The sequence below is a fragment of the Argiope bruennichi genome, chromosome 4 (assembly GCF_947563725.1).
Source record: "Argiope bruennichi chromosome 4, qqArgBrue1.1, whole genome shotgun sequence".
Lineage (NCBI taxonomy): Eukaryota > Metazoa > Arthropoda > Arachnida > Araneae > Araneidae > Argiope > Argiope bruennichi.
Window position 1 is genome coordinate 82,313,392 of NC_079154.1, and position 135,545 is coordinate 82,448,936.

Consider the following 135,545-nt stretch of genomic DNA (forward strand, 5'->3'; position numbering starts at 1 on the left):
TGCTGTTTTACTACAATAGCTTTTCAAATATCCTTCTGAATTTCTTAAGCTTTAATAGCAAATCTCAAAACAGAAATATAGTTATTATGAAAAAAATATTAATAATTGATAGATATTAATAATTCTATATTGTATTTTATATCATTAATGGAATACAAAATTATAAAACAGAAATGTAAGTTTTTATTATACAAATAACTTACATAAATCACAAATAGTGAATCAATCACTTACACTATAATTATAAAGTAATTTATTCCTTAAAAAAAAAGTAATTGCAAATAAAAAAAGTCAAAACAGTCAAGTGAAAATAACAGCAATTATAATTTTTCTTTAATTATAGAATTATTTATTAAATATTCTCTCATTTGCTTAGCATTTGAGACATCAGAAAGCCATTCATATGGTTAAGTGAGGAAGATAGTTCATAAATTGTATTAGTCTAATATATGAGCAATGCTCCACCAATGATTTCATTATTCTTTTAAAAAGAATGAACTATTTTACAGATTTGATTCTTTATCATCAGTCACTATTTAAGACCGCACAAAAGTCCGCCCACTAAAAATAAAAACAAAATGATATTTAATAAGGAGCATAATTACAAGCAAATAAGCAATTAAAATATGTCAATATATAAACAGCAAGTAACAATATACACAATTTCTATTTACAATTATATACAAAATAAAATCCATTTTCCATATTAATAATTAATTACTATACTAACTTCAAAAAAATAAATATCTGAGTTAAATAAACATAATTTTAATTTAATCAAGTAATATTACAACAAAATGCCTTTTACTTTACATAAGTAATTCATACATGATTATCTGATATAATAAAAATATTAGAAGTTTAGAATTTAGAAAGAGTTAACTTTTAAGAAATCCATCATCGCTACAAAAGAAATTTTAAAATTGCAATGCATTCAATGTATTCATAACGATTTTATTGTTACATATAGTTAAAAAAATTAGAATATACAAGATTAAATATAATTAAAAAGTAATAGCTTAAAATGAGATAATATTGAATGATAAATAATAATTTTCAATAAACTCAGAATAAGCAATTCGAAGGGTTTTATGATTATGTTCAAATAAGCATTATTAGTGCAGATGTCTATATAGAATCTGGCTATATAGATTGAGATACAAGAGATTGATTACCAAAGTGTCAAGACTGGCAATAATATATGTTAAGTTAACAAATGATGTTGTTTACTTATTAATCTATTAGGACACTTTTTGAGTTTTCCTATTACTCTGAAATTCATACCATATTCTCCCTGATTTGCATAGCTTAAGAATTACTTTTAAATATCTTTAGTGATAACATCTGTTATATTTTATTGTCTGAAAACCAAAATTTTGCTTGAATATATTTATTTCTAAACAAATGCAAATTAATCATACACTAGCAGAATACATATATATTTTATACCTTTCATTAGAAATAAATAAACATATTTTTAAAATGGCATTTATTTATCCCCCCCCCTTTAAAATAAAAGATTATCGAGAAAAAATTCTATGAGTAGGTCATATAGTAATCATTGCTAAAATGTGCACAAGTATATTATGAACAATATAAAATTACTTACGTAATAGTCTTCTTTTCAACAGTTTTAGGTTCTGGTCTGGCTCGATTCAAAACTTTTAAGAAATCTGATGTTTTGGCACGCATACGGGAATGAATGTATGCCTGCAATAAATTATTAATTTTACTAGAGAAGAAGAAAAAAAATCTTTAAAAAGTTAAAAACACGATGTAAATTTTTTTTCACATTTCATTCAGAAAGAACTGTATTCCTGCATTGCATCATATTTGAAAATGACAATAATAACAAATTAATATTAATTATGAATAGAAAATAGAAATAATTCAATAAAAAAATAGACACCATATTTTCTAATTGCGATAAAAATAGCAATTGAAAATTAAATTCATAAATCCAAAATTTAGTAATATAAAAAGAATATTAAAATAAAACATAATTAGCAAACTGAATTTTTTCTTTTAGTTTCACTTATATTCCATAATTAAGTTCACTTAAAACAAGATAAAAAAAATTAATAAAGTGTTTTCATTTTTTAAAAAATGTTTCAGATTGAAATAAGTGGAGATCAATTTGCAATGAACATAATTTTGAACACAATAATAAAAAGCAATGGATAATATCATAATTTAATAATTTTGGAATAATTTACATTCATTTTGAGACTTTTGTTTCAGTGCTGGATCAGTTTAAAAATCAAATTTTCATAGAATAACATCAGCTTTGAGTAGAGTTGCTACAGCATGGACTATTTGAGTCATTGCCAGAGTTAAACTTTTGACTGCCAATGAACTTTTTCTTGGGTCCAAACAGATGAAAACCTGAAGTTCCAAGTCCAGTGCGATTTCAAGTTTTGAGAACAGTTTTCCCCATTTATACAAAACTGTAAAGATTTGGTTAAAAATTTTTGGATCATCTAAAACGCAGCATCGGATTTTCATTTGTTTGGAATGAATTGGCATATTGAGCACAAAAGTGGATATGCCTGAGCATTTTGGTATCATGACAGAAAAATAAAAACAAATAATATTCTTAGTATTAACAAAATAAAAAAAAATCTAAAATAAACCACTAATGGGTTAAAAATGTGAAGCTAAGTTAATCCTAATAATAAAATAGGGGTCTATAAAATATAATATGTGTTGCCTTGGGCTGGAAAGTATCTAAAACCATTTAAAATTGTGATTTTGCCATTTTTTTTATGGTATTTAGAACCATATGGGAGCAACTATTAATTTGTTTTCTCTTTTTATTTCTCCTCAATTGGCAACTTTTCTGCAGTTTAATGATATGAAACAAGAAAAATTATTCTTTCAGTCCATTCTAATATATATATGGATCAATTTTCATAATGACTGGAGGTAAATATTTTTAATTATAATTTGCTTTCAATTATTGAAGCATTTCATATGCACATTATATCAAGATAATAAAATAAAAGAGTAGATTAGGTAATCATTTAAATTTTTTATACAGAATTTTGTCTGCCTGCGGTTTTAAATGTTTTTCATATTTCTATTTAAATTGGAATTTATTTTTAATGAATAATGCACAGAATATTTAATTAACTACACTGAGAAAAAAATATCAAAACCATCAAGATAATCTGTCTTAGACAATAGGGGGTACAAATAAGTTACATATTTTTAAAATGTATACAACACCTATGTTGACTCCTAAATACACTTTATTGTTATTCATTTTTACATAAAATGACTTACTTTAGAGCATTTGATGTGGTAATGTAAGTAATCTCTGAATGTATGTATAAGATTTATAGTATTGTCTCTAGCTTGTTTGTTGGTATGCCTTGGGAAGAGAACTGAAAGAAAAAATTTTTTACAACATTTATAAATTACTATAATAAATAGTTTCGATGACATTAATGCAATAATAGTTTATAGCAAGTAATAAAATATAAAGAATATATTTAGATCAATTAGATTTAAATTATGATTAAAAGATTTAGAATAATAACTAGCATTTTAACATTTGCCAGATTTTTAGAACTATTTTCTCTGTACATTATGCATTTTTTTTTTCCATCTATAAGAGCATAAAAAGAAAAGAAATCTAATTATACATGATTAAAAAAAAGACAAATAGAATAAAAAAATTTGAAAAAAAAAAAAATTCTGAAATGAATAATAAACATTTTGCCCTTCCTTATGTTGAATGTAGGGAATACCTAAATACAAAATAATAGAAAAAAGCCAAGCTTAAAATTATGAAAAATCATTTTAAAGCTAATATTAATATCATATAAAAAAAGCTTTCAAAAATTGAATTTTCTATCTTTAATAAAAATATTTTATTATGATAGCTGGAATAATATGCAATATTTATTTGAATGCAATTTTCCCTCTTTTTACAATTATTTTCCCCGTGAAATATATAAAAATAGAATAATTAATAAACAATAATATACGGTAAAAATAACATTTTTTAAATGATTTTTAGCTCTGATTTTGAGTTAATCACAATCAATACGAATTAGACAGTGATTTAATTCTCTGCATTTTAGATGTCTCTTCCTAAATATATCATCATAATATATCTTAACTTCAATTCTTAATATATATATATATATATATTCCCAGAATTGTAAGAAGTATGCAAATTTTATGAATATACGCAAGTAAAATATATAAATTTTATCAATATCTAGATCATTTTAAAAATCTAACAACAAATTGTAATTCTTAAGTTTCAATATAAGCAATTTTCAATAAAGACTTTCTTTACTTTAGTATTCAAAACTTAATCTTTCAACAAGTAAAAATAATACGAAAAATCATTGATTCAAAATGAAGAATATTTCAACTACAGAAAGTATCTAATTCATTACCAAATGTTATGTATCCAATATTATCTCCTGTTCTTGCATCAGTGTTGGCTAGTTCCATGGGAGGTTCCTTGTGACTGAACAGAACTTGAGGAGCAGTATGACTAGCCTTTCTGCCTTCTTTGAATTCCTGAAATAAAAATAAATCATAAAGTTCATAAAATTAACAATATAAATAATAAGCACATAAACATTCAAACAATATTTCATAAACATTATTTGATTACTGCAGCTAAATGCAAAACAGCTAAAAGGACAAATATCTAGGATAGTGTTAAATTATCTTACATATAGATTTCCCATGCCTAAATTCAAATATAAATCTTTCATTCAAAGTTCCACATATACTTAATATATGATTTACTTAAAAAATGCAAGATTACAGTGATTTTTATCTTGGATTTTTTAGCATGTACTTATTTTTTTTTTTTCTTCTTCTAAAATATGCATTTAATAAAGAGTGGTGAGTAAAATTGATTCAAAAATATATTAATACATAGATAATAGACATAATTATAAACATACAATTCTGTTTTCTAAAAATTAACATTCAAATGCATATTTGATATTCCAACTTGACTATGTAAGTACAATAATTCATTTTAACAACACTTATTTTCAAACATAAACACACTTCTAGTTTGAATGAACAAGTTGCTCTTTAACCACTTTGAAAGCATGAAAAATTGATGCCTTTTTTAAAACATTTTAATCAGGGAATAAAGAACTTTTAATGCAATATTTTCCTAATATTGGTCTTGATAGAATTTTCTTTAACTGTTCTCTAAAATCTAAATTTTATTTTCTTTCCTGAGTACAATTCCTTGATACTGTGTCTAGACACCACATAAGCTTTATTACACATAATATATGTTATTAAATTCTTTTTATTCACAGCTCAGAAAATCAGATAGCTTCAATTTTAATTGTCTAAGATGGAACTTTTGATCTAGCAATTCTTTAACTTTATCCCCCCCCCCCAAAAAAGAAAAGAGAAGCTCTCTTATTAGCTAATAAAATTTTTTGATGCATTACCACTTCTCTTTCTGCTTTGAATACTTTGAGGGATACATGCTGAATTTCTCTCTATGGTCATTAATTGGAAATATCTCAAATATTCCTGAAGTTCTAACTATAATCTGCATTGATTAAACTAAGATTATCAAGATTCAATAAAAATTTAGAACTGTCATGAATTTCATCTCCTTTAAATGATTTCTACTACACAACAATTTTTCATTTTCATGATGTATATCCCAAAAAAGAGGAACAGACATTTATTTCCCTAAACACTAATTAACCACATACTTCTAATTACAAACATTTAATTAAATAAGGTGAAGTGTTGAATGAAAACACTTTGGTCTCTGAGAAGGTTGATTAAATTTTCATCTATAGGCACAGTTTCCTTTTTCTGTCGACAAAGTTTGCAGAGATATACTTTTTAAATTTAAAAGATCTAATAAAAAATTAAATGGAAATATTTATTTCAGCAATGCACAAAAACTGGTAAAAGCAAATATTTATAAAGTAGAACATCATCCCATCATCATGAAAGGAATTTGTTAATCATGCTCACTTTGGTCGACAGTTGCAACTTTGACTTTATGAAAAAGAGAAGAGAAACTGAATTTTTAAGCAATTCCAGAAGTATTAGAATACAGAATAAGAAAATAAAATTCTTTGCTTGCAGTTATGCATATTTTTTAAGAGAATTATGTATTTCAGTAACAAAGAGCATTTGGAAATGTTGATGATTTATGCTATATATAAACGTAATGCTAGTAAAATTGTAGAAGAATACAAACATTGTTTTACAAGTTCCTAGTTTTCTTCTAGGTACTACCTCGGGTTTACAGAATGGCTCAGCAATTCCAAATTATATCATTCTTATTTGTTCAGAAAGGATGAGAAAAACTAACATTTTGACCTACTTATTTTTCAAGTTATCTTGTTGCTAGGGGATGAAGAGTCAATTAAAAACTTTTCATTTCAAAAGCGAGAATGCAGAGAATTCTTCAATATAATTCTTAGCACACATATTGTCTTTGCAGAGTCAATGGGCAGCTACAATCATATTATGATCAGCAACAAAAGTTTTAGAATCAGGTTCCACTTCAAATGGAATCATTTTTTTCTTTTCTCAGAAATGTAACTGTATCAGTTATAATCACACACACACACACACGAAATTTTCAGTAGCTAAATTTGTAATACTCCACTTGAAAAGATAATAAATTTAAGGCTTTTAATACTTATTATAAAGATGATTGAAAAAATTAATTCATTAGTTCCTCTTAGCTTTAATATAAGAATGCTTTATAGAGGTTTATTTCCTGATGTTTTATTTATTCTTCATAAATATTTTATTTACTAATTTTTCAAATTTTATATTTTTTAGAAATATTTTTCTAAAATTATTTAATACAAAATAAACTAAACTAAATAAAAATGAATAATTTATCAAAGTAAAAATAAATATAAACTAAGTATGACGCAAAAGTCATCACCTGCATAAACACTTTCCCAATTACGACATCATCCTCGTCTTTAAAAATAGTGCTGAAAACGACCGTAACTCTGTCAGACTTTGCTTCTACATATCTAAAATAATGATAATAACAAGTATAATATAATGATTTATATGTAAGAAGACATGAAAGGTTCTTAATTGGCACCTTAATTTGAAATACTTACAAAGTTTCATCATCTCTGTAATGAATCACAGCTCTTTTATGACCTTCTTCACCTCTTTCTTGAAACTCAAAATACTTTTCAAATACAGAAGCGAAACAATTTCGTTTCAAAAGACCAGCTTTTAAAATTAAGTCATCATAAGCAGGAGGAATGTTTTCCAAGTCAAAAAGAAGAGTTACATTGTACCCTAAATATAACAAACATAAAATATTCAGTCACTGATAACTACTATATTTCAAACAAAAGCATTTAAGAAAAATTATCACCTTCTTCAGGACTTGTTAATAATGCTCCATATTCTCGTCGAAGTAACTAAAACAAAAAAATTTACATTTTACATCTAACAACTGAATGTGCATTTTATGTCTTATGACTGATATACAAGGTGTTTCTAAAATCATAGAACAAATAATAAAAATAAGTGTTTTTTACTACATAAGATGAGATCAAAAATACCAAAAACAATCACTGATAGTACTCTCCGTCAGTGAATTATGGAATAATGTGTGTGTCAATATATATGAGTCATGTTGATCATATATTCAAATAAATAGAAGCAAATTTTGGATGCAGATATTTAAGAATGCACTTAAAAAGGTGAAAAACAACAATTAACCGGTTACAGTTATAGTTACAGTGCCAGAATTTTGAAATTTCCTAATGGCAATGATTCTTTTTCTACTAGAATGTAATTAATCCGGATAAAATAAATAAAATGGAACTGCAACATGCTACAACATGGTCAATGTTGATGCTAGGAAAAGGTGAAAAATAACTAATAAGGACAAAGTATTTGATTATGTTTCGCAAATTTTTCCTGTAAGCCACACATTTACAACATGTATAAAAGTGGGCTGCATAAACTGAGATTTTTTTTTTCATTAAAAATATACTGTAGCAATTAAGCAAATTTCAGCTCCTGTTGTAGCAGCCTTTTGCATGTATGATTCAATGTTTTACTGTCAGTTTTATTTTTGTATGACTGTCTCCCCTTATACTAACAATACAATTTGACTCGAGATTTCAATTACACAGTATACAAAAAGCACAAAATATTTCCCAACAATGTATATTCATTTTTTAAAAACACAATAGAAATATTTCTTTGTCATTTGAAAACAAAAGGAAATTTGATTTGCATTATTTCATTCATTTTAACACGAATCTTTTTGTATAAGAGATTACATATTAATGTCTGTGGTACTGTTTCTGCATCTAGCCGATTTCTGTTTCAATGTCATTTTTTTATAATTGCAAACAGTAAATGCAATTATGAATGATGATAAATTTTTATTATGTAAGTTTGCAGTTTATCTTTAACAGGGCCTGGAAGAGTTAATGAGCATGCATGGATAGTCATAAGTTTACTTTTTCTTCTACTCAGAACTTTTTTTAAAATTCTATATTTGACAATATATTTTTTTTTTACTTTGATTAGCAATTTTAATTTGAGTGTTCATGAAAATTATGTAGTTATGGAATTCACAAACTTTACTTTTTTTTTTTTTTTTCCTTTTTTCTAATTTATAACAAAGGTTAATAAACTGAGGCCTGCTAATTCATAATATTTTCACTTCCATTATAAGTTATTGCTCATTGTATTATTATGTTGTATTTAGTACTGCTTGCAGATTTCAGCATTTTCAGCAAAATTTTTTATAATTCTTGAAATCAATCTCTTTTATGTAATAATTCAGCAATATTTTAAATACCTCAAACACTTTTTACATAAATTTATTTATATTTTATTTTCATTTAATTATACTGCCGGCATCCTGGAATAGGGATAGCGTGTCTTCCCCGTGATCTGGGCGTCCCGGGTTTGAATCCCGGTTCGGGCATGGTTGTTCATCTGTGTTCTATCTGTAAGGTGAGTGAATGTACCCCCCTGTAAAAAGGGGTTGTGCAAGCGAATGTGTGCGAGTTCCAAGAGCTAGAAGTCAGACTTCTGCCCTTGGGTGCTCAGGGGTCTTTACCCTCAGAAGCTACTGCAACCCCTTTCCATGGTAATGTGGACACAACATCATCATTTAATTATACTTGTTTAGTCTTAGTGTTTGGCAAAATTCACTATTTTATAAAATTCAGCTTTTTTTTTATATAAAAAAAGCTGAATATATAATTCAGCTTTTATATAAAAAAAGCTGAATTTTTTATATAAAAAAAAATCTGCACCATGTCGGATCTTTTTGAAAGTGAATCACTATTTGAATTTTACTAACTGATTTTGAAACAATCTATTTTACTAATTAATTTTTAATTGAGTCATGAACATTCGAGTAATTTCGAGAATTGAGTAATTTTCGATTGTGCTCAAGACTTTTGTACTAGAAAGTTCATAAGTTAATCTCTGAAACCCATATCTGAAATATTGTTAATAGAATAACAACCCATCTAGATTGGGCATCTTCCAGTTTCATAAATAATAAATTGGCTTTGGGCACAGATGGATTAGGCATGTTGAGGACCTCTGGCATCAAAGTTCTTGGGGGTACTCCGAAAGAAATTTTAAATTCTCAGATACAGTGGATGTTAATTAATGGGATGGCAGTCATTATCATTCATTTTATATTATCAAGGTCCTTTGTTTTGTACAAACATAGTCAGATGTACCCAAATCATTTTCATTTAACATTAATTATTAATGACTTTCATGAAATTTCTTTCTCTACTTGTAAAGGATGTCTGAGAATCCTTCCCCTGCCTTTCCTTTCTTTCTTTTTTATTTATTTATTTTTATTATGCCAGGTTTTATTAAAGAGGTTACTATGCTGCCAAATCTAGCTTGAAATCTGTAGAACAGAAATAAACCATTGTTATCTGTAACTGAATTATAAAAGCAAAATTTACAAAAAAATTTCTGATTTGAGTGTTGAAGATAAAGTTAAAAATCTCAACAGGTATGGAAGTTCCCTAAAATATAACAATGTAATAATGCTGAGCAGAAGTTAAAAACTTCACAACCTCTTCTCTATAAAATTTTCAAAAATTTCATGTAAAACCAAGCAATGAATGCTGATGGTTTAGATGAGGGCAAACGTATTAATCCAACAATGAAGGTCACCATGAATCAAGCAGTTCATATTTTGAAAAGTGACACACAGCATAGTTAAAAAATATTAGGGACAACACGTAAGTGAACATTTTTAAAGGATAATTGTCAAAAAATAATTAATGGATTTTTATAGTTGTTTATTTTGTAATAAAATATTGATAGCTTTCGAATATTTTTCACCTTTTCCTTTGATATAATAAAAGAATAGACGATTTCACCCGATTCAGTTATCATTCAATTAATGACATAAAAATTCTCAAGTCCTTAAAGGAGAACATTCAGCAGTAATTATTCTTTAAGGTTTTAAATTAATCTTGCATATTTCAATTTTATAAGGGTTTTTACTATGTTTTATTAAGAGGGGGGGGGGTTGCTCTATTGCTTTATATTCTTCTATTGTTTTAATTACCTAGTTAATAATTAATATAATTTGAAATCAGTGGATGAATTTATTAAATTTATATCTGTAATTCATGTTTATAAATATTTATGTAAAGAATTACCAAAATAATTTATTCAGTGCATAAGATAAATACTTTTTTCTAGCAAAATTACTATGATTATTATTGCCAAATTAATAAATATTACATTTAGTGAATTATTAAGATAAAAATGATAATTATATTCTAAATATTGAAATATGATAAAGTAGATACATAAATATAAAAATAAGAATTGCCAGATTTAAATCTCTAAACCAATATAAGAAATGGTCCCCCCCCCGTCATCTCACAGGGCTACATAATCTATTAGAAGTCCTTTTATTTCTTGTTTTTATAATTATTTCAAAATTTTAAGATTAATCACATGTTTAAAAACTTACAAAACTTAATTTTTTTCTTTCCTTTAAAGTAAATAAAATGAACGAATGAAAAGAGCCAAAATGAAATGTTAGAAATATAAGCACTAACAAATATACGGGGGGGGGGGGGCATTAAATAATTTCAAAAGAGAGAAATTCAAAAAGTTTATTTGATAAAAAAAATGATTAAAAATATTAAAAACAATATTATGAATTAAAAATATTGCTGTGGGAAATTTTTTTAAGTAAAATCATTTACATCAAGCATAAATTTCCTAAGCCTATAGCACTAGTTTTCTTTTTCACTAAAATTATTGAAGGGATTCTATTTTTCTTCAGAGATATTATCATTGTTCAATTTCAACTGTTTCAATAATATAGGATCACTTTAATAAAAAATAATATAAGTCCAACTGGAAATGCTGGAATTCAATTATGAAAAAAATAAATAAAGACAAGTTCTTCTATTTAAAAGCAAGAAAAGGGATATTTCAGTATTTTTATGTCTTTCATATCTATTTCTGTGTTAGTAAAATTTTACTTCCATTTTTTTCCCATTACTATTTCAAAAGAGCAATTTAAGACATATGTATCATTACTTATTTTTTTATTTATCTATTATTGTAGTCTGGTACACATATCCAATTTTAAAAGGACAAATAAATAATCCTATTAAAATCAGATGTATGCATTTAAGAAAGTCAAAAATATCACAGAAATTATAAGAATGATGTCATGGCAGCAGTTGGGTGCTACACATGGACTCCAGTAATGCTTTAAAAATAATCATTCTATTCAGCCTTCTCCATTCCAATTCCTTAAAGAAAACTGGATCTTCAAAGAATCAAATCCAAAATTATGGCTTTCAACACACATTAGGGTGTTAATCTTACAATAACCAATTGTTATCAATATAAGTCATGCCAGTAATTGTTTTGGCTTTCCATTTAAAACCAGATGTGTGAACAGAATCTTAAGGGCAAAAATGTATCAAAAGAAGTTTTTTTTATTTTATTTTGGATTTTATTTATTTTTTTCAATTTGGATCCCCTAGTGCATGCCGTGCACCAAGCCTTTAATCTACATCTACCTTTTGGCATTAAGTGCTTTGCTGGAATTAATGAAAACTAAAATTTTAAATAATTAAATATTTTATACAATGGCTCATAATAGCTTCTTGAGTAATGCATTTTTAAAAATTTTGATAAATGTGTAATTTTTTTCATGAAATTCTCTAATTTTCTGACATTTCATGTATAATTTAAATTTTATTTAAAAAGAAGAGATGAAACTTCAATTAATACAACAATTTTCTTACTGAAATTATACATGTTCATTAAAAATTAACCTTTAAGCTTCGGCAACCCAAACTCGAAAAAGTTACTTTGAATGTGGACATTCAGTGAGAGAAACTAGAAGATGCTTTCCCCTTCTTTTAAAGGCATGTGTTGAAAATAACTTCTTCGATTTCAACCACTCGTAGAGTTAATGGGTCATCTCTCCCCTCCGTAGTAAGCTGATAGCTTTTTTTTTTGTGTGTGTGGTTTCGCATCATCTGAACCCTAGAGAAGGCTTTTAATTTCAACTTTATTTTAATATTTTTTTCCCTGAAAATTATTCCAGCAATTCTGTAGGAGAAAATATTGCATTAAATATTATGATACTAAATAAATTGCAAATATGATGTGTGTTGAATAGTTTAGTACATTAAACAATAATTTTACAATTATAATTAAATCTATTTCTCAAGCATTACTGAAGCTGTGAATTTAGCTGACAATGCTTGAACACAGCATTGTGAATTTTATTTGGTTTTTATAATTTTAACAAAATGTAACGATTTATATATAATGTATAAAAGAACCTAATTGTTTATATCTTCTTTTTAAAAGTATTCACATATCTTCGTGCATCACAGATAACAATTATCTGCTGTTTTGTAAATTAAAAACATCTTTAAATGATTTTAAAATATTATATCGCTCCCATAGAAATCGAATATAATTTTTATTCCTAACATAGTTTGAACGGTTTTTAATTACTAGTAACGTTTTCCCATTCTATTGTCGATTTTTACAATTTATAGTGATTTTTTTTGTTTTTTTTTGTTGTTGTTGTTGAGAATTTCAATTACTCATTGCAGTGTAGTATTTTTGAAAACCATGCTCAATTTTGCAGATAATAAATATCGGAATTATAACAAAAAATTATTTTTCTGCATAAAAATTTACTAATACGTAAGTAATTACCAGAATTAAGACGATTAATTTTTTAAAAAGTAAGATTAGATATGGTTTACTTAGAATTCAATACATAAGATAACATTGCGATAATATTACGTTGAAAAGTAGTTAGCAAAAAACTTTTACAAACACTTAAAACAATATATCTGGCATTCTAAATTATCAGCATTCGTTAATAAATACAAGTTTTACTAGCAGCTGATTTAGATTAACTTTCGAAATGCTTAGAATTAAATCTAGAATTCCTGACTTTTTTTATGCAGCTGCTTTATTTTATTTCAATACTAATATTTCTGGAATAATTTAAGTGTCTAGTAACTTCTCAGTGGATTGAAATGGAGGTATAAAGATTTTAATATTTCTCGTCCGATATAGAAGAACTACTAATCATTATTTTTGATAGATTTTAACAACCTCCTTTAATATTTTAAAGGGAGAATTATAACTTTCAATGAATGATTAATTATAAATTATTAAATCAATTGATTTCATAAATTATTAAAATTAATGGTAAAACTGACAGCGTACTTAAAATTCAAAACTAAAATGCATCTTTAGCAGGAATATATCCAGTTCTAGTATTAAAATTTAATGCTGGAAAAAACTGTAGGTCGTTTTAATACTGTGTTAGACTAATACATTAGTGACTGGGAAGTATATATACCCAAGACTCCAGTAAGAGGGGGAGGGGTAAGAATGAAGACAAAACAAAGTGTTTTGCACTTTTCAATGCAAAATATAACGATAGAGTGAAAAAAAAAAAGCGAGGTTTCATTTAGTTTTTCTGCATCATTTGTGACGAATGGGAGCAAAGAAGTAACAATTTGTCTAGGGTGTCGATTACCTTCATAATACCATTCCATCAGAAATTCTTTTTGCTCAAATGATTAGTGAATTCTTTCAAGTAAGTTCTTGGTTCAAATATTTAGACAAATAGATGGACCCAACTATAACCATATATTATAAAGTTACAAAATTATATTAAGTTAAAATATTAAGGAATTTATAAAGTTAAAAAATTAAGAAACGGGAAAGACGAAAGTTTACAGCGAGTATTTCCCACAAATGAAATTATGCAAATTCATTCCATACCTCTTAGGAATGTTACTTAAACAAAATGCTGCCAAAGCAGGGCTCACAAGGCAACAACAAATGATAATAACAACTGCTGGATGAAATCTCCTGACCCTACGGGGTACGACACAAAAGGGAAGCGATTTTACGAGGCAATTAGGGTTCAGCTGGAAAGTTCAAGTGGGGGAACGAAATTCAAACTCGTTACTGGTACAACAGTTGTACCGAGCCGTAAGGGAAGGTAAAAAAAATCTGGCACAACTGTTGTACCAGCTGTAAGCTAGAGGTTAAAGAGAGAAAGTAGAATTGTTTGACACAGAGGTCTCGCATATACTATAGAAAATGTCACGTAATTTACATAATATTTCAGAAGTTCATTCAATAAAAAAAAAAAAAAAAAAAAATTATACATTTAATTATGTTATAGGGAAATATAGCTGTGTTTTAAAATGGGTGCATTAAAAAAAATCATCATTTTTATGAGAGAAATTAATCCTAAACTGTAAGCACAAAATTAAAACAATAATAAAAATTTAAAAAAAATAATAAAAATCATACTTTAAATAGAAGCTTACTCATTGTGGAAAAATAAGCCATATCTTTATAAAATCATTATTAAAAGCAAAATCCACAATGAAATACCAGAATCAACAATTAAAATAATTTGAGTTTCATTGCAACAATGAAATATATTGTGGTAAAACATTTTTTTTAAACAACTTTGAAAATTAAAGACTAAACTCTAAATCGGCATCACTGAAAATATAATTTATTAAATTTGAAAAATGATGCATATAATCATGTTTTCAGAAGTTACTGCAGAAAATCTTATAATTTGGTTCAATTTCATTTGAGGTACATATTCTCACAGTCTAAAGTATATCTATGAGGTACTTCTGGGACAAAACACATAAAAAAAAAATTGGAAAAAAAGTTCTATTATTTAACAATGCTGAGTTAAAAAGACTAAATTTTTATACAGAGCTTAAAATACATATTTTTGATGGGCAACTGACTTCTAAATTTGCTTTATTTTAAAAGTTTAAGGAATAAAATGATATTAATTAAAAAATTCTTCATGAAATATACTGCATCAATAAGCATCTGAAGTAAATAAAGTATTGTTCCCAAAATATATATTAAAAATAACATACTCAAAAAGCACATACAAAAGAATACATAAATAATAATAAATATAAAATAAATAATACTGAGCACATTAACACAATAAATATGTGAATACAATTTGCTTCATGTCCACAGTTTCACAAATATCTAAACATATAACAAATTCATTTCAGTTTCAATTAAAAATTCATTTCAAACATATACTAGCAATAAGCCATAACAATCAAATACCTTAATATATGCAACAATTCAGTAAAATTAAATACCTACTATAGTAGTATTTTTGTCATATCATACAAATAGTAAAAATGGCTCTATTTATAAAATAATATAGTATAATCAATAAAATGAATTTCAATAGACAAAACATATTGTTAGTTTTCCATGAGAAATAAAGATATTTAAAAACATATTAAAAAATATAAACAAAGAAAAAAAAACTAAATTAATCTAAAATCATTTTACCTCATCAGCACCATGCTCCTGCAACTGTCGATAAAATTTCAAAGAAATACTAACCTGTAATTAAAATAAAGGAAAATAAAACATTTTAAGAACAACATATCAATGAAGCATTAAAAAAAATTTGCTAAAAAAAGTATTTACTCGAATTTTTGTTTTGTCTCCATTTAAATTTGAAATATGAAACAAAACTCCATCAAAATCTGCAATTGTAACATCTACAGATTCAGGTTTTCCTCTGTATTAGAAAGAGAGAAAAAAATTATTACAATGAATCACAAAACTATTTATATATTGTTTGTAATTAAATAAATAATGCTTAAAAAAGAAAAGACAAATTTTTTGTAGTTTTTGTTTAAGTAAAATTAAGGTTCATATCATATTCTATTAAAGAAGAAACATTAGTATCAGAAAAAAAAAAATACATCATATATATATATATATATATATATATATATATATATATATATATATATATATATATATATATATATATACACAGGATTGTGAAAAAATTAATTTAGAACAGCATCCTGATAAAGACTGATAAGATCAGTTATATTTCCATTTTAAATATAAACATTAATTCAATATATATTTAAAATTGTTCAGAAATAATCTTTCTTGTTATAAAGATAAATAGTTGAAAGAGTTTTATCTATATATAAGAGTTATATATTTTAAATATTAAAACAATGTATAGTTATCAAGCAATAGTCTCATTCCAAGTAACAATAACTGTAAAAGTATTAGTAAGAATGACTTTTAAAAATAGAAGGAAAAAAAAAACAAAAAACTGAAATCTAAAAAAGGGGAAAAACGAATCTTCTAATAAAATACCCAAAATATTTTTAAAAGAATGTCTTCTTTTCACTACAGTAAATATAAATAGTCAAAAAATTTATTAATTTTTCTACAGGTACAAAATCAAAACAGATATCCGAGTTCTTTTATATCCTAAGTGAGTTTTTCAATCAACAATATAAGTCAAACAAATTTATGGAAAATATCCCATTAGATAACATAAATAAAAATCACTGAGTTGAAGTATGCAAATTTCTCTCAAAATATAAAAAAAAAGAAAAGAAAAGAATAGAGTCTGTTTTATAAAACATACACATATTTGAAATCAAAAGCAAAAAAGTCGAACTTTTCTATATCATATAAATTTCAGTGATTTGTTCATTTGACAGCGGATTTCAAGTTAAATTATTGACACTAGTCTCCATAAATAAAACAGCATTAAGTGATTGTTTTGCATATTACAAAATAATAAACAATAATTAGAGACTCGTCACGATTCTCCAACAAAACAAAAGATAACTCTGGTAATATAGCCAAAATTACATGCAGCACATTTATAAGCCAAAGAATAGTATATGAAGTAATTTTTTTAATGTCACAATTGATAGGAATATGGATTAATTATATGTGAATTAAATTAAAAGCAAGGTAATTTTCAATACACAAAAGATTCGACAAATAAACAAATGAATCTCAACAAATGTTATCAATGCGGTATCTGAAAAACTTAAAAACACAAATGTAATTTACCCAGCTAAGCCATTTTTAAACTTTAATCGTAAAATATCTTCAATAACACGATTATTAATTTCTAATAATATCATATTTAAAAAAATTATTTCATACAAAAAGAGGCTAAATATAACAATTCCCTTTAAATTTTCACACGGAAGTTAACAGGGAGTTTGCTACTAAAAAACGGATGTGTCATATGGCGGTTACAGTTTCAGATTTCAAACTGCTAAGTCAATAAAAAAAATATTTCTATATTCTAAAAGTTCTTATATTAAGAAATAAAATCTATCTTTTAATAATTCTAAATTAATTTATAATAGATTATAACAATGTAATTTGTATTCAATTTTAAAATAGCTGCAATTTTTAAGAGAGCAGGAAAAAAACAACACCTGCTGTATTATTGTTTATTAGGAAAGCCTGCGATATTGTATGAGGACTTCAGAGCAGAAAATTGCATTTATATTAGGACTATTTAATGATTTAAATTGTATTATATGAACAGGAAATTGAAATTGGATATTATTCCTAAGTAAAAGAAATTTCATTTGAGGAGCTTATTTCCAAATGAAAACTTAGTTTTGATTTACTTTTTGTTTCTCCGTAATTTCTTTTACTGTGCAATCTGCACAGATTGTTTTTGTCATATTTAAGTTTTTTCCGGTTTCTAAATAATGATGCAAAGAAGAAATGTCAGGGATTTAACACCAATAGAAACAGAAGAAGATGTGATTCTTTTCGAAATGCATAAATTGGCTGTTACAAAAGGAAGGAATGCTGTATCATCACGAGCAGCTAAAATAGTCGATTTCAGTTCCCAGTATGGGAACAATAATGCATTATCATACACTGCTCAAAATTTAGTGGGACCTCCAACTGTTTATCCACTATCAGGCGATAATGCGTACTCTTTTCATCCAGTATGTTAGTATTTTTTTTTTTTTTTTTTGCTATGTAACATTGTAAGTAATTAATTAAATAAGAAATCTGAAAAAAAAAATCAGTAAAATATGAATTCATATTACTTTTGGCACTCATATAATTGAAAGAAACGTTTTATTATTCACTTGTGAAGGTCTGATTTTAAACACAGGGCAGCTGTTTAGTTTGCTGATACTTAATTGCTAGACCTTGGCATCTACTGAAATAATTTTTTAAAAATTCAATTGAATTTAGAAAGTTATGGGTTATAATATAATTATATCTGTGTTATTTTAGGTACTGAATAAACTGTAATACAATAAAATGAAAAATAAGCATTAGCTATATATTTAAATTTTAAAGCTCTAGAATTTTAATTTTTCTGAAAGGAACCCAGTTTCTCTAGAAGCTAGTTTTGTTTAATTTCAAGAAAGGTAGTTCTGATTTTCTTGAAAGAAATTTATTTCTATTTAGAACTTTTTTGGTGCTGGATTTAAACATAAATCATTATATACTGTTAAAAAAAATAACTTATTCATTTTAAGAAATATGAATGATACTGTCAATTTATTTGATCTTTCTTCTAATATATCATAATGAATAAGAATAGAAAGTTAAGGATTAAAAAGTATTTATTCAGACTATTCTGTCAGAACTGTTGTGCCTATTAAACATGAATTAGTAATTAATGTTAATCATTTTTTTAAAAATGCACATCATTAGATAAAATTTTAAGTCTTATTCATTATTTAAAACAATTATAATGATTTCTAATTTAAAATTAGTTTTAAAAATATATTCTAGTGTTCTGAATTATGTTTTTACTGTGCATATCTTATTCTACTATAAAATTGTCACCTGTAATCAATGAATAAAGAAAAAAAAAAACTACGAATAATACTTAACTATAGTTGACTTTTTAAATGTAACTGTCCAAACTTTATATATAACTAACACATTTTGATTATTAGTCAGATTGAATTATTTTGCATCGGTAAATGTAGACTACCAGCATAAATTTAGATTTTAAAATTTTTATTCTGGTATGTATTTTTTTTTAATAGAGATATATTAGCAATCATAAAAATAAACTATTCAAGGAAGGTTACAGGAGAATTGATAAGTTAAAATTAAATATTTGAAATGCAACAAATAAAAAAATGCCGCAAAAAAAGTTATTTATTTTGTTATATTTGGTACAGTGTACAGTATTATGTTACACTTAGCATATACTTAAATAAGAGAGTGGGATAGTACTAAATCTGACTGGATTAAAAAAAAACTATATGTACTTTGAATTACTGTTACATTATTAATTACTTTAATATTTACTTATCAAAGTTCCATATCCCAAATTAATTTATGTAAATGTATAATTTTGTCATTTAGTAAAAATATTTGAATAATGGATTATCCATCCAGGACCATCAATGATATTATTGTTTATTCTGAGAATGTTGGGATTTATAATTGCACACTTTATTTGAATGTAGTTTCTTTATACTCTAAGTATTATATTTGCTTATTTCTACAATAAAGAAATCCATATTCCAACTTAATATCTATTCATCACAATTTTATTAAAATATGCTTTTCTTTCTTTGCAGAAATATGGAAATGTTCCATGTTTCTAGAAATACAATTCTTCATTCTCAATTATATCCTGTATTTCTGCATAATACCTTCCTATTATAATTTGGACAAAGATCATTTGCCACTGTGCTCTGTGTTCTTCCTCATTATAACCATACACTTGTATACTTACTACCTCATACAATTCTTACCTTATTAGTATGCATTGTATTTTACTTGTTGTTTAAAGCTGTTATTATATTATTAAACTGGAATTTTAATTATAAAAAGTATTGCTTTAATGTAAAAATTTTTATTGTAAAAAAATAAAGGAATAATATATTTAATTAATTACAATCTTAAAACCTTTGGTAACTGAAAAAATTACCATAATTTTTAATATATTAATTTGTTGTATATGACTTAATGTATATTATAAATTATTTATGTCATTATTTTTTATTATATTATGTATACATTCTTGAACTATCGAGTACTTGTATTTTTTTTATCCTATTAGTGACTTTTTTTATTTCATTATCTTGAATGTTTTTTTTAAACATTTGAAATGAAGGAAATTTAAAAGTATATTTCAAATTTTGCATATTGAGTGTATTGTTGATTTTTTTCATATTATTTACATTTTTCTTTATATTTATTTTTAATTGTTAATCTAATTGCTAATGTAACTTGAGTAAATTCTAGTTATTTAGGAACTTTGAAGATCAGATATGAAATGTATGCAAAAATTCTATAAAAAAAATGGAATAAAAGTGTTATTTAGAATTTTACACTGATAACTTAGCTATTTATTAAAAATAAGTGACTTATATTAATAAAATAGATTGTTACTGGTTATATTAAATCATGAGAATTTATTTAAAATAGCATGAACTGATCTCCAGACATGCTTATTTCCTCTGAAATGTGGATTTCAACATATTGGAAATCAAATTTTATGATTCTTGATATCAATTCCTTTTATATAATAATTCACAATTTTTTTTTTTTTTTTTCATACCTCAAGCACCCTTTGTGCAAATTCATTCATTTTATTGTTCTATAAATCATACTTATTTTGCTTTTTGGTGTTATGTTTATCATAATTCATTATTTTATGAAAACATTTTTTGTTGCTTAGTTTTCTGTCATATCCGGATCTCTCTTTAAAGCAAATATTTTGAATTCTGCTTATTGAGAGAATGATATTTCTGTTGATTGATTCAATTATAAAATTATTAATATATTCCCTTAAAACACAATGAAATACATTTTAAGTAATATATATATATATATTGAAGATTTATTTGCAGTATCTCTTTGAGAAAAATTATAAAGTTTGCATTTTAGTGTGAATATTTTAGCTTATATTCTTTGTGTTTTATTGTTTTCTTTAGAGAACCTATGGCAAGTGGTGGGAAATATCACCTTCCCATCTCAAATCAGAGGTTATACTCCCTTCTACAATAATAGCCGAAAGTCAAGATTTTATTGGTTGGTAAATTTTAAATAAAATCTTTTGTGAGATTTAAAAAAAAAAAAAAATTATTTGTATGTTCTTTTTTAGGATAGCCCTATCCCCAAATTTTGTGTTATTCAATTTTTAAAGGAACAATTTCAATTTAATTGAATTTTTATTGCACCATAAAGCTATGTTTTTCATTGTTTATTTCTATTAAATTTTTTTTAACTGTAAAATTAAATTATTCATTCGTTTGTAGAATTTAATGTGGTTAAACGAGTTGCACCACAACTCCTCCGTGTATATGAAGTATATAACCCAGGTGCTATTGTAAAGGTGTTATGTTATTGCTATGAAACTGAAAAGTAAGTTTAAAATATTTTGTATAAATTTTTATAACCTAATTCCTTTTTTATTTGTTGTTGTTTATAAATTATGCCTGTTTAAGTAAGATATAATTCTAATATAATTTTATACACATTGAAATAGTTATAAAACCTTGTTTCTTCTTGTCATGTTTATTTCTAAACAAAATACATTTGGGAATGCAACATAATCATTATCCAGTCTTGTTAAGTAATCTTCATACTTATCATAATCTTCAGCTACTTATCTAAGAAATGCAATAAGAAATTTCTCATCAGCCAAATAATTTTTTTTTAAAAAATTGTTATAAAAAATGCAAATTTTCTCTTAGCATTATTAATTAATTAATATTATTATTTGCTGTTTTAAATCATAAGATATTTTATAAGCTTAGATATCTTCAAAAATTAGAGCATAGGGGAAAAAAAAAAATCATAGTAACATCATCCAAAATAACAGTTTTTACAAGCTGGTAGACTTTTGAGGTGAAGAATTAATTATTTATTCTGGCATAAACTGAATGTAAGATAGATTTTTTTTAAAAAAATCTAACATGAAATTCTCTTTGTCTGAACTTGAAAATTTTTCTTATAAATCTCATATTTGGATGTTTTTAATGTTTCATTAAAACATTTTTATATTTATGTGGAAAGGTGTGATTATTACCCTTTAAATTCCTATGTATTTTTAACATGGTTGAATGAATTGGTGTTATCTGCAATTATAGCAGACTTTGTGAAAAAGAACTGAAAGAGATTTTGAAGAAATGAAATAAAAGCTTAAAAGTAAAGGGGGGGGGGAACTTTTTAAATTTCTGAAAAGTTATTCAATGTTATGTTAAATTTGGGAATTATTTCCTTATAGCTTTTTAATTGATGGAAATGTTTGAATTTTTATTTCGTAGCATGCAAAGAGAAAGTTCTCTAATCATCAAAAAATGCAGTTATGAAATTTTGAAAAGTTTTCTTATTGTAAATCTTAATGAGTTAGTTATATATGTCAAACTTGTCCGAGATTTTTACATTTCTTACAGCTTATTCCAATTTGGTTAAAACCTAAACAAAATTGCTCTAGTTATCTTGTGAACAAGATAACAATGGAAAAGAATTATACACATATATATTGTTACAAAATCTTCCTTGTGGTTGTATTTGGAGGCAATCCAATAAGCAGTATCTTACAAAAATAAAGCTCTTTATTTTCACGAAGTCTTAACAGGAAAACTCTAAAGTAGCACAAAGCAACAGAAATATCAATATCAACAAATATCGCCAATCAATCGCAATAACACAGCTCATTTAATCACTAGCACTGCAGCTTGCTTGTTATCTAATACTAATAATAATGTCGATCTTGAGTGCTTGCTTTTTTTTATAATCTCTCCACAGGAAGTGGTGTAATCTTGGGAAAGTTCCAGAACTTTCTCCAAGCTTCAAGGAAAAACTGATCTCGGATGATATAATGTTCAGACCATCTGGATTCTTCTAGATGATTCCTGTTGTCGCCAAGATTGGCATGTCAGGGATACATTTTACCACTTTGTAATACTGCTCCCCGCTTCAAAGACTGCACAACCCGGGCAATCACATTACATAGAACTGTGATAAGTGGCCCGGTACGAAGCCAACCGATTAATGTGGATGACTTTTGGCTTAGCCTTCGACGACCTCTGTACTCTGTAGACGACATCGTTTAATCTCTTGACAATAGTATAAGGTCCTTCCCAGTTCTGTTTTAACTTCGGACTCAGACCTCTCCGTCGCTTCGGATTAGATCACCCTCCATCCAGACTAGATCACCCTCCTTAAATTGGTGGTCGGTCGCTCTGGAGTTTTCATTCGTTCGCTGGCCAGTTTAATTCGCTCTCTGGCAAAAAAGCGTGTATGCTTTACAAACGCACTTCTAAATTTCTAATTAAAACTTTTAAATTTTTCATGTACTCATTCGGAGAGGAAGACGTTTCACTCGGTCGTCCAAAGAGAATATCACAGGGCAATCGCAGCGTTCGACCAAAAAGCATTTCTGCTAGGGTCAGTCTGGTCGTCTCATGTTCTGTGCTCCTATAGGCCAAGAGAAAGAGTGGCAGATGTACATCCCAATCAGTCTGATTTTTCGAAACAAAGACAGATTATTTAAAATTGTTCGATTAAACCTTTCGACCGTTCCATCGGACTCGGGATGCAACGCTGTCGTTCGAGTCTTCTCAATCCTCAAAAGTTTACAAAGTTCAGTAAAGAACGCGGAATTAAAATTTGTTCCTTGATCAGAATACAAAATCATAGACACGCCATAACATGAGATCCAGCTTCGAACTAATTCTCCAGCTACAGTCGAGGCCTCCTGATCTGTAATGGGAATTGCTTCGGGTCACTTGGTAAAATAGTCCATTAACACTAGAACATACTTAATTGCCCTTTGTCGTTACAGGAAAAGGTCCTAGGATATCCAAAGCTATTCTTTCAATGGTGCTTCCACATTATAGCGTTGCAAATGACCCTTCGTTCTTGTTTTAGGTCCTTTTCGGGCTCCGCAAGCATAGCATTCCCTGCACCATTTTTCAACGTCAGCGCGAAATCGAACCCAATAAAATGCCTTGCTCAAGGTTTTCATGACTCCAAAATGCCCTCCACTTGGGCTGTCATGAGTCTGTCGCAGAACTTCTGGAATTCTATTCTTTGAGAGAATTAATTGTCATTGGCAGGAAGTTCCATCATCACTCTTCCACTTGCGGTATAAAATATTGTCTTTCAGATGTAAGGAGTCCCGAAGAGCCCAGTAGCGTTTCGTTGCCGGACTTTCCGGAGCGATTTCTTGCCAAGATGGTCGATCCGCCGAATTTAGTTTTTCTCCAAAATTGGCTTAATAGCGGGATCTTCCAACTGTGCTTTTTGTATCTCACTTGAAGATCAGGGATCCGCCGTTGTTTTTGTTAAAACTGTCAAGGAAATATCCATTTCCATTCCGAATTTTTTTTTCCCGCATTCGTACGATGTTTGCAGCTTTCCCTACAAGGTCTTCGAGAGAATGCATCTGCATTTCCGTGAGAGATCCCTTTGCAATGCTGGATATCGAATTCATACTCCTGAAGTCTTTGAATCCAGCGAGCTATCTGACCTTCAGGTTCTTTAAAATCTAAAAACCATCTCAAGGAAGCATGATCAGTCCGGAGAAGAAATTTCCGTCCATAGAGATAGTAATGGAAATGCTCCATAGACTTTACAATGGCTAGTAATTCTTTAGGTGTGACACAATAATTTCTTTCTGGCCTACCCAAGCTCTTGCTGAAGTAAGCGATGACAAGTTCTTCATTTCCAATCATCTGGGATAGCACGGCCTCTATTCCCTCATTACTAGCATCCGTATTCAATATAAAATCTTTGTCAGTCCAAGGGTAGGTCAAGACAGGGGGAGTTGTCAAAGCATGCTTTAAACTGTTGAAATATTTATCGCATTCTTCGGTCCAATTAAATTTAGATTTAGCTTCAGTTAATTTGTGTAAATGTCTTGCTATTGTAGAAAAAATTCTTACAAAACGTCGATAATAAGTACACAGCCCAAGGAAACTTCGAAGGTCATGCACTGTCTCTGGATGAGGCCAATCGACTACTGCCTTAATTTTCTCTGGATCTGTTTTAACTTCCTCTGCTGAAATAACATGTCTGAGGTAAGCTACCTGCTTTTTGAACAATCAGCATTTCTTAGGGCTTAAGGTTGGCTTTCTATAGTCTCTGGAATACTTTTCGAAGGTTATTCAAATGTCCGCCCTACTACTATGACGCCATCTAAATACACTAAACAGGCTTCAGAATTGTCCACATAATGCTGTCTCTATTAGTCTTTCGAATGTTGCAGGAGCATTACAAAGTCCGAAAGACATTACCTTGAATTGCCAAAGGCCTTACCCAGTGGTGAAGGCTGTCTTTTCTCTATCTTCAGGTCGGATCTCTACCTGCCAGTATCCACTTTTCAAATTCAGCGTCGTGAACCTTTGGCTTCTGTTCAAAGCATCCAGGGTATCGTCTATTCGCGGTAGAGGATAGCCGTCTTTTTTTTTTTTTTTTTTTTTTTTAGTAATTTTGTTCAATTTTCTGTAGTCTACACAAAATCTTGTAGATCCGTCTTTCTTTTTGACAAGAATAATAGGCGAAGCCCAAAGGCTTGACGTTTCCTCAATTATTTCGTTGTCAACCATTTCTTTAATTAGTTTATATGTTTCTTCCTTCTTTGCAAGGGGCAATCGTCTGGGGTATTGTTTAATTGGTGGATGGTCACCTTTTTCGATTCTATGTTGTGCCATATTGCATCGGCCAACATCAGAGTCACAAGTCAAAAACAAGCTTTGAAATTCGTTAAGTAATTTTCTTACATCTCTCTGTTACTGTTCATCAAGTCCTTTAAGATTCACCCAAAATTGTCGGAGGATGTGCTCCAGTAAACTCTTGAGGACGAGCGACGATATCCACCACCGGGTCACACGACGCAATAACAGTTCCGTTTTCACGATCTTGTGTTTATTGTTCAGATTCAATACTCGAACGGGGATGGCTTCCGTTTGCAAATCAAACAGTGAGGCCGCCACAAGCACGCCTTTTTAGGAGACTTGACTAGGAAAGTCCGTTACATCGTATTTGAACTTTGCAGAAACTTCAGGAACCTCTGAGATAAGACATTCATATCTTGGCGGTATTAAAGTTCTCTCCTTGGCCAATACATAACATGACTTTGAATTCTGTACATCGGCTGAAAACAGAAGCATTTCCCCTGTTCTCCGTATCTCGTCATTTTTAAGGTCTACAGTAAAGTTAAATTTTTGAAGGAAATCCAGACCCACAATACAGGGATCGGTGATGTCAGCTATGTAGATCTTATGATGAAATTTTCTTTATCCCACTTCAATGGATGCATCTAATTTGCCATGTATTTTCGCATTTTCACCTGTAGCAGTCTTTAAAGAATTATTAGGAGCCGAGTAATAAAATTGTTCTTTTAGTTTTTGGGCCAAGTCTGTTGTTAAAAGTGTGACATTTGTTCCCTTATCTATCAACATCATACATTGGATGCCGCAAATAAGTCCTTCTAAGTAAAGCCCATTTTTATTTCCACTAAGAGCGGAAACTTTCAGCCCTTCTTCAGGGGTTTCGTTCAGAAAAGGCCTTCGCCGTGCAAGACGGCCATTAGTTAGTTTCCCTGGTTGGGAACAACCGCCGAGCACTCTCTCTGTAAGTGCCCCTTCTTGTTGCACCTCCAGCAAGTCACATTCGGGTTTCGGCGAGGAATGTTCTTCTTTTCACCATCACGGCTAATCAATAATTTTTCCAGCATATTGCAGAGTGATTCAAATTTGTCATTACTTTTCCTGCCGATATCATCCTGAATCTCAATCGGTCTGACATGTCTGGGACTCCTGGAAACAGTTTTTGCAGCCTCATACTTCATGCTATAAGCTAGAGCTGATTTTAGATCTTTTTCATCCATTAGCCTCGTTGCATGATGAGCGTCTTCGTCTCTGATGGCGTCGACGAAATACTGCGCTGCTAGGCTTTCCCGAACATCTAGAGGGCATTCGGCGTAAGCCAGCTCATTAATCGCTCCACATCTGCGGCCAAAACTTAAAGTCTTTCTCCTGTTTTCTGCCGTTATCTCTTCAGCTCTGTTCTGTAAAATTAGTTTAGATGGCTGTCCCCATATCTACATTCCAGGGCATTTTCAATTGTCATTAGGTCCGTCAGCTTTTCAGATGAAATTCCTTGAAGAACCTCCGCCGCTGATCCTAAGAGATACGCTACAAGTTGGCTGACTTTTACAACATCTGTCCAAACGTTTGTGGAACTGACAACATCAAATTGGGTTTTAAAAACAGTCCATGATATCTGTCCATCATATGTCAAAGGCTTGACTGTCGGTCTGGTATACGAGAATTCTGGACTTGGTAGGAAGTTGTTTGGTCTGTCCTCAAGTTCACTAAGTCTCTTCTCGAGATTGCCGATCCTCTCCTGAACTGTTTAGATTTTCGTTCGAACCTCGCCCCTCACTTCTCCAATCTCCCTCTCGGCACTTTGGACATCTTCTATCTTCTCTGCTGTTAACGTGATTCTTAATTCCCTTGACTTGACTCTCGACGTGCACCTGAATCTGATTCTTCAATTACTTTTGGCCTTTCCTCATTTCATCCTGTCCAGCAAAAATAAAGCTCTCTATTTTCACAAAGTCTAACAGGAAAACTCTAAAGGAGCACAAAGCAACAGAAATATAAATATCAACAAATATTGCCAATCAATCGCAATAACACAGCTCATTTAATCACTAACTCTGCAGCTTGCTTGCTATTTAATACTAATAATAACGTCGATCTTGAGTGCTTGCTTTTTTTATTATCTCTCCACAGGAAGTGGTGTAATCTTTGAAAAGTTCCAAAACTTTCTCCAAGCTTCAAGGAAAAACTGGTCTTGGTTGATATAATGTTCAGACCATCTGTATGTCGCTAAGATTGGCATGTCAGGGATATGTTTTACCACTTTGTAATAACATATATGCATATAGTTCTGTATATATATATATATAATATAACTTTTGAATTTTAATGCCTATGATCGGTGAAGGTCTGCAGAAATTTCTCCGAAGTTGTGGCATGAGAACCATTGCAATAGGTAGTATTTTTTTTTAATAAGGAATCTACCTGAAAGTTATGCAATCAGATAGTTCATGACACAAAGTGATTTGAACCTCTTAGCAGCAATGTTATCTATTGTTGGAAATCTGAACAAAATATGTATAAATAAAAATAAAAATTGATAAAATTTAACAAAAATTCACACAGCTATTAAATTAGCATTAGTAACTTTCTCCCCATTTTTGAAATGGTGTGAAAATTATTTTTGTGTGATAAAATTTTTAGAAGTTAACACGAGAAAACACCAAAACTAAGCTTAATTACTTAAAATATCAAAGCATCACTCTGAGGTGCATGTTCCTAACCTCCAAGGTATACATATGATAAATTTGGTAAAAAGCTTATGAAATTTCAAAAATTCAATTTATTTCATTCTGGGAGGTGATAAGAGATATGTCAGTCTACATCAAGATTTAAAAGCAAAAGAAACCAAAATTTTTCCTTCAGAGGCTTTTATTATAAGATTTTGATAGGGATTTCTTTGACATGTATCAATTTTATCAAGGGAATTTTAGGTATCTTTCAAACAATGTGGTAAGCATTAGCAATTTTTATCCTTTCATTTGGAGCATGAGAACCTGCTGAGATTTACAGTTTTATAGGATGCATATAGTATTAATTAGATTATAAAAAAAAGGAATTGGATCAGGAAATAAGAGAACATTTTAGATGGGCTAAATTAAGATAAAAATTTGAAAATTAAAATTTAAGTTATATATATATATATATATTGAACCTGATTTGAACACCTGATTTCTGTTCACACTTTTCTAAGAAGCAGATTAGACCAAAAGAAAATCAAGGAAAAAGCATTTTATAAGTTATTAGGTTTTGCTATTTGTGAAAATTAATAATTAGTTTATTAATATAATTAATTATTGCTAAAAAGTAAGTTATGATTGGTTTCTTGCAAAAAAAAGTTCCTTTTAATTTTTATTTGTATAATTACTGTTTCTAAAAGTACATTTATCATTCTATACCACAACATTTTAAATTGAGAATTGTGAATCGGGTTTTGCCAGAAAAGCATCAAGGTCTCAAAAATTCTCATATAAACTTTTTTTGAAGAGGGGGGAGCATTATTTGTAAACAAAAAATTTTAAGAAAACTGTCTTTCCTTAAATTATATCATTAAAATTAAATGAAGAATATTTTTAGATTAAATTTCATTTTAGTTGTCTCTGATTTAAGCTTCATTTTCTTATAAAAATCTTCCAAATTGAAATCGTAAGATGTTTTCTTTTCCCCTCAAGAATATTGAAGTTGTAAGAAAAGAGAATGCAAAAAGGAGTTGCACGTAATAATAAAAAAATCGAGGAATAATATTTGTGTTATAATTAATAGAAATATAAACAAAGACAAATTTCTTTATGAATTATTATTTTTTAGAATTAATCATCATATCTGATATTTCTCATGCTCATTTCATAAAGAGTTAACATGAATTATTTTATTTGAAATTTAATCCTCTCCCCCTTTTTATTCTATTTTCCTTTCATGAAATCATAAATCTCACTTGTTTTATTTTTATTTAATAGATGGGTCATTATATGGCAAGGAGCACCTCAAGTACTACCACCTGAAGAATCTCGTTGCTTTACAGTTGCATTTGAAGGGATTGAATTTATGACTGAGTAAGTATTAATGAAAATTAAGTATATTTCATGATTTTTTGGAGGGGGGGGGGAATGTGGACTTTGGGAAAAAAAGGTATTTCATAAATTCAGTTCTGAGATTGAATCAGTTGAATCGTAAAATTATTTTCATTTAAAATATAAGTATGTTAATATTATTTAAAATTATTTTCAGTTTATACAGACTTGAGTTTCATCACAGGCATTTGGATTATTTTTGCGAAATCGATGGTCTGATTCTCTATGGAGAAAATAGACGTTGTAGCAAGTTTTTCACATCTGAAAATATGAGTACTAAAAAATATGCATCAAATAATGAGATGGAAATAGATGAAAAATCAGAAAAAAATGGCTTGAGTATGTTACCAGTAAGTTCTTATGTATTGTTTGTATCTCTGATTAAAATTTTAATTTGAAATTGTTATTTTTAATTTAAAATTATATCAATTTTATTTTAGAGTGAAGTGACATCCTTCATATTTAGCTTTTTAGATTTTCGGAGCTTGTGCAGTGCTTCCAGAACCTCCAGGTAATGTTTCCTTGTGCAATATTTGCTTTCTTATGTATAAATTATTACAAGTTTATTTGATGAATGTGATTAAAAGTACCTGGATTAGTGTTCTACCCTTAGAGCTGAAATATACAAAGTGAAGAATATTTCCTATGAAACCCTCCGTGCATATGACAAAAAGTATTGGCATAGTTCTTGCTACTTCTGTAGAGAATTGTGAAAAATGTATGTATTGAGCTGTTTTCTTTTCTTTTTTTTTTTTTTTTTTTTTTTTTTGACAGAAAGTTGAATTGAAAACAGAATTTTTTGAATGTAATACTCTTTAATCATATCTGAAAACTCATGATTCATTCTCCATTAAGAGCTATTTTCAAAACAGTTTATCACATTTTCATCCCATACAGGGAAATTGATTACAACTGAAAGTTGATCTTTTTTGTTCTGCAGAAAGCAGTTTTCAAATTTTCATTCATAATGCACAGAATTGAAACGTGATTAATTTTGCATTCTTCAAATAACATGAAATGTCAATAATTTGACGATTTTCATGCACAGCAGAATTCGCATCTTGGACATTTTGATTTCTGTCAGGATTTATGATGTTATCACTTCAGGTGCTTTCAGAACCATTTTAAAGACATTTGAACAAACCATAATTCATTTGAGACTTATGTCCTTCTGAAATTAAAATAATATTAAACATATTTTAATTTACAAATTTTTATTTGGTAAATAATACAAATACATATTTCTCATTTTCTCAATTCATAAATAAAAGAAATATAAGTTTTTCTTATAGTAATTGCTTCAGAACTCCAGACTTTTTTTAACACCAATTTTATGCTGCAGAGGTGATATGCAATGAATGGGATAAACTCTTTTCAGTAGTTCTTTGTTAGGTCTTGTCTTTTGTTCTAGCATATAATTTTCTTCAATTCTTTTTTTCCTGTTATCATTTTGATTCACACTATTTTAATTTGAAAGTTGTATATTTATTGTTTTTTTAGCTAATTCAATTTTTCCAGTTTATTAGCAATTACTATGCTTCCTAATTTTGCTGATAAATGTTGTTTACGATGTTGCAAAATAAAATGTCAATATTTCCTCTCCATCATTCTTCTTATCCATATTTCAGTAAAATCAATGCCTTCTGATTCATGAGAAATAATACAGAAGATTTCTATATCTGAGAATTGACAATATATAAAACCGTTCATGAAAAAAAATTTACAAAATTAATTCATTACATCTTTTTTTTAAAAACATTTTATGTAATAAAAAATTTTATGATAAGAACCAAATATCCACTTTTCTCAGTTCCATGCAAATGGGCTAAGCATTCAGTCAATGTGCAGATGATTTTTTTAAAGTTGTAGTTAGTGTTCTAAAAGTTAATGCAATTTATGTGCCCCTGAGTAATTTCTTTTATACTGATATAATATCACCTCCTTTTAGATTAAAAATTCATACTATTATTGGCAATATTTTCTTTCAGCCATTTTCCAGTTTATGTGCATAGATGCATCTCCCCCCGCCCCATCTTTTCTGTGAGTTTTTTTATTGTTGAGTCTTGATTTGGCTATTGGTAAACTGTGTAAATAGTAAAGATCCCACTTGAAAAAAAATAGACTATTTCTTTCTTAAACACTATGCCAGTGTACATGTAGATTTTATATTACATCTTTCATGATTAAATGTGTAACAATCCATTTTGTGGAAAGCCCATCTATACAGATGCATATCTTTTAGTATACAAGCTGATTTGTATTTTCCAAAAATTGGGAAATGTTTGCAAAAATGATGCTTGTCTGAAACCTAATGATTGACAAATTTTTGTGGTTTTCTGAGAATTAAATTATTCCTTATTGATTTTAATTAGAAAGAGGGTAAAACTATTTTTCTCTTTCTGTTAAAAATGTATAGTGAAGAGGAAAAAAAGTAAAGTGTGATAATTCAGAAGATTTTGGATACATCTGAAAAGCTAAATTTTTTTAATATAAAACTTGAAAATAAAAGAGAGAAGTCAAGGAAAATCAAATGGTATAGAAGCTGGCTTTCCTGCATATATTTATAAAGTTATGCTATAAAGAAATGACCTTGTTATTTTCAGCACATGCATGGGATATTTCAAGATCAGTACCTGCAAAGCTTTTTTCTCTATATATTTTGACCTTGATGATAGCCAATGATAGCTGCCAAATTCCATACTTTTGAATCACATCTCTATATAAAATAATAATTTAACTGATTTAATCCAGAGATGTTATTTTAATATTTTTATTTGTATCCCCACTATTTTAAATAATTCTATATTTTCTGTTTTTAAGAGCATTTTGATCCTAAAATTTGGAATAAAAATATGCTTTCATTCCCTTTTAGATTATTCAAAAAGATATGCTATGATCCTGCATTGTACAGAGATTTAAATTTGCAACCGTATTGGCACTTAGTAAGTTGTAATTGTTTTAATTATGTTATAAAAACATTTGAATTGGAAGCATTTTGTACTACATACAGTGGCAACTCATTCGCTCAAATGCAAGCAGTTCAGTATAAAAAAGAAAAGAAAAGGGAAAAACAAAACAAAAATTTTGCTTCTGAGTAGCTCAAAATTTTAAATTGTGATAATTTGAAGGTTATGCAAGAAAATTACTTTTGTATGTTTTTTCAATGAATTGCTTGAACTGATGTGATTCTGTCAAAGAAGTAAAAGTCATAAGATAGTAATGAGAAAAAAAGCAAAAGGGCGTAAACCAAAAGAGAAAATTTAGATATAAGGGAACAAATGCCATATCAGATTTGCAGAAATTTTTGCTATTTGTTTCGCAATCTGTCACTTCTTTGAGTATAGAAAGTGAATTTTGATACTCTGAAAGATCAAACTATATATTACATTTTGATACTATACATTATGAAAGTGAATTTTGATATTTATATAATCTCAGATTTGTGTAGCTCCAACAAGTTGATTCATTTTCTGCATTCTTTCTTCTTTATTATTATTTCTATTGTCCATTGAATTTTCAATGTGGGGAAAAAAAAAAACCCCAAAAAAGCAAGTTTTGTAAATAATATCAAGAAGTCTGTGCAGCCATAATTGATGAACTACCTTTGAGTGCATATAAGTTAATTCGTAAGAAATGATCATCTTCATAATGAACTATCCATATAGTTATAAAATTATTTCATGAATTAGAAATGAAATTCAGGACAGATGAATGTATGAATCACTCAATCCATTGGACAGAATCAAAGATGTTAAATGCTAAATAATAATAATAAAATGTATATTTTAATTAATTTTTTTGAAAGAAAAAAAAAATCAGTGTCCCCCCCCCCCAAGAATTTAATAAATACATTTTTAGTTTGGTGCTGGTAAAACAATTCACAGATTTTTAATGTAATAATGCTGTAATGAAATCAATGTTTATTCTTACTGTTGATTCATTGTTTTAATAATGTTTATATATTTTAAAGTATTTGAGAGTTTTTTTTTATAATTTAGTAATTGATTCAGTGTTTTAATAACATATATATTTTGTATAATTGAGTTTTTTTTATAATTTAGTTTATATTAATAATTTCTCCAATGTTTCCTGTATATTAAACAGTTTTAAATAAGTATAGATTATTTTAATTTTTTTCGACATTTATTTAAACATCACAGATTTTCACTCTTACAGCATCTTGTTTTAATAATTTTTTTTTTAAATTCTTAGGTTGATGAAGATTTTCTTATGTCATTGGGATCAAGACTAAGTTTATTGAAGAAACTTAATTTATCTTGGTGTGGGGGACAGAAACGAATAACTCCTTCATTTTTTGCATTGTAAGAATTACAACCTTTTAATTATTTAATAAAATATTATTTGCAAATGAAACATTATCTAAAGAATTAATATGTTACTCTTTTAAATTTAGGCTAGAATTTATTCAATTTAGTTTTTGAATATTTAAAGAAAAAATTATTAAAACCAAAGCTTTGGTTACTTATGTTTAATGTAATATGATTATTTTAGTGACATAATGTACATTTAAAACTTCATTCATTAATAAATTTAACCCTTTTACGACGGACATGTCTTATATGCATCACCTACGAACTTCTCACCAGTCGGAAATGCCAACCTGTGCATCACTGGAAGTTGAGTTCAGGGAACAAGTGATGCATATGTGCATTTTAAGCTGTAACTATTTTTAAAGGCCACTAGAGGGCTGCCTGTGTTCAGTACTTTTGAAACGAACATAGTTTTAGTATCCTGTTCCTCAGTTAGCTCATTATCTGCCTCACTTTAGTATTTTATTCATCAGCTGTTGTGGAGGTGAGGGTAACCGTAATGTAAATATACAGAGCTAAATTCTTTAATTTCCACAGGACAGAAACATTCTCGCATTTCTGATGTCTCTTCGAATTCTATTTATTATTGTTTTTGCTATTGCACAAGATTTGAATTTTACCATCAGTTCTGTTGCACTTAACGTAGCATTCAGATACATTTCACATACTTCCTTTTTTATTTCAGAATGCCTTGAATTCGATTTGTGTTGGTAAGAAAACATTATTGATCAGAAGAGAAAAGTCTCGCATTATGAATTAGACAATTAATGGCACAGATGAGAATGATGAATCATGGTCTAAAGAATTAGAAATTGAGATTTTGTGTGATTCTGATATGGATATTTTATCAGAATCTGAGCTTACTGATGTGCCTTCTACTTATTTTGTATTGTGTTTTTGAATTTTTCAATAATTATTTTAAAGTTTATTAATGCATTTTGTCCATTAAAACTTCAGAATATATTGAATAGGGCTTCTGAAAATTATTTCACAACGTAAATGAGAAAAATATATTTTAATGTAAAAGATAAAGATTACTAAATGCTATTTTTAACATATATGACAGCTGAACTAATGATTTTAAATAGGTACCAAAAATTACGACGCTAGGATTTAAACTTTATTTTATTATCATGTGAAAACATGATGTTGTTTTGGTTTGAGGTTTTTTGAAGCCTCAAAATGCGTAGGCAACAAATTGTTGAAGCCTCGAAAATGCGTAGGCAACAAATTGGCGATTTATCGCTTGTGAGGCATTAATTTTTCGCTTTTAGGTGTATTAGAAAATGATGCAGAAGGTTGTCACATTTGGCGATTTATCGCGAACTAAAGTTACAACTTGATTTTCAAATTATTCATTCTCTGAATTCTTACGAATTGTCTTAATTCAAGTCATTAACGAGTTTAAACCGGTTTGGAACAGCCATGAGACTATCAGATTACGCATGCGTTGATATTTAGACCAAAGATGGTTTTTTTTCAATCTCAAAATCGGTCGAGCTCCTAAACTTAGCTAGCCAGCTAGAAAAATTGAATGTGAAGGTTTAAAAAAATTATATATAGAAAAAGGGATATATATATATATATATATATATATATATATATATATATATATATATATATATATATATATATATATATATATATATATATATATATATATATAGGTAGAGAAAGTGAGAGAGACAGAGAAGTCTCGTGATTATTTCAAACCAGTTTAAACTAGTTAATGACTTAAATTTATTAAGATAAATAATGACTTAAAATTATAATGTTCTCATATGATAACTTGAAATTTGCGATCGTAGATTTCATTTTTTATTTGTTAATTTTTTTTATTTATTTAGGTTTTCAAAGTTAGGCTTAGCGACGCAAAAACCCCCGTCCCGTTCCTTTCACTTACGCTCTGTCCTGAGCGAACGTCTAGAATAGAGGCCTCCCGTCCGGAAAGGGTTAAATCTACTACTTATTATTGTCTTTACATTTGTTAAAAAAATTATTATTTAAAATTAATAGAAATAAAATTATTAGCATCATTGTCCAAAACACAATATGTACCACAAAATTAATATTTATGTCTGCAGGCATTTATTAATTTTTGTTTGAAATAATAATTTGTTTATAGATCGCAAAAAAAAAATAGATTCCTATGTTTTAAAATGAATTTGCCTTTTTTTGTTTACAGATATAGATTTTTCTAATGTTTTGTTTATAAATTACCCGCGATATTAAATGCACACAAAAAAAAATAATTGTAATAATTTATTTTACTATAAAAAAAATCAATTATTTTTTTTTCTGGTATTATGATTAAATTTTAAACTTGTGGAGGAATATACTAAGGATGGCATATATTAATTTAGGAATGATCATGTATGAATGTTTGTTCTTTCAGGTTTTTAAAATACAATTGTCAAAATCTAACATCCTTGAGATTAGCAAATTGCTCTTTCGTGGATAATGATTGTTTGTGTGCTGTAGCGAATCTTTGTCCTAATTTAAAAGGTAAGTATATATATATATATATATATATATATATATTTATATATATATATATATATATATATATATATAATATAAAAGAAGAGTTGATAAAGAGTGATTTTTAAATGAAATTAAAATGAAGAGTAATTTTTTTTTCTTCTAAATTTTGCTGTTTTATCTTTAAAATAAAAGTTTGTTTACTTCTCTGTTGTTAGATCTAGCAAATTCTTAATACTCTTTTTTAATGACAATATTTGTTTTTCTTTTCTTTATCTGGAATGTTTCATCAACTTTTCTGTTTTTTATGTTGTAAAGAAATGAATCATTTTAAACATGGCAGACATTTTTAGTTATTGTAAACTAAACAACTTAAAGCATTGCTCTGTGTGTTTTTCTCATAGTTCTGTTGTGTTTTTAACATTTCATGTTTATTTTAGAAATACTTGAGTCATTAAAAACATTAAAGAACGCATGTGCATATTCATTTAATTTTTATTTTAACATACTATAATCTCAATATAGAAGTTAATATGGTGTCATTTCAATTGAAAATTCTGTGTATTCAGAGAAATTATATTAAATTTTAGATCTCTACTTCCTGAATATTTAAATCAGGTGAGAGTGTAAGTTTGTTATAAGGAAGTTTGATGTTTATTTGTGAGTTTTATATTTAAAAATAATTTTGTTTCAAAACTTTGTGTTACTTTTTGTGGTAATTGTGATGAAGCTTACTTATAATATTTCTTACAAGGATGTTATTCTTTTAGTGGACCCATGATTTTATGCTTTTTTTTTATTTCCCATTTTTTTAAGAAATCTGGAGTTCAATTGTTTAAAAAGGACTATCTTAAAGATAAAATTGGCTGAATTTTCTAAAACATAAATTCAGCAGTAGGTAACTACAAAACAGAAGTTCTTAGCAAAAGAAGGGGGTGGTGGAGTGACAAACAATCATGTTTAAGAAAAAAAGCATCAAAGGAAGCTGCACTGAAAATATCTGACAAAGTTGTCAAACGGCAGAGAAATATTAATCTTAAAAGATGAGATTCCAAGTATCAAAAATTTCTTTTGGAAGATCTGGAACCTTATTTTTTACGATGAATCTTATTAACAAAATGAAGCTACTTGTTATATCATGTATCAATGCGAGTGATGCCCAAAACCAAACTATGAAAAGCATGTTGAGTGTTGTCAATGAAAAACCTGTAAAAAAAGCCACCCATGTGTTTGAGATATATTGCAGAGGCCAAATGACCATTAAAAAGATATTTGCTAAAATATATTAATAAGGTATGTTTACAATAAAACACTGACTTTCCTTTAATATTTCATGTCCTATATGCATTTAAATTTGCTTTGAACAATATATTTCTTAAAGTGCCTTTGGGAAAATCATATAATATTGACTTCTTTTTTATATAAAAATTTTGAAATAAATAAAAAAAAACCAAATGGGCTGTAATCATTTTTTTTTTTTTTTTTTTTTGTGCATTGACTATTTAATTCATACTTTTTGCATGTTTTTCCTTTGTGCATTTTTTTTGTGTTGCTTTTTTGGATTTCCTCTTTTTTGCCTTTTGATCACATACCAATTCACATACCTGTTCTTAGTTTCTTTATAATAGATATATGTATACTTATGTATTCTTAAAGCTTATAACAATCTTTTCCTATTATTTGCTTAAGTTACATTAAAAAAATTGTTCTTAATATATATCCTGGATTGATAGCATATTAATTATTGGTGTATTTTATATTATACTAAATAGTTGTGTTTCTGAAATATTTGTCATTTTATTTAATTTCTTTACTGATTGTTTTACTAATGGCTCTTTCATCTTCTTATTATTTTTTAAAATTTACTATCAACATCTATGTAAATATTAAATTAACAGCATTATTTAAAATACAAATTTCCCATTTCTCAAAAATTTTAATTAATTTTTTTGATGCATTTTAGAATTGGATATTCGGTGTTGCCGTTCAGAAGATTTACAAATGTTGGGCTTCAAACGCATATCAAAAATGTCAAATTTGGTTTACTTGAATCTTTATCGGACATTAATTGATGATATTCCTTTAAAGGAAATTATTAAGTAAGTAATAATAATAATAAATGCATCTATTTTGCTATTGTATTTATTTCTTTAATAAATGTTTTTTCTTTCTTACTTTTTTTTGCAAACAGATCTTTGAAATTGAAGCATCTTTCGATTGCTGCTTGTTCAAATATACAAAATATAAATGATATTGTAAATTCTATTGGTATACACTTAAGGTAAGTTAGATTTTAAGATCTTTGGATGTGGATTTCTTTCATGTTTTCCCTCTTAATTCATTGTTAATCTGTTGATTTTTTTTTTTTTTTTGAACTAAGAAAACATATAGAACTTTTATACAACTAAAGCTATATTGCCAGGCCTTGGAATTATGTATATTTGCAAATAAGTCATGTGTTCTGATAAAAGTTTGCACACTTGCACATGATAAGTTTTATGTCAAATCAGTTTTTGTCATTTTTTTTTTCGCTTAATAGTTAATGAGTAATTAAATTTACCATAAAAATAGTTTTCTGTTAGTTTTATTTAATCCATAATATTATAGTTAGAATATATTCTATAATTTTACTATCAATGCTTTTAATAACCAATTTATCCGAGGAACACAATTTATAAATCATCATTTAAAGAAAATTATTAAATAAAACAAACAACTTTAACCCCTTCATGATCAACACGTAGAGAACAAAGGTCTTTCACAGGACCAAATGTTTCGAAGTGGAGCTTCACCACAGGCCACACAGTTTTTGTAATGAAGCCTAGTTTTACACACACACACACACACAAACAAACATGTAAAATTATCAATTTCATTTGTAATTATATTTATATAAAGACTATAACATTAATAGAAATGAATGAAATAAGCAAAACACTCAACTTTTAACTATACCCACAAAAATTTGGTTAACATTTTGGATGATGGTGAATATCAGTGACCATGTACTTCAGGAATTGGCACACTTTACCAAGGTATGGGCTATTTCTAATTTTTTCACAGTGTTGCGGTACACCCAGTAGCATAGATATGGTGAGTTAAAATATTATAACTTAAATAATAATTGTGAAATATGTACTTGCCTATGTAACTACAAACATAATAATAGCAGCAAATATAATAATATGAAATGATGCATATATTAAAAAAAATTTAATACATTAGGAAATAAATCATTTTTATCTATAATTCTCATAGTTATAGTTAGTAGAAGACTTAGTCTGCACACTGTCCATCAATCTTGAATATCTCTCTAAATAATTACTGAATGCTGATCTTGCACTGGATTCTTAGTGGTCATCTGTGAGATGGAAACAATATTGTTTTAATTATAATCAGCATTGAAAATGCAGATTCACACAAGTTGAAGAATGGCGTAAAATGATATACGTTTTTTAAATTAGGATATTTTATTTCATCAATTAGATTCCAAAAATAATTCTGAAGTTCTGAACTGTGTGCTTTTAAAACTATGCCATTTTCAAAAAGAAAAACTTTGTTTTCCTCAAGAGATAAAGAGAATATATTATCTATATTTTCAGTTATTTCTTCCATATCAACATTGCCAAATGGGTAGCACATTAATATAACAATTGGTTCTAGTCTAGTGAATTCTTGAAAATGTCCCTTGAATTCGGAGTGAAGTTTTTTATTTCATCATAATATTTCTCTTTGTTTAATGTTTCTTCCGCTTTTAAAAAGCGTGTCAGAAATTTTTCGTCAGTGTTCCATAAATATGTTTCTTTTAGTATGTGCATCTTAGTAAAGGCAGTCACCCCAAAATATCTTGGCTGTCCACTGGTCAATTGTGATCTTCTTAATGCCTACCTCTGATGTAGTTCAATTAATTGGCAGCAGAAGTGTAAAATTGACATGAGAATTCTGAAGCTCATAACCAGATATGACAAATGTATTAATGTAGAACTTCATTATGTAAAGAAGTGAAGGACACTTTAGATACGTAACAGAATTGTTTTTCCAATAAGTATGGTGTTTTTCATTTTGAATAAGTGAATAGCCATTATTTATTTATTTTGATGACTCTAGTATATAGTCTAATGCTTGAAGACATTCAACCAATCCTAGAAACAGCACAAATGGAATTTACATTTTCTGTTTTGGAATGTAAAAAAAAGAGGTTCAAATTATATATTTAGCTTCAACTTAAATGTACCATTCTGCAGCCAAGGATACTTTACAAGACTTTTGTATACTATGGAATTTGGATTTGAGAAGGATTTTATCTATATTAATGAAATAAATATGGTCAGTCACAGCCTGCTGGGATCTTGAACCTCTATTTTCTAATCTGTATTATTTATTTGAAAGTTCATCAGTGTGAAGAGAAGATTGTACTTCAAATTTTTTATTATCCTGCCATTTTTTTTTAATATTCATCTATATATAGTGTCCACTTTTACCATTTTTACACAGGATATGAAAATGATGGTTACTGGCTATTTGAAACCTTTCAGTGTCATGAAAATTTATGTTCATAAAGACCTAAAAACTATAAATAGCATTCATTAAATTTTTTATGTCAAAGAAATTAATATCCTGAATTCCTTAGAGACAAAATTCTACAAAATCTTATTATTGTAGAAACTATTTCTGTATGTTTAGTGCATACAGAATTAAAACTTTAACAGTATAATTTTAAGCTTAAATTTAAAATATTTTAATGGCATTTTATTTCCATTTGCTTAAATTTACATAAAAGTTTTGAAATTTGCTTTTAGAGATTCTAATGGAATTAACATTTTTGGGTGAATTTTATTTCAACTAAATTGTGAATGTGTTTGTGAAGTCATCAATAGTTTTTGTGATACCATCATCTAGAAGTTACTGTATGATGGCTAGCAGAAAAGATACTTGCATTAGGAGTTTAAAAATAACTTTGAGCAGTTTTACCTAATTAACTAAAAATGAACATAGACAAATCTTCTGAATGCTCTTCCTTGAAGTATTTAGAGATAGTAGGCATGAAAGTTATTATCTGCATGTCTATATCTAAAGATATGATTTTATGGTTCTTGAATTTTCTAAAAAAGGTTATTTGAAAGCTTTTGGATTTTTTTTAATGTAAGAGTGATAATCCTGAATTTATGCTGTAAACTTTAATGAATACTGGCAATTAATGTTTTTTTTTTCTTTCTAAATTTAAGTGTTGGTGAGAAAAACCCAAAAGAAGAGGGAATTATTCAATTTAGAGTGAATATTTTGAGGTCTTATTATGGAATCTTTATATATAGTTTCTTAAACTATCCTTTACATTTATGATGCATCAAAAATAATGTGGTATAAAAAGTAATTTTTATTCAGTTTAATCTCATTATGTATTTTATAGAACCATAAGAACCTGAATTATGAAATTGTACAAAAATAATATTATTGAAAGATTATTATCTGAAATTTAAAATATGTTATGAAATGGATTTTTCACTTCCAATAACATATTGCCTAAATAAAATTGACTAAACTATCTTCTTGTTTTGTTATGGTTATAAAGTAGTCATTGTTATCAAATATTCAAAATTGCAATTTAATCACTCTAAGCTATATCTTCTATGTAATAAATTGTAGCAATACTTTTTCTTAAACAAATCATTGCATTAAAAAGTACCTTCTTTATTTGTACTTTTTGTATTTTAATTAATAGATCCAGTCTGATAACTTTAGATATATGGCGATCTGTTGATTTGAAATGTCCAGCAGTTCGTGAAATATCAGAATGTAGTAATTTACTGGAGCTTGATATGAGCTGGTGGTGAGTTTATTTTGAAATAAATATAACATATTTTAGCATAAAATTTTTTAACATATGTAAGACTTTAATTTTTATTATATAAAACATTATTTTGTGCTAAAGGTAACCAAAAAAAATCAAATTTTTCTTGAAATATTTTTATAAAATTGAATACTGAAGACATGTAGGATGGTTGATGGGCTGCAACTTGTCGGCCAAGCATGTCCCACACATGCTCTACTGGATTCAAGTCCCATGAGAAGGCTGGCCAGTCCATATGGGTGATATCCTCCAATCGAGGGCATTCGTTTACAATGTTTGCACAGTGAGGACGGGCATTGTCATCCATAAACATGGATTCTGCGCCCATGGTGCCCTGAAACAAGCATACATGTTGTTCCAGAATGACATCCTGATAGATTTGGCCTGTCATGGTTCCAGTTTAAACATGCAGGTCAGTTTTGGAATCCAGAATAATTCCTCTCCAACGAGCAATCCTGCACCACCGTAACGGTATCGTTCGATGATGTTCTCTTGATGGTAACGGGTACTTGACGCTCTCCATATGAAAGTCCGGCAAAAATCAGACTGCAAGCAAAACCTAGATTCGGAAAACATCACACAAGCACACTGTTGTGGTGTCCACAATGCATGCTCTCTTCTCCAGGCAACAGTGAGTTGCATTAAGTGAAACACATCTGACAGGCCTACGAGCATATAGACCAATCTACCCTAAGCGTCTGTGCACGGTCTGCCTTGAAACTGTCGTACCAATGGCTGAAGAGAGCTGATGAGACAGGTTTGATGCTGTGCTCTATCTGTTTCTTTTGGCAGTAACTGCCAAATACCGGTCCTCATACAGGGTTGTAACATGGGAGTGACCTGTGCTGTAACGTCTACTCACATTACCATCATCTTGAAATCGTTGCTAAAACCTGGTGATGACACTCTGTGCGATTTCCAGTTCCTCGGATACTTCTAGCTGGGTACGCCCACATTCCAGATGGCCAATAATTCTACCATGTAAAAAATCATCCAAATGTGTCCTTTGTGTCATAATTATGCAGTTATTGCACTGAAAGGCTTATAAAGCACTTGCGAACAATTTTACTTCTTTGCCTGTATTTCTTTTACTTCACTCTCATCATTGTGACGTACAATCAGTGTCATCTGGTGGCTTCCTGCTATTTGCATATGATTTTTGAAGATGTATGTAGTCATGTTATGGGTGATATATGTATTTTAGAGTTTGATTTCCGTGTGGCTCTGAATTATCCTTAATTTATGGACATGAGTGAATAATAGTTTCTAATATGTGCTACTTTGATGCAAAACATTACTATTTCATGGTCATATCCCAATTTACCTCTCTTATGAATTGTATTAAGAGCAGGAATTAATTGATTAAAAAAAGGCTTTTTAAAAGTGGTATCTAAATATAGTGTTATAAAACAAATGTGGCATGAAAAACTTAAAGATTTTTTTTTAAAGAAATTGTAGCATTTCATGTTTTATAATTTAGAGTTTAACATTTATAAATTATTTCCTAATTCCTTATATATATTGATAGCTAATATAAAAAGACATCAATAAAAATTCTGACTTTTCATATTTTGAAATTTATTTTGTAATTGTTTGTGAAGCTGTATTTCACTTTAAAATAATCCTAACTCTTTATATATATATATAATATGTAAGCATAATTTTTAAAGCAGTGTCGTGACAGTAGACAGAAAAATTTTTTAATTATTAGTTTTGCTTTATTGTATCCCCGGAGGCAAGAATTATGCAAAAGAGAAGCGATGAGCACAACACAGAATGACACGAAACGAAATGAGGAAAATCTAAGGAAATTTTTATTCTTGTAAATATATACTGTGAGATTTTAATAGGGATTTCTAACACATGTTAGTCACAGGCAAGGGAATCATAGAGATCTTTTTGAAGAATTTGTTTAGTCAGCAATATTTTTATCCCTTCACTCGGAGTGTGCAGTTTTAGAACTCATGTTGAATTTATTAAATAGAAAAAGTGGAATGGGATCAGGAAATAAGAGAATAGTTTAGAATGAAATTAATATATATGTGCTGAATTGAACTAAACTTTGGGAAATTAATTATTTAAATTAGATTTTAAAGTATCATTACACACACACATATATATTGCTTGTTGAATTTAGAAAATCTATATTATGATGTAATTAAGTTATTTAAATGTTTTTTTAACAAATGTGTGTAAAATATTATTAAATTAATAACAGATATAAGTTTTGTTTATAAACAATTTAAAAGAATTTAGGCAGTTTTATGAAATGTATTGAAATATGTATTTTTATTTATTTTATCCCCCAAAAAATAATATACAATGGAATTTATTTTAAATGTGTATAGCTAACAAACAATGCTTTATTAAATTAAACTCTAGCAATAATTTTTGAAAAATACAAAAAAAAAAAAAAAAAAAAAAAAATTATTAAAATTCTATTTTTGAATTAATGTAAATAATATATTATTATTAGGATTTTTCTTATTATTATAAAAATTCAATTTGAAATGCCATATATTATGATGATTCTAATTTATTGCAATTATAATATTATTGCAGCCCCAAAATTGATGCCGGCTGTGGATGTCTTAAGAGTATTATTGAAGGTTGCCCAAAGTTAAGAAAGCTTTTCTTGAGTGCAATACGGTATAACTTTTTTTTGGAAAGATTACTACAATCATTGTTACAAACATTATTAGAAAAATGTTTCAAAATTGTGATTATTTCATACACGAAAGAATGCATTCTTTCAGTGAACACTAAAGAGTCACTCTGTGATCAACTGTTACTTAGCCAAATTTAAATATTCTACTATAAAATATTTATAAAGCCTATGACAACTCAACATCACATGAAGTATAAAGGTTAATGTTCCTGACCCTTAAAAAAAGAGTGTGAATCGATGATTACAGAATAATTAATACATTAGAATGTATTTAAATGAAGCGCAAGATTTTATAGTCAAAAATGAAATTCTAATTTCATTTCTATTTAGGACTCTATTGATCAGGCTTACAATGCCACTGGGAGGACAGAGAATTTAAAAATTGTTTTTAAAAAACTGGAAATATGAAAATTTTCATGAAAACCGGGAAATTTCATAAAAACCAGCACATTTTAAATTTCTTAGTTTTTATTTAAAAAATGCTGATTTCTGAAGATTGCAAGAATAAAAATCATAGCGATAACGTCCAAAAAGGAAATACAATTCACGATTATGTCATGCGGAAACTCACCCTTTTTCTACTCTCTCTCCCCTTTTTTCTGTATAGATCATTCCTGTTTCAGTTTGCGAGGCAGTTGTTCTTTTTCCCTGAGATTCTCGAATTGCAGTTAATGAGCATGCACAAAACTTCTGTAGCTGCGTGAAAGAATAGAATACATTTTCCTGGCTGGAATAACAACATTCAATCAGCGAAAGCAGTGTGGTGTTGTTTAGACTACCATACTTGAGTTTATTGAATGGTTTGTTTACTATGTGAGAAACTGTGAGCTTATTCAAAGTAGATTAGAGAATTTTTTAAAAAACAATGAGCTGCTCAAAATCCATATTTAATGCTAATTGGACAGATAAAAAAAATCAGTCCTGATTTTGCTGAATGGGTTCAAGAAGCTCCACAAAATCCCTTTGTTACTTTAATGCTTGCTTTGTAAGATGATAATAAACCTTAGTAATATGGGAAAACCGCACTTACTGGTCATGTAAAAAAAGACTGTGTGCCAATTCATATGAATCAACATTAATGTTGGACTTAGTATCTAAAAGGAATACAGAAAAAGATGATATGTCAAATCTGAAAATAAACCGATATCAAACTTTTTATGTCAAGAACAATCATTTAAAGCTGAATTTTATGGACATTAAAACATTGCATTACATTCACCTTTAATGCATTCAATGATATATTGGATATATTTCCACATATGTTTACTGAAAGCAAAATAGTTTAAAAAATAAATGTAAGTTTGACCGTACAAAAATATTATACCTTATTTGTTATGGATTAGCTCCATAAAACTGATGACTGAAAAATCTTCAGAAATTGATGCTCAAATACATGAATTGGTAAAAATGAATGGATAAAGAAAAGTAATCTTACTTTGTAACGTTTTTTCCTGAAGTAATCATTAAATGATTTGCATCATGATAACAAAAATGTTTTGTATTTTATTGTACCTGAGTTCTTACTTTTATGTGGTTAATGAATACAATTAAAGAACATGAGAGGTAATGTACCCCTCTTTAATAGTTATATTTTTTCCTCCTATATAGATATTATAGATAATAAATAGTACCCCTCCTATATAGATATTATAGATAATAAATAAAGAGAAATTTTTTTTTCTGTATGTAAATATAAATCTTCTTTCAATGTACTATTATTTTGAATAATGTTAAATTGTTGCATTCTTTTCTCGCTTTTACCACTTCTTAAAATCATATTGCATTATAACTAACACATGAATGCTATTTGAGCATATCCTCATATCTTGGATATACATACAGGGAAAACACAAGGATTTTTTTTTTCCAGATTTGTGTGGTAACCTTGATTTATTCAAAATTACTATAGTTCAACAAATTTGGTATCCAATGTGTCATACCAAATAATACTGGATTAATAACTGCAAATTTTTCAATGAATAAATATATTATATTTATTCTGATGCATTTATAGAATATTTTGTTTATTTTTTTATCAAAACTTTAATTTATTAATATACATATGGACAATTAAAATCTTTTAAAACTACTTAAATAGACATATCTGTTACATGGTTATTATATCAATATTTATTAAAAATTTGAATGAATCTTGATCTTTATTATTAAAAATTGAAACAATGTTTCAGAGTTAGATAAAATATATAGCTATGGAAGAACTTTCAAAATAGTATCATTCAGTTAAAGAAGGAGGGGGGGGGGTACAGAATCTGTAGGGAAGAAAACCTTAAGTTCTAAAATATCTTGTAGCTTAAAATAAATAGTCATTATAAAACAAAGATAAATAAATTTAACCCAAAACAAAATTGAAAAATTTCAATAAAAAGTACTTGGAAAATAAACTCCAAAATTAATGGTGATAAAATAAAGGAATAACAGCAGTTCTAATATGAATCCATATGTTTATGTATAAAAATAAATCTATAAATGTTATTAACTGCTATAAAATATTAGGGAAAAAAATGAAGTTTCATACTTCAGATTTGTTGACATTCATAATTTATGCTATCGGATGCAAATTTTAATCAAACAAAAATGCATTAAATATTTGATAGAAGCACATAATTTATAATCTAATTCCTTTTAGATTGCAATTTGCATATTGAATTTTTATGAATAATTATTATTAATAAAAGTGATATTAAATGTGAATAGTATTTATTGATAAAAACAACATTGTATGTATTTTTGTTTTAGAACACTATCAAATAGTGAACTTTATTCTATTGCAATGCATTGTCCAGATATTGAGCAACTGGACATTCTTGGATCAAGGGAATATACTTTACATGGTGTCAAAAGGTATGTCCTCCACCCCCTTAAACTATTATTAATATTTTAAATGCCTAATTTTGCATTTTGTAAATAAAATTAATAGAAGATTGTTTTATAATAGTTCTTTAAACTATAATATTTCATTGAATTTGTATAGTTTAATATTAAAATAGTATTATTATTTGTTTAAATTTTTATTCAATATAAATTTTTTTAATTTTTTGCTTTGTATGATGCTTTATAATTTGTATTTTTAAATTTTACGCAGTAAATAAGTAATTAGGAATCAGCTATTGATTCACAATTGTCTGTGGTTGTGTCATCTCTATTGGAAAGGATTTCACATCAGTTAACTTTCTAGTTAAATTATTGAATTTTTTTATGCAATAGCCTTCTTTTTTCCTAATATTCCTAACTTCCTTTTGTTTCTTTACATTTCCTAATTCCTCATTTAGTTTGATTAAACGCAATAATCTTTGACATCATATACCAATTAGATTTTTTTTAAATTATATATTAATTTATTCTATTTGTAAGTAATAAAAATCTTTGGTCTTAAATCTTTGGTAGAGCTATATTAGGGTTGAAAACTAGCCCAACTTAAATGTTTGTACACATGAAAATATGCAGCATTGAAACCTCACTTGCATGTTTATCAATTGATTATACCTTAACTGTTCCTAGTAATGAAGAAGAATTTGCATTTTGCTATTAATTTTGGGAATTTATCTCTGTGGAGAATAACACATTCAGAAATTGTATTATTTCCATTAATGTGAAGGGAGATTTAATTTGAAAATTTTTCTGGGTATAATAGTATAATACGTTAATAATCATTTGTTTCAGTATAATGGATAAAACAGCCAAATCAGCCTTTCAAGATGAATCACTTTGTATAATGTTGACTTACCACTCCTCTGGTCTTGCATGTTTTATGCTTACTTAATGAAAATACTAAAGGTGCATGTGCTTGACTAGGCAATTTGTTTGTATAGTGATATAAATATTTAAAATATTTACTATTGAAAGCTTCTAAATTCAATTTCATCTTTTTTCTGATTTAATTTTTTATCTCTCTATTATTAATAAACATCTTACTATTATATTATTTAGTTCAACTTCCATCTTTCTTAGATTAATACAGTATTTGAATTTCCATTTCATTAAATTTATTATAATGAAAATATCATATTTTATATATTATAACTAAATTCTTTACAGCTTGTTGCAGACTTGTAAGAAAATGAAGCTGTTAGATGTATCATACTCTTCTATAGAAATAAGGCAAAATGTGGCATATTTGCAAACATTGTTTCCTGCAGTTAGTATCAAATGCAGTTTTCCTCGCACGGCGAATGCAGCTCATTAATTTAATTTACATTTTGATTGTTGATCAAGAGTGATTTGTATTTTGCTAAATATATTACAAAAAAAGCGTTTTTAATATACATATGTAACTTATTTCTCAATTTCAAAAAAAAATTATAAAATTAAACACATTTTAAATTTTATATTTTAAATAAATTATAACTGCAAAAGTAATTTAAATGAATATGATATAAACCTTTACAGCATTTTTTTTTTCATATCACCTTTGATTTGAAGAAGGTCATGAGTTAACACTATCATTATATTTTCATTTATATATTGTTGTTCGTATTTGTACATACTTTCACATAATTCTATGAATATCTAGTTTTTACTTTCATGAAAAGTACTGTGTTTCCCAAAACTAAGACTTAATTCTTTATTAATTTCTGTTTTAAAATACACATTAGGGCTAATTTTCTGCAAATGCCTTATTTTGCGGAATTTACTTCTATTCTAGTTAAAAATTTCTATTTTAAAAAAAAATATATTCATGCTTGAGAACTGACATTCCAAAAATCATTTTTGTTATACATATATAACTTTTTTCACAATTTAAAAAAAAATTATACAAACTAAACATATATTTTATGTTTCATACTTTAAATAAATTATAAATTGTAAAAGTAATTTAATTGAATATGATATAAACTTTTGCAGCATTTTTTTTTTTTTTTCATATCATCTTTGATTTAAAAAAGGTCATATTTTGACAATATCATTATATTTTCATTTATATATTGCTGTTTGTGTTTGTACATGCTTTCACATATATCTAGCTTATACTTTCATGTGAAATACTGTGTTTCTTATTTATATATTGCTGTTCTTGTTTGTACATGTTTTCACATAACTCCAACTATCTAGTTTTTACTTTTGTATAAAATACTATGTTTCTTCAAAAATAAGACCTAATTTTTTATTAATATATCTTTAAAATACACATTAAGGATAATTTTCTGGAAATGCCTTATTTTTTCTTACAGAATTTACTTCTGTAGTCAAAAATTTCCACTTTAAAAAATAATATTCATGCATGAAAATTGACATTTATTTAAATACCGCCATATTATCTGCTTTTGGAACATCATCATAAAGCTCCAAACTTTTGTATTCATTTCCTATAAGAGCAGTGTGCCCTATCTCTCAAATCTAACAATAGTGATCCAATCAATCAAATCCAATAAACTCAACAATTCAATCTTCAAATGAATGAGACTTGAATACTAGACTACATTTATTAATTTTTGAATCATCTGGCATGTACCATATTGTTGTTGTTTCTAGAGATACATTGTATATTCAAAGGGAAATCTTCAATTCAATGTTGTAATATTTTAAATTCTTCTGTCTATATGTCTCTGTGCTGAGAATTGGAAACTCAAATGCTAGAATATTAACCTAGCAAACAATCAAGACTTCACTCTTCTGGCAGCATTTCATTCACAGAATGTGTCTTACAACTCAAAAAATAATGGTTGCGAAACTAATCTGCATTCAATCACCTGCTGATTAAGGTAGTCTTACCTTACACATATTATGTTTGGCTGATGATAACTAAGACTTATAAAATTTAAAAACAACAACAACATAGATTTTATTTTTGGTGAATTTATTGGTTTTATTTATTTATTTTTGGTAATCTTATTTTTGGTTTTATTTTTTGTCATTAATACTACATACAATGTATTATTAATGACATGAATTGAATAACATATTATGTAGATCTAGTGTATCTAGTTTGTATTTGCTGTCAAAAGTAATAATTTTTTTTTTTTTTTGGATATCATAAACTTTGATTTTTATTTTATCAAATGAAGTCATGATAATTTTTCCCTTGGAAGTGGAAAAATTAATTAAACCTTTTGTCTTTGAATGTTTCAGAACTAAACCATGGGAACAGTTAGAAATTGGAGAAAAAGAAAATTTATAGTATTTTGTTTTATATTCAGAAATCTAAAATTTCATTTGTCAAAATATATTGGAAATCAGATATAAAGCAATTTCACCATTAGATTAGCATGAATGAATTGCACACATTCTTATAATGTTTGTAACTCCTATTATATATATAATACACACGCTAGATCTACATAATATGTTCATCAATTCATATCATTAATAATACATTGTATGTATTGTTTATAATGTAATGACATTTTTAAATCTAAATGGAATCCTATTTAATTTCTTGATTTTTATCTTAAATTAGCTCATGTTAATTTCATTCAAAAATATTCTGTTATTTTCTGATCCAATTCCCACTTTTTTATTTGATTATTTATAACACGCACTCTAGAAAACTAATGACTATTCATTTTCTCAACAACTGACAACATTCTATTAAAGATACTCAAGATTCCCTTGCCTAAATTGACACATGGCAAAGAAATACCTATCAAAATCTCATAATAAAATCACTGAAAGGAAAAATTTCTGCCTTTTTTGCTTGTGCTGTATAGTAAATGGAACATCGCCTTTTCTCTGTACAAAATATAACTCCTGTGGTGAAATAAATCGAAATTAAAATTTCAAATGTTTCTTCCTTTTGGCTATGCATCTGCAAGCCTCAGATGAGTGAAATTTATGAAGCAATGTAAACTGTTTCCTTACTTTTATCAAGTTTTAAAAATTTATTTTACTTTAAAAACAATAACAAACGTTTATTACATGGTACATAATTACCCATAAAAAACACTATAGAATTTTAAGTAGGAAAAAAAATGTTCTGCTTTTAATAAAGTACGCTCTCGAGTATCCGGCCTGATGTGGCAGAAGGACTAGCCAGATATTCCGGAGTTCTATAAATTCATTTCTTTGATACCAATACTAGAAGACAAAGTTTTTATACCAAATTTCATTGTTATAGTACATATTTTCTCACTTCATATTGAGAACTAAGCTCTGCATTTATTTCTGTGTGAACACAACCAAGGGCCCAGTGAATCATAGAATATCATTACCTGTACTGTGCCGAGTTAAAATAGAATTTTCACTATAAATTCTCCAAAATAATATAGAATATATTTATATTAATATCTCTATCTACTCAGCTGTAGTTTGCTTATTTTTTGCATTTCTGTTAAAAAAATCATGAAAACATTTATTTTCAACACATTTTGATGAACTAATTTACAATACAATACAGTACACTCCCGATTATCCGCGGAATTGGGTGGCGCGGCCGCCGCGGATAACAAAAATCGCGGATAATCCGAAAAAAGCTAAAAACGGGTATAGCAAAAGAGAAAACAGTCATTCCAACTTTGAAAAATCGTTTTATGTACATTAAAACGTAAAATAAACAGCAGGAAATGCTTAACTAACGCTTCATATTTTAGTATATCACTCAAAACTAACCTAAAATGCATTTTGTTAATGAAAACAGAAAAGTGCTTTGTACGTACGAGATGCACAGAAAAATTAATACATATGTACTGTTTTAATACTGTAATGTATTATGTAATTACAAAAGCATAAGTGTAAAACTGCACCTTTTTGAAAAAATCGGTCAAAAAAAAAAAAAAACTTTGTGCGGCAGGCGCGGATAATCGGGAATCTACTGTACATCGGGAGTCTGTATACATTTTCTAATGAATGAAAATTTCTCTGTGAGTGATGAACAGAAAACTTGATGTCTCAAAATCAATTCAATAAAGTTTCATGAAATTTGGTATGGTATTCAAAATCTTTGAGACTGCAGATTTTGATAGCTTCGTTTAGACATGTTTTACCGACCCTTTAAGTTTAAGACATAGAAAAATTGTCAAAATGTCATTAACGGCAACTTCAAATACTAATAAAATTTTTATTTATTAAATTAATTTTTACTTTGTGGTCTGTTATATTTTATGTAGTTTGAGTTATATACCAGTGAAATAAAGATTAAATATTTCCATTATTTTTTTTAATTTACTGTTTTTGCTAAATTTTCATTAAATAAGCAGTTTTTTTTTTTTTTTTTCCCCAAAAACTAAAGGTAATGAATGTATTTTTTCTTCTAATAGTAAACTTTCAAGTCTGTTTTAGCTATTTGATACTAAAAAAAATGCTTAAGTATCATTTTTAAAGAATTCGTTTTCGAACTTAGTCGGATGTTCCGGAGTGCACTTTATAAATAAGTATTATTTATAAATATGAAACCTTATAAATTTTATTAATGTTTCACTTTCTATCAAAGAATCAGATATACAAAGTCAATGAGATATTTACATGCTTATAAAAAACAACAACTTAAAGCATGATTATTATTTCAGCTTTAAAAGTTGAATTATGAGTGAGGAGATTATGCACATTTTGTTTTAAAACTATACCAAATAATGAAAAAAATGATTTAGAATATTTTAAATATTAATTGATGAGTAACGAAAGGTATCTTTTCTGTCACACATTTTCAAGTGTGAAATGAATTCAAATAGTATTAATTTATGAATGTGAATAATATATTCCTACACTCAAATATATTGTATTCAAATTGTGCATAGTACTAAATTTTTAAAAAATAAATTACAACATCTTCAAACCATTTTAATAGTGTTTCAGCTTAAAGAATTTTCAAATTCTTTAGTATGGATAAAGTAAAATAAATAATGTGAGTGAATCTGATATGATTTTAATAGACGAATTTAAATGAGAAGAAAAAAAACATAAATGAACATTCAAGAAATTTATTAATTTTATTTAACACGTCAACATGAATATAAAAATTCTTTCATAAAAAATTTATTTAACAGTCAACTGGTCATTAAATGTAAAAAACAAGTTCAGATATAAACAACTTTTCAACATTTATTATAATGTTTAAGGAATGTGTTATTTAACTTTAAAGAGATTAAAACTCAGAAAGATTATTCATCCTTTTATAAGTATGATTTCTAAGATTCTGACAAAATGAAATTATATACATTTTCATATAAATATATAATATAAAAACATAGTCAAAATTAAGTGGTGAAAAAAATTGCTGCAAAAGGCAAATTTTACAACAGTCAATAAATATATTAAATAAACTGGCCTTAATAGAAATCTATACCATTCTCTGATACTGATAACAACTATTCATTGACTAATTTTAAGCAAGCAAAATTTCCTCATATATTTATCTTTTAAAACTAAAAATTAGTAATTCTGAATTTATTTTTTTTATCAGAAAAATACAAATGTTACTGGAAATTGGTGACTAATATAAAAACAACTGGCCTTTCTTGTCATCAGTTAAAAATCTAATACTTTTTGGAAGACCTAATATGAACAGTTTCATACATCAGTAACAACAACAAAAAAATAAATGCATTATAATTGGACGGATGAAAAAGTAATATGTGTTTTTAACACAAGAAATATATAGTTGGACTTATTACACAATAAGAATACATGAGAATGAAATCATATAATATAAAAAATAGACAACATTATATAACATATAATGTACCATTGGTATAAAAAAAATACGATGGAAAAAAAGCATATTAATATCAACACTGATTAGAGCTCACTGAATTTCGAGAAAATGCAGCATTACTGGGAAGAAATTCAGATGGATTAAGCTCATTGCATTCTAATGTTGACATCCCATTTATTTGATGAGAAGTTATCGCTTCCAAAGCAATGCCAGCTTCTCGTAAAACCTAAAAAAATCACAGACATATGAAGAAACATGATTTATAAGATTTCAAAATATTATCTATTATTAGCTATAACACATAAAGTGCCCATTTCAAATCATAACCTGCTAGCTAAACCTAAAACTGTTAGGAATATACTTCTAATTAAAAAAAAATGTTTTAAATGATGTAAATAATTATATTTTATGTTGTTCGATTCAATAAATATACCAGAGTGTAAAAACTGTGAAATCTAAATTTTTATACAGTTGTTGATTCCTGTAAGTTACATTTAATAAAATAATCTTGATATATTAACATTTAAAAAAATACTAATCTTTAGCTTAAATGGAATGGGTTATGAGATTTTTGAATTTATTATTTTAAGCTAATCAAAAGAAGTCTTTTTTAATACCATTCATTGATTAGCAGGTTTTACTTGAAGTAGCCATTGAAATGGTCAAAAATAACTACGTTCAAAACTTCAGATTTTAGAAGCACAAGAAATTAACTTTTATTTAAAATGCTAGCATATCAAAATTATTTTATGAAATCTAACTAATAGGGCCAGGGGAAAAACACACACAAAAAAACTTGGCTCCATATACTTTTAAACAATACATCTATTGATCAAAACACACACAAAAAAACTTTGCTCCATATACCATAAAAACACACACAAAAAAAAAACGGCTCCATATACCATAAAAGCACACACATTGGGAAAAACACACACAAAAAAAAAACTTGGCTCCATATACTTTTTAAGAATACATCTATTGATCAAACAACATAAAATATAATTCTTTTAATAATTTATGCAATACCTCAAAATTTTATTCAATAAAAATTTCTCAGATTCATCATAAAATTTAGATTTTAGTTTCACTTAAAAAAGAATTTAAATGATGTAAATAATATACAGTCTCTTGGTTCTAAGGAATCTTGTTCAGTGAAATATTTTTGACTCGCCAACTTTTAAATAATAAACAAACTATATATATCTTCTGTGGCCAAATCTGACCAAATTATGAAGTGTTGAATCAAACACTTTTAGGCTAATCAGTTCTTGGTGAAATTCCATGTATTGATAGAGATACTTATTTTGAAACAGTCAATAAAATAAAGAAAGTGAAGTAAAAAGAAAAAAGACCATTGACATACTTGGAGATTCTCTTCCATATCTGTTAAAGCAACTTCTACCCAGTTGCAAGTTCTTAACTGGCAAACTGAACGAATAACAAGAGCCATATGTGTCACGGACAGAATAAGAGCCATACATCTATAACAAAATATTATGAATATATAAATATAACATTTTCCATCAGTGTTGAGCATTTGATGTTTCAAATTAATTCACTGAATAATTTTGGAAATTAGATTTTAAGTAGAAATGTTTAGCTATTGTCTTTAAACTAAAGATTATATTTTATAAACATTATACAGAGGAATTAAAAATTATGAAACTCATATGCTACAGGAGTACACATACAAGGTGAATCCCTGTAAAGCAGGTAGAAAAGTTAGAACGAAAACAAAATGAAGATAGTGTATAAGTATAATAATGCTGTCTGAAGAAAAAACTAAATCATTAACAAAGGAAAAATTGCAAGCAAAATAATATATTAATATAAAAATAGAATATAATTGATAATGATACTTATGAACACACAGATTCATATCACAAAAATAAGAAGAAAAAAAAATTCTTAAAAATATTAGTCAAGGAAAAAAAATAAATTTGGACCTTTATAAAAAATAGCAATGATACCGAAATTTAAAATTTCTGCTTCATTATTTACTACATTATTTTTAAGCATAATTACAGAAAGAAGATAAAAGCAAAATATTTAAATCGAAAATTTAAGCATAAATTATAATTAGGCAAATCTTTTGAAGGAATTTCATTTTTTAAATAATAATTGAAGTATTATTATGTATCATTAAGAACTTTTATTGTTATCTTTGCATATACATATACATACACAAAATCTCATGAATTCAGAGCAGAGAGATTTAAATAATTAAAAAGATAATTTTATAGCTGAAAAATTTAAAAATAGAAAAAAAGCAGCATGACTAAAAAAGTACAATAGTAATGAGAAAATTAAGTAAAAATAACAATTAAAAAATATATATATAAATTTTTATTATAAAATTATATTTTTAAAAAGTATATATTATAAATGAGCACCACAGTAATGAAGAAATATAAAATGGCATAATTAATAAATCAAAATTAACGAACCAATCTGAATTTATAACTGTAAAAATATGATATAAATACCTTGCTTCTAATAAGCGAGGATCAAGAGGTGGATACATGGCTCTAACAACATCATCTACACGAGGACTAATTTTTTTGGCAACATCGATAATTTCATTGAGATCTTGGTTCGACTGTTGTGGAACGCGAGTCATCATCATTGCAACTAATCTTTCAGTCAGATGGTGACATTTTTTTAGAATAGCCAAACAGTGAGGAATAAGACCACTACAGAATAAGAAACAATTATGATAAAAAAAAATTGGATATTGAAAACTTCTCTGCATGACTTTGAAATTTGTTCAGAATCGATACATATTTGTTTTTCAACAGATAAAATCATTAAAAAAAATTTTTAACGTTTTTCCACCCACATCCTAAAGTAAAATTTAGGAAAATATGAGAAAAGCCTCAAAACTTTTTATATTTAAATTTAAATAAAGTTAAAGAAAAAAAATTCTGAAGCATTTAGTATATAATTTATTACTGTTATAAAAACATAAAATTCTTACGTAGCATCATCTACCCATTGTTCATCAGTTAAAATTTTTTCAATGTTTGGATGAAGCCTCACATCATCAAGTTCCATATCTGCACCATCTTCATTAGAAATCAAATGTATTTCTGGCCTAAAACATCATAAAAATAGAGTTCTGATCAGTAACATAAGTTGTTCTGATTTATTAGATAGCATTACATTTTAAATAACATATTTATTTATTTGATTACCATACATAAAAAAAATAATTGATTTTAATAAAGGTATAATCTGTAATTTCAACAGCTTTTAGAACCATGATTTAATTTTTGGGATAACTAATTAAATTTATTTATTGCAATATCAGCTAAATAATATGGCCTTTTTAATAATTGGCATTTTATTAGAAAATAAAAGTATCAACTAATAGAATTAATTCCTTATATACAATCATTTTTTGTAATTAATGTATAATTACAATTTATTAACTTTTTGTATAATATTCTTTTATTTAATAGTAATAATTTGAATATACTCATTTAATCGAGAAAATTCTTTTGACAAATTACATTTCACACTCAAAATAATACTTATAATTTTCAAGATAGCATGGTCATATATAATTGGATACAAAATAAAAAAAAATAAAAACATTAAAATCTTAAACAAAAGAATTTTATTGAAAGAGTAATATTATATCTTGTAGATACATATGATATCAATGAATAAATTTTCCACATTAAGTAGAAAATTTGTTTAAATCTGGATTTAAAAAAAAAAAAATAAATAAATAAATAAAAACTAAATTTCTTATACTTTAGAAAAATTTTCAAACAATATTCCATGATACTTGTTTGGTTAAAAAGGATAATGATATTTTAAATGGGAAATTAGTTCCTTAAATTATTATAATTAGTGATATTATTTACAAATCAGTATCAAGAATTATTTACCAATATCTATAGTGTTCATTTAGTGTCAAGCCAACTTCAATATTATTATCTAATGATTCATATAGGCCTTTTTTTTATGTAGTCAAATAAAACTACACATGAATAATTATTAGTTATGGAATCATCATGGTGGAATCAATTTCACTTTTCTACTGCTGGATTGTAGAAAAGATCAATGAGCCTGGGGATGAACAATGATTTTTATTATTTAAGCTTACATTTTATTCCACACAGAATCTGGAAGTGTTTAAGACAGTTCTATTAAATGTGGTATGGTAAAGGGCTTTATAAAAGATAGATGGGGAAATTCCAATTGATAAGAATGTTATTAGTTTGAAATTTCATGTTACAATTCATTATATTCTTACTTCACCAGACAGTTGGAAGTTATTTCTAAATTTTCTTTCAAAGTTTCATTTTAATTTAAAGAACTGGGTTTATTTTAAGTGTTCATGTACATTATGTATAGACAGAATCACTACTTAAAGAGAAAAAAATTGCACATTGAAGAATAAGACAAAGCCAAGAAAATAAAAAATTTTTAAAAAAATTACGAGATCACTAATTTCCCATCTATACATACTGGATAATAGTAAAAGCTAATGAGTTGGGATCTGTTGATTCCTAATATTTTTATTTCATACTTGATATTGCATTTTTTTTCTGTTAGTAGATTATTATTTGTTTCAAATCAACTTTAATGGTCCATTTTGATTTGATCACAGCTAGGAAACAAAACATTTAATGTAATTTTATATTTATATTTAAAGTTATAATATATATATAAGGCATCCTGGTAACGTACATGGTATTTTTTTAAAACTTTTATTAATTAATCTGTGGCCACATCATTTTCTACCATGTACATAAGTAAAATTTTAAAAAATGAGGGCAAAGCTTGAAAAGTTATATTTTGGGAGGAAAGATTTTACCAAATAGCACACCGATAACAGTGCCTTTCTTCTGTAATTCTAATACAGCTAATAAATTTTATATTATTCATATAATGTCTAGCAAAAAAAATTGATGATGGATAATAAATAAAAGAGGAGATTGATTAATACATATAATAACTGACTTCTCTTCAAGGCATAAATTATTTGTAAGTTATACTATACAAAATTAATCTACACTTCTGAATGGAACTAAAATGCAGTATTTTTTAATAAATAATGTTTCATTGTTCCTAATAATAAGAAAAACCTTTAATTTAAATATCATCTACTTAAAAAGAACTGAAATTTCTATCAGCAAATAATTAAAATATTCAAAACAGCTTTAAAATACATTGTCGTTTTTTAAGTAACTATAAATATTTTAAATGTATAAATGCTTATTATAAAAATCTCTTTGCCTTTTTGTGCAAGTTTATCACATTCTTGCGACTAATTCATGGGTATTGAAGTTTGAAATTGAACACTTATACTGAAGTTTCATTAGCTAATTATAAATCAATCTTTAACAATTCTTCAGATTTTGTACAGGAAAAAAATAAATAATAATAAAATTGCTATCTCATTTAAACCCCAAATCTTTCATAAAAATGAAAACATTCTTTGATGGAAAGGTAACTGCCTTTCTTACCTAGCGTCTTTGAACTGATGTGCTAGTAATTCAAACGGCCGACAATATTTATGACGGCAAACCATTATCAAGGCAAATAAGGATCCAACAAATACAATAGTTAGAACTGCGATGGCTGCTAAAACAACTGCTTCCATTGCCATGATTAATCAGACGATTACGTTGAAGAAATATGCGTATTTATTTTTCACATAAAATTTCTTAGTGTGACAAAATTCCGAGAAAATAACATTAAATTAATCAAAAAATTCATAAGAAAGAGGAGATCAAAATAAAAAATACAGATTTAAGCAAAAAAAAATTAATAAGAATAATTTATCCTATTTTTTATCCCCATGAAATTAATTCATAAATCACAAATTTATCCTCCAAATGCATTTAATACCGCCCACCGCTTTTACCTTGTTTTTGTTTACATCACAATGCGTATGATGCCATTACCGTATTAGCAAACAAAGCAGTACATTTAAATTTTATGCATCTATTTATGAAATTATTTAAATTATTACAATAGAAACCATTTCAACACACAGAAAATTAAAATATATTACATTAAGGATTTCAACGAACTTTTCACAATATTTAAATAAAACGCAATACTTTTTGATTTTATCAAAACTAACTGTAGTTGAAACTGCGAAACACTACCCAACAGATTCAACAAACAACGTGAAACACATGGAAATTCCATAAACAGTGTTTATTTGGCAATTTGTGTATTAATCAGGTAAAATGTTTGCTTAATTTATTTTAATTATATTATGTCACAATTTAATTTGAAAGTAGTTAAGCTTGCTTTTCAATTACTTTCAAACTTTATAATCGGCTCAGCTCCCGTATACGGCCTATGTCTGTAATCGAAGTTATATAAAAATTATTATTCATTTGTATAAAATAAATGAAATATATAAATAAATTTAAAAATATACATTTGGAGAAGAATCTGACATTGAAAAAAATTCAAATATTGTTTGATGTAAATAACATAGTGGTATAACAGTATCAATTATGTCAGTACATTTTGTAAAATTCCATCTTTTTATGTGCAGTTAACTTTTTAGAAGATTTTCAAATAAATTATAGCTCTTGGAAAATGATTCCCACAATGATTAGCCTTAACCTTTTGGGATAACTAGTTATTTAAGCTGTTTGTAGAGTTAACAAATAATCTGTGAAAATGCAAAATCAAACTATCATATCAAATTAAAGTGATCTGTTAACCTAACCATTCTGATTATAGGGTTTAAATTTCTCTAATATGTTGAATAATATATAAGTGAATTTGATATCATATCAGAATGTAAATTTGAAATATATGTCTAACATAATGGTTCTTATTATTTTTCATGAAAAATCATTTAAATTAGAAAAAGAATATTCTATATTAAAGTAGTGATCCTGATGATGAAAAACATAACATGATCATTGTGGCTGTCTATTATGAGAAGGAAGGAATGAGGTTTGTTTTCCGGCGTATGCTCCTGAACGGATTCTTAGCTTGTGCCGGGTTAACAAAAATCAAAACCCGAATATCACAAAAATCTATTATGAGATTTATTGTGTTATGAAATAATGTATACAAAAATATTTGCTATTAGATCGATTGAAATGTTTGAAAGTATTTCTTATTTAAAAATAATTTCATGCATGCTTCTGTAAGGAAGACAAGCACAAAATCTCATTTTGTAGGTCAGTAATGTAATGATTGACAGTACTGTTTTGAATATATGTGGTCTGTATTTCAAACTTTTTAAGAATTTTTTTTTAATCACTAATATCATTTACATTTTTTACCGATTTTGATTTTACTACCAAGTTTTTTTTTCTGAGGATTTATGCAAAGTAGTGCATTTTCATTCATTATGTTTTTTTGAATTAATATTTTGCCTGAAAATTATCCATAGGGCATGTGTGAATTATTTTAAATTCTTTCTACTACCTTCCATTGTATTAAATTATAAAATCCAAACACCTCATTTAAACATTGCAGATATTTACATGATTCTATCTAAATCATGGAAGAAATAAAGTCTTTTCCATCCCTTAATTTTTCTTTTTATATAGAAATTTATGTACTGTCAGTTTATTAGATTTAAAATATCTCTGAGAAAGAAGTACTTGTATAAAAGAACTGAATTATTGTTCAGCATGTATTATATTCTTTCATATATGAATGAACAAAATTTACCAGCTACCTTTAGTAACCAGCTTGGTTGCCAATTATGCTGACTTTGTTTAACTTCTATAGAATCTGTAATGCATTATTTAATATTATGGTTTATGAGGAAATAATTTTAAAACTTCAAATTGTGATAAACAAGTAAGTCTATGTTTTCTTAATAGTCTTGCACTTATTCTGTCCATTGATTACATGAATATTCCTAATGGAGACATAACAGTTTTAAAATGAAGTAGCATATTTTATATTCAGTAGCATGTTAACCAAATTAAAATATGCTAATGGAAGAATTAATGATTAGCAACCATAATCTTTGAGTTTAATGTATATATTTCTTTATATACTTATTATTTTAAAGGATTTTTTTTGTATAAATTTCATAGAAAAAAATTAAGGAAATATGAAAAAATAAAATCCACTAGAATATGATTTTTAGCTTGTAATGTGGAAGAAATATATGCAAATACATAGTTGTATAAACAACATAAATGGTTTGAATTTCCTTGTTGCAATGAAAAAATGTTGCAAGAGGTGTGTAAAAATGTTTCTGAAAATTCATAAATCTTGGAATTCTAAGAAGATATCTAAATCATATTTGTGATAAAATTTCTAGAAGTTATTGATGGAGGAGGGGGGGGGGGGTTGCTTAGTTTCTAATTAACTAAAATTTTTAAAAATTACAGATTTACATCACCAATTTATATCTGTCAAATTTAGTAATTTTAGATTTAGAAATCTGTCTACTAAAATGCTAAAAACATTGCTATAATGCTATAAAAACATTTGCTATTTTTATTAGTTGAAGTTTACATTCTTGCTAATTGTGCATATTATTTTAACATTTTATGAGTGCAGTTATTATTTATTGCCTTTGAGAATCAGCTGCTTTGTCAAGATTATTAGAAATAGAAAGTTTCAATTACATTTTTTTATACATAGCATAATGTTAATGATTTGATCATCAAAATATTTTTTAAACTTGAAATTTTGATAGATATGTAACTTGTAACATTTTAGCTGCTTTATACTATTATATTCAATGTATTTTGGGTTTTCTCAATTGTCTCTCTCCATTTAGAATTTGAACTTTAATTTAAATGAGAAGTAATTAAACTGCAAATAATCCAATATCATTATATTTAGCAATTCAAAGCATATTCATAAAATATATAAGAATAGAAAGTAGAATCATTCAGTATTCACGTTTTGTATCTAATATAAAACAACATTCTGAATTACATAATATTTTCAGTAATTATTATTAAATAAAAAAGAGTGATGATATATTTTTATGCATCCGATTATAGGTATTAAAGGTATTTAAAAAGTACTCACTTAAAATCCCCCCCCCCATTAATGCTTATTTTTATAACTAAAAGTTAATTATAACTGTCATAGTAATCAAAATTTTTATTAAAAACAGGCTGTAAACAGAATTATATTCTATATAGAAAAATGAGTCAAATTTTCATATTTTTATCATCATTAATGGAAGAAAATTCCATTATAAAATATTTATAGCAAGTTTGAGAGCTAACAATGGTTTTTAAGCATTCTGATAATATCATTGCTGGAGTGCTGTAAACTTTAATCTGTCATTTGCATAGTAATACATATTTATATCACTTTTACCAATTAAAATCATTGCAGTCAGATGCAATCTATCCTATACCCAAAAATATTTTATTCATATTAATGTTTCAAAGCAGATATCAGATCTTGATGTAGTAACAGAAATCATGAGGTTGGCAGAAAAAACAGTATTCATTCTATGATATCTGTACAATAGTATATTTGTAGATGTGTAAAGGATAATATAATTATATTCATTGAGAATACTTTGTTGAAACTGCACATGTTTTATTTATAAGTTAGGGTTTTTGAAATTAAAAAGTACCCTAATAATACTTAATATAATCCTACAAAATTACTGGATTTTTTTAAAGTGGCATATTTTTCTATTATATACAAAAATAAATAATTTGGATACAATAATTTTCATTAAAATTTTGCAATAATAAAAAACTATTTAAATTAATTTTTACTGGTTACTGGTTGCCTGAAGTTCTTTGATATCCTTAAAAAGGCAATTTTTTAAAAATTTTATTATGTAGAAATCATCTCTGTGTTGCAATATTTTTAGAAGCTGTTGTAGGGAAAAAAAGGTTTAATTTATTTTATTAAATAAAATTCTTTAAAAAATTGTTATAATGGATAGATTTTCAACTTCAAAGGTTTCCTCCTTGCAAACAGGCTGGTCATGAAAGGCTAATCATTAATAAATTTAACAGCAATAAAAAAATTCAAATTAATTTATTTATCTTTAATTATTTCTCATTTTCTTATTTATTTTCAAGCTTAGAACCAGTTTAAAAAAACTGTTGTAAATGTGTGTGTGTATGTATATATATATATATATATATATATATATATATATATATATATATATATAATATAATATTAATTTCTAGCGTCTTGAATTTGCATGTTTCTAGTCTCTTGATAATCTGAAAAATATGTTGTTTTTTTTTAAATTTCTTTTTTATTTCAAAAAATGTAGGGGGTTTTTTTTTTTTTTTTTGGTCTTGGCATTTAGTAGAAAATTAAAATTGATAAAAAAAATTAGTTGTATTGGTTGATGGTTTTTAGTATTTTATGGGAATTAGAGATGTAAAGCGCTAAACTTATGCACTGTAAAATGTAGGAGCTATCACAGTATACCACTGCATTGGCTGCAATACTATTATTATTCATTTCTGTGCAATAATATTTTGCTCAATGGATCTCAAAAGATAATTAAATGACACGTTTTTTGTTTATAAATTCTTACAATTATCCTTTAAAATGAAAAAAAAAATTATCTCATAATTGTGTTTGATTGATATATATTAAAAATTAAAATATTTGAATTCATATTTGAGAATGTAAAGCTATAATGTAATTTCATTCATATGAATAGTCATTTTGAGTGGCTGTCATCTTATAATTGCAAAATTAAATTAAATAATTATAATTGACAAAATAAATATATCTCAAAATATAAAATAATAATTGAATTGTTTATCAACTTAAATTTCACTATTTTGTGTAGTCAAATACTATTTAATGGTGTGTATTTTTAAATGCTTTTTTTTATTGTAAATTGAATTATGATTTACGATCTTTCTTTCTCTTTTTAGTAAAATTTCTTACACCTTCCAAGATGATGAATGCATTTGTTGAAAATGTTAGAAGAAAAATAAAAACTCCAAACAAAAAATCAGAAGATAAACCCAAAAAATCGAAAAAACCTAAAAAGAAAACTGTACAGGAAGACTCAGGTCCTGGAGTGATATATGTTGGGCACATACCTCATGGCTTTTATGAAACAGAAATGAAAGCATATTTCTCACAATTTGGTAAAATACTTCGCATACGTGTTGCCAGAAGTCGAAAAACTGGAAGGCCTAAAGGTTTTGCCTTCATTGAATTCAAATCTGAAGAAATTGCTAAAATTGCTGCTGAAGCTATGAACAATTATTTGTTCTTTGAAAAACTCCTGAAATGTGAATTCATTCCAGCTGATAAAGTAAATCCAAATGTGTTCAAAGGCTGGAAAGGGCCTTTACTCTCATCTGACCGTAATCGTAGAGTTCATAATCGCCCTAAAACTAGTGAAGAAAAGACCAAAAGCAAAGACCGCCGTATGAAGAGATTGAAAAAGCTGCAGTCCTTTTTGGATAAAAAAGAAATTGATTTTAAAGTTGAATCTGTTCTTCCCGAAGAAAAATAATTAATAAAAAAATGTTATTTGATATTCAGTTTTTATTATTGTTGTAACTCATTTTGCATAGCTTCCTAGAAATTATTAAATGTTCATTAACTTGTCAATATTCAGTAAAATCATCAGTTTTTTTCCTCATTATAAAAATGCCCTTATATATATATATATATAGTGCAGTTTAAATGATAATTAAATTAGTTATAAGTCTCAAATTTAAAAAAGCTGCTTATTTGAAATTTCGAAGTTTCCTTTAAATTAGAATTTCATTCGTTCTAACAAATCTTTACTTGAGCATGATGTATTGTCAGTTTTCTGATTACTGATTAATGAGTTATTCTTTTGCTGAAAGCATATCATTTAATGTAAATTTTTCATCATCATTTTAAATTACAATTATTATATTATGGAAATGTCATTTTACATATGAAAATCCAGGCTATATCTTTGTTATATATAACTAAATATATTACTTTTCTGTCTAAAGTTTTATCAAATGAAATAAAATTTCTATTTATTCAATAAATTTGAGCTTCAAAATATTCATAGCCATAGAGCATCCAATCTCAGAAAATGGATTATATGTTATAAATAATCCAATAAAGTAGAAAACTTTTAAAAAAATCATTAATAATGGGAAAAAGATGATTAAATTATGAAATTAATTTGAATTACATTACAACAATTAAAAGTATTGTAAATCATGAGAGAGTTTTGAAAATGTGCTAAAATTATGGTATGGGAGGGGAGAAAACAAATGATAGCTAATTTTATATTTAAAAAAATTAATGCTGCAGAAATCATGTTTATATAATATTTTTGAAGGATTTTACAAAACAAAATCTCACTAAATTTTTAGTTGGAATTTTGAAAGAATTGGTTCTGAGATGCATATTTCCTTTCTCTAATGTTTGTGTCAAATTTGGTAGTTCCTGTGATCCGCCCTATGGAGTATCAAGATATATTCTCTTTTATTTTTGGCAAAGATATCAAAAATTAAATTTCATTTTTTAAATAAATTGTCTAATTTAAATTATAAATAGCTAAGTTTATAATTTTAATTGTTAGTAAATATATGTATACGTGAATTCAGCTAAATACCGTTGTTAACCGTTACTTGTAGACAAATAATTTTTAAAAAAAAGTGCATTCTGTATTGTTGCATTTTGAAACGCCAATTAATGTTTTTTTTTTTTTTTATGAACAATTGTTCAGATTTATTTTTTGACTGATAACATTTTTTTTTCCATCACGTTTCGCACTAATAATAAAAATATATTATTGAGTTAGCCTACTTATGTAAATTAGACGGTTAATGGAAAAACCTTAGGTATTATAAAAATTTCTGCAATTATACGGGTTTTTAACACTTTTTTCATGCAACGCATAATTAGAAATCGAAATCTATGAAATGTTTCATTTTCCAAAGAAGTAAAGAAAATATTTGCGTAGGCAGGAATAAAACGTTATTCTTTTTGGAAATTATTGCGGAATGAGATATCTAAAAGCAATATTTCAAAGAATTTGAAAAAACAATTCTAATAGTTTTTTTAAGCATCATTTTGTGAAATTTTAATGACAGGAAAATAAAAACTTCAACTTTAATAAATATTTACTGATTTTTTTAAAATTCAATAAATTTATTGATAATACATTCATTGATTGCCACAAGCCAAACTCGGTTACCATAAAAAAAAAGCTTGTTCTGCCAAAATATTTTAAGCAAAATGAATTAGAAAAACGCAAGAATGCTTTTTTAAAAAAAAAATTTTAATAATGAATTTATTGTACAGCTAAAAACAAAACTAAATAGCGCCAATTCATAAATTATTATTAACAATTTAGAGATAAAAGTAAAATTTGTTAAAGACAGCCTGTAATTCAAACTCGGACATCTTCAGCTTTATGATTAACGTTGTAGTTGTTTAGGGGAATTTCCTAATTGTATTGTTTTCATTTATTGTGGAAGTAAACATTAATTTAATTAAAATGTCAAAGCAAAGGGGCCCGACGAGCATTGAATTAAGAAAATTGGTTATTAAAAATTGTTGAAGATGGAAAGTCTATCCAAGAAATATCAGAGATTGTTGACAGAAGTCATTCAACGATTCCTGCCTTCATGAAACGTTTTAAAACCAGTTAGGTGGAAAATAAGCCTAAGACAGCGCACAATAAGATTTTCATCGAAATAGATGAGCGATATTTAATATGAAAAGTGATAGCAAGTCCGTTTCTTAGTGCACCAAAGCTAGCTATTATTGCTGAAAAGGAATTAAGGGGGGGGGGGGAGCCAGTCCATCAACAATAAGAAATGTGTTCCATAAAGGAAGAAAAGCCTTTCATAAGTAAGCGAAATCAAGCCGTAAGAATTAAAAGAGCATTAAGACAAGGATTTTTCTTATTAGTAAAACGTCTTATTTACTGATGAGAGCGAATTCGACATTTTTGGATCCGATGGCAAACCTTTCATCTGGAGAAAATCGAACGAGGAGTTGCTCACAAAAATTTGAAAATAACTATGAAGCATGGCGGATCAGTAATGGTCTGGGGTTTGTTTTCAGGAACCCTGCATTTTATTGAGGGTAGAATGGAATACCTCGACATTTTAAGGAAGAAATTGCCACAATGTGTGCAGAAACTTTCTCTTGGCAACAACTGGCTATTTTATCAAAATAATGATTCAAAACATAAAGCTTATAGAGTGCGTTCCTGGCTCGTATTTAATTGCCCTCACGTCATGGATACTTCACCCCCAAAACCCTGATTTAAATCCTATCGAAAATTTATGGGAACAGCTTCAGGAAAAAGTCCGGGAACGCTCTGTTTCGAGTAAAGATGAATTGAAAAGAATATTGTTGCAAGAATGGGAAAATATTGAACATAATTTTTGTGAAAAATGGGTGCAATCTATGCTTAAATGTCTTACAATTGTTACAAAAAACAAAGGCTTGCATATAAAATACTAATTCATTTAAAATATTAAATAGTTTTCAAAATTTTCTTATCCGTTGGAGTTTTGATTGGGCATCATTTTTTGTTTTGTTTTACTTTTTGCTTTAATTTATGGTTAAAATGAATTAATTTATACTTTTTGTTATTTGTTTTTATAATCACATTACATATACTATTGAAAATGCATTTAATCATGTTCTTTATCCTTTTTTAATTTAAAAAAGTTGACTGTATCGTTTCTTTGATGTTCGAGTTTGACTTGAAGCGACTGTATATAATCCTTTCCTTAATTAGATGCATACTTCCAATTACAAAGTGTAATCAAATAGGGTAACTAAATATATAAAATACTTTGACTTCTCTCGAGGGGGAATAATAAAAATGTGGAAAAATTACATTTTTATTCGACTTCCATAATGAAATATTAGCAATGACTAAAACATTTTTCTTATACTCCTCTATAAAGATACAAAGTTTATGTTTATATCTGTAAAATTTGCTGAAATATTAAAAAGTAAATTTTTTAACTTATACCATTTTTCCATACCTCTGACTGGTGTTTTAACGAGACTTTTGCTGTAATTTTTAAGGATAATTGCACATCACGAAAGGTTATTTAAAAAGTAGAATCAGAAAAGAATCCATTTATTAAATTTCATTAAATTAAAAAAAATAATGAAATTGATTGAAGTGCTTAGAAATTTACTCAAAATCAATACTTTCGATACCTATTCAAATTTGCATTCTTTCTTCAGTTGCGCGTTTCTAATCGAGTTGATCATTGGTGACTTAATCATAGATTGACTATCTTTTACCGATCCGCTCGAAGGCACAAGCAAAAACTTGAATGACCGGACCGCCACGACAATAACACTGGCGGGAACTGTGGTTGTGTCCTAAGGGCCATCATCGGCCACGGTACAACTCTTTTCTAAAGAAGTACGTTCCGTCATCGATGGGGGGTAGCCAACCGCAACTCTTTCTTATACTCATATGGATGGCCAACTGGATACCCATATGGAACCAACCATCATTCTGGATGCTTCTCATCCTCAATTACGAGGTGCCCCCCACCCCCGAGTGGAACTCACTGGTGACTTAAAGATACGTTTTTTAGATTCATCGGCAAAGTTCTGCTGAGCATGTACTGTCAAAACCAATTCAACCTTTATTTCAGGTATAATGTCTTTCCGAAAGTTACCTTTTGAATATTAATATTCTATCTCGATTAAACAAGCATTCATCTGCCCAAATTGCATTTCTCAGAAAAGAGCGATTTTATTTTATTCAAGATGGATATTCTGTATATTATAAGTTTTAGAATGCAAATTCGTACGCTAGCAGGAGGGTATTAAAAAAAAAGCAAATGTGTCAATTTCTGCATCACATATAAAAAGCATAATCTCCGGGAAAATAAGGATCCAATAATTTGTAATTCCTAAACCGTTCTGTAAAAACATTTCCTAAAAGAATGCTGGGAAATTTCTTTGAAGTATGATGATTGGAAAAGGCACTATTAGGCAAATGTTTACATTTAACAGTTTTTCTGTTTTGAATAAACTCGTATTTCTAAAATAAATGTTATCATCTCAGTTTGTGATTAGTTCCTTTACATTTAAATATCATTTTGTCATCATTGGGATGAAATTCCATGATATTGAAATGCCAATATAGGATTGAATAAAATTGTTTAATGAATTCGTGAGTTCAAATCTCTCTTACAAAAGAGTCTGAAATGAAGATATTCCAAAAATATTAGTCAACTTCAGACGGCCAGCTGATTCACCTGGATTATTGGACTGGACTTAATTTTAGCTAAATCATTTAGATATAACTTCATGCTTATGACTTTTCCAAATTGTCTGTCATTAAATCTGTATTATTTTAACTATCTAACTATATTTTGTTCATTGTGTTTATGAATATTTCTAATGGAAACAGTCCCTCAACATCATAGGGCTTTTAAAAACATAAATATTCGGTTCATCTATGTTTTAACTTTCATGACATTATATCTTTTCCCTCTTTATATATATATATATATATATATATATATATATATATATATATATATATATATATATATATATATATATATATATTTATATATATATATATATATATATATATATATATATATATATATATAATGTAAACTACATAGACACAGATATTAAACAGAATCATTCTTCTTTGGCTTTCAACAATGGAAAGAAAATCGCGTTGTAAAATATTTAATAAAACAATAAAAACTGTTTGAATTTCTGGGGTTATTATGTAATCAGTTATTGGAAGCTAGAAAAAATATTTTTAAAAAATTGCCAAAGTTCAGTAAAACTTTAAACTATACCAATTTGACAATGATGTAAAGACAATTTTCAAGCTTGTAAAATTCATTTTTGTACAGTAATAATTTCGGAAGTTATCGCGGAAAAATCCAAAATTCATCTTAATTTTCAATTAATTGAAAATTCAAAAAATCACTTCGATATCCACATTTCTACTCTTGTAGGATATAAGTATCGAATTTGGTAGCTACAAGTCAAACAGTCTGGCCTGTAGATTCCCAACATATACACATACACTCATATGCAGTCATTTTTATTATTAGTAGATATATACGCCTGTAAATGAAGACTAAAAGTAATAAGTGCTAAAAAAATAAAATAATACTTTCAAAATGTCAAATGAGCTTTGCTTTTTAATAAGTAATAATATAACTAGCAGCTTGCCTTTGGCGATTAAACTCTGTTTATAATAAAGATGAATGTATGTGTTGTTTAATCACTATCTGACCGTTTGATTCATAGCGACCAAACGTTTCACATATATATTTTGGAGGATAGAAATTTGTACTTTGGAGATTTTTTTTTTCGAAATTTTAATCAAATAAAGAATGCTGATTTATTTTGATTTAAACTGTGTTGCTCTTTACTCTGATATAATTTTAAGTATAACCGCGAAATGCCACTCCGACCCACCAAAAGCATTTGGATAAATCTGAATCACCGTAAAGCGGCGTTCACACGAGGCCGACTATTGCACGCAATCGAAGGCCACGCCTACCTCAGGAACATCACGTGACCCCAACGGGACAATGGCAAACGGTTGTCTCACCAGGACAAGTATTTGCTCATTCGCGCAATAGTTGGCCTCGTGTGAACGCTGCTTAACAGCATTGGCAAGAATTATATGGTTGATTCCTAAGGGACATCATGGGCCACAGTACAAACTCTTCTTGTATTAGGTACAACTCGTCATCGATAGTGAGTTGCCAATCCCGCACCATTTCTCTAATCATCAGGGCGGCGAGAAGCAACAAGCATCTCGGAAGATTTCCGCACTTCCAATTTTGAAGTACAATGGGGCGATAATTGTAAGCGTAAGATCATGGACCGAAAATTAGAGGAATGTATAGTCCATTGAAGAGAATGTTTCAGACTTCTAAAATAGCATGATTTATATGTCTGTTAAATTTGAAATATAAATGAATTTCATTAATAATGTATCTAAATTAGCACAAATAAGTAAATATTATATAAATAATTATATATAAAGTGATAAATAATAATAATAACATAAATAATAATATATGCACTGCGTAAAAAAAGTAGAAGGACACTTGATTTTATAACAATAACCGAAAAATATTTTATTTTTACTAAAATCTTTTATTAGAAACATTTAACAAATATTTCAAAAATACAATGTTAACATTAGAATTATGATGTTCAAACATAAAATATCAATGGCAACAAAAATAGTTTCTCTTTTTTGAAACTTTGTAAAAAAAGTAGAAGGACAGCATTATAATGAATGAAAAAATAGTGACTTTAATAAGGAATGGTCTTCCCATTGGCCTTTATAACTTCAAATATTCTGTTTGGAAGTGAATTGTATAGAGTTTGAATTTCAGTTTGACAAAAATTGTCCCACAAGTCATTAAATGTTTCTCGAAGATGAGTTTGCGAATCAAATTGCCTTCCATCAGCATAAACTCGACGGACTAGCATTGCCCAGATGTTTTCCACTATATTAAGGTCAGGACTTTTGGCTGGCCATGGTAAAACATCCACATTATTTGTTAGGAACCAATTTTTAACTCCAGTCGTGGTGTGAATGGAAGCTCCGTCTTGCTGAAACTTCCACTCTTCACCCCCCATGTCAGAGGCATAAGGAAGAAGCTCGGAATTCAGCACTTGAATGTAGTCTGTATGTTTGTGCCTACCATTTAAGAAAACCAGGCTGTCCTTCCTCCGTATCCAACAGCCAACCAAACCATTAAACTCCCTCCTCCCATTTGTCGTGTTGAATAGTATTCGCATTCAGTCCCCAGACAATGCCAGTAGTGCTGATATCCGTCTGGACCGTCTAAGTTAAATTTCTTTTCATCGGAAAATATCGCAGAAGTCCATTCTGTAGTCCAGGACATGTGCTCCTTAGCCCACGCTAAACGGTTATCAATGTGAGCTTGTTTCCACTTAGGATGATGTTTCCGTTTTTTGAAAATGAATTTTTTAAATCTTTTAATATAGTTATAAACTGTTTGTTTCGTCACATAATTAAGTCCTGCTTGATTTCTTGCCTTTGAAACACTTCCTTTGTTCTTCTTCAGCACACGAGAAAGTTTTCTTTCATCACGTAGTGTTAACTTCTTCGGTCTACCAGTCTTCTTTTTATTTCCATTTTTATAAGGATTTCTGATAAAGTTTGAAACTGTATTGGGGCTCACCTGCAACAATTGAGCAATCTCTCTGACACCTTTACCATCATTTTGATATGCGGAAATTTGTCTTTTTTGCAAATCGTTCAAAGGTATTCCTTTAGGCATTTCTGAGAACGGAGAAACAACGTAACTTTTAAACAAATTAAATTTTTTTGACAGGAAAGGATAAACAAAGTACAAAATCACTATTTAAATAAAGAACAACTCACTAAATTAAATATATTAGCAAGTGTCCTTCTACTTTTTTTTACGCATCGGAAATTATATATACTAATTTTCTTAATAATATTAGTGGTAGATGTTTAATTTTTGCCTAAAATGAAAACAAGGGTCATTAAACTAAATCTGCATAAATATCTGGTAGTTAGGAGAAAATAAGAGATATTAATTGGAAAAAAGACACTGTCCTTCTACTTTTTTTACGCAGTGTAAGTAATATAATATATCTTTATATAAATGAATCTATATTAAGACCAAGTCAAAAAATATTTGAAATTTTAGCAATCATTAATCCTGGTGAACCAACCGGCCTCCATAGGCGGCAAGTTTTAAATACAGTACTGATTATCTATTAAAACTGCATAATTTATTGGAAATATTATTTAATAGAATGTGTTTTCAGAAAATGATAAATTATTTTAAGATCAATACATACAGAAGAATAATTAATTTACATATAGTAAAATGCATTCAAAATAAATATATGAGTAAAGGTATACGAGGTGCATCATTATGCCCATTTTATCAAAACATTTATATTACAAATTTTATCGGAATTTGTCAACAATCAGCTCACTTGATGTAATAAACTGTCTTTAAAAAGGGAATTGCTTCATTTTGGGGATTTTATTAACTCTTTTTCTTACGATGCTCAAAAGAAAACATCAAACAAAGAGAATATCACTGTCAAAATAAATTATTTTACCTATTATGCGAAACATTTTACAGCGCAAATAAACTATTTTAATTTTAATCTATCATTGTTGCGATTATAGGCGCAAACACTTTTCGAGATTTTAACAATGAAATAACAAAGATCTTTGTTGAAGGCTAATACGAGTTACTTTTCAAATGCATTGTTTAAATACTGACACATATTTAACTTATTTACCAGCAAACCCAACATCCAATAAACGCGGAATGTTTTTCTCAAAAACTTTTTCCTTATTGATTTTGGCATTTCTGCACAGATCTTGTACATTACGAGTAGAAATAGATGTTAGTTCTCCAGAAGGAAAACAAGTAAAGTTAATATGCCTACCTAATAAGCTAAATGGTGCGAAGAATAATGCTCTGTGGGAAGGAGTAAATCTGGGAATCCACGATCTTCACAAGTTGGCAAGCAGAAAATTGGCTGTTCCAAACATAAGAGTGAACTCGAATCGTCTGAGATGTCATTTGAAAAACTCTGAAAACTCGAATTCCGCCTCTAAAAAATTTCGTGTTGAGAGAGAAATAGCAGGTAAAGGAAAATATTTTTATTTTCATCTAATGTAAGTGAGACTTTATTTATACGACTATTCAGAAAATCGTTTCTTGTTCAAATATTGGTAAGAAAGCAGACTGCATTCATTTAGTCTAACATGCAAGGATTATTAGAATATCTGTCATCAAATGGATGCCATACCTTGTAGAACTTTTGAGAGGGTTTCTTGTAATTCGGTCGTTTTTCATAAATACTTGTAGCTACATTGATCCATGCATTGATTAAAAAGAAAAAGTCTTAATCATGGCAAGGGATGTTTAATGCTAGTTAGCTTAAACTGTTCTTTATCCGAAACTAAATAGACGGAATAATTTGATGGATTTTTCGACATTAGGCAATCATATAATAGTTATTCAAACATTTAATGTTATGGATTCTTTTGCAATATTTATTTACTTTCAAGGCCTACATTTTGATGACAATATTGTCAGAATTTCAATATAATTTCTTTAATTTTATATGAATCTCATTTAAAACGTAACTTATAAGACTCCAATGATATGACTCAAATTTTTTTCGTGTAAAAGAAAAGCACTTTATTTGCTGTGAAAAAAAAAGAAAAAAAAAAAAAAGGGTTCATTTAAGTATTTCCCATCAGAAATTACAATATTATTCACCTAGCAAACAACAAACAAATTCATTCAAAAGAGAATATTTAAACAATTCAATCATCAAATCGATCAACGCTTTGAGCTAAATGGATGAAATTTGGTAAGCAATCTTTACACCAAATTTGTAGATTTCTGTCATATTTTGAGCAAAATCCTTTCAAAGGAAATATATCCGCCCGGTTATTCGAATATAAATTAACACAATAGTTATAAAACGAAGAGAGCTAGATGGATGAAATTCGATATATAGATTTAATATTTATAGTGCTGAAATTCTGTCAAATTGTAAGCCATACCCTGCGAGCGGTTGACCGTCAGGGAGTTTGTATTTTCAGAAGCACGTAAATACAATAATCCAAAAAAGCAACGACTTAAATATATCAAATTTGGTACATGATTTTGTAACTATAAGTATAATTCTGTGTCGAATTTTTGTTTCAATTGTTTGGGAAAAGCACATCTAAAACATAAATTGGATTTTTGGATATTATCAGGGATTAATCGCTAAAAAACGTCAATAATCAGTAAAAATTTTAAATTCATGTCAAAGGTTAATGTTTCGTAATAACACCAATGTCATGCAAGGCTTTCTCTGGGATAAAACCCCTATTAGAGATTATACGAGAAAAATTTAGGGAAACTACACCCACCGACTCCTGACTGAATCTAGCATTTCCAATTTTTATGCGATATGCATTTTGGATGCCTTTTTTTTCTAACCGATTAAAATTAAAATTTGGCATGGAAATACAGTTGCAGTTACAACTTTATTTACCAAACATCATTCTGAATTTCATTGATTTTAAATCATTGCATTTTTGAGTTACCGCGTTTTACATGTATGAGAAAGAACAGATCGGTAGACAGTCAACCCATAGGTCAGATTTGGATCAAATTTTGATAAGAATCTACGTTTCAGATGTTAAATCTGCATACCAAATTTTATTTACTTGGTTCTTTGCCGTTGTCGAATTCATTCGTAGTCGAACAGCTAGACAAACAGACTTCCTCTGAATGGATATCTTTCAGAATAAAATGCAAATGTATACAAATGTCCATATATTCATTTTCATCCATCTAGTTCAAAGCGTTTTTGAATTATAATGTTCACATACAGACATAATGCCAAAATAAGGTTTTGAATTCAGGGAAATCTGAAAGTAAGATGCCTCAAAATTTCGAATTCGAAATTTTTGACAATTGCAGTACTTTTTCTATATTTCATACGCGAGAAAGTAAAAAATTAAAGGAAAGAACTTAAACTAACATATAAACATGTAACAAACATATAAACACTTAACTTTTCATATAAACATATAACAAATTTATTAAGTGTGAGTGCAGTTATTTTTTCGAAGTTATAACAGAAAAGACACAGTAGCATATTCAGTATATTTTGCTTTATGAGTTTAATAAAGGTAACAACGTAACACAATGTGCGAAGAATATTAATGGAATATATCGGATTCGGAGAATAAGCCGATGTCGATGTGTGGCGAGATGTACTCAAAGTTTTTAATATCCGAACATTTTGTCAGAATACGCTCTTGCATATATAGTTGTTTAATAAATTTGAATGGGCAATAAGCATAAGCCAATGTCAATTGATAGTGCAAATCGGAAACTGCATTTTGTAAGATGAAACTTGTATTGGAAAACCTGTGGAATTTGATAGAACAAAACCTCATGTAACTATTGGGAAATAGTGGAGAAACTTTGGTTTAGCAATTCATTGGCAAATTCGCGTCTTCCGGAATGTCAGCAAAATCAAGTCAATGGACTGAGTCTTATCGCGCCAGAGTGGGTTATGGTCTTCTTTGTTGTCATGTCTCAGGATCAGAAGGTTGCGTGTTCAAATCACGTCCGGGTCACCAATTTAGCGATATGTGATGCGCGGGGATAGAACCTGGGACCTTGTGGTTCGCAGTCCAGTAACATAACCATTATGCAAAAGCAATTGCTCGTGCAACGTAGTTGTTAACTGGATTATATGCTATTCGCCACAACCTTTTTACTTTCTCGTATACACAGGAAAGAGAAAGTATCGTAAAAATTCGAATCCGAGATTTTGACGAATCTCCACGTTTTAGATCTCTTTGAATTCGACACATTTTTGGAAAATGTTCACTCATCTGTGACAAACTCAAAAATGCTTTGAGCTAGACATATGAAATTTAGTAAAACAGTCTATACACCAAATTTATAGATTTCTATCAGAGTTTGAGCAAAAATCCAAACAGAGACAGTCTATTTGTCTAGCTATTCGAGCATAAGTTAATGCGATAACTACAAAATGAAGAGAGCTGGATGAATAAGATTTGGCATACAGATTTAAAATCATTAGTGTCGATGCCAATAAAATTTTGAGCCAAACCCAAAAAAGGGTTGATTGTCTCTCGGACTATTCTTTCAGGAGCATGTAAACATGATAACTGAAAACGCGATAACTTAAATATATCAAATTTGATATATTTGGTTTGACACTAAACACTCAAGTGTAATTTAGTGTAAAATTTTTGTTTCAATCGGTTGAGAAAAACGCGTTTAAAACACAAATTCGTTTTTCAGTTACTATTAACCGCATAGCAAGGATTAATCGCCAAAAAACTCGCCAAAGAAATCACAATACATTAAATATAAATGCACAATTCAAGCCAAAAGTTGATAGTTCTTAACAATTTAACGTCAATACTAAGTGAGGCGTTTTCCGGGATAACACTTTTATTAGAAAGTATGCTAGGAAGTTTTCAGGAGACCACTCCCCCTAGTTTATACCAAATAATGACTTGTGATGAGAAAAAGAATATCCCTAAAAAAATATCAATCTCCGAAGACAGTGGGTAGGAAAAAGAGAAACAACAGCGTCCCAGTCTCGAGAATGTTGCGTCTTTTCTATTCAGAAATGGAATATGAAAGGTTTAGTCTACTTTGAAATTCAAGCAGCTATTTTTATGTCAGCCAAAAGACCGGCAAACCAATAACAAAGAAAATATGCTACGAAAAGTTTGCGGCTTGATGTAGACGAAAGAAAGATCATCTATGATTTTGAGACGAAAGGTGTTCTTACATCAATATAAAGCTTGACACTGTATGACGAGATGACGTTAGAAAAGCTGAAGAAATTTAAATGGGAAAATATGTACCATTAACTAGATTCGCCATCTAATTATCGTTTATTTCACATCATTGCCCCATCTGATTATCATTTATTTCATAGTAATCAAAATCATTTGGATGCGAAAATTATGAATTCTTCACAAGAAGTCAAAATAGTATTAGAGGTGCTTTTTTATTACAGATGAGTGAATTACTAGAAAGACAGGGAGAACATTCTAAAAAAGGATGAGGAGATATTCTTCTTTCTAGAAAATGAAGAATAAAGAAAATAAAAAGGAAAAGAACTGTTAATCTTTAAAAATGAAGGATGATAAAATTTCCCACATTTTTTATAGGATGCCGAATATAAGTATTTAGATATTTATCAAATATAAAGTATTTATTGTAGCATCTATATAAAAAGGTTTGAATCATAATAGAAGTCACGTTTCTTAGAAAACCATAAAACTCAATGAAGTACTCTAAGAATTTCCTAAGTCGAATTAAAACTTGAATAATTTTGTTTCTACAAATATATAACTGAGAGAAATCAGATTGGACATTACAAAAATCAAATATAATATTTTTTTATGATCATTTAAACGTGCATTTTTCTTTTGCATTAAAAAAAAAGAATATTTTTGAAACATTTTTTTAATTCTATTAATAATTATTTTTTTACTTCAATCTTAAAGAAATTTCATAATTTACCACGGAATTATTTAAAAATTTTTTTCAAATGATGCCTTTTATATAGAATCAAATTTAATTAAATTTTTCTATTGATTTATAATTACATTCTGAAAAAAATTAAAATAAAGTACCATATCGGTAACATAAAATTTCAAAATTCCAGTGTATCAAAATGAATGAAAAATAGATCAAAATACTGCCTTTTTCGAAACACGACAGCAGAAAAATTAAATAAAAGTGTGTAATAAAACATAGCTCTTTTACGGCTTTATAACATGTTTGTAAACTTCATCTATAGTATTATCATGTCATCGATTTACCTTACTTATTTTTCTGCAACCGAGATAATGATAGTAAAGAAAGGTAGGGAGGGACGAGGGGAGATTCTTGTAGCTATTTGTAACTATTTGTAACTTTATCCTTTTAATTTCAACTAGCAATCATCTTTGTTTGTCTTTTAATTTTAGGAACTGTACAAACAGAGAATGGAAACTGTCCACCTGGATACCGTATTGATCAAGATAGATGTTGTAAGTAGTATCCTGTTGTACCTGTCACACGATGTGTTTCTGACTACAGAAAGTCAAGGAGATCAATGTCTAGCGGAACTCGCGTGTGCGATCGAATTTGCTTGTAGACCAAATTCATTTTTTTTTCCTAGAAGATAATTGTCTTTTCTTTTCTTTGTAAGATCATAACTTCCTGGTTGTTTGAACTTTTCAAACATTTTTTTGCACTTCATTGAAATTTTTAAATTCTATAAATCACATTATCGGTCTTTGGCGACAAACTTCTAGGTCAGAAATATTGCTTATGTTTGGTTTCCATTAAATCTCTTTTGCATAACTTAATGTTCATTATTTCATTAAATCCCACGGAACCAACCCATCTTCTCTGTTCATTATGTATATGAACCATTCTAACAGAGTCAAGTACCATGACATCTAAGTGCAAATAAACTGCCCTAATAATCTATCTTCTAATTTTCATGATATAGAAATTTTAATTTTTTTTATTTCTCAAATAAACTGTATTGATATTAAACAGAATCTTTCTTCCTTAGTTTTCAACAGTGGAAAAAAATCACGCTATTAAATATTTACCTAAACGAAGAAGACAGTTTAAGTTTTAAATGGACAGTGAAATTCCTTGTTTAAAATTATGTAAATGAATAAATGAAATGATGTAAATGAATAAATGAAATGATGTAAATGAATAAATGAAATGATGTAAATGAATAAATGAAAATTATGTAAATGAATAAATAAATAATAAAAAATGTAAAAATCCAGACAAAATTTTTTTCGATAATTAAAGTATTAATAAAAAGACAATCTTTCAAATTTTAAAATGGTGAAAAAAATCAATTTTAGCGCAATAATATTTACGGAAATTATTGAGAAAAAAAAAAACAAAATTTCGTTTAACTTTTAATTAATTAGAATTTAAAAAAATTATTAAAAAATGGACTGTTTTACCGCCAAATTATATCTGTCCTACATTTGTAGTTCTGGATTTAAAAATATGTCCTACAGAGTGCCAATATATGTCATCTTTATTATTAGTAAAGATTATTTTACTAGTTCCAATTCATTTTAGTGCGATTGTTTTTCAAGTGGCATTAGAATTTTAACATTTTTTTGTTTGTTTGTTTGTTTATCACCGTATATTAGACAAAGTATAATCTTATAAATGAGATTCATAAAATGTTTTAAAGACATAAATAACATTTTATGAAAAGAAATTTCCCATTAGAAAGCCGTTAACTGAAAAAATGCTATGTGTGAAATCATACTTATTCATTTTTCGTACATGTGATATTCAACTCTTCGATAGAGCCTTAACACATAATTTATAGTATGTCTATCATATTCAATTTAAATTACTGAATCAAACAGATATTAATTATGTGCGTTTTAAATGTACTATGTGTATATTTAGACAGGAAAAAAAATCTTGTTTATGCACGAAATTCCTATTAGTGTAATTTAATTCCAAATCCAAACGAATCTTTTCATTTCATTTCCTTACAGTTCATTTATAGATTCTATCGAATTTCTATCCAAGTCAGTGATCAATAATGTAATTAATATTTTTTTTTTCTATTCGATCAAAGAACACACATAAAAAAAGGATATTTTTCTAATGTATGGTGATTGTGAACTGTTTTAATCTATCCAATTAATCGCTACATATATTGGCGTAACAAAGTTATGCCCAGAATCATTATTGATTAATTATCCCTTCCTCCAAAAATAATCTTTGGATCTGAGAGTGTTAACAACACCAGGGAGGATGACACTTTTTTCCCATTTTCATTATATTTAACGTTAAAAAAAATGATATAAAAGAACGTCTCCAGAGAGAGGAAAGTGGCGTATCTATAGTCTTTTGTCTCTGTGGTCTTTACGCCACTGGTGTTACAACAGAAGAGCGAAGACACATGGCAAACAGCAATCTTTAATCTTCCATATATGCAAAACCTTGGTTGTAGGTAAACACGTTATACTAATCAAAATCTTGCACACATTATCTTCAGTCTCTACTAATAATAAAGAAGAATGAATGTGCGATGGCGTTCATTGAGAACGATTTTTATTGTTGTTGCGCTCTACAGTAAAGACCTAAAGCTACCAGTTTGGTAGAGCTATTGTTGCGAATCTCTAATGTTGCTTCCCAGCACAGTTTGTTCCATCGTAGGGAAGATAGTTTTACGGTCAGCTAATTCTATTGGATGCTGATCAGATATTCGATTAATGACCCCTGGGGATTGGCGACAAATTTGGCAATGAATTTGGTGACAAAATGGATGATATTATCGTCAAGAATTTTGGCGATAGGATCAATAGGATGCAAGTTATGCTTGATTCTTCGAGAACTTTCTCTGCCCTGTTCCAGAAACTATAAAAGGCATTTGCCCAAGCTGAAGAAAGCTTTATAGTGAGTGAACGACTCATTAGTTGGATCAGTCCAGCGAAGCGCAAGCGTTGAGTGAAGTTCAAGCAATAATGGGATTGAGAATTGGTACCGTACGTCGAGTTTTGGAGACAAGAAGCAAGCATAGAGTCGTGTGTGGGGGTGCCAGTCGTATAATAGTGAGGCGGCAATTGGGTACAGCTGAAACGAGGAAACAGTGGAGAATAACAGGCGTTTGGAGAGATCTTAGTGAATAGCTACGTAGATCCCCCCCCCCTTCTTCTGAGTTCTGTCTGGCCACTTTAAATGTTGTTGTAGTTGTTTACTACCAATTACAACTTGTGGGCTACTGTTTGTTCTAAATGTACTGTTGTGTATTGCTCCTATACATCTCGGTTTTGTTTTGTCGCCTGTGTCTTCGTTTTAATAAACGTCATTTGTTATTGAGGCCTGTTGACTATGTGTCACCATATACCCACACTACAACCAAACCCGTTTACTATACAGGCTTAGTGAAAGAATATTCTAAACGATATATTTTGGAGGATGAGAATATGCACCTAAAAGTAATTTTTTTAAAAAATTTTTTATTAACGAAAAAATAGAGATTTTGTCTTCCCGTACTAATTTTCAGTGTACTATTGCACAAAAACAAATTTTATACCATTTTCAAACTTAACTTTTCTTTTTAATGATACCAATTAAATTACCATCATTTTTTTTTCTTAAATTTTAACATTTCTTAAAGAGTTTTTTTGCATACCTTTCAGCAATACATTTTATTTTTGAAATGAAATTCAAACCATTTTTATTGTTTCATCAAATATTTAATCGCCTGATTTTCTTCTGTTGTTGCCAGGTAAGAAATAGAAAGATTCTGCTAATTATCTATTCTCTTTATATGAGGAATCAGAAAGTAAAATTACCTTAACGCTAAGTACAACATGCAATTTGAAATAACTTGTCCAGACATTCATATTTCTATAGCATTAAGATGTGAGGCTCGATTCCATTAGGCAAGCTTTTCCTTCGTTGAGAGAATTATAAACATCAAAATTAGCGTAAGAAATTTAATTTTAATTAAACACAGTCAATATTCCCGGGAAAACAGGGTGTTCACCAAAAACGGCTAATGCGATTATAAATGAGGTGCTATAGATTTTAATATATTAATAACTCTTGTTGCTTGACGCAAGAAAAATTCAGCGGAAATGAAAGCTATATTATTCATAGAGAAATTCTTTCGTTTTTGTCCTACTTGTATGGTAGCTACCAGCGAGTCAAACCCGTGGCCTACAAAGAATAAAGCAAATAAGCATAACTGCATGCAACAGATTTTTTGGAAAAAAATGACGTATTTTTAAAAAAATCCTAATTATATATAATTATTTATAACGGGTTCGACATTCTGCGATGGCTGATTATAGTCTTTTTATATCGAAAATTTTAAGCCTTTGAAGTGGAATTGAAGCAAAAGCTGGAGATTTTAAATCATGGGAGAAAAAGGGTTTTTGTTGTTTTGTTTTCTTCTGTTTTCTCCATGGATATAGAATCAGTTACCTATCCACATTTTAATGGAGGTAATCGAATTCCCATGATGTTCACATTTGAAAGCAAATTATGAGAAATCGGGATGTCTGGGTTTACAGATATTTACCTGGTAGGTTTTAGAAAGTTCAAATAATTGGCTTATGAAATTCTTTCTAAGTTTGGTTATATTTATTAATACGAGTACATATCTTCACTTATCCAAGGAATTGTTATTATTATTATGCCTTGCATCAATTTTCAGATTTATTACTAAAATATTTTGACAGGAAATTCTTTAAAGTTATTTTTCAGGGCACGAAAGTTGGTGACAGAAAAGAGTTGTTAGGTGCTAGGAAGAAAATGTTAATTTTTTACCGTTGACTTGGTTCATTTTTCTATTCTAAGTTTTCGAAATAAGCCAACATTTTTTTTATATAAAAAATGATTTTTGGTTCGTATAAATATATTTTGTTATTTGACCCATGCAAGCAGTTGAATCTCACACCCTTGTCGTTCACGATAATGTACCTACTTTTTGGTCTAAGTCATCTTCATAAGAACCTCTTCACTGTTCTCAATGTCACCTGATCTTTTTCTCAGTTTAATTAGTCTAAGATCTCTGCGTCTCATGGCGTAAGTTTACCTATTGATTATTCTACTTAAGTAACCAAAGCTATCATTGCTAGGAGAAGGGAATTCTTGAAGTTTCTAAATTGAAAAGTAATTTTACAAACCAATTTATTAAGGTAGATATATAAGATTACGCGACTGCTTTCATTAAAAAAAATCCTCTAGATATTTTATATTATTTTCTTATGGATATTAAAAATAAATAAATAAAACACAGAACATAGTTAAAGAATTTTACATGTTATAATTTTTATAAGTAACAGTTATAGCTCAATTTTAATTATCTTCAAAACAATCGAGCAGAAATTCGATGAAACTCCGCTATTGAAATTTCAAATCAATTCTTATGCTGCTTTTACTTTTCAGATCCTTGTTTCCCCGGCAGTTTTACAAGTGGCCAAGAGACGGAATGCATCCTCTGCCCGAGAAATTTTTATATCAGCAAGGAAGCTGCCGATTCATGTTGGCCTTGTCCGGAAGGTACGGGGACTACGAAAGAAGGAGCTAGTTCTGTGGATTCTTGTGTTGGTAAGTGATGCATTAATGCAGTTTGAACTGGATGCAAGGGAGTATTAAGTTTGTTAGAAGATTCAAGAGCAAAAATTTTTTATGAGCCTTCTGGAAACATCATATTGTTACGAATTTGGAATGTTTTTTTTCCTCGAAGTAGTAAGTTTCCTGCTAAGGCAGATAATTTTATAGAGACCTCTGATGGGTGTTGAATGGATATCGTATTTATGACCCTCGGCTTTGGCGACGAATTACGAGATCCTTGAGAAAAAAAATTAAAATTCCAGAAACAACAAGAATTTTGCAAAAGCCATTATACGAGTTATGATGTTCTTTCCAGAACTTTCTTGCCCGGTCGCGGAAACTGCAGAAAGCCTAAAAACATAAAACCGCTTTGGCTGTGTTTTGTTGCCTGTGTGTCCTTGTTTTTAGAAAATAATTCTTATAGAACATAATATTAATAGAACATAATTATTTGTTATTGAACCTGTTGAACTGTTTTCAGTAATCCACTGCATTGGACTTTGATTATCAGATTAAATTTCTGCAACAATATGTTCTTGTATGAATCGACTTGTTAATCATTAGGTTGAAGTATTATAATTTCCACATTTTAATCCCACTTTTACAAAAAGTAATTTACATGTTTTATTTTATAATTATTTTAACTAGTCTTTGTTAACAATTAAGACGCTTTGAATTCAGAACTTTTACATTTTATTAAGTGTACATAAATACTATAAATAGTAATTAACGGATCTTTGCAAGAGAAGAAGGCGTTTTGTATATTATTTTTGTTGTAATTACTTCGTGTATTATTTTCAAATAAATAACTTATTTTTTTGTATGAGGAATCCTAACACTCAAAAGAAAATTAATTTAATGCTAAATATAGAAATATGATAAAATTATAAAGGATGAAACATTTTATAAAAGTTCTTCTTTTCGGGACTCTTTTCAGCTTGTGATCTTTGTCGCGAACCTTCTTTGCTTTTATTCCAACTAGAAATATTATTGTAACAACAGTTTTTGTTATAAAAAAAATAAGATTTATCGAATTAATTTAATTAATTTAAGAAATTAATGTCTGCATGAGTTTTTAGACGATATATAGTAGCTAAAATCAAAATGTCATCGTGATTCTTAAATTTGATGACATCATTTGTTACAGAGGTTTGTGATTCATATACATTTGAAAAGATAAATGTTTATAAGAATAGAACCGTATAGAAAGTGGACCTAAGTCACGAATCGTTCTTGATACTAAGCAAAAGCAAGACTCCTCTCTTATATGAAAGTTGGTTGCATCTGTAACAGATATTTAAAAATTTTATTCATTTGAAAAAAATGAATTTTTTTCTAAAAAATAGGAGAGTAAAGAATGCGGCATTATGTCACTATAAGAGATCTGTTTCCTATAACCAAAATGTAGCTTCTTTATTATTTCTCAATCTAACAAATAAAATAAAATAAATTATTTCAGACTTTGTATAATTTGGAATTCTATAATAGTAATTAAACCAAAATATGAATACCATCCTGCCACAAGATATACTGAACCATTACTAATGATCAATTGAGCAACAACTTCCTCTGACGGACGAACAAGTCCAGCAGGATGGAGTCGTCTCCCAAGGACTAAACTACATTTTCATCTATATCTTCCAACGCTACTTCAACCACTACGATTGACAAATTTTGTTTAAAAGAAATGAAAATTAAATTTACAAATTTAAAAAGTAAATTAAGTGCAAAAGCCAATATTATAATTAAACATTTCCGGTCGTAATTTTCAAACTTCATCGAAAGATCTATTAAGTCAATCTACTTTCTCTAGCTAAGATTTCACTTGATAACTAAATTTACAAAATACACTGTTTAAAATTTGTAATATTGTTTCCTACTGTAATTAATTCCATGGTTAGAAAAACAATTTGACAGATAAATCTTGTGAATGTCGAATAGATAGTGGATCAATGAATCCTGGCTTCGACACTTAGAAACGATTTTGGAGACAAAAACCAAAGATAACAGAAATAGTAAGAAGCTTAGTGGCAGACTCATTAAAAGACAATTATGGAGATATTTCTAGAATATTTTTTGTTCTGTTACTGAAATCGTAAAGACAGAGGAAGACAGAGTTAGAATCTGTCAGTTGAGCGAGTTAGTATTGTGTTGAGCATTAAGGAGGTAGTCGATTGAACTCAAGAGTTTGACAGACGTTCAAAAGGGGTGAATAGTTAAGTGAACTCTCTCTTCAGCAGAGTTCTCCTTAAGAGCTTTGTACTGTTATTATTGTTGCACTGTGAGTACTGTTCTTGTATGTGCTTCTGCCATGCTTTGATGTCTGTATGTTTGCAGTATCGGATAGAATAAAGCGTCTTTATTTGTTATGAATAATACTGAACTGTTTCATCATACAACTACTGCATCGAACCTTGAATTTTCGGATATTGAATTTTTCCATAAGAATATTTTACAAAAACTAAAAGAACATGCGATAGCAGACAAGGAAGTCGCTTTGTATTGTGTTAGAACAAACGCATGAAAGTAACAGGAATGTTACTTAATGATATGAAAAAGTGAAATCTCATGTCTGCTGAACGGCAAACGGAATATTAGCCATTTATTAGCCATTATTCAATCCTTGTTATATCGCCTATCATGTATAACTCAAATAACTTCAGAAACATCTAATGTTTTAAATAATAAACTCTGCTACAGAGGTTTGTAACAAAAAAAAATCTGTTTCATCTCTGCCTTTTTTGTACAAAAGCCATCTTTCTATCTAAATTCTTTGAGTTACTAATTTTTAAAATTATTCCTTTTGAATTCCGTATATTTACAAGATTTTTTTTACATGTATGTATAGCTACGTTTCTTTTTCAGATTTAGGTAATAACGATTTTAGAGGTGGAATTGGACACATTTACAAATGGTATATTATAGGAATACTGATGATCTTCTTTCTATTAATTTCTTGGTAAGTTATTCAAGGAAAGAAATATCTATTAATAATTAGGAGAATATATGTATGTGTGTCTGTTCTACAAGAAACGCCATTTGATTTAGAGCTATCAAATTATAATGTACTTTGGATGGTGGAAGCGTTGATTTTAGAGCGATTGTTTTTGAAATTTTTATAAATAAAAAAATAAACCGGATTTTAATATTTTTCCATTATAATTTCTGAAAATATAATAGCGTTATGATATTTGTAAATGGTCTTCGTTAGAAAGGTTCATATACACAATGAACAAAACATGTGTAAAATTTTAACAATAACTTGCTTTAATATCTATGATGATTTGATACTAAAAATAATCTGTTGACGGAATCATGGAAATGAAGATATGTCTGAGACATTTAATTAAAACTTAATACACCCAACATTCTCGACGAATCAGCTGGTGGCTAGTGAAGGACGGCCAGACGGTTAGTGAAGGATAAGAAATTGAAGTTACACTGTCAAGGAAGTTATAATTTAAATGAGCTGGACACTTTTATGTATAGGATTATATAAAAAGAAAATGCAGTTTTAAAATATTTATTCTCTGATTTTAAATATTTATTTTTTATGAAAGATAAAACAGAAACATATACGATAAAAGACTTTCTGGGGGAAAGTTTAAAGCGTTTTTTTTAACATTCCAACGAAAACGAAGTCATTTATTTACGAACAAATGGTAATTCCTTAGGAAAGGTGATTTTATATACTGCAACGTACAATGTATGAATTCAATATTTCAGTGCAATACGCATTTTGTTTAAGTTCAAGAAAGAATACATATCCTCTTCATATTCAGATTTAGATTTGGTACAAGATATTCGTAGAAAGTATGTATAGTATCCATACAAAGTGAAAAGCGCTGGTCAACTTCGCTGGTCAGATGAAAATGTTGAGCTTATACGAACTACTTTCGAGCGTACACCATTGGAAATCCACAAGCAGTGAGCTTGGAATTAAGCAATTAATGTATGGCATGTACATAAAACTCATGCCTGCTATTTTTCAAGATCTGAAAGTTCGAAATATTACAGCAGTGAGTTAAATAATGAGGTCAAATTGCTTCACGTCACATTAGAAAATAGGGACATCTCATTCGACGTTTGCGGCAAAGCAAATGGAATTCACATTTAATGCCTAGAATGGAACTTTGAACTTTCCCCTATCTGGGGATGTATCGCATGTGTGTGTCTGTATCTATTGCTATTCATTAAAAGTTAATATTTTAAATCTGCTTCTTCTTTTGGAATAACTTTGTATAATATATGTATAATTCTTGACACATAATGTTTCTTGCTTATCTCTTTGATATTTAAAGAATAAAGTTGATAAAATGAAAAGATCAATAGAATAGTCTAAAGCAATGCAGAGATCAAGTTAATAAATAAGCAAAGCAGAATATTTAATTGCAAGAAAATAAAATAACAATCAAAGTAAAATAATTAATTGATAAGAATAAATTAAAAGGCTTAAAAGCTTTGGAAAAGAGAGGATAAAAAAGAAAGAAAGCGGAAAGCACTTTATCTAGTTGTAATATTGGGGAATTCTTATTTTGCAGATAATTCTACGTTTTAATAGGTATCTACTAATTAAATTAAATGTGTAGCATCGAGCAATCTATTGACTTATAAGTACATTTAAGGGTTTCGAAAGCTTTATATGTATTAAACTTATTGTCATTGAAAGATAATTCACTTAATCCCTCTGAAATCTTATATATTTATGAGCAATGACCTTATCAGTCCGTTGAAACGGATGAGATTAATCTTATCTCTCGTATCTTCGGTCAAAATAATCTTATCTCTGATATCTACTTTTTGTCAATAGAATCTCGTTATTTGAAGAAATAATAAACAGTAGCTGATGAAATAGCACCTGACCACTGGAAGTGGATCGATTGAGATGTTTATACTTGGATCACATCGATAAAAATTTCATCTCGTATTCAGATGAGATTTAATCCAAATACCTCATTTGCATATGTGATTTCTGGCGAGTAGAACCATTAAGTCATTTCATGCTTGCTTGCTGTAAGTCAAATGCATCATGCCAATACGATTTTGGAAATCATTCGCGTATTGAAAAAGGATCAGCGGAATTCTCACACCGAATCTTGCTTATTTATTTCCTAATAAAGCTATCTACCCGCATAATATTGAGCCCCTGGGCAAGCCTATGAATACCACCAGATTTTTGTTTAATATTTCGCAGCATAATAAATGAAACTAGTTTTCCCTTTTGGGTGGCTTTTTGACATCCGAATGAAACCAAAATTTAACACTAAACTACAATTATAAAGAACAAGGTCACGTACCAAATTCCATTTATTTACGCCATTGAGTTTTTACATTATTTCATTTACTTGCATATAAGTACCAGTGTTAACTTTAGAATAAATTTAATTCAAAATTTGACCTTAATTATAACCCTAATAACAGGGTTGGAACCAAATTTCATTTTTTTTTTTTTTTTTTTTTTTTGTCTAGGTTATTGCATTTTCGAATTATAACATTTACACCAATGCAAACGCCAAACGACAGACAGTAAACATTCTGGTGGATTTGGTTCAAAATTTGATGCAGATATATCTATATTTTAGATTTTTATATATATATAGTGTGCAGAAAGCATCCGTAAAAGCTTTAGAGGATGCAGTATAAAAAGACTGGAAATTCGCATTTACATTTGTGCATCAGCAGTGGCAAAAATGCTTGGTTGCAAGAAGTAGTTATTTAGAAGTAAACACTGAATAAACAATTTCTAGCTATACCAATTCTATCGTGGTAATATAAGTCTTTGAATATAGTAGTAAATATCTTTTTGCCCATGTTTCTGTCTTCGTTGGGAAAAAAAAAGCTTAATAGAGATCAAATATTTTGGAAATATCCTCATAATCTAAAATATTTTTTTAAGTTTTTTTAAATTAATGATATTATTTTAATTTTTGATTTGATCCAAATAAAAAAAATATTAAAGACTGATAAAAATGTTTACTTGAAAAAATAGGGATTCTTTTTGTCATTAAATAAATTTATTATTTTTGATCCGATTTTTATACCGCACGCATGATGATGCATTGTCATTAATCAATATTTTATTATTTTAGGATAATCATTATCTACCTTTTGATAAGATACAGTTGCCTCGATTATTTAAGAAGATGTTTTGGAAGGAAAGAAGTAATCGCAGTAAGTTATATGTTTAATAATTTATAAATTTTTCATCTCGGGTAAAAACGCTGTTAAATTTTGTTGGCAACTCAGTTGTGATCTGAAAATTTCAAAGCATTTCTTTCGAAATCTCCGTTTCTGCCTGATAAACTCTTTCGACTATTAAGTGACACTGAAAATTATAATTTCACACGGGCTCAAGGATAAGGATGAATTCTTAATCATTTTGTTATTTTTAGATTGAGAATGTAGATCTTCTATCCAGAAATTTTACAAGGCTATACAATTTTCTTTTTCAGAGATTTTTACAGCAGCCGTTTATCAGACTCATGAGAGATAACTGCGCTATCATATTTATGGCGAAGTATTGATCTCAGTTTTCTGATAAAGAACCTATCGAAAAATCTTGGAGAAATTATATTTCCCTTTATCAGAAATCAGAAGCTTTCCAAACAGTTTGAAAATACATACAGATGCGGAAAGAACAAGCTTATGATAGATGAAAAGTTTAGGAGGAAATTGTCTTTCATTTTCATAGACATTCCTCGCTCTGCGTTCCATAGATTCATTCATTCATTTGCGTTCTGAATCCTAGCCGCAGTTAGAATTCAGGACGCAAATACTGTTTTGTGATCGTTGCAGTATGACTTAAAATTTAGTATACAAATTGTTAGTAAAGTTAGAAAGCACAACAAGCAGTTAAAATGGAATAAGAATGTATGATTAGAAATTCCGCCTAGACAAATTTTTTGTAAACACTAAGATACTGAAAGAACAAACTTATGATGGTGGAAATTCTTCAGTTAACAATTCAATTAGCAGTTTAAATAATAAATGAATCTTTTTATAATAAATTCGAATCGGTTCATTTTTCGATCAAACGAATAAATATAAAAAAAATATATCAAAGTATTTTGAAATAAAAATCCATTAAAATCCATTTGAAATAAAAATCCATTACCGCTTATATGTTTCTTATTTATATATTGGTTATATTCATTTGTCGTTTCATCACAATCAGTTTAATCTAATCTTTGTTTCATCGCAATCCATTTATATATCGTTTCTCCACAATCAATTCTATTCTATTGTTGTTTTATCGCAATCCAATTATAGACCATTTCATCCAATCGTTGTTTCATCGCAATCCAATTATATATCATTCCATCCAATCGTTGCTTCATTGCAATCCAGTAATATGTCGTTTCATCCAATCATTATTTCATCGCAATCCAATTATAGATCATTTCATCACAATAAGTTTTATCCAATCGTTGTTTCATCACAATCCAATTATATATCATTCCATCCAATCGTTGCTTCATTGCAATTCAGTAATATGTCGTTTCATCCAATCATTATTTCATCGCAATCCTTTTATATATCGTTTCTCCACAATCAATTCTATCCTTTGTTGTTTTATCGCAATCCAATTATATATCATTCCATCCAATCGTTGTTTCATTGCAATCCAGTAATATGTCGTTTCATCCAATCATTATTTCATCGCAATCCAATTATAGATCATTTCATCACAATAAGTTTTATCCAATCGTTGTTTCATCGCAATCCAATTATATATCATTCCATCCAATCGTTGCTTCATTGCAATCCAGTAATATGTCGTTTCATCCAATCATTATTTTATCGCAATCCATTTATATATCGTTTCTCCACAATCAATTCTATCCTATTGTTGTTTTATCGCAATCCAATTATATATCATTCCATCCAATCGTTGTTTCATTGCAATCCAGTAATATGTCGTTTCATCAATCGTTATTTCATCGCAATCCAATTATAGATCATTTCATCATAACCCGTTTTATCCAATCGTTGTTTCATCGCAATCCTGTTATGTATTGTTTCATCACAATCATTTGTAACCACTACTATGATGAGAAAGTACTTCGTTTATTAAACGCAAATTTTTGGCTATATATCGTTTATCTTTTAGTTTTTTTAAATGTTGAGGGAGGCTGGATTCTCCTGAGAGCAAAGATCATTTTCGAAGAGTATATAAAGCTGTACCTGATATTATGATGAATTAATATAATACCAATAATTAAGCTAATTTAAACTATGAGGAAGAAGAATGTGAAGACATTATTCAACTTTCCTTTCGGACAGAGCTCCTAGAAGAGGCGAAGTGCACATATGTTCGTCAATATATATTTACAAGCTCTTCAAACTTCACTATTTTTCAGTTATTCTTCTGAGTGTTTGTTCTAGCGAAGATTTTTCATGTTTCCTGTATAGTTGGATGTTCCCAGTTTATCCTAGTGAAAACAGAGTAAAGTAGTAAAAATAGTCTATCCTAGTAATAATTTGAATTTTCATCCCATTGCCCACCTTTCGTGGTCCAGTTTTTCAAATAAAAGTTCAATAGGCAGATACATTTATATTTCATCTAAACAGAACAAGTCTATAATGAATATGATCTAGAAATTGTCCTCCAACTACCACCTCCAATAGTAACAATTACTTTGTTTTCTCATGTTGTTGATTATTACTTGCCGTTGATGTTTTTATTACAGGAGTAATAAAAACATCAACATTGTAATAAGTAATTTTGCCCAGTAATTCGTAGTGAAAAAATAAGTCCTTAAGCGGAGACTAAGCTCTAGTATTAAATGTAAACATAAATATTTCAATTCTATACGCTTTTTTTAAGACGAGATGGACTCCATTAAAAAACAATGATACGAATTCGAACTTATTTTGTTTGTTAAAACTATGATAAATATTCAATGAACTTATTTCGAATCATAATTTAGTATTTGATGTTCATTGATAATCAGCACATGAGATGAGGGTTAAAGATATTTTTGATTAAAGGCTTACATGCATGCACAGAAACTGTTTAAAATAAAAAAAAAACATTGCATGATTTACACTCAAGGTGTCTGACAATGCTATGCTTTCCTACTTTTCCATGATAAATTTTTAATTTTAAAATAGAATTATAATTTTCAATTCTATATAGTATTTATTACCTTATTCTGGTATTACTTTTGAAATATTAGGGTGTCGCATATGTTTCTTACCTATTTCTAATACGAGATGAATGCACAATATTTACTGTATACAAGATATTATTTATTTTGTTATATAAGAACCCTTTTTTTTTCTTATTATCTTCTTCCATCTCTCAGGAAGCCTCATTATGCCTCCTTTTCAAAATTGTTGTGTTTTGGACAAGAAATAATCCTCGAAGTGCGCTTTTATTTCGCTGATGGATTTAAAGCGCTTATAGCGAAGACAAAAAGGAGTAATAATTTAAGGACAGAAACAAGTAATAATCAGATGGAATGAGATCTGAAGAGTATGCAGAATCGGTCATCAAACATCCTAATCAAAATGTAAGAGCTTCTCTCTTACGATTAATGCAATATGCGGTCTCGCGTTGTCATGATGAAAAACAACGTTCTTTGTGTTCCTAGAAATGAGAAGTTAAAATAAATAAACTAATGTTAATGTAATAATAAATAATTTTACTAATCCCGAATAGAATTAATGATGCTAAAACTATGGATTATTCTTTTTTAGAGATGTCTTTTCTTAAAACGATGTTATTTTCTTTATAGTTCTGAGTCAGTTTCATTTCTTAAGATTTGAAACGAACTATATTATTTTTTTTTACCTTTTTCCATATGCTTTTTTAATATTCTAGACTAAAGACGACACTTTTTTAATGAAGTCTACTGGTCCTGTATTGGCAAAGCATATTGCCGATGAAGAGTTCTTAGGTCATGATGAAAATATATTGGACCGATATCACATAGATGACTCAGCAGCAAAAAGAAAGTCACTGAAATTCGACGTGGATATTAAAGGATCGGCTGTGTTCACCCCAAAAAGTTCAGCTGAAATTGATAGTGTTGATGGTAGAGGATCGAAACGCCCTAGGAAGGATACGATTTCATTAATACAATCTAGCGGGATTAAAGATAGCCTATCACCAGAAGAACAATCTCCTGAATTCAAAACTGCCTCACATGAGTTTGAGAAAAATAAAGAAAACAAGGCCGATTCTCAAAATATAAAGAACTCTAATCACAATAGTAATTTATTTAAAAATAACAACATTGAAGCAGATTTACAAAATGGCAAAACTCAGAGCAATAATAATGTGAACGAATCAGCTTCAGTTGCTGATAATGTTCAGCAACAATCTATTGATGATGAAAATATAAATCCAGTTAATGAACCAATAAGTACCTTTAATGTAACGGAAGATCTTAAATATCTTAAGAATTCCGAAACTTTAAATCTGGTGAATGATTCGAAACACGACACAGAAATCTCTGGGAAAAACAATGATGATGAAATAATGGACGATGATGTAAATCAGGTTAATAATGCGAAACATCCGAGCAGTGATTTAAGAGAAGCACAAAATAATACAACTGATAGTTATAAAAATTCTAATCAGGTTAATGATATGAATCTTAGTGAAGAAATAATTGATAAAGCAGCCCAAATTAAAACGCATGATAATTATGGCTATTTAAACCAAATTAATGACCTGAAACTTAATGAAAGAACTTCTGATAAAGCTAAAGAGAACAAAATGATTGATAATTATGGATATATAAATCAGCTCAATGATTTAAAAGAAACTGAAGTAGAAGAAAAAGAAATAAACAAGAAAAATTCTAAAGATAATGATAATATAACGGAATCTGAAAATCTAGAAGAAACTTCGTCTAATACGGCTGAAAAATCTGAAACTCAAGAAGAATCTTCAAGTAGTGGGACAGAAAAATCTTCTACTCAAGATGAAATTTCATCTCAGAATGTAAAAGATTCGAAAAATGGTATTTCTGCAAGGAATTCATTAATTGCTAAAAACAATTCTATATTTGAATACGAAAGAAATTCGACGCAAAATGAGAATGGAAAAACAAAGCAAAATTCATTCTATTATCCAAGCTATCAGAACCATCAAGTTGAGCAAATATTCTCTTTAAGTTCATTTAGAAAATTTCAGAACAATTCCTGTAAAAAGCCATCTAATTGCATTAGACGGTCTACTGATGGTCATATTCACTCTGACGAATCTTTGAATACTCGATTTCGAAGATCAAGCACAGGTGAGTTGTTAAAAAAATTTACAAATGACTACTAAATTTTAAAATGTAGAAAAACAACAGACTAGGTAGTAAGGGTGCTAAATTCCAATGTTAACACTAGTCAAATGAATAAGATCTAAGCTTATATGAGATCCGCAAAAAAAGCTTCAATTTATGTTACAGAGATTCAAGTATAAAATTTTATGCTTCATATTTCATTCAAATATAAAATTTCGGACTAATAAGTATCGCCTGAAATGGAAGTATTTATTGAAATTTCTACTTCGAATAATGTGATGATTACAATGTTTTCTCTTCTTATACTTGGTATAAAGGAAAAAATGAAACAAAACAAAATGAATAGGCAACAAAAACTTCAAAATTTAACCAGTTTATATACATAATATAAAATGTAATTTTGCATTAATTATTTTAATTAGAAATTTTATAGGGAGAAGGAGAGAGAGCGCAATTTAAAAAGTCAAGGATCACATTAAAAAGTTTAAGAGCATTCAATTTTTACATATTTTCATTCAGAATGATTCATTCTCATTGATACCCAATTACATAGCAAATGTGGCACAGTTTTGTATATCACATTCTAGTTTAATTTTCAAAATTTGAAGGCATCTCTGAGATGCTGGACAAATTTAATAAATTTATTGGAGTGGTTTTTCTCATTTTTTTAATTCTCCTGTAAGAAGCATGTTAACATAAAGAACAGTACTTTAATTATTAATTACTTAATTTATTTACGAACCCGAAAAATACGTTTTTAGAATTATGCCTATCTGTGAACACAATAACAAAACAAAACAAAAAAAAAACGAGCTAAAATCAGATCTTTACACCAAAAATGTAAAATTGTATCAAATTTTAGACGAAACTTGTCAAAAGAAAATATGCTTATTGTCCATCTGCGTACATTTCATCACGAAAATTTGTAATGACCCTGACTTACAAAATTTGGCATAAGTTTTTATCCTAAAAAATAACAGCATCAAACGTTAGACGAAATTTGTCAGAGGATTGACTACCTCTAAGTCTGCCTTTTTGTATATATTCGAATTCGATGACTTCGAAAGAAATGAGGCAGAGGGGCTTTAGCATGTGATCTTTAAATATAAATGCAAATATTTATCAAAATTTTGGATCAAGATAGATTGTTGATTGGTTAATCTCTTCGTGTCTATGTAAACGAGATAATCAAAAACACAACAAGCGGGATAGATTAAATCTGGTATGTAATCTTGATTCATAGATTTTACTTTAGCACAGGAGGGCCAGTGCTAAAATGACATTGCCTGCTGCCAGTATTTAGTTACATATTACGTTGTTATGTTGTTAGCAACAGCTGATGCCAATATTTAACTTAGAGGCAACTGTTACTATGCTGCCGGGAAAGTATTCTCATAAATTTTATATCTGTGCCAAATTTTGAACGTAGTCAGTCAATAGGTAAGGGTCCAAAATTCATAAACGATTCTATTCATTATTTAATCGAAATCAACAAAAACGCATTATACTGTGGAAGAATATTACGAAAATGCACTTTCTTTGGTTTTTATCGGACCAGAAACCAAAGTAATTTGCATAACTATTCATGAAATTTCGATTCAGTTGTTTCATAAACGGTCACCTCTTAGAGCTTGTTTTGAGAATCTAAAATAACTGGTACAGAAATTACGAATAGTTCCGTGATTTATTCACCTTATAATATGGTACATAAAGTGGTCCACTTTCTCCTCATCTGTTAATATTGAAAAATATCATTTAATACCTTTTCAGAGGGTCGTAATGATGCTTTAAGATTGCATTCAGTGTGCTTTTAAAGGAATAGCTAGAAGTTTGTAAGAAAATAGTAACGTAAATAAAATATTGTTAAATGCTTTGTTGATAAAGATATTTAATGTCTAAACTCAAATATTTTATTATCTACGCAAATACTAACTATATTTAATAATTTACAATAAAAGATAGAATATGAAAGGAAATTTTTGATGATCATTCCTTTTTTTTATACTTATTGTTAAAATTAATTATTTTTAGAACAGTAAAAAAGTATAGAATACATTTTTTTTCTAAAAAAAATTACGATATCATTTTATAGATAAACGAGATATGTTTAAGGGATTAACTTAATAGCATCAAATATTTTGGATCAAATGTCGAAATATTTCTTCGTTTATTTCATAATACTATCCTCATATTATTACTGGTCAAAGCACAAAAATAGCGTTTATGATAGGGATAAAGCATGTGTAAAGGTAATAAAAGTGCTAATTATTCTCCAAAGATGTGCTTTTCCCTTCTTAAAATTTCAAATTTCTTCTACGAAGTCCTATTTTTGCAGAATATATTAATATAAAAATATTATACTTATATCACCTTACCTTTTAAAATATGAATCAATATCAAATTCCTATCCTTGCAGATTCTTCTACTTCGGATACCAACAGCATTGCACAAAAGTGGCTGAATAACAGTAAAAGAACTTTCCCCACAAAATCTGATGAAGAACCAATCCGCATAACAATTGAACCAGAGCTAGAGGAAGAAAAAGAAATGCTCGAACAAACAACGTATTGTAACATCCCAAAGTTAGTTTCTTCAAATCATGACAGATCTGTTACAGAGCGCATTACGATTGAACCGATGCAAAAAGAAATAGAGAAAGAGTTTGAAAAAAAGTTACATTCTGGCATCCCTCAGTTCATTTCTTCGAAGCAAGGTAGATCTGTTACAGAGCGCACTTCGTGTTCCATACACCAAGATATCAACTCCCCAGCACCTCCTTGTCATGTAGAAATTGTCTTGCTTCATTTGCCAGGATAGCATGTTCTATTTTAGGAATCATTTTTAATGGCTTAACTGAAAAACCATCATCAAATGTAATAGCGTTTTAAGAGCATTCATTATGAGTTGTTTTGCCAATATCATTATGCTACTCCAAAATACTTCTATTGATGGTGCGTAGATAGCAGCATTTCGTTTTCCTAGAATAGATCATTTGAAATATGAACAGATTAATCTCTTTCAAAGATAACAGTTGGAAATACTGTATGCAACCACCATGACATTCGGTAGCATATTTGTCACTTTGAAAGCAGAATAATTCAAAATATTGCAAACAATGCCATGGTTTAAAAAAGTAGATTTGCTATTTTAGATCCATAATGATTCGAAATTTTACAAACAATCACCATTAAAAATGAGCATAGACTTGTCAATTTAGGTTCACAACAGTTCAAAAGATTGCAGGCATCTGGCAGCAGAATTATCAGTTTGGGATCGCCATATTTTGGAATATCTTCTGTAACCGCTATATCTTGAAGTAGAAGTGGAATTCTAGAAAACTTCCAGCAATAACAATGATACATTGGAATAATTTTACTTTATATTTGTGCATGCTGAATTCATATCTGTCGTACCCTTTTCTGTTGATACTTTGAAGCATCAGCTCATCAATGAATAAATTTATTAGCTGAATAATTTTTCAATTAATTCATAGATAATATCATGGCCTATTGCAAAGATTACTCTGAAAGCTGTTTATGATTGCTTCATTTTTCCGGAAGAAAAAAGAAATTAGATGATTTATTAATATTTTTTATTTCATCAAGATAAAATAATTATCTTTACCATAATGGATTTGTTGTGGAAACCTTGAATCGGGAACAATTTGATTGCTTAGCCACAAGAAAGTAACATTCTGATGCCCTGATATCTCAGGGGCATTTGTATTTAATTTCCAAAATAAGATATGCTGCTTCATATTTCTGTCAGAGAATAAATATATCTTATTTAATGTATAATATTATCTAAATAGTAAAGAAATAAACAATTGATATTTTTGAACTTGATTTATTGTTCATATTTTGTAGTACAAAAGGAAAAGAGGGAACATTACCATATTATACAAGAAAAATTGTTCATCACTAGTCGCTGTACCTAAATTTGTGTTTATTTGCTCTATTTGTTATAAAAAAAATATTATTTTATAATTACCAGCTTTCGTATTTTTATGTTTAATAACTTAAGAATTCTTAAGACTTTAATTTTATTTAATAAGAATTAATTAATTACAGCTTTGTAAACGACAATTTTAGTTTCACCAGTTTGCACATAATAATGCAATAAAAACAAACAAACTTATCGAGTAAAATAAAATCTTATTCAGAAAAATCCAACTAAAAAGTAAGAAAAAGACAAAATCTATACTAGTTGGACACTTTAAACATTTTTAAAGCACAAAAAAATATGAGATAAAACTAAGTTAAATAGTTAAAAAAATAGCAATAATTTTAAAAGGCATTGCTTAGAAACTGCACGTGTATATTAGAACTTTTATTTTTAATTTATATATTAAAAATAAAAATGTCTGGAGAAAGCAATTTACTATTAGAAAAATAATATAAGTGCGTTCATAAAGAAATAATTTTAAAATTTCGACCAAAAAAAATGAAAGCGATAGAAATTATGTTTAAATTAAATTTAGAAATAGTGATTAAAAGTCAGAGAAAGATATTATGACAGTAAAAGTAATATCATTATAAAGCTGATTTCTTGAATTTTAAGACAGTATGAAATTATTTTTTATTCGATAATTTGTTTAGAAGTAATATCGAAAAAACATAAAAATTTTGGACCTTCCATTTCACCCTCTTTAGGGGACTGTCGAAATTTTTTAATATCATAGTTAGTTATTCTAGCAACTAAAAATCATGCCAAATTTTGTTCGATTTTGTCAAGAGATGTGAAAATGTATGAAGTTCAACAACTGGATATTCAATTTTATATAGTACTAATCTCCTTTGGCGGCTAGCTGGTTAGTAGAAGATATTATATATATTTACAATTAGATTGCTTAGAAGTAATTTCATGTCCTTGATTCTGTCAAATTGTCAGACACTAAAATCATATTATTTTGTCTTATATATGATCTGTTTATTGTTTACACGAATCTTTCTAATGGAGACCAATCCCATGAAATCATAGCATTATTAAAAACATAAAGTTTTGGCTCTATTTTCTAAATTTCGTTGGTATTCAACAACGCTTTTTTATTGTAAGCTACACGTATCTATATCTATTATTAATAAAGATGAATGGGTGTGTGTTGGCGCTGTAAAGGCCAAACCATTTGACACAGAGCAATCAATCGTAGCACATATATACTTTGAAAAGTGGAAATGTGTACCCCAGAATGATTTTTTGGGTTTTGATTACAATTTTTTAAATTAAAGATTAAGCCGAATTTTGGAGTTTTTCTGCAAAACTTCTTAAAATATTATCGCACAACAAATAAATTTTACATCGTTTAACAATTTTGACATTTTCCCAGTATAACTTTTAAAAATATTACTGCACAAAAATTAATTATACACTGTTTCAAAGTATAAAAAGTTGTCTTTTAAATGATACCATTTTAATAATTGTAGAAATTTTTTATTAATTTTGGCAAATTTTTAAAAACCGTAAATTTATCCTAATTTCTGACAATAGTTTGCATTGTTGCCAAGAAACTCAAATCATTTTCATTATTTCATCAAATATTTTATCACATGATTTTCTTCCTTGGTAAAAGTTAAGGATGAAGGATTATGTTTAATATTTGTGCTTGTGTATTTTACAACACATATAAATAAAAAGAAGTGAATATTTGCGTTTTAATAGCTCTATGATATTAAGGAACTGTTTCTATTAGAAAGGTTCATGTACATAATAAATAGAAATAAAGTAACACAATTAAATAACACGACTTTAATGTCAAATAATTTTGCCGACACACAGATATAAATTTATATCTAATCTATTTATATCAAAAGGAATATAACCAAAACTCCTGGCGAACTACCTGGTCACCTGGCTAACAATACGACTAGCTAATAATAAAGATAAAATTGTGTGTGTGTCAGTGTAGGTGTTGGCGCCTTACAAACCAGATCGTTTGACTTAGAGCTATCAAATACGGCACATATATACCTTGGAAGGTGGGACGTGTACCTCGGAGCGATTTTTTTAATTAAGTAGAAATTTACTCAATTAAAATTTAAGCGGATTTTTTGGAAATTTCCCGTGTTGACTTTTCAAAATATTATAGCACAAAAATGAATTTTACATTATTTCGAAGTTTATAAAATGGCATTTTTAATTCTAACAATTTGATAGAAGTGAAAAAAATTTCTGAATTTCAACAATTTTTCTAAAAAAATATTTTTTTTGTTTAATTTTCCAACGACTGATTGCATTGTTGCTTTGAAGCTCAAACCATTTTCATTGTTTCATAAAAAAAATTGAGGGATTTTCTTTCTATTATTGAAAGCTAAGTTGAGAGGTTTCTATTATTTAATATATGTGTAGTTTACAAGACGAATTAAAAAAAGTAAAATTACAATGCCTTGAAATTTAGAACATAAATAAACTGCACATTTATGTTTTTAATAGATCTATGATTTCATGGGCTCATTGTGCACATTGTTTTGTGCACAATGAGTAGAGCATTTGCAAGTCTATTAATATAACTTTATTTTGTTTAACAATTTGATAGAATTATAAAATTATATAGACATAATATTACGGCTAAGCGATTTAATTGAAATGAAATTTAACCAATATTCCCGGCAAACTGGCCGGTCGCCAAGACAACTAGTCAACAATAAAATAAGAGTAAGGAAAAAAGTATTATTGGCACCAATGAAAACCTTTCAAGTGTCACTTCATCAATATAATGCATTGTTGTAAAATATACTTAAAATATTTTTAGAATTAATTAAAAATAGGCAAAAAAATTATATGACAAAAAAAGGTATCATTAAAAAGACAATTTAAAAATCCTGTTTTGCTGTAATATTCCTGGAAATTATTCCGGAACAACATCAACATTTCGCTTATTTTTAATTAACTAAAATTTTAAAAAAGCCTCTTTGTTGTTCATATTTCTAGTCCTCAAAATGTATAATGTATATAATACACACGCACAAACACACTCACACATATATCTTTATTATTATTAACGATAGAGGTAGAGATTTATTTGGATGAAATCTGCCTGCCAGAAATCTCTCCATCTGCTTTGCCATTTGTTTGTGAATATAATATTAAATGATGTAACCAGGAGTATAGTTTTAACCATTTTGTCAATGGAAAATATCCAATATTCATTATACGACGAAGTGGAGTCTGCCCCCAATATTATGAGAAAGTCATGAGATTTTTCTTACGGATGAAGTGTAAAATTAAAACGGTAATCAACTTTCCTTCTTTAAACAATGAATGGAAGATTTGTTAATGTTAAAAATAAACAATGTAACGAAACATATTATTCCAGTTTTGGTTTTATATATGGCATTGTTTTGGCTTAACAAAATACAACTGCAAGAATGAAATTCTTTTCCTTAAAAAAAAGGCAAAACAATTCCCATTATGCAACTTCCACAAATCTCCTCATAGTTTAACCTCATCCTGCATTCCCTCACATTTTTCTCCTTATGTCCAAATGCAATTTTCAGCAATAATTCTGCTATGTTTAATGCTGTTTTCCCGCCTTTCCTCTGAACTGCGCCTAGAAATCAGTCTCAACGACAGATCTGGATCAGCAGTGAAAGCCAAAATTATGTGCGTACCGATAGATAAAAATGTTCAGAAAACCAAAGAGCAACAGATCTGGTGGGAAGGTTCGAAATTCGGAAGTGAAGAGAGAAACAAATTACGGAAATTAATTCCTGATGAAACATTTATTCCTGATATTCAAGTCAATTCCAGCAATCGCTATCGGTGTATTTTAATGTCGCCTAGATCGAATATTGATAAAGATCATTTAAGAAAGCGAATTCACCGAGCAATAACAGGTATTTTTTGTTTAGTTGTACATCTCTGGTAAATATTTCTTCTGTTATATTAAAATGGGTAGGAAATGAACTAATATCAAATCAGGAACATTCTCGTCCGTTTGATTTGACAGAGTTTAATGGCAGTGGAATTCGCATGGGGGAGATTGTGCCAAAAACTACTTTTTTTCATGAAAATTAAATCAAAGATTAAACAGTCTATAATATATTTAAATCAAGATTATGAAATTTTAAAAAATAAAAGCGATTCAGATGAAACTGAATTAACCACTTCATTTTGTCAATAACCAGCCATATTTATTCAAAACTTTCTCGTACAGACTCTAATAAAGGCATTATCCCAGAGAACGCCTTGCATGGCACTGGCGTACCATAATTACGAATTATTAACCTTTGGCGTGAATTTAGTATTTTTTCTGAATCTATCGTGTGATCCTTGATGGGTTTTTTGAGATTAATAATCCTGAATAAAGGCTAAAAGTATCCAAAAATAGAATTTGGGTTTTAAACGCGTTCTTCTCAAACCGATTGATATAAAAGTCCGACATAAAACTGCATTTGTAATCAGAAAACCCCATACCAAATTTGATACGTTTAAATTATTGCGTTTTTTAATTATATGTTTCTGAAAGTATAGACCGACGGACGGTCATCCCTTTTTGGATTTGGCTCAGAATTTGATAGGTATCTGCACTCTAGATGTTAAATCTGCTTACCGAATTTCATCTGTCTAGCTCTCTTCCTTTTGTAGTTGTTGTATTGACTTATATTCGAACAGCCAGACAGACAGATTTCCTCTGAACGGATTTTGTTCAAAATTTAGTAGAAAGCTACAAATTTGGTGTAAAGACTGTATTCCAAATTTCATTAATCTAGTTCAAAAGGTTTTGAATCATTTCTATCACATAGATATTTTCCAGACGTCTTTTTTGGAAATCAGGGAGATTTAGAACGTGGAAATTCGTCAAACTGTTCGAGTTCGAATCTTTTAACGATTACAATACTTTCTCTATAGTTCGTATACGAGAAAGTAAAAATGAACGCGTTCTTTTAAAATCCATCAACTCACTTTTCAAATAGACATACAGGTATATTCAACTTAGCTCTATTTGAAAGATAAAAGAAACATGAAGACTATTTGCATAATTCAATGACGTTATCCACAAAGAAATTCACATTCTAATAATACAACGAAAAAATGAAATTTATTTACTAATTTTTCTTTTATAGTTCCTTATATTTTTTGTTTTTGCAAAATTGGAGAAAATTACTTAAAATAATATTAAAATTAAAAGAAAAATTCTAATCCGTTGTTCTTAGTTATAATTTTAAATACAAGGTTTCTAGTAGAGAAGTTATTTCAGAACAGTGTAAATTTGAATTATTGATACAATTTCAAGTTATTTTTATTCACCCCGAAAATTTTATTTATTTCTATGAATTTATGTTAACAGTTACATTCGCCTGAATGTGGAAAGATTAACATTTCTAATTTATCTGTTAGTAATCGCCTTCGGTGACCTACTATTTCGCTGAGAATATTGGTTGCAAACAATTTCAATTACATCCTTTATACACAACTACAGATTGATTCTTTGCAAAGTATTTTTAAACTTTAATTTTCGATAGTAACTTTTCTTTTTACCTTCTTATTTCAACTTTCACTATTTTAGACTCCTCATACAATTATGTTGGTACTTGATATTTAAGACCTTCCCCTTCCCCATAAATCGCCAAAAAATTTAAAATATTGCCAAATGAAATCAATGAATCATCAACAAATGAAACCATAATATAACCAATTGCCGAACTCTTGGCTTTTTATATAAAATAGAGCTTGGCATAATCTTGGCATAATAAGAGCTTTGACTAATAAATCAGGGGCATTAAATATCAACAAGTACCATTATTATATCAACAAGTATACTACGACTATATTTTATTCTCATTTCATTAAAAATTTGAACAATTTTAAAAGGGAATTGAAAAAAAAATCAGGCATATTCCCACACTTCTCATGAAACATTTTAGCTGTTAATAAAAAATTCATTTCTTCATTTTAACTATAACATTCAGTCATATTATGTATCTTTTTATTAACCCATTTGACGACCATACGGTTTAATTCAAAACTTTTTATTGAGTCTTTTATACGAGCTTTTTCTAATTGGCTTACTTATCGAAATATTTTTAAATAAATTTTGTTAGGCATGCAACTTGTACTATTTTAGAAGATTTACACCATTTTAGTATTTTGTGTTATGCTTAAAAATTGGCTAAACTTTAACTAATCAATCATTTTCTGGCTGAATCGAAATATGCTCCAGAAAAATTTAAAGATGGAAAGAAAAACAATTCCATTCTGTGTTACTGCAGAATATGCTTCATAATTTAAATATTTTTTCAAAAGATTTTTGATTAAAAATTTGTTTGAATGAAAGAAGAATCAGAAAATAAAAATGTGTCTGAATCAAGAAAGAATAATTTTCAAAGTAAAAAAAAAATGAATGATATATTTCAGTACATTCAATTACACTACAGCAAAAATCTGCTGTATTTAAAAATGAACGAACCTAAAATATATATTTTTTTGTTATTGTTGTTTTCTAAAGTCAACTCTTAACGAAAATAAAATCTCTAAGAAACCTTATTAAAATTTGTTTTAAACGGAAACCTACAAAACAACTTTAAAAAAAAATACTGAATTTTCATAATTTTGATATAATTAGTTGGAAGAAAAATGCAATTATAAAATATTTATAGCAAAAATGAAAATGTTTTGAGATTCATTATCATTGTAAAATTTCCTTTACTTACTCTAAAAAAATAATTAAAAATGGATAAAAATTTTTAATTAAAATATAATCAATAAAAAAACTAAATTGTAACACAATGAAAATTTTTTATATTAAAATATTTTTAGAAGTTATGGTTAAAAAACAAGACTTTAAAATTTTACCTAATTTTTAATTAATTAAAATTAATTAAGTTAAAGAAGAATATTGCATGGAGATGCACATTCTCGCTTTTCTAAGTATATCTTTGCCAAATTTATTATCTCTATGTTTACTAGTTTTTCTAATATATACACATATTCTCCTTTATTATAAATAGAGATATCTACATATGCGATCTAAATTGTGACAATAATTGTAGTCACCAAGGAAATATCTTACCGCTTTCTTTCTTTATAATTGCTTATCATTTTCCTACTTGATCTTTCTTCACCATTTGAAATACACAATCTGTGTTTTATGCTAGAATATTATAAAGAATTTATAAGCTTAATTTACAACTGTTGAAAGTAATCACAACTATTGCATGCCATGTACAAATCAAGATCCAATTAGCATGAAAAATGTTGAAATAAGATTAAAGATTTCAAGAATCTAAGCAATACGCGGGCTTTAATCAGCTTATATAAATAAAAGTACTGTCCAGCGGACTTTGGTGTGTGATACAGTCTTTATCATATCAATTCACATATCATCGTTAGAAACAGAAATTTCATGATTATAAAATGCCACTTTAGGATTGGATAAAATTGCTTAATGAATCTTTGAATTCAAGTTTCTCTTACAAAAGAATCTGAAATGAAGATATTCCAAAAATATTGAATACTAGTCACCTGAGGCGACCAGCTGATTCACATGGATTATTTTTTTATATTTTATTTTAACTATATCATTTAGATATAACTCCATGGTCATCAGTCGACCAAATTGTTTGGCATTAAAGGTGTATTAGTTTATATGTTTTACTATGATTTATTCATTGCGTATATAGACCTTTCTAATGGAAACAGTCCCTAAGCATCAAAGGGTTATTAATAAATAAATAAATATGCGATTCATCTATCTTTTAAATTTCACGATATTTTAACTTGACTTTTTTCTTTATCTCTCTTGTTTGTAAAGTAAACGGACACAGATATTTTAAACAAAATTCATCCCCCTTAGCTTTTAATAATGAAGCAAGATCACGTGATTAAAATTTGGATGAAATAATGAAAACAATTTAATGTCAGCGCAACAATGTAACATATTATTGGAAACTAAGCAAAGAAAAAGAACTTTTAAGTTGCCATAATTAAAAAAAACATTCGTATGAATATTAAATTTACATCATTAAAAAGGCAATTTTTTAAAATTTTGAAGCACTTAAAATTTTTTTAATCAACAATATTTTCAGTATTTATTGCGAAAAATCTTCAAAATTCAGCTTAATTTTTAGTAAATTAAAATTTCAAAAAAAAAAAAAATCATCCAATGTGCACATTTTTCCTTTCCATAATATATATATGCAAATGTGGTAGCTGAAGGTCAAATGGCCTGACCTATGGAATGTCAATTCACACGCCCACATGCACACATAGAGAGAGAGAGAGATTTATTTTTATAATTAGTAGAACAACAATCAGCTAGATAATTTAATAATATAGAATCTATTTAAAATTAAATTTGAGATACGAATTAAAGAGTTTAATACGTAGAACTGGAATACGAAATATGATATTAATGAGAGTTTATATATTTCATAAAAATTTGAGAGACAAACTTTACATTTTAAGAAAAATAGTTTTTTTTTTTTTTGATAAAAAGCATTATTTTTTAAGAGCATTCGATATATGCTAAGTCATTCAAAGCAGTTGGAGATTCTGTGTAGAATTTATAAAAGCGCAAATCACTTCAATAGCTTTATGATCTTTTTATACTTATCATAACTGCACTGTTATTGTCTTTATGCTTAATCAAATAATCAAAATTTCAGCTTCTTGTAAAAGTTCCATTTTTATCTAATTTGATGTCAAATGTTTGATTCTTGTGAGATTAAAATTCGGGGAAAAAATTCGTACTCGGCTAGAATAGTGTAAACTATTCAGATTTTCAAAAAAAAAAATGAAGTAGATCGAAAATGTTTAAACAAAATAATTTGAATGATTTATAGAAAAGAAATTGCAAAAATTATTTCAGGATAAAAATTCTTCAGTTAAAATATGAGAATTTCTTTCTTTCTTTTTTACGTAAAAGAAATATGAAAAGAAAAAAAAATGTATCTTTTCTTTTGTTATATAAATTGAAAACTTCCATGCGATCGAATTTTTAGTAGAAAGAATTTCATGCCGGAATTATAATTCAACATATTAGATGAATTAATACAACCAAACTCTTGACATGTGTATGTATTTGAATGACAAGTTATTACGCAGAATTTAAAACACTAAATCAGGTGTGTTTTTTCGTACTTAAAATTTTTACTTTTAATTAACTTTTCCCTGAATAACTGATTATATACTTGCAAATATATTTTTTTGAACGAAGAAAAACTTTCGGATTTTAATCTCATTTATTTCCTTTTTAATTTAGCATCTGTTCCAGCAAAATTTGGCAGTTGTTCCCCTGGATATCGTCTTCATCAAGAGAGATGCTGTAAGTTTATTCAAATGTAACCTTACTAATTCTGCAATATTTGTTTTTAAAAATTGAAAGAATTAGCAAATTAAGAAGTTTCGACTATCAAGCACTTCTGAGAATGTAAATGTAATAAACCTGCATATTGTGATTACACATACTCGCAATGAATGTTCATTCTCTTTTTTAATATATTGTGCTGATATAAATGCATCGGAATATATTTATTTTAGAATAATTAAAATTATGTATTACCATAATATAAATACATTAACCATATAAATACATTATCGTATTATTATTATTTATAAATACATTATCGTATTATTATTATTTATAAATACATTATACGATAATGTATTATTATTTATAAATACATTATCGTATTATTATTATTTATAAATACATTATCGTATTATTATTATTTATAAATACATTATCGTATTATTATTATTTATAAATACATTATACGATAATGTATTATTATTTATAAATACATTATCGTATTATTATTATTTATAAATACATTATACGATAATGTATTATTATTTATAAATACATTATCGTATTATTATTATTTATAAATACATTATACGATAATGTATTATTATTTATAAATACATTATCGTATTATTATTATTTATAAATACATTATACGATAATGTATTATTATTTATAAATACATTATCGTATTAATAAATAGGTACGAACTTCTATAAAGACATAGTAGCACGATGACATTTTATGCTTGTTTCTTCATTTGGCTTGATTGCATCAGCCGTTACATTTCTTCTGTCACGCAATTTATAGAAAGAATATCTTCCGATTCCTTCGTGTCCAATAAATTGGTCTAACAAATCCTTGAGATTATCACTTTGGAGCGGCATTAGCTCTATTTATCTATCTCGCCACCTGTTTATATGTCTGTCTACCCATTCATTCGCATTTCTGTCTCTATGTCGTAAATTATCTTTTGAATGATAGTTCTTTTCCTTTGTTTTTCTTTTTTCCTGAAATAAGGATTTGAACTTGTTTAAGGCTTCCGAAAAGTATCCTAAACTTTTGGCAAACATACTTTGCTGTCTTATTCATATCAAGAATTTGATAGGAATTTTAGTAAATTGCTACAATTTGTTACTTTTTCCTTTTAATACAATTCTAATTTCATCAAAATCGTCCATTGCGTAAATACGTGAGGTATCATTTTATTTTATGCTATTCATCTTTGGAAACCAGTTGGTTCGACAGGAATAGTGGCTGTCTTTAATGTATTTTATTTCTAATACATAGCATAATGTTTCCGATTCCCCTAACAAAGTATTTTTAAGCATCAAATTGTGAAATACATTATAACTTTGTTATTTTAATAGCATTTGCTCGCTTTATTAAAGTTATGAATCTTTGTAATGGAGTCGAATCCTATGGCGTCATAATGTCTATCTGTGTAATTTGTCTCAAATTCCCTATTGTACCAATATTGGTAGCTCTGGGCCTGGCCTGTAGAATACCACACATTATTATTAATAGAGACAACATTATTTTTTTCTGATTCAAAACATCTGACAACGAATTCAAATGTTTGTTCAGTATAACACTTTATTTAAAGTATATTACCAGACAAAAATAAGGTTACTCGATTACTTAAGTTTTTTTTTTTTTTACTTTATCAGTTAAAATTTAATTTAAAAAATATGCAACATATTTTTGGACAGAGAAGAACATTGTTTATAAATCATGAAATTAAAATTTTATAACCGAATTTTTTTAAAAAAAATAACAAAATACAGAAATGTTCGAATATTTTTGAAAGCGTAAAGTGAACTTTTAGATTTTTCACTGGATGGTACTTCCTAGCTTTATACAACATTCAACAGAAAATACTAGATACAGTCACAGTGAAGTGATATGTTTTAAATTCTACAAACACTAATCTATACGCATTAAGCGATACTGAAAGATAATTAAAGCCCTTTACTACAGTATGATAACATTCCCATAGGGCTTCACCACTATCAAACTAAATTTTGACCTTACGCCTTTTAAACATTCTTTAGATATGTTTCGTTAAAATTTCTTTGCTATGTCCAAACTCACTACCAATCTTATCTTTTTTACAAAATCACGTGTCCCTGAAGCGTCTGCTGGTATCTCTTGTTTGTAGGATGAGTGATGAGAGCGTATATCATCTATGCTTCGATATGTTTTGCATACATTTCATTGAAAGCTGCTTCAGGGGCCTCAATAAATGCTTCTGTTTCGCCTGTAGATCCATGTCCACCGGGGACATTCACGAGCGGTCAGGAGACGAATTGCAACCTGTGCCCTGTCAATTTCTACAACAACAAAGAAGCCGCCGACTCGTGCTACCCATGTCCTGAAGCAAAGAAGACTTTGGCCGAAGGGGCGGACTCGGAAGATTTGTGCGTATGTGAGTGATTTCAGAACTTAATCTGTACTAATTACAAGTGCATATATGTGTGTAAGTGCATGTGTGCATCCGTATGTGTATGCATGGATTTGTGTGTGTAATGGTATTCTACAAGATGGATCCTTGTACATAAAGTTGCCAATTTTAGCCCAAACATATGAACGATGGAAATATGTATCAAGGAACAATTTATTTTATTTTAATTAATTAAAAATTAATCAAAATTTGTGATAATAATAACTTTTGAAATGTTATTGCTGTTAAATGACATTTTTTACATCAAATTCAAATTCAATATATATATATATATATATATATATATTCCTTGGGATATAAATTGAGAAGTGTATTTTTTTCCTTCTAATTGAAAAAAATTAAATAAGATTTACTACAATATTTTACATCGTTGATCAAAAGTCAAACCGATTTCGTTCTTTTATCGGAACTTCAAAACACATAATCGTTCTCTGTTAAAAAAATTATTCAAACTAAAAACTAGATTATCTTTAATGCTCCTTTGATATCCTAAAACTAATTAGATGCTTATAATGGTTATCTAGTAACATTCCCCTTTTAAGGTAGATGACTACATTGAGAAGTTGATTTTTTAAAGTTTGAAAAGAAAAGTTAGTTTACTTAAGAGTTTTTTATAGTTGAATATAAGGTCTAAATTATTAATACTTTTAGATGCAAAACATTCAACCTATTTTCATTCTTTTATAATGAAAATTTAGTTAAAATATCATATATCATATGTATTATTTTTAATAACCCAGTTCGTTTCTTGTCTAATGCAGCAATTAGTATTTTCTTTTATCCAAAAGTTAAATAAATTACAATTTTTAAATTGGGTTGAAATAGTTAAATTTATATAATAATGATTACAATTACATGTAAAACATATTTTATTGATACAGTTAGAAGATATAACAAACGGAATGTCTAAAAGTCTCTGTTGCATATGTAATCCAATGGTTCATGAATTTCAAATTGCCTTTTCAATTATTTATTCTTAAAAATTACTTGAAATTATATACACTATGTACAGTAAAATCGCGTTGGGAGCAAATTATTAGGCTACCCTGGTGCCTTCCATCTATACATTCTTTTGACTGTCATACTAGTGAAGTAAGACTTACATAAAATATAAGGCAGCATTAAAAGCGCCATCTGTAACAGCCTCATTTGTTTTGCTCTGTTGGCTTTTTTTCCGATTGTTTGTAAATAACCCACATATATTCTATGGATTGGAAGGGTTTCCTTATTTTGGTCAAGTCAATTAATGGCGTTTATATTATGAATAAAACAGCTAGTCATCGAAGACGATTAGTCTTACTAATAGAGGATAATATGCTTGTTGGCGCTTTACTGACATGACAATCTGAATTGTAGAGCGCCAACATGACTTGTAGAAGACACTGGTAGATATAACTGCCATATTTAGCCAATACATATTTCGGAAAACGGAAATGTTCATCCCCTGGAGAGAATTTAAAAAAAATTTATATAATTAAAAATTAAGCGAAATTTTGGCGTTTTCCCGCAAATGTAACATTGCATCATCCGAAAATAATATTGCAAAACACTGACTTTTATAAAATTTAAAAAAATTGTCTTTTCAATTATACTAATTTAGTTATCATGTAGATTTTTCCAGAATTTTGAAAAATTTTCAATAATAGATTTCCTCATTGCAATGAAATTCAAACCATTTTTAATATTTCATCAAATATTTAATCGTATTTTTTTCCATTACGGAATTCTATGAAAGGTTTTACTAATTATCAACGCAGTTTACATGAAGGGTCAGAAAATGCGATTCTCGTAAAAAGGCAACCAGCAATTTTAAACAGATTGCCCTTAAAAGTTGCCCAATTTTTGATGGCATATAATGTTATGCAACTCCACTAAATTGGGAAGATTTAGGTACATAATACACAGAGATGTTAAAATAACATTCCGTTAATATCTATCACAACATTATACTTAAAAATACTTTGTTGAAGGAAATCATGGGATCAAGTTATGCATATGAAATTTAATTGAAATGAAATGACTCTTAACTAATTGCCAAAAGGCATTAAGTAAAAACTAAGCAACACATCAGAAATGGTCCCCCGCCACTTCCTCTCATATTCTCCAATAAAAGACTTCGACCTTTTCCTTTGCATAAAACTGTGAACCTTGGGTAAGGGTGAGAATACCTTGCAAGTCATTGGTGAAACCTAGTTAAGAAATATAAATCTTGGGCTGGAATCCAGAAGTTTTATCATGAATCTATCATGCATTTTTGTTCCGACCGATTGAAATTAAAATTTAACTCGAAACTACAATTGTAGCCACAAGATTACATAGTGAATTTCATTGACTTCATTTATGAGTTATTAGGATTACATGCATGCGAAAGTACGGACTGACAGACGTTCAACCATTGGACAGATGTGGTTCAAAATTTGATTAGAATCCACATTTTTAGATGTTAAATTTGGGTACCAAAATTTATCTATACAGCTCTATATACTTTGCAATTAATCGAGTTCACTTGTATTCGAACAGCCAGACGAACAGAGTTCCTCTGAATGAATTTCGTTCTAAATTTTGAAAGAAATCTACAATTTCATCTGCCTTGCTCACATCATTTTTGAGTTATATTTTTAGACAGAAATAATGCCAAAAATGTGTTTTTTGGACTCAGGAAGTTCTAAAACGTGAGATTTGTCAGTCTCTAATTCGAATTTTTTGGCGATTATAATACTATATACTTTGTAAACGAAAAGGTAAACATTATTAAAGAAAAAAATTTATTTTAAGCCTTTAATTGAAACTATCTAGAAAACAATTATTTACACCTAATTTTATAACATTCTATATTTGCAGATTTGGACACTGCTGGTCGACCTATCTCTACACTTTCTACCAAGCTGCTAGTTATTGCAATATGTGCAGCTATTTTTATTGTTGTTGCATGGTAAGAGTTTAAGTATTTCAGTTGTACCTTATTTCTTTTGAAATTTCAATTCGAAATCAAAAAAATTCCTACTATAAGATAAACTTTGAGCAATAATATTTTTATAAAACAGCTATAGAAATATTTGTTTTATTTTTTACAAGAAATGAAGAAATCATTCCACTTTTAGAATGGGATGTATAAAAATACTTTGATTGAGACAAAGATGTCAAAAATAGTAATTTCAATTAGTACTCACACATACACATGCAATTAAATTTAAAATAAATATTTTGAAAAATTATAAGAATTAGAGCTGTTGCTATTTCTAATTAGCATGGTTAATGTAATATCTAATGTTGCTATTTAAAAAATATAATCGCCTACCTTATTATATACGTATATGTATGCTCGTATATAGAGCTTTGTGAAATGCCATGGAATTTATTCAAATGGTGTGTAATTTGCATACTTATGTATGCAGTTTATCATGTAACTATATGACTGATTTGACATTCTGCGCATGTGCCGGTTATTTAACATCTCTATAAAACTGTCCCATTATGCATATAAAACAAGTCATTAAAATTATTAAAGGTAAAATACCACTGGAATGGTGGCACTCCAAAACTGATCATTAATATAAAAATTGGTTCGAGTTGGCATGAAATCGACTGTGAAGACTGCACACCCAATTCTTACTGATTTTCTCTCGATTGGTTTGGAAAGGACTCATACTAAATCCGTGGAGATGCCCATAAATCTCGGAAGTTAATCACTTAAGAGGTTTGTAGTAATACTGGAGTGGAACTTTGTAAATGTTGTTGCTGCTTATCCCGCTTGGATTGAACACCAATTCAAACCAAGTTCAAGAGATCGTTTTGCATGAAAAAATTGTAAACTTCCCCTTATTCACCAGCAGCCTCACAGATGGCGCCAATATAATCAATGATATAATGGGAAGGAGCGTCGGCCGAACAGTGGCAAAGGGTATACATCTTTTGGTCCCTGATGAAGAAAAGAATTTTTATATGGCCAGACATTAGCATAGATAAGAGCACTTGAACACTCCTTGGACTGGTGTACGCCAGAGACAAGTCTGGACACCCACCGGCATGAGCTGCGGGTATCCTACATTTCATTTTAGTTCTTAGTTTAAACAAGATGATCTCTGCTGTATGCAGTCTAGAAGATGAGAAATTGGGACTTAGGCTTCTTTCCTTAGTCAGAGCATCTGCAATTTCATTTCCGTGGATGCCCTCATGAGAAGGGATCCACTGTATGCTTACTGACCTGGTCTTTGCCAATGTAGTTAATTTAGAGATAATGTCTTGTCCCAGCTTGTCAAGAATTTGTGGCCTGTCCTTTAAGTATTGTATCGAACTCTTGCTGTCTGTGAGGATCCAAATTTGGGAATTATCAGTCTCTAAGGTGAGGTCCAAAGCTCTGTTAACAGCAAGAAGTTCAGATCGAAAAACTGAGTTGTGGTCTTGGTTTCTAAAACAATTCCTCGATTCCCCTCTACTTGATTTTAAAAATATGCCATTTCCAGTTCTCCCAGACACCATTTTGCTTCCTATTTCCACATCAGTGGAGATTTTCAAGGCTTGATTGGGGGTATCACCAATTCGGGGATATCAAATCACAACTGGCGTAACAACTCTGGATGTTCACTGTGATTTGTAAGATTAACTCTCAAGTCTTCGTTAAAAATAATATTATCACACAAATTAGTTGGTGTTATTTGAGTAAAAGGAGTATATGGCTCAACATCCGTATTAGTTAAACCCTATTTCCACATCAAACCAAGAAGAGCGTCTTTTTTCAGCCTCTGATTGTTCGTCCAGTTTAGTAAGAAATTTGAGGTCCTGTTATGGAGCGCAAAGCTTTTAAGCTTGGCCAAATACTTTATGAAATGTGCCTATCTTCGCAGAGATAATGGCTGAAGATCGGCTTCGTATAACACAATTTCATTTGGGCAGCAGTGTCTGAGGCCAGTGACAATTCTGGCTGCACTTAGTTGTATTCGCTCTAGTTTTTTTTTTTTTTTTTTTTTTTTTTTAGGTTAGATGGTGCAGCTACTTGATAAATCTGATATCCGTATTCAAGAATAGATCGGATAAGAGTGGTGTTAGTAATTTGAAAAGTTTTAGTATCTGCATCCCAATCCCTGCCGGAGATATATTTTAAAATTTAGAACCTCTTTCTACCCTTTTCAGAAAGTCGATTGATGTGTTTGCTGCAATTTATTTCTGAATCCAGAGTAAACCCCAAATAAGTAGGAGCCTTGGTAGTCTCAAAAATTTGTCCCTTTAGAAAAGTTTTTGGTTGAAAATTAAACAAATGTCTATTAACTGTGAAGAGACATCGAAAGATTTGGTGGTTTTGAAATTTAACTTGTGCTCTTCTGCAAAACACTGTATCTTCAGCAAGATATCATTGTGGAAATTTTCCAAATGGGTCAAATCCATACCAGGATTTCAGATAACAACATCATCTGCAAAAAGTCCAATTTGGCAAGGCGAAGCAATCTTTTCCATCCCAGCCATAAACAGTGAAAAGAGAGTCGGACTCAAGAGTGATCCTTGAGGAATGCCTTGATATATTCTATAATTTCCGGACAAGGTGTTTTGATAATCGACTCTAAAAAATCTTTTCTTTAGAAAACCAGAAATGCACAAAAGAGCAAGATCTCTAATATTAAATTCAAAAGCGCATTTCTTTACTAGATAATTTTTCCAAATTTTGTCGAAATCTTTCCTTATTAAGGAAAACGTCCATGGCATGTCTGGTAGGCTTCATATTATGCGTATTCTTAAGCATTTGAACAAAGAATAGAATTTGATCGATTGTACTATGTCCTTTACGGAATCCATATTGCTCTGAAGGCAGTAACTCGTTATCCATAAGTAAGCTATTCTTCTCAGGACAATTTTCTTCATTAGTTTGAAAGGCACACAGGTGAGGACAATCGGGAGATAGCTTCCCATATTAATAGCTTCTTTGTTTGACTTTCGAATAGGAAGATAACTGCTGTATTCCACTGCCGTAGCAGTCTGCCCAAATCCCATGATAGATTAAGAATATGTAAGAGTCTCTTTCTGGCAAAATGTCCAAGATTTACTAAAAATTGCCCATGAATACCATCGGGTCCGTCCTGGGATTTCTTGATATTGATTTGTTCAATAGCATAAAGTTATTCCGAAGGGGTGAAAGGGTCATTAAAAATGATTACTGACTGGCATGTGACAGAATTTTATTAGGTTTCTGGCTAGTCTGCCAATTTTTCTGTCATCTCTGTCAAAGTCTAACTTGCTTTCTTTGGCATAATAGTACCCTAATGCCTCGGCTGCTTCTAGGTCATTTACAGTGGGAGTACCTTTGATGTCAATAATAAAATTTGTATTATTTTCCTGAGGTTTCATTTTATCCAAGTTTTTCGCTAATTTCCATCATATAGAGTTGGTAGTTTTATAGTCTAGACTTTTGCATATATCTTGCCAATTACTCCCCTTTAAAGAACTACACTCTTGTTTAATTTCAGCATTCAGTTTATTAACTCTGGCGTCTGTGTTATCGTTAAAGTTATGGTTTTTAAGCAGTTCATCCCTATCATTCAACAGTTTTTGCATAATTTCTGATCCGTGAGAAAAAACAGGTCTTTTTTCTGTTGCCATGAAAATCGAATGTTTGAAGTGGAACCATTCATTCTCTAAATCTTCTGTCAAGGGATTCTTTGTAAGCTGTTCACCCAAAACCCATTCAAAGAGTGACGAATTAGCTTTCTTTAAGTTCCAAAAAAGATTTTTTGGTTTTGTAAGCCTTTATATTAAAATCCAACTCTATCAAAATAGGATAATGGCCACTGCTGATAAAATGAACAACTCTGCAGCAGCTGTTGGGAAATAAGTCTGGTGATAGTCAAATCCAGTACATCTGACATATTATAACTATGAGAACGATATATATGTGATGCATTTTTTAATAAAAGGAAAGCTGTATCATTTAAAAGGCTCTCCAAATCCTTTCTCGTACTATTTGCACTCCCCCATGCAACATGTTCAGCATTTAGATCACCCAGGAGGATAGAGAAGTCTTTGAAAAGTCCTTCCATCAGCCCTTGACATAAAAACTCTGGTTGTTTGGAGGGTGATATAAATTTATGATATTAATATTTCGGTTTCCTGATAGGATAGTTATGCCTTGGCTCTCTAGGCTAGAATTCTGTAGAGCGGTGCAGGAAAGTTCCTGGTAATACACATCTCTAACAAAAAAATAAGGCCTCCACCACCTCCAGAAGACCTGTCCTAACGAACTATATTAAAACCTTTAATCTTAAGTCGGTGTCTTGCATTTAATTTAGTTTCTGAGATAGCAATCATTAATACTTGATGTTCATCAGCAAGTTTAATAATTTTTTCCAGTTTCACTCTAGATGCTAAAGTACACAGGCTGTTTATGTTGCAGTGCAAAATACGTAGTTTTTTAAAGTTTTCTTCTTTTGGGGGGGAGATTGTAATTTACTTGCTAAATAGGATCCTCTGCTTAAGTTCTGGTCGCGTCCCTGTTTATCCAGCCGACGGACGATGCTGTATAACAATTAACTACATGCGACTGATCCATGAAAAGAAGCAGAGTTCAGCTTCCATTTCATGTGAGGAACCTCAAGGTCTGAAGTACGACTTGTCCTCTGCCTGCTAAGCCTTAACTGGACATAATGGCCAAAATAAATGGGCAAAAAATAATAAAAATAAAATGGATGGAGTGCCAAAATTTCATTGGCATGATTTGAATTGATAAAGAATGACAGTTTAAGATTTTTTTAGGGAAAAAAAACTATTGTTGAGCATTTTGCTGTAATAATGAAAAGTAGAAACGAATATCGTATAAAATATTTTTCGTCTTAATAGCCTTTAGTTCTTAAAAGAGGGAGGAGACAAAAATTCGAAAAAAATAGTTTATTGCTTAGGGTCAGTAAGGGTAATTAGGAACAAGGAGTAATTAAGAACGGTGATTTGAATATTTACAGTTGAAGCTTCAGCGAGCTGTGAAATATTTTCCTACTTTAATGTATGCAAGAGAAAAATGGAAAATATTTTCCCTCCTTTTGCAGTGTAATTTCTTAACATTTTCTTATTTTAGTTGCAACCGAGTACAAAAAAAAAAAAAAAAAAAAAAAAAGAAAGAAAGTAAAACCAAAATATTCGTAGGCATAATGCTAACCAAAACTAGCTGAATATATGGGTGACCAATTAGTATACTATTATAGAAAATGGAAATAACTAACGAATTTATAAGAATGCTACAGTGAACATTTATTAAAAATTATCATTTATAATGAACCTCTTGCACGAATAAATGTTTTTTAACATTTTAAAAGTGATAGTTTTGAATATGAATTCTCATTTTCGATTAAAGAAACAATTGTTTATCTTAGTTACCTTTCCCAGAGAAGAAGGATTTGATTTTACCTGAAGTAGGGTCAAATTGTAAAATTCTGGATTCCGACCGCGTATTTGTCTATGTATTTGTTCTAATAATCGATGGAATCCACAAATGTTGTATGAATGCCAATTATTAAATTGAAATATTCTCTGCACTGTCATTTCTAGTGTTGAGCTCTGAATTGAATGCTCGAATATTAACATGAGTTTAACTTGGAAAAATAAACTAAACTATTAATTTCTGTATTATATATTAAAATTTCTGCAATTAGACTCAGAGCTTCTGGAAGACTAGATGACTGCACAATCGGAAGTTAAAATGAGGTTAGAAAATACTTAATTTTAAAATTGCAAATGATTAAAAAATAATTAATTTTAAGAATACAAATTGTTTGAATTTATTACATGCGCGTAAAGGTATATGTATCATCTCTATGAAAGATTCAGATAACAGCAAAGACGAAGATGGATTAAAGCATTAGATAAACATGGTAATGCATTCACTTTACATGTATTTGAGACAATACAAAAAGTAACAGTTCATCAGAGTATTAAGAAATTCTTTCATTACATGATTAGGACACTAGGCACAAATCCTTGCCTCTATCATTTTTCGGAGATAATTTTTTGGCAGAACTCTTGCTTTCAAATTAAATTATTAAGGTGCAAATTAAAATTAAATATGCATAGTAATCATTTATATTTAATTTTAATTTCTTTTTATCTTAAATAATATTTTATGAATATGTTCCATTATCGAGGAAAATTTTTAAAAGAAATGATTATTAATGTATCTGTTACTTATAGTTGGAGGATCTACAAATAAATATTTTTTTTATTAATATCTATGTTACAAGTTACACTTTAGTAAATTTAATACCAATTGATAATAAACATTTTTGTCAATTATTTTTTTTTATATAGTTCAATATTTATTTTCTTCCGCTTTAGGATTCTAATTGGTCTTTATCTGTACTGGTGGTACAGAGGAAAATACTTAAAGAAAGCTGAAGTAAGTTAGTTATCAATCAATGGATACATAATAATTAAAGAGCTAAGATAGAGAATAAAATAAATCCCATGTATTAAAGTTTCAACTATAAAAAGCAACATTTTGCGAAAACAGATATCCAAAAAATAAGACAATTGCTAAAGCGAGTTCGCAAATTGTACAGACAAAGTCTATAGCAAAGGATACCGACGTGCTCTGATTGGTTTAAGCCTTGGCATCTTTTTGGCATTGTTTTGCACTCATAATAGTGTAGTTTTCGCTTATTTGGCTCAAACCTTGTACCTTTCATTAGTTTTATGGAAGACATGAGTGAATATTAGGACGATCTAATTTTTATTAATGTAATTGTTTTCTCTAAATATTACTAGTAATACTACTAATAATAATTAATAATAAATATTACTAATAATACCAGTAATACAAGTAACTAATGTTGTTTATGCACAGAAGTATAAAAACTATATGAAAGTAATGACTCAACATATGATGCAGCAATTAAATAATTCATATTTTTATATGATTTTCGTGCCTTTATTAGATAATTTATGCAGTCAGTAAAACTTGTTGCTGAACGTTTGTTACTTACCCATCAACTACATATGGGGAGATGATTACTTAATGCCCAAAACGTATAAATATGTGATTTCGTAGCTAATTTTTTTAGTTATATCAAAATAATATTAAGAAAAAACACACCCAAAAATATTTTTAATAAACTGTAATTTTTATATTTCCTGAATTTAGGTTTCAGGATTTGATCTTTTCTGCTGTATATGTGTTCCAGATTAATGTTGCATGTAAACCGCAAAAAATAGGGGGGGGGGGGTCACATATTTTATTTATTTTTATAAAAATATATTTCGGTATGGCATCTTTTAGGCAAAACATTGCCAAAAAGATGCCAAGGCTTAAACCAATCAGAGCACGCCGGTATCCTTTGCCATAGACTTAGTCTGTACAATCTGCGAACTCGCATTGCTAAAGTATCAAACATCATTGTTTAGGTTTAAACAAATGACTTCTGTATACTCCGATAGTTTAATTAGACAGTATATATATTGTTATCAAGAGAGGACATCTGTGCGTACATTATCATATTATAATTTCGTTTGGTAACAATTTTATTCTTGAATTACTACCAATTACTACTTTTCGATCGATTTGATTTAATTCTTGCTTATGAATTACCACTTACACATGATTATTCAATAACTTTTTTTCTTTTTAAAAGCAAAAATTTAAGAAGATTCAGCTGAAACAAAGAAATATACTGTTGCGAAACATACTTAAAATACGTTGAAAAATTTATTGGAATTAAAGAAAGAAATTCTACGGAAATAAAACTGGTTTCCCTTAAAATATTATTTTCTGCAATTACATATTTTAAAGTCAGTGAGAAAAAAAAACGTTAACATTTTAATTAATTTTTTATTAAAAATCTTATAATTTTTTTTTAAAAAAACTTTTATTTTTTATCTCTTGTCGTCAAAGAAGCAACAACGGTTCAAATTTGGTAGCTGTACTATACATCCAGTAATCTGCTCTACAGGGGGTTTTGAACGACTTTTTTTTATGATCCCTGCCGATCTATTAACACTATTATATTAATAGTCTATTGCTGAAAAAGTTTCTTATTAAAGTATTGTTTTCAGTCCATTTTAGAATACTACACTAGTTACGGCTGTGAACAGATAACTGTTGGCTTAACGTTTCAGTGCTTTAAATTAATTCGCTGATATCTGTAAAGTTTCATTTTATAGTAAATCAGTGATATATTTTTTCGCATAACTTTTATTTTCGCTAACAGATATTTTTTAAGATAAAATCAATACCTCTCCGAATTTGCGTCTAGGGATACTTCAGTCGTCAATGGTTGTGCTGCGTCAATGTTACCAAGTGACGTCGGACAGCCATTTTGCAGAAAGTGCACTTAATTGCAACAATTCTAACTTGTTTCGTACTAACATACTTTTGATATAGTTTATACACTTATACAAGATATATATATTATATCTTGTATAGATATAGATATATATTATACAAGATATTTAACACACTTTATATAATAACAAATACCTAAAAATAGAGTACAAAATCCTTAAAATACAAGAATAAATCCTTACTTTAAAATTTTCAAAACTTAAAAACTCGTTCTATACGAATTCATTTCCAATATGTTATTGCTCATCAAAATAATATGCATTGAAAACTTGGTAATTTATTTGGCTTTCATTCTCATTATTTCCCAAAATGCTTTAAATGAATTATTTAAAATCTGTATTGATGCGTTTATTCCATCGCCAACTTTGAAAGCAAATTAACTTAATTATGCGTCATTTGCAATTTTAATCATTTCATTTGGCTTGCGGAATAGGAGATGATGAAGGGCCATAGTGCTAAATTTTACAATGGGGAAGTGAAAGTCTAATTAGTGACTCGTTTCCTAAATCATGTTGAAGTAAAAGACAAGCATGAAATCGATTTTAAGACAGTAAATTTCTGATGAAATAATTTGATGTCAAATGATATATTCTTTAAAGGGCATTTTATGCATTTTTCAGTGATTTCACAAACCCAATGAGTTAACATAGTTCAACCAAATATATTCAGCTAAGAAAAAAATGTTTAGAAATCCAAATATCTAATACAAAATATTTTAATATTAAAATTTTTAGGTGTTAATTCTTCTAAATTCATACTCTTTTTAAAGTTTATTTTTAATTATTAGAAAAATGACATGGGGCAAAAAATGCATTTAATATCATCGCAAAGTAAGAGAGTATAAATGCAATAAATAAAACAATGAGCAGAATTATAAAACAGGCTTAAAACTTTTGCGAACAGCTCATTAAAATTAGTGAAACATTGTTTGAAAGTAAACACTGAAAACTAATTTTAATAAACATTAAAAACCAAAAGAAAAAGAATCCTTGAAGAAGTTATTTTTTAAATTTTAAAATAGTGTAAAAATAAGTTATGTAACAATATTCTCCTAAGTTATTGAGAGCACATTTTTAGCAATTAAGTCTTAGTAAAGAGCTAGTAGCCTCATGCACGTTCTGCACATGGCGTTCTAAATATTCTCAAATTACTTATTACATTTTGTTTTTTCTTTTCATTGGGATAAATCATAGATTCTATCTTTACGCCTCCTTTGCATGCGCTGTGGATACATACTGAGACTGTTTCGTTAGCTACTTAAATGGACTGCCGCTTGCATGTTGTCTGTGCGACCAAGGGAAAATCACAATGAGTGCCCATTACATAATCCTATTATTGTTCAAAGGAATTATAACCATTTGTAATCGGCGTCATAATTCTACATTATTTGCATGTGAAATAATTTACTACTGAAAGAAAAAATCCTCGAAAAACCTAAATGATAAAACATATATCTTATAATGAATTTGCTTCACCAAAAATATATGCATGTTTTTGGAGATTTATTTATACATTATGTATTTTAATGAAGTTATTCTGATGCCATGGTATGATAATTTGAATGACTACATGAAGTTTATTTCCTGAATCATCCATGAATTAGCATACAATGTTTAGTAATAGAATGATAGCATGCAGCTATCATTCATGCTATCAATAGAATGATAGCATGCAGTTAAAATTTATATTTCTTTAATATACCACAATTCCTGAAATACAAAGCAAAACCAGTTTGTTAATCAGAAGTATATATTACCAACTGGTTCACCTAGATTATTAGTTATGTTTAATTTTAATTAAATCTGTAATGCATTAATTTGACGCTTCTTATTCCCTCAACAAAATATCTTTAAGCTTCAAATCTTGATGGACATCATAGATTTATTATTTTAACAGTCTTTATTTCTGTCTTGTTTTATGTGTAAATGGATTAATGAAATTAAATCTGTTGGTGTCATAGTGCCATAAATGCGTAACTGTTATGGCAATCTATCTTCTAATTGCACATTGCTGCAATCATATGAGAGTTATCTATGACCTGCCGAAGCGTGCAAGGTAGTTGCTAAACCAACAGCATTGGAGGGGGGGAGGGAGGCTGATGCCGCGATTCAGTGCTAATGGACATCGCTTACAATGGTAGAACTCCTTCCATCATGAAAGTGGAAGTAACTCTATCCCACAGCCTTAATGAACATATCTGCGATAATGTACCCATTCTGAACGCCTCTCAGCCCCATATTAAAGGCACCTACGGGTGTAATTTCGCGGAATTGCAATTTCTTTTTCTTATTCTTCATGTAAATTCTGCATATAATAAACATAAACACTTTTATCTCTAAAAACGAAAGAAAATCATTAAATATAAAAAGGCAATCTAAAAATTAAATATTTGATAAAATAATGATAACATTTTGAATTTCAACTCAACGATAAAATAAATTATTGGAAATTGTGTAATGAAATATTTTTCGCAATTTTTCGAAATTCTAGAAAAGCTTATTAGATAACTGATTTGTTGGCAAGCTAACTGGTAACATTAAAAAGGGGATTTTTCTAAATTTTAAAGCGGGGCAAAAATTTTTTTGTGCAAGAATTTTTTAGAAAATTATTGCTGAAAACAACAGAAATCTTACTTAATTTTTAATTAATTGAAATTTCCAAAAATTACTTTGAGTTACATATTCTTACCTTTGAGATTATTTTTACACCAAATTTATAGCCTCTAACAATCTTAATTATATTGCAAGCAAGTACTTATTTAGATTTATTATGTATGTCAATAAGCATTTGGAAAAAGAGCTGCCAAATTTGGCATACATGTATTTTGGAAAGTGGAGCCCATTTTGGAGCAGCCCCTCTAATAGACCTTTTTTGGAGATTTTAATGAATTAAAAATTAAGCAAAATTTTGGTGTTTTACTGCGATAAATTCTGAAACTATTATTGACTTATTATACCAATTTTCACCCTAATTTTTATGGAAGACATATTTGACAGCAATATTATCCCTTGTTGATAGGAAATTCATATTATTTTCATTGTTCTTATTAATATTTAATCGTGTATTTTCTGCCATTGTTGATGATAAAAGTGTGGCTTATTATTCCGTACTGAGTAGTTTCAGAATAAGATGTGCTTTTAGCAAAAATGTAGAATTTTTTTTTTATTTATAGCCAAGTTTGACTTCTACAATTCAAACAGTTCAAACAATGTTGAATAATTTTTAAAGTGCATGTATTTTTAAACATTTCTGCTTTTTTTATTGTTATATAATTGGATGTAAAAAAATATAAACAGAACTTGGCCAAGCACATAGCGCAACAAAAAACAATGGAGAGTTTCTAAAATAGTATGGCGTATATCTATTAAATTTCGAAATTTAAAAGTATCTTGTCGAGAGAGCCATTAAGACCAGTTACACAAAATATTTAATTGAAATTTCTAGCAACCATTAATTCTTTGGTCGCCAAAGGCGGCTAGTACAAAGACAATTCTAAAACAATACGAACATAATAAAGTTAAATAATCTGAAATATATACTGATAGTTGGACTCTAATATCAAAAATCTGAAGTATATTTCATTCAATGAATTGTCGTAGTCAATGCTAATTTTTATTGTTACTTTAGTGGTAGTTGGAAAAATTTACCCTGATTCGAAAATGCGTGCTTTTTTGTGTGTGTGCAGGAGGGTGAGAAAGGAAGCGAGGAAGACCACGTCTACTCTGAAATCGGAGAAGATAATACCTACATCGAAATATTGCCAGAAGAAGGCGACGGCTACGAAGTGCCAAAAAAACCGGACAGGGACACCACCTACACAGAAATCCTTCCGGATGACGACGGCTACGAAGTGCCGAAAAAGCCTAGTTATGATGACCATATTTACGAAACAATCAACGAAGAGAAGGTAAGAAGCTGAAGCCCCCTGAAGTATTCGTTGACATTTTGGAACTAGTATTCAATAAATCTTATTTAATGAATATGAAGCGTAAATACAGCAAATCCTTATTTTCGTGAGTACTTCAATTTTAATTTAATGCATTTATTTAATGCTTTTGTTTACAATAATGACCACTGATTTAATTTACTAGGAGTAATGTAAAGGTAGCAAATTAGGATGTGAAAAGACATTGTATTTTCTTAAATCATCGCTCAGTGTATAATATTCAGTGTCGAGTATATGACCAACAAGATATTGAAATTGCAGTAATAAAATAACTTCTTCTGTTTCTCCAATGTTTTTTAACTTATCGGTGTTCATATCTGCTTCAAAAAATATTTTTATTTTTAAATACAGATCTTCTGGTTTCATAGCCCTCCTCATTATTGGGCCACGGTGGCCTAGTGACAAAGTCTCGGCTTCTGAATCGAGGAGTTTCAAATTCAAGACCCGATTGCACCGAAGAACAGTCGTGTAAGCAGGCATGGTGCACATTAAATCCATCTGAGCCAAACGCCTTTCTATTGGCGTGGTTTGGAAAATTAGAGAGGGGGGTGCCAGATCAGGTGTAATTCCCGTCATCTAACAGCGGTTCAAAATTACGAGGTCTGTCCCAATATAGCCCTGGTATTACCCTAAAGTGGGAAGTTAATATAACTAAGCTGAACTATATCTATATAAGTATTGCTGGTAAAATTTCCAGTGAACTCATAAATAGTACCAAACATTAGCACTAAATAGAAACTTTGTAAGTGATCCTGATAATATTTAAAAAAAAGCAGTGGGCGAGATCTTCCCGACATTTTCTCTCATATTCTCCTACCATCCCCCTTCTTCCGCATAAAATTGTGGGCCTTGTGTAAAGGCCAAGAATACCTTTGAATGGCACTGGTAAATGATAATTACAATATATATCTTTGGCGTTAAACTAGTATATTTACTGAACCCAATATGAGAATATGTATTGTGGATGCCTTTATATTGCCAAATGACACCAAAATTTGACACAAAACTAAAGTTGTAATCACAAGATTACGTTTGGGATTTCATTGATTTAAGTTAGTGCGTTTAAATGAATTCGAAGATACAGACTAGCAGAAGGCAATAATTTGACAAATGTGGTTCAAAGTTTGATATCTATAGTTTAGATGCTAAATCTGAGTATCAAATTTTAAATACTTAGCGCTTCGCTTTTTGTAGTTATTCAATTTACTTGTTCACGAACAGCTAGACATACAAACGTGTTCTGAACGGATTTTGTTAGAAATTTAAAAGGAATCTACTAATTTTATCTAAAATCCATATACTAAATTTCAGCTATCTGACTCAAAGCGGTTTTGAATTATCGTGTTCAAAGACAGGTGGGTTTCAATTATAGCAGTCTGCCACAACCAATCCTGTCGATACAGCTACGTTCAGTGGTGGCGGGGTGGTCGGCTGTACGCAAGAAGAAGAAGGTGGGTTTCGATTATAGCAGTCTGCCACAACAAATCCTGTCGATACAGCTACGTTCAGTGGTGGCGGGGTGGTCGGCTGTACGCAAGAAGAAGAAGGTGGGTTTCGATTTTAGAGAAGTCCGAAACGACAATATTCATCAAAATCTCGAGTTCGAATTTTTTGACAATTACAATACTTCCTCTATATACAAAAAAATAAAAAAAATAGGAGCTAACAAATATTCGCAAATATTTTTTTTTTCATTCTATTTGGGAAACAGTGAAAGATTTTCTGGAAACAGGGCAACGGTTTATAGTGCGTTGCTTTTAAACCCCTTCTGCTTTCAGATTTAAGAAAAGTGATCCGACTCTCATTCTTTTGAGAACAAATATTTTATTAAAAAAATCTTTTAAGAAAGTAAATTGCACAGATATGAAATGCTAAATATACCAATGGAAATTAATTACATTTTCATAGCAAGTAAATAGAAGATAAATGTATCTATACTTGCAATCTTTAATTAGCTAGAAAGATTAGAAGTATTATACTCCATTAAGAATAATTTATATATTTTTAAAAAAAAATGTAATTATGAAATTTTTCAATTTACTTATACAGGACTACAATATGCAAGAACAACCCAAAACTTCAGCTAGCAAGAATGGAAGCACAGAGAAAAAATCTTCCTCGAACAAAATTCAAGCGATAGACAACGATTATTATTATGTTGATAAAGAGAATGGGATCACTGGTCGCAAGACTTCGCAGCCATCGAAGGAAGACACTCAGCAACTGATCGATGATAATTTTGAGGAAATGTATGCCAATGCCGATGCCGTCCCAACGGCCAGAGAGCACCGTGGTCATCTGCTAAAAACTGAAAGTTCAGGATTTCAACCTTTATTCTCACCGGACGAGGAAGGAAGATTGCAGGTCAAAAAATCCGACTTCAATCAACTCGCCAAGATCATTCTAAGGACTTCGAAAAGCGAGACCGATGCATGGGCCGGTAATCGAGTCCCCAACTTGGAAGAACTTGGTTATGACGTGGCAAAGCTTTCTAAAGTCATTGAAAAGCTTTCTGAAAAGGTCGGATCTGACGAAATGTCTGAAGAGCAGCTGGAAGTGCCCAGTCGTTCAAAAACAGCTCAAGCAAGACGTGTTTCTGAAAGTGTCGTGAAAGTACCCAAGACAGAAATGCTCAAGAATGTTTTACAAGGAAAGAAAGAGGATATGAGCCTTCGTACAGAGGATTTTGATTTTAAAAGCAGAGATAAAAAAGGTAAGTGAAATTGGAAGGCAAATATATTCTGAAATTTTGAGAATTGAGCCAATTTTAACTAAATTTTCTTAGCTTCAATATCTAATATTTTGAATCTTACGTGTGCAATTTTGAACGCAGTTTAGGGGAAAGTTTAATTTCAGTTATAAACTTCCCATTTGAAAGCAACGTTAGAGCTAATTTGTGTAGAGACCCAGTAATTTTGAACCCCTATCACATGACAAGGTCGATACCTGAGCTGATACTCCCTCTACAAATTTCCACACCACATCACCGAAAGGTCAGAGGTCCATTATATCATATTTAACGAGTACCAGTCTCGCATACATGACAGATCTTTAATGGAATTGAATTTTGAATCTAGAGCCCTTTGTTGTAGGCTGCATTAGTAAAATCTAAAAAAAAAAACGTACGCAAGTAAGGCACAATAAAAAAATCCTGAAAAACAATGCAATAATTAAAAATGTAATTTTACTAAAAAAATCAGGAATAAGGAAAAAAAACAAAACAGAAATGACATTCTATTATTGCTTTTACTTTTCTTCAAAAAAATTCATCCACATAAGTCATATGAAATTTACTATATATTCTGATAAAATGATTTGCTCTCTGTGAGTAAAGCTTACTTAAGTGCTTGAATTCTGAAATGTAAACAATGACCAATTTATTAAAAAATTTAATTAAATTTTGATATCATACAACTGGTGCCATCTTGTAGTGCAATTATTATTTATTATTATTAAATTGTAAATATTATTAATAAATTTCTAATTTAATTAATTTATTTAACAAAGTAAAAAGAAGTAAGTTATTTTGCAATTTAAAAGAAATTGTGTTCTATAAGCTGTTAATACAGAAATTAGTGATTTTTTTTTTGTTTATTCATGCACCTTAAAAATTAAAATTTAAAAAAAAATTTCTTGTAATTTTAAAACATATCTCCAAAATAAACCGCCTTTTAACCATATGCATGCCGCATATGGTTAATGGTAAATATGGCTCTTGCACCAAAAAAGCCAAAAACCAAACCAAAATAAACCGCATCCATGCCCAAAACTTCATTGTGGATTTGTTTCTTTATATTTTAAGGGACATGCTTCCTTTATGTACTAATTTTTTTTTTCATTTTTTCTTAGGTCAAAAGAATACAGAAAATAGTAAATCTTCTGAAAAAGTGGATTCCGCATCTAAAGTTCACAGATCTGAAAGTCTACCTCATAAAAGCATTTCGAAAGTAGTTTCCGACCAATCAGATGTCGATACAGAATTCTCTGCTGACACAGATACCAATAATTAGATGGCTGTTTATTAAAATTTCTAATTTACATCAAAAATGCTTTTTGAATTTAAGTTTCTGTAATAGAATATAAAAATAAAACTAGAAACTGTATATACGTTCATAATTCGTACAGTAATAAAGTTTTAAAACTTTCCACAATTAGAAATGAATTATACTTTAAGCTGTCACTCTGCCTTTATTTTTGATACTTATGTAATTCACCTCTTCCTAAGTATAAATTATCATTTCAAAGTTTTCAAAATGAACAATTGAATTTACATAACAAAAGCTTTAGACAGCACTAATAAGAGCAATTTAATAAATTTTTGTGCAGAAAAAACATTCAGAACTGAATTATAACAGACATATTTAAAAATGCAATAGTGAGACTGTAAAAATATTCACTTTTTTCTTTAGAAATATAATTAATTCAGTATTATAATCATCAGTTTTTTTTTTCAGAAACATTATTAAAATATATTAGTGAATCTGACAGAAATTTTGCTTAAATTTGCTTCCTATAAATCAAGATATCCAGTAAAAATATATACAAGAATAGGGTAAGAAATGCTGGCCATTTCCAATACATTTTTTTTCATAAGTATCCGTTAATTATGAACACATGATAATTTGGTAATAGTAATGATTTTGAATTTTTTTGTTATTTTTATTAAGAGATAGTGATTGATCATGACTAATCAGTGTCTCAATGATAAATCACATCAGTGACTGATTACTTGATTTTAATACCGGAATAAAAAATTTTGTAGATGCAAAATAAAAAAAAAGGCTTTGTTTTGATATTATACTGGAAAATTTCTGAAACAATTACATTGCACAATATGAGTGGTATAAGCTCAGCTATTATATTTTCATTTTAAAAAAACAGTTCAATGGTGGAAGTTTATAGTAAAAAGAATAAAAAATTTGTTTTGGTTCCATTTTGTTTTGGAATCTTTATAAGTTTAGTTTTAGCAAAAGAACGATAAATACCTTTAATTTTCCGATCACTGACCGCAATTACGGATGAAAAATTCCATTCTACTAGTTGTTTTGAATAGTAAATTTCAAAACGCGAGTTTCATCTGGCATGAGTCAGCAAATGATCTTGGAACAATAGACAATAAATCTCGGAGCGTTGTTTAATAGACTGTTGTTATTCAAGTTGTAAAAGTTGCAGTATAATGATCGCGATTTCAAATTAGAGTGGAAATGGTGTAATTTCAGTTTTATTTATTTTTGCAAATACAGGAAACAGAACAATTTTTTTCTTCGAATAACAAGCATGATTCGCAAAGTGCATTTTTAAGATGCATTTTAGAATCGGTTCTGATTCTTTAGAAGGAAAATATTGGAGTTCTTAAGTCGTATTACTTAGAATCGTTTGCATTTTCTTTTTCAGTAGGAATTTAATTGCTTATTTAAAGCATTTTTTTATTACAAATGATTTTTAAATAAAAAATATTTATTGTATCTCCTATTAACGATCCTTATTTTCTAAAAATAAATTTACTAATTTAAGTTTTGAATTAATGAAGAGAATAAAATGCGTTGTTTAGATTCTTTTTAAGAAAAGTTTCGAATTCCGTTTTCAATTCTCGTCTGAATTTCAAATGTGCCATCAAAATAAGGCTGTAAAATGGGTTTCTTTTTAAATATAAGTCCAAAAGTTTTCATTTATTTTTCAATTTCACATTCTAGTAATTATACAATAAAATTACTGTGCTAATTCAATTGTGTTAAAATTCAAAATGGGAAAAACGATATGAAATAAATTTTTATACAAACCATAACTTAATTTAAAAATTTCGGTTAATTCAGTTTTAAGGTTTTGATAATTAGCTCTTTTCAAGAATTCGCTGAATCATTAACGCAATTAACGTGGAATAATTAATGAGATTATTTCTTGAATAGATGAAGCATTATTTGTTTTAGTTTCAGAATTTCGGTAACTTTTAAAAGTAATTATTAATGAGTTAATATCAGAAAGTTATGAAATTACAGCGCAGAAAAATGTAATTAGGTTTCTGTGAAATAATTGCTTTTTTTTGCGTCTCCTTGGTATAATTAATTTTGGCTTTCTGCCAGAAATAGAATCTAAACATCGGAATAATTTTTCTAATTACTTTTACTAAGCATTGTTTTTTCTGCATAATAACCTCCACCAATAATCAAATTAAAGTCTCGGCTTTACCGGTGAGAAGTTTAACAGTAATTTTTCGTTTTTTCTATCTCGAAGTTGTTGCAATTCAAAAAATTTATTTAAAATTCTATATCATTTGGCTGAAAATAATGCTACTCGTTTCAAAGTAATTGCAATTTCGAATATTATTTATTATTATTTTTAATTTTTTTAACTCTTAAAAGTGCGTCATAAAGTAAGGCACGTATGTACATTAGATGGCTGTAATAAGCACCTCCGAGTGATTTTTTGAATAAAATTTTTAATTAATCAAAAATTAAATTTTGTTGTTCTTTTGTATAACTTCCTAAAATATTATTGTGCAAATATGAATTTTACACTATTTCAAAACTTAAAGAAGACACCTTTTAATAATATCAATTTGATAGTCGTGCAAATTATTCCCGATTTTTGGCATTTTTAGAAAAATATTTTTTGTCCAATTTTTAACAATAGATTATGTTGTTGTTCTGAAATTCAAACCGTTTTCATTGTTTCATCAAGTATTTAATCGTGTGGTCTTCTTTCTTTTTTGACATCTAAAGAAGAGATATTTTTTTAATATCAATATAATTTTAGAAATATATATAAAAAGAGTGAAGTTGCAATATCGCGATATTTAGAAGATAGATGAATCGGATATTAATGTTTTTAATAGTGTTTTGATTTTATGGGACTCTTTCCATTAGAAAATTTCATATACACAATGAGCAGAGCGTAAGTAAAATAATTAAATAATACAGTTTTATTGTTAGAAAATTTGGAAAAGTTATGGATATGTATATCCAAACGATTTATCTGAAATCAAGTATAGTCAATATTCCTGGTGAACCAGCTGGTCACCTGATTCGATTAGTATTAAATAAAGTAAAGTTATTACTAAAGTTTAAAGAAAAATAATAAATATGGGAACATTTATAAGAAAGTAATTAATTTTACACTTCTCGAAATAGAAGCAAGCCTTTTGATACCATATTTATAAACAATATTCTTAATACTTAGCTTGAAATGATTATTTTGTTGTTGTGAAACATTATATGTTTTTTAGACTCTCCGAAATTTAATAATGAATTTCACTTGATGAATTTTTTACCCTGCAAAGCAAGAATTAGAAAAAGAAAAGATTTTCATTATAGTTTTCTAAGAATGATGGCTTTTCATTTTTACTTTGTCATATACATAATATAAAGAAAGCATAGTAATTTTCAAAATATTCGTACTCGAGATTTTGTCGAATCTCCGTGTTACAGACCTTTCTGAGTTCGAAAAACACATTTTTTTGGAAAATGCTCATCAGTCTGTCTCTCTGTCTGTGACGAAGATAACGCAAAAACACTTTCATACAGGCGATTGAAATTTGGTATACGGTCTTTATATCAAATTTGCTGATTTCTATAAAATTTTTAGTAAAATCTATCCTGAGGAAGTCCGGCTGTTTGTCTGCTCGAATATAAGTTAACTGATACTGGCATATTGTGAAAGAAAGCACCAATATGCGACGAAAAAATCTGACTTCTTGATTTTGTAAAAAGCAAGAATTCGACATTTAATTATTAATAAGCAAGAAATATTTAAAACTTAAGT

At 28.5% G+C, this 135,545-nt stretch overlaps 5 protein-coding genes and 1 long non-coding RNA gene across 9 annotated transcripts; 4 read left to right on the top strand and 2 right to left on the bottom strand.

Annotated features, from left to right (window-relative positions):
- Positions 1–236: 236 nt before the first annotated feature.
- On the bottom strand, positions 237–17,594 carry LOC129966740 (actin-related protein 2/3 complex subunit 2-like). Its single transcript, XM_056081289.1, has 10 exons — positions 17,425–17,594; positions 16,015–16,108; positions 15,874–15,927; positions 7,373–7,418; positions 7,107–7,293; positions 6,920–7,013; positions 4,413–4,539; positions 3,286–3,386; positions 1,610–1,710; positions 237–561 (listed from the first exon to the last, which is right to left on the bottom strand). The coding sequence occupies exons 1-10, from the start codon at positions 17,496–17,498 to the stop codon at positions 537–539; spliced, it is 903 nt and encodes a 300-aa protein (XP_055937264.1). The 5' UTR covers positions 17,499–17,594; the 3' UTR covers positions 237–536.
- Positions 17,595–17,835: 241 nt separating this feature from the next.
- LOC129965811 (F-box/LRR-repeat protein 4-like) lies at positions 17,836–49,665 on the top strand. 4 transcript variants are annotated; one of them, XM_056080013.1, is made up of 15 exons: positions 17,836–18,329; positions 21,300–21,396; positions 21,624–21,729; positions 29,939–30,034; positions 30,210–30,402; positions 30,493–30,563; positions 32,925–32,994; positions 34,265–34,374; positions 36,779–36,888; positions 38,828–38,963; positions 39,056–39,145; positions 42,584–42,691; positions 45,275–45,361; positions 48,138–48,242; positions 49,437–49,665. In XM_056080013.1, the coding sequence occupies exons 1-15, from the start codon at positions 18,084–18,086 to the stop codon at positions 49,582–49,584; spliced, it is 1,773 nt and encodes a 590-aa protein (XP_055935988.1). In that variant the 5' UTR covers positions 17,836–18,083; the 3' UTR covers positions 49,585–49,665. The 4 variants fall into 4 exon arrangements, 3 of the variants coding, with proteins under 3 accessions (XP_055935988.1, XP_055935989.1, XP_055935991.1); XM_056080016.1 differs by having other exon boundaries at positions 18,176–18,333; XR_008784239.1 differs by lacking the exon at positions 45,275–45,361 and having other exon boundaries at positions 49,437–49,455.
- A 5,292-nt stretch (positions 49,666–54,957) lies between these two features.
- LOC129965992 (transmembrane protein 98-like) lies at positions 54,958–60,878 on the bottom strand. Its single transcript, XM_056080321.1, has 5 exons — positions 60,468–60,878; positions 57,965–58,081; positions 57,474–57,680; positions 56,351–56,468; positions 54,958–55,210 (listed from the first exon to the last, which is right to left on the bottom strand). The coding sequence occupies exons 1-5, from the start codon at positions 60,608–60,610 to the stop codon at positions 55,058–55,060; spliced, it is 738 nt and encodes a 245-aa protein (XP_055936296.1). The 5' UTR covers positions 60,611–60,878; the 3' UTR covers positions 54,958–55,057.
- Positions 60,879–61,066: 188 nt separating this feature from the next.
- LOC129966037 (MKI67 FHA domain-interacting nucleolar phosphoprotein-like) lies at positions 61,067–66,440 on the top strand. Its single transcript, XM_056080384.1, has 2 exons — positions 61,067–61,194; positions 65,826–66,440. The coding sequence occupies exon 2, from the start codon at positions 65,849–65,851 to the stop codon at positions 66,416–66,418; it is 570 nt and encodes a 189-aa protein (XP_055936359.1). The 5' UTR covers positions 61,067–61,194; positions 65,826–65,848; the 3' UTR covers positions 66,419–66,440.
- Positions 66,441–85,459: 19,019 nt separating this feature from the next.
- LOC129965529 (uncharacterized) lies at positions 85,460–91,735 on the top strand. The gene is made up of 3 exons (XR_008784223.1): positions 85,460–85,574; positions 88,446–88,539; positions 91,670–91,735. It is a non-coding gene; the product is annotated as an uncharacterized LOC129965529 (long non-coding RNA).
- A 12,604-nt stretch (positions 91,736–104,339) lies between these two features.
- LOC129966358 (uncharacterized) lies at positions 104,340–131,820 on the top strand. The gene is made up of 8 exons (XM_056080780.1): positions 104,340–104,658; positions 110,025–110,087; positions 112,336–112,497; positions 115,375–115,465; positions 121,840–121,900; positions 127,527–127,748; positions 129,837–130,500; positions 131,637–131,820. The coding sequence occupies exons 1-8, from the start codon at positions 104,340–104,342 to the stop codon at positions 131,795–131,797; spliced, it is 1,743 nt and encodes a 580-aa protein (XP_055936755.1). The 3' UTR covers positions 131,798–131,820.
- Positions 131,821–135,545: the final 3,725 nt, after the last annotated feature.

Excerpts from the sequence above, each read along its gene's own strand:
- LOC129966740 (XM_056081289.1), bottom strand. The coding sequence starts at position 17,498 with ATGATATTATTAGAAATTAATAATCGTGTTATTGAAGATATTTTACGA. Across the intron at positions 16,109-17,424 it reads TTTAAAAATGGCTTAGCTGG|AGGAAAACCTGAATCTGTAG; the intron begins GTAAATTACATT and ends TTTCTAATACAG. Across the intron at positions 1,711-3,285 it reads ACCACATCAAATGCTCTAAA|GCATACATTCATTCCCGTAT; the intron begins GTAAGTCATTTT and ends AATTTATTGCAG.
- LOC129965811 (XM_056080013.1), top strand. The coding sequence starts at position 18,084 with ATGATGCAAAGAAGAAATGTCAGGGATTTAACACCAATAGAAACAGAA. Across the intron at positions 21,730-29,938 it reads TATTGCTATGAAACTGAAAA|ATGGGTCATTATATGGCAAG; the intron begins GTAAGTTTAAAA and ends TTTATTTAATAG. Across the intron at positions 30,035-30,209 it reads GGGATTGAATTTATGACTGA|TTTATACAGACTTGAGTTTC; the intron begins GTAAGTATTAAT and ends AATTATTTTCAG.
- LOC129965992 (XM_056080321.1), bottom strand. The coding sequence starts at position 60,610 with ATGGCAATGGAAGCAGTTGTTTTAGCAGCCATCGCAGTTCTAACTATT. Across the intron at positions 58,082-60,467 it reads CATCAGTTCAAAGACGCTAG|GCCAGAAATACATTTGATTT; the intron begins GTAAGAAAGGCA and ends ATGATGTTTTAG. Across the intron at positions 57,681-57,964 it reads CAATGGGTAGATGATGCTAC|TGGTCTTATTCCTCACTGTT; the intron begins GTAAGAATTTTA and ends CTTATTCTGTAG.
- LOC129966037 (XM_056080384.1), top strand. The coding sequence starts at position 65,849 with ATGATGAATGCATTTGTTGAAAATGTTAGAAGAAAAATAAAAACTCCA.
- LOC129966358 (XM_056080780.1), top strand. The coding sequence starts at position 104,340 with ATGCTGTTTTCCCGCCTTTCCTCTGAACTGCGCCTAGAAATCAGTCTC. Across the intron at positions 121,901-127,526 it reads AATACTTAAAGAAAGCTGAA|GAGGGTGAGAAAGGAAGCGA; the intron begins GTAAGTTAGTTA and ends GTGTGTGTGCAG. Across the intron at positions 127,749-129,836 it reads AAACAATCAACGAAGAGAAG|GACTACAATATGCAAGAACA; the intron begins GTAAGAAGCTGA and ends TTACTTATACAG.